The 144179-nt window shown below is 40.7% G+C and overlaps 2 protein-coding genes and 2 pseudogenes across 2 annotated transcripts; 2 read left to right on the plus strand and 2 right to left on the minus strand.

The window, feature by feature from the left end:
* Positions 1-13029: 13029 nt before the first annotated feature.
* On the minus strand, positions 13030-50542 carry Plek (pleckstrin). Its single transcript, NM_019549.2, has 10 exons — positions 50381-50542; positions 37024-37179; positions 36473-36654; positions 34712-34803; positions 31875-32059; positions 29280-29384; positions 27353-27436; positions 25020-25089; positions 23625-23757; positions 13030-15977 (listed from the first exon to the last, which is right to left on the minus strand). Exons 1-10 carry the CDS (start codon positions 50420-50422, stop codon positions 15974-15976), a joined length of 1053 nt encoding a protein of 350 aa, NP_062422.1. The 5' UTR covers positions 50423-50542; the 3' UTR covers positions 13030-15973.
* On the plus strand, positions 59699-62003 carry Gm12014 (predicted gene 12014; annotated as a pseudogene).
* Cnrip1 (cannabinoid receptor interacting protein 1) lies at positions 93683-121196 on the plus strand. Its single transcript, NM_029861.3, has 3 exons — positions 93683-94172; positions 96455-96605; positions 120224-121196. The coding sequence occupies exons 1-3, from the start codon at positions 93994-93996 to the stop codon at positions 120386-120388; spliced, it is 495 nt and encodes a 164-aa protein (NP_084137.1). The 5' UTR covers positions 93683-93993; the 3' UTR covers positions 120389-121196.
* Positions 121197-137298: 16102 nt separating this feature from the next.
* Positions 137299-137513, minus strand: Gm12013 (annotated as a pseudogene).
* Between the last annotated feature and the right edge of the window lie 6666 nt (positions 137514-144179).

Consider the following 144179-nt stretch of genomic DNA (forward strand, 5'->3'; position numbering starts at 1 on the left):
TTTATTTTTTTCTGTCCCATAAACCTGCTATTTTTAAGGTTTATTTTAAAAAATGACTTGGTTATTTATTGTTTTATTTATTATTAGTAACCAAATGTAGAATGTATAAGAAAATGCATTATTGTGAATAATAAAATATGTACCATTATAGTAGCAAATTTTACTATTTGTTAATAAATAAGACTATATTCAAATGCATACTAATTTCTGGAATGTGTGACATACTCATTGTTAAAATGTACTTGATTGTTCTAATCTTCTTCAAAGGTGTAAGTGGAATTTTCTAAGTGTTTTACTGTAATTTAATAAGCACTTGAAAATAAACTCAGTTTTAAAAATATCATGTATTTCTTTTCTTCTGTTATTGGCACCTCAGTCAATTTCTAGTATTATCTTTTCAAGTTAAATGAATAAACCTTAAGTTGTTTTCTAGTTTATTAAAAGAATTCTTTGTATAACAAGATACATGGTAAGTGCTTAAAGGGAGCACTTATTTATCAGACCAAATCATTTGTATCTGAGAGCATGAGTGGGTGGAGCCAAACGGAAGAGGGTGTGCCCTCATCAAGAGATAAGATACTGTGCTGACTGCACACACTGTGTAAAGCCAGCAAGATAATTAAAAGAGAATATTAGTTTTTTTCATTTAAAAAATGTTAATCAGCTTAATATACTATATAAACATATACTTAGAAACTTTTCTCTTGTTATTTCTGACAATCCAGTCTTAGACAATTATCAGTGGGAAAAGTGCATAGAAACTATTGATCTTAAGGCATTTGCATATATATATATATGTATGTATATATATATATGTGTATGTGTGTGTGTGTGTGTGTATGTGTCTAATTTGAGAAATATAGCAGATCCCTAACTATATTTTAATTTCCTTTTTAATTTTGTTTTACCTGTTCTCTAAGACTTAAGATATCCTAACATTTTTAGCAAAAAATCAATTGAGTAACAAAGGGAGGGACCTTAGATGAAAGGTCCTACAGTTGGGAGAGGGAACTTGTAGAGCCCACCTCCAGCAGAAAGACAGGGCATCAAGTGAGGGATGGGGTTGCCATCCCACAGTCACATCTCTGACCCATAATTGTTCCTCTCTGAAAAAACTACAGGGGTGGAAATGGAGAAGAGTCTGAGGAAAAGAAGGTCCAGCAGCGGGCCCAAAGTGGGATCAAACTCAGGGGGAGGCCCCAACACTACTGAGGCTACGGAACACTCACAAAAAGGGATGGGAGGAGAGGCACTTAGTCTTGTGAAAGTCCTATGCCCCAGTATAGGGAAATGCCAGGGCCAAGAAGTGGGAGTGGGTGGGTTGGTGAACAAGGGGGAGGGGGGAGGGGATTTTCAGAGAGGAAATTAGGAAAGGGCATAACATTTGAAATGTAAATAAAGAAAATAATAAAAACAAAAAGGGACCTATCATGACTGCCCTCTGAGGGACCTGGCAGGCAGCTGAAAGAGTCAGATGCAGATATTTGCACCCATCCAGTGGACAGAAGCTGCTGACTCCTGCGGTTGAGTTGGGGAAAAACTGAAGGAAGCTGAGGAGGAGGACAGCGCTGTAGGAAGACCAGCAGTCTCAATTAACCTGGACCCCAGAGATCCCTCAGACACCGGACCACCAACCAGGAGGCATGAACCAGCTGATATGAGGCCCCCAACACATATACAGTGGAGGACTGCTGGGTCTGTGTTCTGTCAGAGAGGATGCACCTAACCCTCAGGAGATTGGAGGCCCCAGGGAGTTTAGAGGTCTGGTGGGGTGGGAGGTGGGGAGACAGGGCAGCGGGGAGGAGGTGTGGAATGTGAAACACTCTGACAGTGGACCGGTAGGGGAATGGAATCTGATGTGAAAAAAAAAGATTAAAGAGGGAAGGGGCTTGCATTGAATCTGTAGATTGCTTTTGGCAAGATAGCCATTTTTACAATGTTGATCCTGCCAATCCATGAGCATGGGAGATCTTTCCATCTTGTGAGATCTTCTTTAATTTCTTTCTTTAGTGACTTGAAGTTTTTATCATACAGATCTTTCACTTCCTTAGTTAGAGTCACGCCGAGATATTTTATATTATTTGTGACTATTGAGAAGGGTGTTGTTTCCATAATTTCTTTCTCAGCCTGTTTATTCTTTGTGTAGAGAAAGGCCATTAACTTGTTTGAGTTAATTTTATATCCAGCTACTTCACCGAAGGTGTTTATCAGGTTTAGGAGTTCTCTGGTGGAAATTTTAGGGTCACTTATATATACTATCATATCATCTGCAAAAAGTGATATTTTGACTTCATCTTTTCCAATTTGTATCCCCTTGATCTCCTTTTGTTATCGAATTGCTCTGGCTAGGACTTCAAGTACTATGTTGAATAGGTAGGGAGAAAGTGGGCAGCCTTGTCTAGTCCCTGATTTTAGTGGGATTGCTTCAAGCTTCTCACCATTTACTTTGATGTTGGCTACTGGTTTGCTGTAGATTGCTTTTATCATGTTTAGGTATGGGCCTTGAATTCCTGATCTTTCCAAGACTTTTATCATGAATGGGTGTTGGATCTTGTTGAATGCTTTTTCCCCATCTAACAAGATGATCATGTGGTTTTTGTCTTTGAGTTTGTGTATATAATGGATTACTTTGATGGATTTCCGTATATTAAACCATCCCTGCATCCTTGGAATAAAACCTACTTGGTCAGGATGGATGATTGCTTTAATGTGTTCTTGGATTCGGTTAGCGAGAATTTTATTGAGTATTTTTGCATCAATATTCATAAGGGAAATTGGTCTGAAGTTCTCTATCTTTGTTGGATCTTTCTGTGGCTTAGGTATCAGAGTAATTGTGGCTTCCAACTCAATTCTTCAACGAATTAGAAAGAGCAATCTGCAAATTCATCTGGAATAATAAAAAACCTAGGATAGCAAAAACTCTTCTCAAGGATAAAAGAACCTCTGGTGGAAACACCATGCCTGACCTAAAGCTTTACTACAGAGCAATTGTGATTAAAACTGCATGGTACTGGTATAGTGACAGACAAGTAGACCAATGGAATAGAATTGAAGACTCAGAAATGAACCCACACACCTATGGTCACTTGATCTTCTACAAGGGAGCTAAAACCATCCAGTGGAAAAAAGACAGCATTTTCAACAAATGGTGCTGGCACAACTGGTTGTTATCATGTAGAAGAATGCAAATCGATCCATTCCTATCTCCTTGTACTAAGGTCAAATCTAAGTGGATCAAGGAACTTCACATAAAACCAGAGACACTGAAACTTATAGAGGAGAAAGTGGGAAAAAGCCTCGAAGATATGTGTTGGGAGCCGCCCCCACATTCGCCGTCACAAGATGGCGCTGACATCCTGTGTTCTAAGTGGTAAACAAATAATCTGCGCATGTGCCAAGGGTATTTTACGACTACTTGTACTCTGCCTTTCCCGTGAACGTCAGCTCGGCCATGGGCTGCAGCCAATCAGGGAGTGATGCGTCCTAAGCGAAGGATAACTCCTCCTTAAAGGGGACGGGGTTTCCGCCATTCTCTCTCTTACTTGCGCTCTTCGCTCTGGCTCTGGCGCCTGCTCGCTTGCTCCTAAAGATGTAAACAACAGAGCGCGCTCTGCGCTTTGGCGCGCCGGAGCTCTGGCTCCTAAAGATGTAAGCGGGGCGCTTTCGTTTTGGGGCTTGGGGCTTGCGCTCCGGGCTCCTGAAGATGTAAGAAATAAAGTTTTGCCGCAGAAGATTTTGGTTTGTTGTGTTCTTCCTGGCCGGGCGTGAGAACGCGTGTAAGAGATATGGGCATAGGGAAAAAATTCCTGAATAAACAGCAATGGCTTGTGCTGTAAGATCAAGGATTGACAAATGGGACCTCATGAAACTGCAAAGCTTCTGCAAGGCAAAAGACACCGTCAATAAGACAAAAAGGCCACCAACAGATTGGGAAAGGATCTTTACCTATCTTAAATCAGATAGGGGACTAATATCCAATATATATAAAGAACTCAAGAGGGTGGACTCCAGAAAATCAAATAACCCCCTTAAAAGATGGGGCCCAGAGCTAAACAAAGAATTCTCACCCGAGGAATACCCAATGGCTGAGAAGCACCTGAAAAAATGTTCAACATCCTTAATCATCAGAGAAATGCAAATCAAAACAACCCTGAGATTCCATCTCACACCAGTCAGAATGGCTAAGATCAAAAATTCAGGTGACAGCAGATGCTGGTGAGGATGTGGAGAAAGAGGAACACTCCTCCATTGCTGGTGGGAATGCAAGCTTGTACAACCACTCTGGAAATCAGTCTGGCGGTTCCTCAGAAAATTGGACATAGTACTACCGGAGGATCCAGCAACACCTCTCCTGGGCATATATCCAGAAGATGTCCCAATCGGTAAGAAGGACACATGCTCCACTATGTTCATAGCAGCCTTATTTATAATAGCCAGAAGCTGGAAAGAACCCAGATGCCCCTCAACAGAGGAATGGATACAAAAATATGTGGTACATTTACACAATGGAGTACTACTCAGCTATTAAAAAGAATGAATTTATGAAATCCCTAGGCAAATGGATGGACCTGGAGGGCATCATCCTGAGTGAGGTAACACAATCACAAAAGAACTCAAATGATATGTACTCACTGATAAGTGGATATTAACCCAGAAACTTAGTATAGCGAGATATAAGGTACAATTTGCAAAACACATGAAACTGAAGAAGAACGAAGACCAAAGTGTGGACACTTTGCCCCTTCTTAGAATTGGAAACAATCACCCATGGAAGGAGTTACAGAGACAAAGTTTGTAGTTGAGACAAAAGGATGGGCCATCTAGAGACTACCATATCCAGGGATCCATCCCATAATTAGCCTCCAAACGATGACACCATTGCATACACTAGCAAGCGTTTGTTGCAAGGACCGTGATATAGCTTTCTCTTGTGAGACTAGGCCGGGGCCTAGCAAAAACAGAAGTTGATGCTCACAGTCAACTATTGGATGGATCACAGCACCCCCAATGGAGGAGCTAGAGAAAGTATCCAAGGAGCTAAAGAGATCTGCAACCCTGTAGGTGCAACATTATGAACTAACCAGTACCCCGGAGCTCTTGACTCTAGCTGCATATGTATCAAAAGATGGCCTAGTCGGCCATCAATGGAAAGAGAGGCCCATTGGACAGGCAGACTTTATATGCCCCAGTACAGGGGAACGCCAGGGCCAAAAAATAGGAAAGGGTGGGTAGGGAAGTGCGGGGGGAGGGTGTGGGGGACTTTTGGGATAACATTGGAAATGTAATTGAGGAAAATACGTAATAAAAAATATAAAAAAAATTAAAGAGGGAATATGAAAAAAAACGTTGAGTAATAATATCAGGAGACAAATGGAAAAGATGCATAAGATGAGCAATGCTGTGCTCTCATTTGGAGTTAAGTCAAAACCCGCAAGATACCAAACAGGGAAAATGGATCCATCGTGAGCCAAGTCAGTTATTACAGTAACCAACATTCCTCGGAAGCTTGCGCTGTACCAGATACTGAGCTTATGGGGTGGGCACCCTTACCTCACCTCCATTTCATGAATTAATGGGAAAAAAAAAATGACCTTGCAGTGTAGCTCTTAGCCCAGTGAGATTATATAACGTAAGGTGAGTGCTGCGGTGAGTTTAGAGGATGTGAATGGCTACAGGTCATGTGCGTTTTAATACACAGAATGAGCAACTCAGGAAACACCAGGAGTGTTGCAGTACAGTTTTGTTCTGAATACTGTCAAGCCCACAGAAAGAAAGTGGTGTGTGTGTGTGTGTGTGTGTGTGTGTGTGTGTGTGTGTGTGTGTATGTGTGTGTGTGTGTGTGTGTATGTGCGTGCGTGCGTGCGTGTGTGTGTGTTTATGTGCGTGCGTGCATGTGTACGTGTGTGTGTGTGTGTGTGTGTTTGTGTGTGTGCGTGCACGCGCGCACACGCTCGCTCGCGTGTCAACATCGTCATAGAGGTATGAGTTAATATGTGTTGTACTTATTTTTTGCTGAAGTATTTTTCAAAACTGATACTTTACCCCTAAATAGTTCAGCATGGATCTTCTGAGGATACTTTCCTATATTCACTGTCATTATATCTAAAGGTGCGTATTCTTACTATATAATTTACAGCCCATTTAGAAGTTCCTAATGTCCCTACAATATCCTTTATGATTTTTTTCATTTTTTTATCCAAATAAGACAGTGCATCTAGATCTAGATATCTACCTGTTTATCTATCTTTTTCTATATCTCTCAATCTCTCTGCTTCCCTCCTCCCTTTGCCCCTTCCTCCCTTCCCCTCTCAGAACTGCCCCCCCACAAGATATTGCTACCTTTGTAAAGATGATCATCTTATAGGCTATTCCTTATCTGATGCTGTCTTTACAATTTGACTTGGCTGAAAAATATTTAGCAGTACTTTTCTAGGAGGCCGAGAAAGTAAGCAAAGAACCTCTGTGACGTCAAGGGAGCGTTATTCTTGCAGTCGCACAGTACTGAAGACACAGTGATTGCAGTTGAAGACCTACTCAAGAGAAAGCATTGGATGCCACTGAATTGCTCGTTGAAACCTCTGGAGAGGTCCACACAAAGGCCCCAGCTTCAGTTTAGTTGGATTCCTGACTTTATGAAGGCAAGCAAACCCCACTGCTCCATGGATGACAGCGTAAGTCCCGGGTTCACGCTGACATCTCCGGGAGTCACTCCAATTACCCATGCACAGCACCTGTATGGAATACACCTATAAAGCACGCTAAAAGGCAGTCGTACCTGATTAAAAGTCATGACGAAAAAAATCACAGGATCTAGTTAGTGGAATTTATTGGTAATTTGAAAATAATGATAATAAATATGTTCAGATAGCTAGGGCAAAGACAAATGATGCTAGATCAAAATAGAAACTTTTGCCAGAAAATTATGGTGTGGGGGAGAGATGAAAATGCCAGAGCTAAAACTGCAAGCACAAAGTAGGGTGAACGTTTAAAAGAAAATTAAATATAAGAAGAGCTTTCAATAAATTGAGAAATAGCGCCTGCCTTCACCCTTCTTGAAGCCTTCCAGAGGGTGCTGTTAATTCAAGGCCAACACTAGTATAAAGCAGGTCTCGAATTTGTTTCACAGAGGATCTAGTATTCTCTTCTTTCACCAGGCCTCTGAACCCCAGCTTCCCTTTCCTTTCCATAAAGTTCCCCAGTCCTACACACACAAGTACACACACACACACACACACACACACACACACACACACACACACACACACACACAGAGTGATCTATGCAGGACCCTTATATAGTATCAGAGAAGCCATAGTGGTAGGTTTGGGGCCTCCTGAGGCCAAGTGGGTGGTCTTCAGGGAGAACAACCACATTAAGCCTGCTCTCCAGAGACCCAGAAATTGGGAGCTGTCCCCTCCTCTGGTACCTAGGCCTGGGGGCATTCTATATGCTATAAACCATCTTTCTCTCTCTTAATGTGTTGCAACAGTCGTTGGCCTCCTAGCACTACAGGATCCCAGGCTCTTGTCCACTACTGAGACCCAGATCTTCATCTTCTGGACTAACCTGCTAACTCAGTGCTGTCTTATTCCTTAGTTGGGGTCCACTTATTTATTTGACCATATTCTTCAACTGTGACTCCTCCCAAATCCTCCCATAGCTTGCCACTGTAGAATTTCCCTACATCTTCCCTAATGCAGGCACTTGGGTGGGAGATCTCGCCTCTCCTGGTCAAAGTCTCGGGGATCTAAGCTGGAACCCTGTCTTTGCCACTGAAAAAGCACTTGTTTATTCACTCCACTCTGCCCTGTTCCATGCATAAACAGGCCTAACACAAAGTCCCTGGCCTTGTCTGCCTTCCTTTGTCTGTCTAGTTGACAACCAGGATACATACTAGGGTAGTAAGGAATCGAGATGCTAATGGCTGGAGAATAAGTGGATTTGTGATTCTTCTGCATCAATGGATCCTGACTCCCCAGCCTCTGCCCTCAAAACTGCAGAACCCTCCGGTAGCAACAGGACCTTGAAACTGAGATGTTCCCATCTTCCCAAGAGAAGCTCAGATTATTCCTGGTAGCATTACCCTGAGGTAGCATATTCTGGGTTCGGGCCCACACGTCAATGTGCGAGACAGCTGTGCAGAGAAGCAGGGTCTTTTCAGAGTGGATTCTCGTCCCACAGAGCTGAAAAAACTCCTGTTTCTACACCTTCCACGGGCTTCCATGAGCAACATCCCCTGGCCCTTGCCCTTGTCTATTTTATTCTGGAAATGTCAGGGTTTCCTCCCTCTCCATGGAGGGTCTCATTTCCCTACATCCTGACACTAGTAACACATAGGTCAGCTGACTAGGCTCCTGGCTGGAACCATGAGGAAAGTCAGGTTCAATCTATTAACTGAATTACTTACTGCTCCTTTCTTCTCTTTCCCCTCTTTTCTCCCGGGCCATTGTTTTTCTACTGTCACCAGTTTGAACTGAAAAGATTAAGTCTGCCGTATGTCCATTCTTCTCCATGAGGCTCTACCCTCCTCATGGAACACAAGATGGCTACCTATGTGATGATGTGCTATCTCATCTCTAATCCACCACACCTCCCTAACAGGAAGGTGCTGCACCTTTTTGTTTTAATTTTTATTGGCATTTACTATTTGTATAAACTAATGAGTTTTGTTGACATTTCATACATATAATACACTTTGATGATCTTGAACCCCCTAGCACTTCCTATTCTGCCCCATCCCCCTTCTCTCACCTCTGAGCCCTCCTGGTTTTGTGTATTGTTCCTTATTTTAATTACTGTTACTTGTTACATACACATATAAATGTATAAATGCATCTTCTGAGTCCATTTCATCTTGCTTATATGGACTGCCTGGGTAGTTGGCTAGGGTTACTGTATCAGACTTGAATTTCCTCTATTAAGCAGGCCAAAAATCCAATTGTTGTTGGACCAAACTATTAGTTAACACCAAAATAGGATATCTTGCTGTGCTGGTCATTATACATATGAGTATCACAGCTGAGTAGGACTTTTGAATGTTTTTTTTCCCCTTGCATAGCACTTTCTAGCACTTTAGGAGCGAGTCCTAGGGGAGGGGGCTTCCTGGTCCATTCCAGCTCAATTGCTTCAAGTCCTATGTCCAAATTCTGAAATGTCTTCAGCAGTAAGGACATACCTTCAAATTCCAGGGGGCAAGCAAAAACAACCACACTAGCCCATATTATTTAGCAGTCTCTTGGACTCCTCTTACCAACAACTAGGAAAGTTTCTTATTCCTAGTACTGAGATTTTGTTGGATCACCCATACTAGCATAACTCCTCCATACACTCTGTGTGTGTGTGTGTGTGTACATATATGTATTATGTCATGTGTAATTTTGTACATAATATATATTATTTGTATTCCCCTATAGCTTTTTAAAATATCCTCAGTTATTTAGCCCTCCCTCCCTCATCTCCCTTTTATTGCCCTCTCTCTCCCTTCCTCCTCCCTCTCTACCTCTCGTTTTTTCCCATTTCCTCCTTCATAGCACCTGTCACCTGCTGTGATAATAAGGTATTGAGGATAATGAACGTGTACTATGTAATGTATGAAGTGTTATAAGGAAACACTATTTTGTACAATTAATAAAATGAAAAATATGGAAAGATTTATAAAAAATATTTTTATTATGGTAAAAATAAATGTTATCCATTTTCTCTTCTGCTTTTAAATCAGAAGAGAATAAAAATGAAAAGATCTTCCAAAAACCTAGTCCTCCAGACTAGCTCCAAAGCACACTGGACATCATCTTTAAGATGGTATTTCATCAGCCGCCAGCAGAGGGAACAGTATTTCAACTGAATCCCCAAGAGCTTGAATGATAGCTGAGTGTTCCTCATTCTAGCCATGTATGCTGAAGGGAACATCAGATGCTTTAAAGTTTTCACTGCAGATTCCACAAGATAGACCATCGGGTAAAGGTGCTCACCACACATAAAGATGGAAGGAATCACCTCCCCTGACTTCTGTGCATGCCAAGGTTCAGACACATACGTTTACTCACACACACACACACACACACACACACACCACATATACAAATAATAATAATTAAACAATTTTTTCTCACTGTTTGCCTTACTTTTATAATATAGATTTATAAATACTATACTTTATGCAAAGACTGGTGTTACATATCTATATGAACAGCAATAAAAAGATGCTCATTTTCTTTCACCTAAATGAAAGCAAGGAATTCAGAGAGAGAGGTAAGAGTCTCCTGAAGGGGCTGCTGACATTAGGACACCATGATACCTAAACATATCCCTTGTGAAGCAAAAGGCACTGTGTTCAGACATACAATTTGAAAAAAAAAAAAAACAAAAACTTGATGATAAACATTGAAAACATTCTCTCTAAAGTGTGAATAGCTTTACTCTCCCAAATGGAAGGAATCTACCACGGTGTTGTGGATGGAAGCATCAGAGGTGGGATTTCGGTGCTAGTCCCTTTCAGAAAATCTTTTCCTTTTCCAAGAAAGCTGGCCTGATGTGTGCCTTAGTTTTCTCATTTCATAGTAACACTGTTTTGACTACTAAAATGTTCTATTGTAACTTTGAACTTTTATAGCAAAGATCTCTGATAAAAATACTGCAGTAACTTCAAGTTGTCACAAAAACCTGTGTTCAAAACTGCACTTAAAAGTGATTATACCACAGGAATATCCTAGCCACAGCAGTTATAGCAACTAGCAATCGGAAGATTCCTGGTCAAATTAGTGTGGCTTTAAAAAATGTTTCGTTTTAGAGACTATAATTACATCATTTTCTCCTTTCCTTTTCTCTCTCCAAACTGTCCCATATATCCTCCCTTTCTTTCTTCACAATTCATGGCCTTTTTTCTTTAACTGTTTGCTACATACACATGTATATTTGTATATGTATATACATGTATATACATAACAACCTGCTCAGCCCGTATAGTATCGCCTGTAGGTACATGCTCCATACGCCTGTCCATTTGGTGTTGGATAACCAACTGGTGACCTCTTACCTGGGGAAGACTATTCCTCCCGCTGTCAACATTGCTTAATTGACTGTAGTTCTTTGTCTAGGGTTGAGGCCTTGTAAGCTTGCCCCCTTCCACATTAGCAAGTCCATTGATGTCCTCCTTGTTTAGGCAGCCCCACATGCCATGGAACAGGCACACACATAATAATAGTAACTTTTATGAGGGTTTTATTTTAAAGGGCATTTGCCTCCATGCTTAAGTTTACTCCAAGGTTATTCATTCTCTGTTTGTCTTCCCCCCTCTCTCCCTATTCTTTCCCCTCCCTCTCCCTCTTTAAAGGGAAATGAAAATGTTTTAAGGTAATTGCAACTGTTTCCCTGATTTTTTTTTTCTTAGTGTGCCTATCATTGGCATTTTGGAAAGCTCCTGATTGTCATTAATTTTCTTGTTTCTTGCCACTTTATCAAACATACTGGTCAGCTGTAGGAGATTTCTAAGGGAGTGTTTACAGTCTCTTATGTAAAGTGTCACAACATCTGCATGCAGGGAAAACTACATGTTTGCTGTTTGTTTTCCTTTATTTCTCTCTCATTGCAATAGATAGAACTTTGTCTTGGCTAGTTCTTGTCAGCCTGACACAAACGAGATTTATCTGGAAAGAGGAACCTCAGCTGAGAAAATGGGTTCCTGTCCTCACTTCCTTCTGTGGTGCAATGTGATATGAAAGTGGGACTTTTGGTTACGGTGTTTTATCACAGCCATAAAAATCCTAATGAGAAAAAATTTGGTACCAGGAATAGCATTGTTGTGACAGACCTGACCATCTTGGTTTGGGGAGTATTATGGAAGAGTTTGGAACTTCCCACTAAAAAAGTCATTGGGTGATCAGAGCTTACTGGACTGCTTGGGTGTGGGCACGGGTGGGCTTGGAAGGTGACAATGCTGGGTTCTCTAGAAGAACAGAATGATAAAATGAATTGATATTAAGAAGGGATTTACCGGATTTAATTGTACAGTAAGACCCAGGTAGTCTAACAATGACTGTCTCATACTGGCACAGGCAAGAACCCAGTAGTTACCCAATCTACCAGGATAGGTGTCTCAGGAGTCCCAGTCTGGCATGAAAGGCCTGAAGGATTCCAGAAGAGCTACTGGTCTTCAGGCTATACTGGGAACCCAAAGAAGTTGGTTCTCGTATCAGTGAAGGAGTGCAGCAGCAGTGAGATAGGTGGACTTGTCAAAAAGAGTGCAGACAAGCAGGCAAAGACAGCACTTACTTTCTTCCATGACCTTTTATCTGGGCTGCCACTAGAAGATGCCACCTATATTTAGGGTAGATCTTTATATTTCAAATGATTTTAGTGGAAAGAGTACTTCACAGCAGTGCCCAGAAGCTTGCATTTTTTGTTGATTCCAGATCCAGTCAAATTTGAGAACCAAGATCAGCCATCTCACAGACTTCCAAGCCAAGGAATGAGAGCCATTTCTATAAAGTTTAAAAAGTAAGGAAATGGATTCTCCCTAACACTCCCTCAAGGAATGGAGCCTTGCTCACATCTGGAGACCTAATTCAGACTTACAACTTTCAAAGCTATAAGATAATATATTTGTATCATCATAAGCCTCAATCTGTGGTGATTTTTTTAAAAAAGAGCAACAGAAAACTAATACAATACATTTTGTAGAAAATATATAATTAAATATAAGAAGTACAATAATCTTAAGTAAACAGTTTGGATGTTGCCTTTTGTATATTAATACACAGTTATATTCAACTTCAAGGTCAATCTGTAGAAAATCTATAAAGTTCTCTTCAGTACTTTCCCAATTCACAACCCCTAAAAAAGAGGTGTTCATATCTGCTTACATATAATGTTTTGACAACAAATGTGTGGGACTTTCCCTCACATTAAGTCACTCTGTAGATACCACCTGGGTCCTACCATTATGTTATGATACCAACCAAGATTTAATGTAGGATCCCTAATTAAGGGCATAATCTCACAAGAATGTATTACAAAACCCAGAAGTTATTTCTGTACAAATGCCAGTTTATTATAAAAGATCCTCTTGGGAGGCAGAGGCAGGCAGATTTCTGAGATCGAGGCCAGCCTGGTCTACAAAGTGAGTCCCAGGACAGCCAGGGCGATACAGAGAAACCCTGTCTCAAAACAAACAAACAAACAAGATTCCATTGAGGAACACCCAGATGGAGACATGGGTGTTCTCCATAGAAGGGTTAGGGGCTTCCACACCATTGACACAAAAAAGACAGCTCTTACCTTCAAAGGAATAAAAGTTTAGAGTTTATTCTAGAGCAAAATATGAGTGACTATGGCTTGGGAATATAGATTGAACTTTCCCAAAAACCCTACTACAGTGTTGCATCACTTACGTGCATTTTCACAGTAACAGAACAAAGTCCTAAATCAAGGCATTTTTTTCCCAAATACATTGGTAGAAACATCATATAGGTTATAAGGATTACAGCAAAGTAGGCATTGAATTTTGTCTGAGGACATTCTTAGCTTTGGGACTCATGAAACTAGAGGTCTTTTCAAGGGCAATTTGATAGGCAGGACATGAATATTTAGCAAAACAATAGAAATACCATTCCTGACAGGGCTTATGTCCTCCCTATTCACAGGCATTTGACCAATAGTACATGAATTGTCTTCCAGAGAGTAGGCCTCAGATCCTATGAGAAAGCCATTGGTTACACCCCTACAAGTAATGTCCCTATGCCACCAGTGGACACATCTTGCCTTTCCAGCTATTTGTTTACTTTTCTGTTTCATTATAAGATTATATTAAGTTTCCCATCTTACTCCTGGATTTTATGAAAATTAATGTTTGACCAATAAGGACATCCCTTGCTTATGTACGAGTTTATGTGCTTTGTTTGATGCTGTGACAAAATGACCATCAGAAATAACTTAGAAGAAGTTGTTTTCAGTTCACAAATTTAAGCGTTTCAGTCCTCCACAGTCATTGAGTGTAGTGAACCAGGGCAGGGCACATTAAGGCAGACAGGAATCATTGCAGAGTGATGATAACAGGAGAAGCCCAGATATACCTCCGGAAGGATACACCCACCTTCTTCCTCCAACTTGCAAAGTTCCACCACCTCCTAATAGTCTTGAATCTACCAATGGATCAACTATCCATTCACTGAGTCAGAGCTATCATGAATTAATTATCTTTTAAAATTCTCCTTACAGACATATTTACATATGTGCTAAACTGATACCCTACACATTAAGCATCTCCCAGTTTAGTCAAATTAACATTATTAACCTTACAGTTCACCAACTTTAGATTCTATGGTACAAGCAATGGAAACATTGGAGATGAGCTAAAGTTTGGAAGATAAGCAACATTATATATTTAAGGTTCCTCTATTCCATATAGAGTTTAGTGATAAATATATATAAAGTAGATTGGAGTATAGTTATGGGGTATGGAAGTCTATTTGGAAGCTCTTGAAATGAATCTACACAGTAAATGGTAGGGTTCTGATCTAAACACAGAAATGTGAATATACAAGAAGGATGTTCTTAACATGAATTAAGAATTGGTAACTGGTGAGCTAGGCAGCACTTCAAGGAGATAATGTGATTGAGGGATTAAGGGATTGAAAGATGTGCTACACCCATAAAAAATGGGTCTATTTCCTTTTCCCATCTACAATAACTCTCTAAACGTTAAAATATGTGGACCCTTGTCTATAAATAGAATACTCTAAATAAGAAACAGAAATCCACAGCTAGATTCAGCATCTGTCTTATGAGGACAAAGTATTCAGAATGAAATACAGCCAACTTATCAAATAACTTGTTCATTTCCTTGAAGAATACCACACAGTGTTCAGCACTGGTCTTCACTAGTCATGTGCTGGACACTCAGAGGTGGCAATAGCTAAATAAGGTTGGAAAGTTGAAGCCAATGCTGTTGTCCCTGTATATGACCTCTATATCCACCACTGTGATATACCAATGGTTACCTATGGGTAACCATTCATGTGTCATTTGTGCTAGGGCTATGGTGATTACAGGCCAAGTGGTTTGGGGATGGAAGCTTCTGGGATTATTAGAATGTGACACACACATCCTCACACTTTACACCCACTCCCAGATGTCCATCCTTATGCTTCTTCCCAAGAGTCCCTTGTCTCTGATCTTTCTGTCTTTTTTCCTTATAAGACTCTGAACAATTAGAGAGAGCATACATTACTGTTCATTAGACCATAAATATATTGTCACTTTGAGTCACTTCTCCACACAAGACAGAAGACCTGATGTCCTGTTTGGTCGGGGAAAGATGACCCCTTGCTATGCTTTCCAGGCCAAACCCGTAGTTAAACTTGCGTTGAAGTTACCTCACCTAATTCTAGTTCCTAGCACTTTTGTGTATTTTAGTATCATTCTTTCCCCTTTTTAATACAATTCATTCACTCCTTGCTCTATCTCAGGCTCAGATTTTTCTAAGGACTCAGCTGACATTCTTGTTCATTGGAGAAATGACATTGAGCAGAAGGGCAGAAGAGCAATGGACACTTGTAGGCTGATGTCTTATGTGTGGTGTGAAGTGTCATGGTAATTGTTTTATTCAGGTGAGAAGAAAACAGGAAGGAGAACTCAGAATACAAAGGGATGAAAGGCCTCATGCTCCTCCAGCCTTGAGACTTTCTGGACTATCTGTAAAGTCTCTAGACTTCCCATAGAAAGTTATACAAGCACAATATTGTTTGATTTGAGTGCTGGTGTGTGGGGAACAGACCCATAAAGCTTGAGAACTCTTGCTTCAGTGAATATTAAATAAACAACACATTAAAATGATGCACCCCAAAAGCATGTGAGGAAGGTGAAGACAAAACAGAATGCCGACTCAAAGTTCAAAGTCTGGCCTTGAATTCCATCTCTGTTATATGGGTTGTAGAATCTTGGCCAGTCAGATGCTCCTCAGTGATTCTCGGTGTCCTCATCTGTGCAACCATAGTAAAGAAGATTTAGTGTGAGTGTGAAATAAAACAACATTTGTAACAACATAGGTGATATGGTTCCTGGTTGGCTACATAGCATATAAATGGCTATTGGCAAATCTCAGGAAATCTGTCATTCCTCAAGTAATAATAATAATGCCAAAACAAACCATATCACTATTACCATTGCAAACAAATTACTCGTTCCACAAGATAACTCCAGCACATTATCAATCTCCCAAGGAAGACAAATGATTCTTAAGAAGGCAGACTGGGTTCCTCTCTATTGTCTCACACATAGATACATCATTGTTATATTTCAAGTATAACCTACAGATAAACATTGAAAAAGGATATGTTTACCAAATTGATAAGTAAGTATGCAGTATGTCTACTCTAAATGTGCTTGCCACCTGACACATTAATGCTGGTCATTTTGTAAAGCATTCTCTAGTGCTCATTTAAGTCTGTGTCTACATCACAATTAGAACATGGAAAATCTCAAAGCCTCTTAGCTCCTATTCAAGGGCAGTTGGGGAAACTTGCATTTGCATCCTTGATTTGGGGGTTTATATGCACAGTGTGTTATAGAAACTGCCCTCATATTGCTGATATAAACACAAGAGACAAAGAGAAAAACTATATAACATAAGTAAAAAGTGCAAGACCCTGGGTTCTTGTATTTTACCTCAGAACCTGGGCATTTGCCCTATTGCTTTCTAATTACCCACATATAAGTATCTAATCTTATGCCTCTCTGCTAAGATCTTATTTCCCATTCTCCAGACAGCAATTCAAGATCAGGGGTGTCTTTTATTGACTTCAAACTGAGCATCACCCTGCAATGGGTCCACACATACTCAGTTCTCCACTAGAAGAGGCGTCTTTCACTTGGTCCTTACCATTTCCCTGAACCTACCCTCTACTTAAATAGTTCAAAGCATGTCATATGTAAGAAAACTAGCCTATCATCCCTAAATGCTACCCCTCTGTATAGAAATATGATGAGAAACAGATGAATATTTGCTTAAGAAACAACAGTGACTTAGACCAGACAAGATAGGCCTGCATATGTAAGAAGTCCCAGTGGAAATCCGTATAGGTGGCAGTCTCAGTAAGATGTAGTAAGTACTCTGCATCTCTCCGTCTTCCTACCTCAGCAAACAGTTCCACTTTTTCTCCAATATGTAGGGTAATGTGTGTCACCCTTCCTTTCTCTTTCCCCTTACCCATTCTTCCCACATTACTTAGTATGACCTATTAATGAGATTACAACAATTGATCCCAGGCCTCTGCACTCTATATAAAGTACTTTACCCCTGAACCACACATATAGTCCCAGAAAACCACTTCCTTCTACATTCTTTTGTGTCCTTTCCTGGGTAGAAGGAATAGCCAGTCCTACTACAGTACACTCCTTAGTAGGTAAGGAGATCCTAAATATCTTTATACATTACTTATGTGGTCAACTTCTGTAGCTTAGCCAACAACTTTAGGGAGACTGTCAAGATAAAAGTAATGGGGGATGCTGGGCCATATAATACACACACACACACACACATATGGAGAGAGAGAGAGAGAGAGAGAGAGAGAGAGAGAGAGAGAGAGAGAGAGAGAGAGAGGGAGGGAGAGAGAGAGAGAGCACTGGTTTGTGCACATCTAATCATCAGATACTTCCTACTGCATCAAAGATGAGGGATTGGGCTATATAGGCCTCTGGCTTCCCCCAAACTACTCCCAGAAGAATGCCAAGTGGGGCATGGAAGGTGGACAAGGCAACTACTCATGCTGAAGCCAAATACAGAGCCTCCACTGTGCAAAGCCTCCTGGCACACAACACATGGCATCTACAGTGCACACCTTAGCAGGTGCTGATACTCTTATATACCTGTGACACTAATGCAACCTCTAGATAGAGGTCTTCATCCCTCTCAAACATTTTCTCCTTCCTTTGTGCTTCCTTCTGCCCACTTCTTTCCAGCCTCTTTCCCATGCCCAGATACTCACTGATCAGTTTTCTATCACTATAGATTAGTGTGCAGTTTCTAGAATCTCATGTCATTACAATTACGCAGTATACAAATCTTTTTATTTTTTTTCGAGACAGGGTTTCTCTGTGTAGCTCTGGCTGTCCTGGAACTCACTCTGTAGACCAGGCTGGCCTCGAACTCAGAAATCCGCCTGCCTCTGCCTCCCAAGTGCTGGGATTAAAGGCAAACGCAATCACTGCCCGGCATTATATACATCTTTTCTCCAAGCCTACTTGTTCTGTGATTTACCCATGCTGTACATACAAAGAGTTCACTCCTTTATTGTGTGAAGTATGTCATTGTACGAATACAGATGCTTTGCTTTTTTACTACTATACTTTTTTTAAATGTCTGGGTCATTTCCTTGACAACTACAAATGATGAACACTCATAAAACTTCTGTATGGACATATGCTGTTATTTCTTTTGTATATGGATCAAGGAATGGAGTAGAGAGTATCTGTTTAATGCTTTAAGTCTTCCCATAGGTTGATGTTCAAAGTGGCTATACCACTGCACTTTTCAGAGTACATTGAACTGCACCATTGTAATGGCTCAGGTGTTGCATTCCCTCGTCGAAACTCAGGATACCACTCTATGTTGGTTTGTGCAAACCCCCAAGTCTATGATGCTGTCTTGCTGTGAACTCAGTTAGCACTTCCCTAATGGCTGATGAATTTCCACATATGTATTTAGTTATTTGTATGTATTGATTTATCACACATGTTTGGGAACGTCTTCTGATTGTTGACAAGCCATGGGTTTTACTCATGGCAGATTGTTGCTGTGTATGTGTGAAAACTTCTTGCTGCTCATCCACAGAAGGAAATTTAAGACACGAGAGTACCCAGTGTATGTGTGTATAAATACATCCTAATCAGCCCGGAAAAAGATGTTTGCAAGAACATATCACAAAGTAAAATCCCCCAAAACCTCAAAGCCAGTGCCCATGGGTGGAGCCCTTTGCTTAGCTATATTTGACCATAGAGGTTTCCCTTAGGCCACAGAAAACTCAGAACCCAGAATTAGGGCTGGCTATGTGCTAACAGGAAATGCTGCCGTAGCTGATAGGAACGGAGCCAGAACACAGTTACCAGGGTTCCTATGGAAACAAGATAGATACCAAAAGCTGGGAAGAGCTAAGTATATCAATGACAGGACAGTGAGCTTAAGAGCATATATAGATTCAGAAGTCAGGTAAGCTGGGCTTTGAATATGCTGTAACTATAGGGCAAGGGGTCTTGAGCAAGTTTTATATAGAAATGTTCAACCAAAGAATTCTATGCAATTGTGATAAAGTTTTAAAAATTGAAAACCATTGCTCACTACCTTAGATTACCGTGAATGCCTTCGATGGAAGAAGAGACCAAGAAAGGGAAGCTAGGGTTTGTAGTGTGTTCAAACATGCCAGATAGTTCATACATGTTGCTCTATTGGTCCTAACTGCAACACCAATTTCATTTTAACAACAAAGAGGCTCATGTGGCTAAGGCTTGGGCTCCTGTGTAGCTCTGTAAGGAGTCAGGAGAATCTCTAAGAGGTCTAGAAGTAGGTCTTCTACTCGCTGGGAACATGTGCCTGAAGAGGATGTGAGTGCCTCAGAATATTTTCCATTCCTAGCCACACTCACAACCAGAGCCTGCTCTCTGATGCTATAAGATAGTCACCGGAAGCCCCAAACTAGAGGCCAGCCAACTGTTAATGGAAACTGTGAGCCAAAATAAACCTTTCTCTCTCTAGGTTGGTTTATTTGAGACATTTGTTACAGTGATGGAATGCTAGCTAACAGAGGCTGATACTAAGGGAGACTGAATACATAAGTCATGACCTTGCATCTGAGCCTGACCCCAGGCTCCAGCAGTGCCATCATATCTAAGGCTTGCCTGTGGCATCCCTGTGCGTTTTTCCTCCCACCTGCTTTGTTTCCTCCAATGACTTCTAAATTTTATGTTCATTTTGTCCTGAAACTAGGCCAAACACAGCGGGGGTATAATTTCACTCTATTTTTAAGCAACTTCTTAACTTTTTGAACTTCCCCCATTACTTTCTTTTTTCGCTACCATTTCCTCTACTTCTCCTAACACATTCTGCATGGTTTTAAATCCTGTATTTAGATAACGCAGAATACAATCTGAACTGTTGTGCAATTACCTTCCTGTCTTCTTTTTGCCCTAAAGGTGGGAGCCAGAGGTGTTTACATCACTCTCCAAAGAGTCCATAGGCAATGGGCTCCAAGCTCCTGTTTAGCTTTCTTTACCATCTCCTGACAGGCACCAAGTGGTTATTGATGTCTTCATTTATGTAACTTCCTCATTCTGCTTTGAAAGTCACTCACTATGGCACAGTGTGTGTGTGTGTGTGTGTGTGCGTGTGAAAGAAAAACCAAACATTGACCCTTAAATCAGTGCTGCATGATTTCACTATCTTGACTTCTGATTGTGTTTCGGTTTACAGATTAATGTTTTATTTGTCTAACTCCTATCAGTTATATGAGGCAAGAAAATATTTTCCTCCTTTTATCACCTTGTTTTCTGCTTTTTCCTTCTTTTTCTTTCCTAATTTCCATGGTCCCACTGTGTTCCTAGACCACCATCCTCCTACCACGATCCCATAAGCTCTGGGTTTACATATGTGTGCCACTATACCTGGCTTATATATTATTTCTTAAAACCTCTGTGGCTAGTAATAAAGCAACCTTCTTTCTTCCCACCTTAGGTTGGAATACTGAGAGAAAAAAATGTCCAGCCTCTCTTGACAGCATCAGCTGTCCTGCAAGAAGATTCCTCAGCTTTCACTCACTTCAGACGCATTCTGAGGATGGTGGCTACCATGACAGTGTTCAAATCATGTCTGTTATCTTATTGATATGCCTGACAGCATCTGAGTTTTGTTTGTAGATCAAAAAGTTGTTCACATATAAATAGCACGTTTAAATATTCCCTAAGTACCTGCTTTGTCGAGAGACAGCTTCTCCAGAGGAGAAGGCAACTGCTTACATTAGGAAGCCTTCACAAAGCTGCAAGCCATTGTAGACCTCTGTGTTACTATGCACCTGAAGTCCCATGGGAAACAGTCAGTAGGCTATAGCAGAAATGAAATGGAAGCTTAGATGTGTACTTAATGGGTCTTTTCATTTGTCTGAGGATTGTAGTTGAGGTGATATGTGTTAAAGACAGGAAGTATGCTCTGCCTTATCCTTAAACTATGTCTGAAGTGTGGGTGTGTTTTATTATGCCCTAAAGTAAACTGGCTTGAAAAGAAGACTTAATTACTTTTGTTTTATTGTGTGAGTGCTTGCCTGTCTGCATGCATTTATTCCATGTTTCTCTAGTACCTTTGGAGGCCAGAAAAAGGGTATTGGATCCCCTGGAACTGGAATTACAGACAGTTGTGAGCTACTCTGTGGACCTGGGAACAGAATTCCAGTCCTCTGCAAAAACAGCAAGTGCTCTTAATTGCTTAGCCATCTCTTCAGTCCCTGACTATTGTTTTGTTTTAAATGACAAGTATATGCAAATTATTTGAGAAGTAAAATAAAACACTACTCAGAACATAAAAGTGAATCATATAAAGGGAAAGCACTTAATGAGAGGCAAAACAAAGTCAGGACACCCCGAAGACACCAAGCTGAATCCTATCTATTTCAAAACAGAATGCTGACCCCATATTAATGATTATTTAAAGACTAACCATAAATAAAATGTTGTGTGCATTCTATAAAGACAATGTGCTGAAGAGTCAAAGTAAAGGATAGTCTTTTGCCTCTTGGCCATCAATAAAATAATCTGAGAATAGCCAGAGCCACAGGACTGGCAAAGGGAATCGAACACATGCAGAAGAGGAGGTTGTTTGTTTGTTTGTTTGTTTGTTTTTCGAGACAGGGTCTCTCTGTGTAGCCCTGGCTGTCCTGGAACTCACTTTGTAAACCAGGCTGGCCTCGAACTCAGAAATCCACCTGCCTCCCAAGTGCTGGGATTAAAGGCATGCGCCACCACGCCCGGCTGAAGAGGAGTTTTAGCATCAGGGAAATGTTCGCTCTCTCTTTACTGGCACCACAGAACTAAATATGGAGTTAGAAAAATATCCTTAGTGCTGGCAATATGACTCAGGGCTAAGAACTCTGGCTATTCCTTCAGAGGGTCTGGATTCAGTTTCTAACACACACAGACACACACACACACACACACAGAGACACACACACACACACAGACACAGACACACACACAGACACAGACACACACACACACACACACACACACACACACACACACACACACACGGTGGTTCAGTCACCCATAATGCCAGCTCAAGGGGATCTAGGGTCCTCTCCTGGCTTCCACTGGAACAAGGTGTAGCACATGGTACACATATATACATGCAGGCATAACACCCATACACATAAAAATAATATATTTTTTAAAAAATACTCTTTCACATGAATACATGGTTTTATACTTTAGGACAGGAGTAATTAGTCAAATTTAAAAATCATAGGCAAGTTCCTATTTTGAAACAGCTCTGACTAGTAACAGGACCAGGAAGCTCTCAGAGCCCAAGTGGGAGCTGCTTACTCTTAAGACTGGAGAATTGCATGGCTCTGAGATCAGAAGACCTAAAGGAGCTTCATGACATTGATAGTCTTCATCACACGCTCTCTATAGACTCCAGGCCCTCAGTGCTGACACTGTATAGTTCTACCATCTGTTCAACTTGCCTTGTAATCCAGCCCCATCCTCTCTCTGCAGACTGGGGAGACATGCTAGCCAGGCCACTGTCCATGCCTCTCACACATGCAAGGACCCTGAATGAACTAATTTCTGAAAAACTTAAAAGAAACTCAAGGGCTTAGGAGTTGCCCTATGATTGTAAGAAGTGATACGTCATACTCCAGAAAAGAACAAAGGGATGACCCCACCCCACTTCAGATCTCAATCTAAACAGCTTTGGCGTATAGAAAGACCCTCAGCTGCCCCTGGCTTCCTTGGGTCAGTTTCTCAGGAACTACAGCAGCAAAGGCTGAAGGCAGAAATCTCCTCTTGAGAATGTCTGCGTGAGCTACATGAACATGAAGCTGTGAACAATAGCTACAAGATCAGAGAACAAAGGAGAATTCTTAGTGCTCTCAGCACACTTCAGCAACAGTTTCAAAGACAGGTGATGTCTAAAAGAGACCAGGCATATGTGATGAGAGGCAAGAGCCTACTACCTGACCAAAAACAAGACACCAGCAGGACAGCTGGAGACAGTTCGCTTCCGTGGGGATTATAATCACAGAGCATTATGTACTTATTTGCTGTTTGACTTTTTTTTTTCCAACCTACAGAGGACCTCAGAGATATCCTAGTCCATGCCTTTGTTTTCCACAAGAGTCCTGAAGGCCTGGAAAGGCTATGTAGCCTACCGACATAGCTCATTATATGGCTTATGGACATAGAGAGGGTGGAGGGACCAGAGTGAGTGGAGGGGCACAGGCAGTAGTATGTGACACATGGAAGCAAACACCTTCAACTCCTAGGTTCTTTTTGGTTGAATTACCATAGACTTGGACAAGTCATTCACTGAGCTTATCTACACATGGGCTTTCCTCAGGAGGTGATGAGGACTTGAACATTGTCCTTACTTCCCAGTCCGTGAGGCCACCTGGATGGCTTTGATCCACTCAGTACGCTCCTTGGAAGTGGCTGCCTGCAAGTAATAATGAACTTCATCTGCTGTGATGATCTCAAAGAGGTTCTCTTCATCACTCTTCTTAACTGGTAAGAGAGAAAGTCAAATAACCTGTGGGTACCAGAAACTCAACTGTTCTTTTTCCTTCCCCAAGTCATGAAATGCCTATCTCCTAAAGTCTACATGCATAATTGTTGTCTAAGGATACAGGCAGTATTTGTAAAGATAGTTATGTAGAATGACTATTAAGAAACATGTATAATACTTAAGATGAAACATTTTCTTTCATCATTAGTCAGTGTGTTAAATTGCTTGCCTTTGCACACCAATAGTATCTACTGAGTAAATTCTGATGGTGTTTAAGGAGTTCCTTTGTTTTGCTCATAATATAAATATACACATTATATTAAAAGGTACATATATTTATATATACAAACATGCATATATAATAAACCCGAACCAGATCTAACATCAGTCTTGTAAGTATAATCTAAACTGAGACCTAAGTCTGAGCGCTTAATAAAAGATGAAAAGGCAAATAAAGCCAAAAAGTCAAGCCAGAGTGATTCCATGGTCTGCCACCCTTTAAATGGTATGTCTTCATTTGATTCAAGATAAATTATCAGGAGATGAAGACAAACAACCACGCATCAAACAAAACAAATTGTTGTGTAGTTATTCCTGTTGAAAAATGGTCATTGTTATATAGTTTTCTGTGTAATTGTGTGCTCAAAAATGATTTTGTTTTTAAAAAATAAAACAACACAGAAAGGAAGTCTGGCAAGTGACAGGGAAGAAAAATGAAAGCAGGCTGCAAATGCCACATCTCAGTGACACCTTGTGTCCTCTGGGCTTGACAAGGCAGTCGACAGTCACATGGTTAACCCACGCGTCAATCAATGGCATCTAGTGCAGCCCCTTATTTTCAGAGCAGGACCTGAGATCCGGCAGACTGGCATGGCTCACAGTGGGTTTTGTGGCAGATTAAGTAGCACAGAATTAGCCAATTGTGCCCAGCGTTCTTCCCACTGGGCATTCTGCATCACTGCATTGATGTTCTCTTTGTTGCAAAATATTTCCTTATATGGATAAGTACGTGATCTTTAAGGAAAGCCACAACATCAGGAATCATGGTCAAACTCTCTATGGAAGCCAGTTAGGAGGCAATGGGTTTTTCTATCATTGTTCAGTGACTACTCAAGGCATGCACAAAAACACCTCTTTTCCCAAGTTCTGAAAGGTGGGTCAGCTCTTGGGGAAGGGATTGCACTAAACTTGCTCCAAAATTTTCAGATAGTTAATTTGTGTGTGTCATAAATATACGAGCTATAATGAAGTTCCTTCTTACCATCGTGACTGCTCTCTACTGAAGTCACCACACAGCCTCTCAAGTGAACTGCTCCCAGGGGATCTTCACCCTAGAGGAGAGAGGGGCTGCTGTGTCTCCAAAGTACACAGTGTGGGCCTGCCTGGTCCCATTGCTGGAGACCTAGCATAGGGTCAGTCTGTCTGGTAAGAGCAGAGAGAGATGGAAGAAAATCCTTTTCAGAATGTCTACTCTCCCTTTCAAGTTGATGTTTAGGCTTCCTGGAAAAGACGCCAGCAGCACAGGAAATAGTAAGAACTGACAAGTGGTATGCAGGAAATTGAAACCCTTCTCCACATCAGTGGAGTAAAATCAGCTGAGTGAAGAGACACCTGCAGAACAGGAGAAAACCTTGGCCAATTCTACACCAAACATGATATTAGTTAGTATCTGGAATATATGACAAAACTCCTAAATAAAATACCAAGGAAAACATATCATCAAAATAAAAATGGGGCTAATGAAATGGATAGGCAGTTTTCAAAAGGAGAACCACAAGCAGCCAATATATATTTGAAGTACAAATCAAAATCACATTGAGGTTCTATTTCACCCCAGTCAGAATGGCTGTCATAAAAATAAAATAGTAAATATTGGCAAGGATATAGAGAAAAATGAACCCCTACACACTGCTGCTGGGAATGTAAACTGTGACAGCCACTACATAAATCAAATGTGAAGGGTCTTTAAAAGATAAGAAGGAAGAAATGCACTAAAGTTCAACCTAGAAGTTGGATTGGGTGGATAGGTAATGAAAATGTGTAATATATACTGTAGGACTTTGAAAAGCAGCCTGGTTCCTAGTTGAGCTAAGGCTAGAAAGCCCGGTGACCCTAAAGGGATGGAAGTCATTTCCCACCCACCCACCCCACCTCCGCTCCCAGGAACAAGGCCCCTGGAATGAGGCCAAAGCCCTCCATAGATTTGTGACTTTCAGTCACGTAAGGGCAATGCCCCAAGCCCCTTCACAGGTAGAGGACACAATCTGTGGTCATGTAGACTCAAGACAGATCTCCATTTTAATGAGGTACCTAAAGGCCTGGAGGCTTAGCCAATAAGCTCTCCTTCCCAGACACTCCTCCCTGCAAAAGATATTTAACCTCAGGCCCATCCTGAGAAGTGGGGGACGGTTTGACTCATCCATTTTCTACTATGACAATAAATGCCTTAAAACCATGGACTGCCTCTTTTCATTGGGATCCACCCTAGGGAGCAATGGAGAAGGCTTTCACATAAAGAGCTGCCTTCTAATCTCCTGTAGAAGGCCTCTCTGAGCTCCCAGCCACTGCCTCAACCAAGCCAAGCCAAATCCAAGCCAGCCAGCCACCAACAAGTCAAGGACCAGCTGGAGCTCCCCGCTTCCCCCCTCTGCCCTGAGCTACATCCAGCCTGGGGGCCCCACTCCCTTCTCAGCAGCCTCTGGGTGTCCCAAAGCCTGAGAACCAGACAGCTTCGGCCTCCCTTCAGACTCGAGACCCCCGAGCCAGCTCTGGCTGTCCCCAGGACCTCAGACTGTGCTTCCCCATTCCTGGAGTGGTGTCCCCATGTTTTCCCTACACATGCCTGGCGACAGTGTGGGGTAAGTGCAGTCAAACTTCCTGCCTCCCAGAGCGGCCCAAGCCCTGTAGTAGAGCAGACCCTACTAACCCTACAATGTACAGCTGTAAAAATAGCAAACTATTGACACTTGTAGGAAATTGGATGGAACTATAGACCATTTTGTTAAAGCAAAATACACCAGACTCAGAAAGGTGACTACCGCTCATTTTTTCTCCTGGGAAGACATGAGAAAGTAGACTGGGGACAACAAATGAGGAGGAAAGGTATAAAAGGAAGGAGGGGAAAGGGTGTGAAGACTGTATGAGACAGGAAAGCAGGAAGACTATTCCGGGAAGGGAGAATCGAATGCGAGTGGAGAAGAAGGGACACAGGAGAGCATTGGGGCAAAGAAATGATAATGAAGAAGGTGTGTGTGTGTGTGTGTGTGTGTGTGTGTGTGTGTGTGTCACAATGAAATACATTATTTGACTGCCAAAAGAAATAAAATGACTATATATGTGTTTGTGTGTGTTTGTCTTGAATGGGGCGAAATAACTTACACTAAGTTAACCATATACATATAATATGTTGATATTGTCTTCAACTCCTGGAGGCACAAGAACTCAGACCATGCCGAGTGAAACAGTAGAAAAAAGTAGCAGACTAAGAAGAAACCTGAGAATGGAAACCAAAGTAATAAAACAGCAGGGCATGGTCTCAGCTCATTCACACTGCAAAGCTTCTATTTGGATCGATTTATCTACACAAAATCTCACCCCAGCAGGATCATAGTAGTGCAGGTAGGCCGGGTCTTCTCTCAGAATGAACTTTCTCACTTTCCAGTTTTTCCTCCGGTGCCCCTGAACCAAGAAACAACACAGGGAAAGGAAGGGTGAGTTGGTAGCATCACTCTATACACAGTGTATATGTAAGAAGCCTGCTGAGATACAGGATGAAAGAAGGCCATGGTGAATTACTGGGACCTCAACCACGTCTTTCTCAGGGAGCCAACACCAAGACCAGTTAATAAGGCAGATGTTATTGAATCACTTGGGTAAGTGAAAATATCCCTCTGCTGTCTTCTGGCTGTAGAATTATGTGAAATGGCACACTACCGTACGTGACTCGTGGAACAGTGCTGGTCATATGACTCAGCTCAAGACTTGGCCCTGTTCTTTGAGGAGTCAATGATCCATAAGGAAAAAGACTATGACAAAACACAAATAAAATGCTAGACATAAATTCAGAGTTCAAAGAATTAAATGAGAGATGTGTTATAATAGGAAATTAAACAAATGAGAGATGTGTTATAATAGAAAATTATACAGATGTGTTATAATAGAAAATTATACAGAAGAGATTAGACTGAATGCAAGCCACAGATGTCCATTCATCCATGTGCTGGTTCCATTTATCTAGTATGATTATCTTCCTTGTACTGATTCCATTCCAAGTATGATGATTTCCCTTGAAATACTTTTGGGATAGCATTAGAAATGTAAATGAAATAAATACCCAATTTAAAAAAAAAAGTGGGAAGCAGGAAGGGGAACACAGCTCTCCAGTTAGACGCAGTTCTTCCCATCTGTGGAGTGCGCCACTCGGGTATCCTTTCTAATGAAAGTGCAAACCTTCCCTACAGGTTAAGCCTGGGCAACTCCCATGGAAGCAGTGGAAGGAGAGTTGATCTTTTGAGGAACATAAAGAACATTTTTAAAATTTGTTCCCAAGTGGTTCTGATATGAACCAGGGTTACTCATGGGGTAAAGGATTGGGGCAGGCAAGCAGAAGGAAAGCTTAGTAACTCAGGACTCTGCTTGGCTTGGGCTACAAACACACCTCTTTCTTTTCAATGAATGCATTTGGCAACCTGGATTCTCATCTTCCTGGAGCTGCACAAACATCCTCTTCCAAGCAATAAAATAGAACTCTCCTCCCTTCGCAGCCCCGTGGTAATTCCCCTTTTGTGGTTGCCTTATGCTCAAATATGTCCTGAAACGCATGTGGGAACTAGAGACAGGACAAACACAACTTGAGCAAATGTTGGGTTCATATGCAATAAAGTAAACTTTTAGGGAAAAATCTCCTATCACCATATCCATAACTTTGAATTAATGTGATTAAATTCAGAGGTTATGGCAAAAACACATGCAACAAAGAAAAACTTATGTAACCCAAGACCCAAGCTTGTCAGTCAAAACAGAACCACCCGAACTATGCCCCTAGGAATTAATACTTCCTCCCCTGAACTCCTTGAAGAGAAGTTACGTTGTACCTGAAACTGCACATAACACCCCCACACGCCTGCACACACACTTGTACTGTGCCTGTGCCCATGTCCTCGAACAGGACCTGACCTTAGCCTACTGATCCTACAAAGTTGGCCTCATGCCATAGCTTTATGTCCTCAGTCTGGAATGGCACCTTTTGCTCTTAAAGGTTACCAGAGAGAGAGAGTGTGGCCTGTTTCTATTTTCTGGTCACCTTGAAGTACTTTACCATGAAATATCTTTATCTTTTTAATGCCGTCTCTTGGCCAACTTATTTCTCCCTATTAAAAAAGAAAGGGCAATACTTTCATAAAATACTTTGCTGAAATTATAAACATGCATCGCCATCCTCTGCTCATATTAGTGATTTAGAAAAAAACTAGACGGTTTGAAAAAGGAGGAAAGGCAAGGTGGAATAGTGGCAGTCACTCACCTGCTTCAGTAAACATCCCTGCTTGATGATAACCCCTCTGAATTCTTCTCTCAGAATGACATCATCATCACTGGAGTTCTCCTCACAGAAGAATCCACTGTCTGGCTGTTGGGAAACCATACAGCAGGTTCTTAGTATTCTCAAGAACTTTGCTATACTGATGTCCACACCCCTCCTGCCAGCCACTGTGCCTCTCTGCTGCTGCATATACCCTGATCTGAAGCGTCAGGGTTACTCTGGGTTTGCTGTCTAAGCCTCTGCCACCCTCTTGCACCTGGCTGCTGCTCCTTATGTATCTCTATTCACGTATGAACTGACCAGTAGCCTTTCATTTTCTGTGATTCTCCAGGTAATATCCTATGTCTGGCTAATCAACATCTCCTTTCTCATGGGACGTCATTGCCACATCTTTGAAATCAGACAGCACTCTGATGCAACAGTCTTCACCATGATCTGTCACAGAGCTCCACCCATCTCTTGCCCTGAGAGAACCAAGGGCATGTGTATCAGCTCCTGAGGTCAGGATACTCGGTGGATTTTCTGAGCTCTATGAGAGTGACAAACCACACAGCGGAGGAGGGAGCTGCTGTGGGGAGTTAATTTAGCACCCTTCATTTAAAAGGCTATAAAAAGCTAGACCAAAGGTCTGAAGCATGAAAAAGTACGGGTAGTGGAACTTCCCCCAAAGTGAAATCAACCGCTGTCTGGGATGTTCACTTCATTTGTACAAGCTGGATGGTTCTCAACAGAGCTTTCCTAACTTCTACTTCTACATATTGATCCAAAATAGAAACAAAGCTGTCCAAAAAACCCCTAGAAGTCCACTGTTGCTGAAATTGTCATGTGATCCCTAGTTAGGCTCATGTCACATAGTATGAGCTTAGCAATCTCAGTAAATATAGCATAAGAAACATACAGGTGATGGGCGGAAATGTATATAAAAGCACAGTGAATATTTTATTGTATATTCGACACAGACAACTCATCACACTTGTGATTTCATGGACAGCCCTCGGCAAACAACATCCTAGCAGGATGGATGCTGTTGCCTTTCCACTGCTGTGTTCCCATTGTCTAGGACAACATGTGCCAAGCACTGGCACACAATTTAATTTTAATTAAAATAAATTAAAATTAAAATAAATTAAATGATTGCTTAAAACATTGGTTCCCAACCTATAGGTCCTGACCCCTTTGGGGTCAAAAAATCCCTTTTACAGGGGTCACCTAAGACCACTAGAAAACACAGCTATTTATGTTAGATAAATAACAGTAGCAAAATTAGAGTTATGGAGTACTAACAAAAATAGTTTTGTGGTCAGGAATCCCCATATCAAGGGGAACTGTATTAAAGCGTCACGGCATTAGGGAGTTTGAGAACCACTGACTTAGAGTAAAAACAGTAAGATTTCAAAGGTAAGTGACAGAAAGCTACTCAGGTAAACAGTCACTTTCTTTACACTGTTCACTTGGAGAAGGCAGTATTTGAGGGAGCAACTGTGAAGTCTAGAAAGTACTGATATAAGAGATGCTTTATGGGCCTTGTGACTTCATAGCTCCTAGTACGTGTTTTTTAAGTATTTGTTTATTTGTGTGTTTGAGGGGAGATTGAATACACATGAGAACGTGCATGCCACTGAGTGAGGGTGGAGGCTAAGGGAAAGGCTCTCCTTCAGCCTGGAGGAGTTTCCTGGCTGCAACTGTAGCCACTTTGCTCTGTCTGGGGACAATTTCCCAGTGGAAGGGTTATCGCTCCTTTCTGGAAAGCCAAGAGTTCCCAGCAAAAGCTCTGCTCCAGCCAAACTGTTACAGCTCTGCTTCAAAAGGGGTCTGGGTAGTTGAGAGCCAAGAAGTACCACAGGGCACAACAAACCTCACACAAGAGATGTATTGGGAGGGAAAACCCCAGGAGGGTGGCTATTTCTGCCAGGGTAAGAAGCAGCAGAAAACTGGACAGAACACAGGGTTCATATAAGGATCCTTGCCAGAGCTGGAGGGTGGCTTTTCAGGGAGGCCTGCATTGGAGGGGTTATGTGACCTGATCCTTGGGGCAAAACTCAGGGGTTGGTGGGATTTTTTTTTCTTGTTGGGTGAGACTGTGTCACTCTTCTGCCTCTGGGCTGGGAACGTCTATTATAGCTCTTAGAATATAGCTTATGGCTGTTAGGGAAGTGTGGAGGTGGAACCTGGCCACTGCTGCTCCTCAGGGGAAAGCCTGGCCACTTTCCTGCCTTGAAGGCTTACAAAGTTGACAAAGTATACAAAGTTTACGATGTTTAGGAAGGGAGTTCACAGCAAGGGAAAGACTGAGTTATTGTGAAGAGCCAATATGCAAGAGTTGGCTCTCCACTTCTACCATACAAGTTCTGGGGACTGAACTCAGGTTATAAAGCTTGGTAGCAAGCACCTTAAGCACCTTTCCTCCGGAGCCATCTCATCAGCTTGCTATTAACATCTCCACCCAGCCTTGCCACCCATCTAGTCTCTTTACGACTAGACATTCTGTTTGAATATGTGGCTATAAATTAGTTATTCTTAGAAAAGCTACCCCAATCCTATGTCAGCGAGCACAAGTGGGAAGCTTTTCACACTTACAAAGTAGTAGAAAGCATCAGGGCTATCCAGGAAAGGGTTTTCAGCTATGCCATCTGCTGCATTCTTGGACAGATCTCCAGCAGGCTGCAGGTACCCTTCACTGAGCAGGGAAGCGGAGATCATGAGGCCTTCCTGGCGATTCCGAACTAGCTTGTTAGAAACCAGCCAGTCAATGACACCACTACCTGGAGGAGAACATCAGAGGGAAAGCTAAAGCTTTCCCAAGCCACAAGCCACTGACTACCAACCGCACACTGACTCCAGTGCACACAAAAGGCCATCTGGACTCCAAGAAGGAAAAAGAAAATCGGTGAGACAGATATTTGAAAACAAAAGAATCATGCAGAAGTTAAAGCATGTGTGTGAGTACACATGTACACATGCACACACAACTATTTACATATATATGCATATATATACATATATATACTTATACAGTACTTTAAAAAGAAATATACAAATTATTTTTACACATTGAGCTTGTACAAGATTCTAGATTAATAGATACAAGATAGTAGTGGGCAGGTTGACTAGTAAAATGTAAGCGTTAAAGTTAATGTTGTTCTAAGCCATTCATTTTGGTACAATGAATGATTGGGTCAAATCAGAAACTGACTTTTAAAGTGACTGGGCTGAGACCCAAAATATGAGAAGGTGTCTGCAAGTATTTGCGATAGGAGCTGAGGGTCCAGCACAGGCAAGTAGCAGGTGTGTGGACAAGTGCAGAAACACATCACAGACATGAGAGCAGAGATGAGGCTGCTGAGAAGGCACAAGATGTCAAGAGGAGGCGGAGGATGTGCGGCAGTGAGGAGAGTCTGAAGCTGCATTAAGAAATCTGTCAAGGAAGACATACTTCAAGTTATTAATTATCAAATAACACAATGGGATGTGTGTCCTAAGTTAAAATTGGATTACATCACTTGTGTTTATCATCACGCCTTTTAAAGGGTCAGGCAGGGACACTGAGTAGTCCTGTTACTTAGCTTTTTTCTCAAGTGAAAACTGCACAGGCAATGAAATGAAGAAAATTTATCAGTGGAATTATTTGCAAGCTAAAAATGAAGTTTTGCATTCGTAAAGTGTGTTCCTTACAACTTCACACAGTGATGCCCACTCTAGCAGCCTACTAGTGTTGGGTCACTGGAACTGGAGCATTGGGTGTGGGACACCTGAGAGAGCCATGACCCCTTTTCAGAGAGTGAGCCCTCCATGAGTTTCACACCTGGAAAGTTTTACCTCCATTTCTTTCTCTGTGAAGACAATAATTCCTCCCTTAAATTATTAAGGGAGAACAACCTCACAAAAGAGGTAGCAATTACTGGTTCCATTTGAAAAGTAAAAAGCTTAAGACTTGAGGAGTTGGAATAACCTTGGGCCTCAGTCCAGTCTGTCCTGGACCTTCATTTTGTATGTCTCACATTTGAGTGGTTCTTGTTTCACTGGGTGTGCTGGAGTCTGAAAGACAACCTCAGGCCAAGTTCTCTGTCATGAGATAGTCAAGGTACTCCATTGCATGTGAGCACTGAGTGTGTCCTAATCTCTGCCTCTCAGCTGAGACCACCTGACTCACATGAAGACTCCACACATGGAAAGTTCTGGAAACTATAATGACCATTCATAGGAAGGACTTGAATCTTTGTGAATAGTCTGAGACTCAACAGAAAATCTTGGATCTGCCAGCCAAGTCTACACAGGAACTCCTTCTTATTCCTTTGGCCTAGGGTTCTCTTATAGTGTCTCCAGTCCTACAGCCTTAGGGTCCTGCCTTGCCTTGGTTGTGTCCCTTAGGAACCTGACGGTCCTTACTTGATGCTAAAGGGCCACCGCTTGCATTTCCTAAAGTCCCATGCTCCAGGGTGCAAACCACATCATTTCCTCTTCATCTTCCTGACCCTGACCTAAGCCATTTTCATGGATATTCTGTGGACCTAACATCTTCTCAGATGCTTAAACTATTATCATTCTTCCAAGCTGTACCCCGGTGGTATCTTTTTTTGCAAGCATGTTTACTATGCTGAGTGTCTGACAAACTCCCAAACTATACATCCCATTTTGCTTTCTAAAATGAGTCATCAGATTTTCCAGATGGTAAATTCATTTTTCCAGATTATACCCTGTGCATTTTCACCGTAACTAATCATCAGAATTCTTCCCCACAAACTCCCTCTTCTTTGAGGCACTGCCTCCTGTTCTCCTCAGCAATTCTTAGTTCCTCATCTTTTCCCGAAACCATGGTGCTGTTACTTAGATATACAGCCTCTTTAATCATGCTAAGTACTTGAAAGCTTAAGTACTAGAATGCTTTGTATGGGCAGGTACTGTTCCACTATAAAACCACAAGCCTGGGAAGCAGGTGCACTCTGCTTTTCCCACTGGATAGGTGGAAAGCACAGAGTGACTGACTATCGCCTGGGGCTTTGTGGGGAGTAAGCTGCAGATCCAGGGTTTGAAACCAGGCAGTATGTTCCTAGTGAATGTGTTTTCACAGCTATGCTACACGGCATAAACACCTGATATCTGACCGTGCACAGCATTACTAGCATTACCATTTAGATTTTTATACTACATATCTCAAGTCCTGTCTATCACAGCATGGGTTGCAGTACATCGAGCTGTGCCCCTTTCCAATACTTTTTCAACATAATGCCAAATATTGGATAAAAGAGATGTTTAGTCGATATAGCTGTGATTCTGAAGTCTTGCACAAAAACAAAGGCTTTTTCTCCCATTACTGCTCTTTCAGCACAGACAGAATACTTTTCTCTTGTTCACAGCTGTGGATAATGTCATGGTCCCTCCTCAGCTGCCTGCTTTGGGAGTGCACATCATTTTACCTGTGAGGCAGTGATTAAAAACTTTCTTGTCCTTCTCCAGATTCAGTTCCTTTATTCCTTTCTCGGGGTCTTTCATAGACAGATACAAAGCCCTGCGCAGAGATAAAACAGAGGTAAAGGAGGAGCCTTTCAGAATGGTGAACTACCTCAGATGGGCCTTCACAAGCTAAGTTGCACCACTCCATAGCATAGCCCCGAGAGTTCGCTATCTGTCAGACCAGCAGTAAGTGAAAGGGCAGTGTTCCAACTTACATAATCACACGGCCTGCAAAGCATTTAGCAGATGTGCTTAATATCCCTTAATTCGTTAATCTCCTTGTTGATTTCACCCTGATGCCTGAGATGAAGAGTTGTCCTATTATTTGCTAAAGATTGGGAGTTCCCAGGGCCATCTTTAAAGGCCCTGCAATAGTTTGGATCTGGCATGTCCTGCAAGCACCCATGCCTGAAAGGCTTGTGCCCAGCTTGTTGCTGTTCAGAGGTGGATGAAGATTCTGGAAATGTCGTCAGGATGGCTCTTTCAGTAAAGTGCTTTGCATGGAGTCCCCAACACCCACAGAAGAAGTGGGACCCAGTACCTTGTAATGTCAGCACTGTAGGGGTGGAGACAGAAGGATCACAGTGGCAGGCTGGCCAGGTTATCTAACTGAGTGAGTCAGTGGGCTCCAGAGAGACTTTGGCTCAACAGTCAGGAGAAGGGCACTTGAGAAGGTGTCTGAAATCAGCCTCCAGCCTCATATGCCCCTGTGCACATATGCACATGGACCCGCATATAGGTGCACACATATGTACACGCACACACATAGTGAGAGCTTTTTGAGTTATTTGTGGACATGTCCCTGAAGAAGATATGGAGATCCAAATTTTTTCTTTCCTATCTCAACTGCAAAGTGGACAGATATGCTATATTAGTCATATGTGCCATGATGTGCTGGCCCCAACCACCACTGTGGGACTAAAAGCAATAGGTCAAAGGACACACTTTGACCCACCATAAATCTCCCTTTCCTAAATTGATTCTTTTTAAACATTTGTTAAAGCAATGGAAAAATAAGTCTCCCAATTTCTCAAAAGCTTTTCAGCAAGCCATTGGTTACCCTACAGTTGCCTAAAAGAAAGAGATTTTTTTTCCAGCTTACCTGTTTTTCCTGAAAGTGGTAAATTAAAATAGTGGCCTCTTACTCCCTCCCCCTCAGAGTAATAAACTAAAAGTAGCCTTGTCAGAATAATTCAAAGTCTCTGTGCTCCCAAATAGTTTGAGCATCTTTTCCCACTTAATTCTGACAGTGCCAGCCAATCACATGATGTCTGAAACCAGTGACTATGGCCAGACCAGATTTCTTCTCTTGGGACCTTACCCAAGTGAGAGGAGTGGTAAGTCTCTTGAAGCTTACCAAGATTCCATTCCTGTGGCATGCCAACTCTTACATTAGTTGTACAGAAAGTATATGTCTCATCCCCTTTCAGAGACCACTTTCAACCTCAGCCCACATGAACTGAATTCTTATCAGACGCATTAAGGAGCCAATGTGAGAGTCTTTCTAACGAGTCTCTTGTTTCAGGCCATGCTTAACACAGAAGGTGAACATACCAAGAGGAATGGCAATCCTGGGAAAGGAAGCACTTGTGATTAGAGCAGATGTAAAGAACACTGCAAAGAACCCATTTCCGAGTCTCTGTTGGGCCTGGGATTCCCTTGTTCCCTGCCACCTCTCTTTCACTAAGGTCAAAGGGTGGAAAGAGGCAAACTCAGAAAATTACCCCAAGTCAATTGTCTCTGGCAGGCGAATGGACCGTCTTGTGGATTTTCTTGCAAACTTCTGGCCTCCTTCAATACATTTAATGGCTTTCTTGATATCCCGAACCCAAGCGTCTCTCTCCTCCAGGAAGGCTGCCTGGAAGAAGTGGTCCTGCTGTTTGGTTGTAGTGATTTTTAACACGAACTGAAAATCAAAAGATATTCCATTAGAAATGTCCCCTTTCAAGGTCTAAGGCCCTTCATGAAACAGCAGTTGATACAAACCTGTTATGGCAAAGAAAGAGCCCAGGGACAGGGTAACAAACAGATGTTGATAAGAGGGGATGCTTATTCAGAAAGCACTGCTAACATCAGATGGACTCCAAGGTCAGCAGGTAACACAGCCCATAAACTGAGCCTTAAGAATGGACAGGGGAGGAGAGAGCTAAGAGAGGCAGAATTTGAAAAGAGCACCCAAGGTCAACAGGTGACACAAAGGTCTTGGTGGCTTGTAGAATCAACTCAAGGTCAACAGGTGACACCAGGGTCTTGGTGGCTCATAGTATCAACTCACCATCCGTTTGCCAAAGTCTTGACAAGGGCTAGTGAGAGTACTTCCTTTCAGCGGGATCATCCCCTTGGGGCTATTGTCACTTTTCTTTTTATAAAACTCAATTCCATCTTCTAACAGTACAACCCACATGGGTTTCCAGGTATTAAACACACTTCCCTGTAACAAAAAGAAAGAGATGAGAAGTTAGCATGGACAGGAGAATTTGTGACCTGTACTTTCCACTTTATAAAACAGAATCATACCTTCCTGCAGTTGACTTTAAAAGTGTTTTGTGACAATCTCTGTGGACACAACATGAATCTTCCCAAAGTGATGACTTCTCAGGACACCATTATATCTCCTACATGTTGCCATTCACTTCAAGCTGGCCACTCTCTGACTGCCCCTTCCAAACTCTGCCTCTCCACTGCCTTAGCTCTCCTCCCCTTCTCTGTCACTAAGGTTCAGCTTAGTGGCCAACTGCCCTTTGTGGCCTTGATCTGAAGGTCTCCTCCCTCTTTCCTCACTGACTGTTGTTTGCATCCTAAAACTTGGCTGTATGTTTCCTTATATATTATATACTCATTCCAGATTAGCTTTCTGCTACTGTGATGGAAAAAAAAATTGACCCAAAGCGACCTACTGGTTAAAGGGTTTGTCTCAGCATATAGTTTATAACCTATCGGAGAAAAGTCAGGGCCTGGAGGCAGGAATTGAAGCGGAGACCGTGAAGGAATGCTGGTTATTGGCTTGCATTGCCTGGCATGTCCTGTTGCCTTTCTTACATCCTCCTACCTTTCCAGACTGAGTCCTTCTTTACCAGTTGCCCACTGGCCAATCTGATAGAGGCTGCTCCTCAGCTGAGATTCCCACTTCCCAGATATGTCTAGGTTTGTGCCAGCACCTACAGTTGAGTTTCCATCATGGGGTTGTCTTTCCTTGCCAGAGATTGACATTATAGGCCCTTTCACTCCTTCCTGTCATTGAGTACACAGCTCATGTTCATTAAAATGATGACAGAGAAGACTATTTCAAAAGTGCCAAATTACAGAGAAATATGACTGGTCCTTCTCATTGTCTACTTGTTACCCAGAGCCTTTGCCTTCTACCACTCTTCACTAAAACCACATTCTTCTTACACAACTGCTATGGGGAGAAACTATCAGCAAGCTTCTCCCTCTCCCTCTCCCTCTCCCTCTCCCTCTCCCTCTCCCTCTCCCTCTCCCTCTCCCTCTCCCTCTCCCTCTCCCTCTCCCTCTCCCTCTCCCTTTGTGTACGTGTGTACGTGTACATCTGTGCACATGTACTGTCACAACATTTGCATTGTGGAGATTAGTTCTCTCAAAAAGAACCAAAAAAAGCTATTTTCAACAAAATACTTATTGTTGCCTTTTTTATTTTCTTTTTTTCTTTCTGAGATATAGACAGAAAGTTGAGTTTGTATTTAGTTTGTATATTCTATAAAGTAGAGTTTGTAAGATTGCTCAGGGGAAAGGCTCTTGCTCCCAAGACTGAGGACCAGAAATCAAACACATGATAGGAGAGAACTAACCAACTACTGCCTGATTGGGCTTTAAGGTTCACTCTTAGGAGCAAAAACATGTCTGGTACTGTAATTGGATCAAAAACTTAAGGGTGGGAGCTCCCAGGCTCCAGGGTTGAACCTACTACCCTTATTCTACTAAATGAACAAAGTATCAAACTGCCTCTTAATTTGTGTCTCTCTTCCTGTATATCAGTGAACTTTTTGTGCAGTGGACAGTGGTAAATAAGAAACACACAGCTGGTTAAAGTGCAAAGAACAAGTGTCAGTAGGTGTTCAGCCACAAATGGAACATTGATGTCATACACCCTCCACCCCAGGCTCAAGCACCCCTGCAGAAATGAGAGTGGAAAGATTATAAGAGCCTAAAGTCAGGGAGGACCAGAGGAAAACAGTGTCCTCTGGACATTACAGGAACACAAAACTCATGAATTCATAGCAGCTATGGTTGCCTGCAGAACACCATAGGGATCAAGCCAGTCAGTGTTCTAGCATAGAGTGGAAGGAGTTGCCAAGCCTCCATTTATCACTGGGGAGCTATAAACATCCATGATCTCACAGGAGGGAACAGCAAAATTGCTTAAAAATGTGGCGACTGGTGGGTGAACCACACTCTGGTGGAAGGGTAGAATAAATTGGAGTTAATAGGGAAAAAGAAAGACAGGGCAAAGATGTGGAGATGGATGTGGGAGGGACTAAGGAAGGAGTAGGGAGTGGATATAATGAAAATATATTAATATGAAATTGTCAAAATTTAATAAAATCTTGTTTTTAAATTAACCATTGTGCTAGACCAAGGAAGTCTTTCTGGTCTCTATGCTCAGATGGTTTAGAAAGTAAGGCAATTGGTTCTGGCCTCTATTCTTTGACTGACAGTGACACCCTTTTGTGACTACCAAAAATAGAATTATCAGCCATTTCCCAGGATATCCTGGAAAATGCACATCATGAAGCACACAGGCCCCCTTATCAGGGTCCATTTGTCAAAAGGAAAAATACTTATGCAGAGAGAATAAACTCTGATGTAATGGTCATTTTGCATGTTCAAACACTTCCTTTATTCTAGGCCTAAAATAATTTTTTTTCTGCTAAAATGTGCTATCATTTCCCACCCTGGAAGAAAAACTGACCAGACTAGCAATGATTAGCCTTTTCCAAAAATGAACACTATGACAATAATTTTAGTTAAAGTCTATCCTGGTTTAGAGCTTCAACTATTTTAATTTACCAACCATATATCCTGAAAATTAATAAGTAAAACTCCATTTTTAAATGGACCACAGCATTAAATGGGTATACCATTCAAGAAGATATCCAAAAGTCCTACAAAAAATATTCAACATAATTATTTATCAGGGGAAGATATATTCAGAACACAGTGAGATTCTGCTATGCATTCAGTAGAGTACCTAAGGCTTATAAAGGGTGAGGGCCGCCACTACACAATGAGATGGAATACTTGGAACACATGCTTGGGGCCCATAGAAGAATGTCTGGCAGTTCACGTGAAAGCTAATCTGAGGTCATTACGACAAAGAGAAAGCGAGCACTTTGTACAAAAACAAACAAAAAAAATGAGTTATATTGCCACTTGTAGAAATCTAACTTTCTCCCAAGCTCCAAACTGATGTGGTGAGTTATGATGAAGGGCTTTGGTGTAGCTTCTCTGTCTGCTTGCAATTGCTACAAGCCACTGGTTTGTCACTCAGACAGCCTACTCTTGTTCATGCCCTATACCTTTCCCTTTCTGTCTTCAAGTGTCTGTTCACCCAAGGAATAAGCCTTAGGCAGAAGTGTCTTGTCCTGGCACCCTTGCCCAGGTAATGTGAAATTTCGAGTAGAATCCTGGTCTCTCAATTCCTCATTAATGTTCTTTTCCTTCCCATCAGATGCCATCTTCATTTTTTGTCCTTGAGTGGCTGCTTAATTCTGGAATCTGGGTTAATTTCTTAACACAATTTAGCAAAATTTTGCAATTTACTATAGATGAAAGATGAATAGATAGGTAAGTAGTAGGTAGGTAAATAGAAATAAGACAGAGAGAGAGAGAGAGAGAGAGAGAGAGAGGATAGTACTCTTAAAATAATGTCTGGGACCACCATTGTTCCAGATTTTCTAATTTTTTCAGATTTTGAAATACATACGATATATTTTTAGGATGGAAACTAAGTCTAAACAAACATGAAATTCATTTGTGAGCCATATACACCTTATACACACAGCTAAAAAGAAATCTCATATAACATTTTAATCATTTTAGGTTATGAGCAGTATTTAGGATTCCCACTGGATAGCCAATCATCCTCATAGGACCTGGTATAATGTATCTCAGTACATTGCATGACACAAAAAGAAATTATAAAGATGAGTCATATTTAAAATGAATTTTTGTGAAATACTTATAAAAGGAAATTGAAAGTTCGATAGCTATAATATACCATCATTGAGCTAAAGGTTAATGTAATTAATATGTACTTTTAAATTTCATTAGAATAATAAAATTCACTAGAATACAAAAACCAAACCAAAGAACCAGTCTAGATGTTCATCACCAGCTGAATGAATGAATAAAGACACATATGTAATTTTATAAAGCTACAAAGAAAAATGAAATTATGGCATCTTGAAAGAATAGATACAACTAGAACTTATTGTGTTAGGTGAAATATGTTAGAACCCAAAAGTCATATATGTGTGTGTTGTCTTATTGTTTCTCTCTCTCTCTCTCTCTCTCTCTCTCTCTCTCTCTCTCTCTCTCTCTCAGCAGGTTATGTATGTGTGTGTAAGAAGAGAGGAAGAGGGTGCAAGAGAATTGTGAAATAAAGAAGGTAAGGCAAGCGGAAGGGAACCAGTTGAGGAAAGGGAACCAGCTGGAGGGTGTGAGAGGGCATGGAAGAGGGGTGGAGGGGGGGCTGGGGGAGGAAATGAATAAGAGCAAAGTGTAATGGTGTATGATGTAATAACAAAATATATGAAGATGCCACTGCTCTGTTTGCTAGACTTTAAAAAAAAAAAAAAAAAAACAAAAAACATTTTGCCGGGTGTGGTGGCGCACGCCTTTAGTCCCAGCTCTCGGGAGGCAGAGGCAGGCGGATTTCTGAGTTCGAGGCCAGCCTGGTGTACAAAGTGAGTTCCAGGACAGCCAGGGCTATACAGAGAAATCCTGTCTCGAAAAACCAAAAAAAAAAATTTAAAAATAGTTGTGCATGGAGTGTTCACATGTGCTGGGCTATAGAATACTAGGTTAATGTGCTGTAAATTCCTGAAATAATGAAGACAGAAAGTCAAGAAAGGTGTCTAGGGCTGGAGAGATGCTTCAGAGGTTAAGAGCCTCAGCTGCTCTTACAGAAGTCTTACTGAACACTGCAAAGTAAATGAGCAGGTCACAGCTTTGAAAGCAGATCTAGGCATTACCAAAGTTATCCTAATACTGGGGAAAGAACTTTAAAGATCATGTACTATTTACAGTGATTAACCAAAGAAAGGACAACAGGATTGGAAAATTATATTACAATGAATTGCATTAAATATTTAAAAGAGATACACTTGAGTAGAAAAACTAATGTAGCAAAATATAAAAATAACTTTTAAAAAAGAAACAAGCTGTGTTATTAAGTACTACCAAGGAGATAGATAAGCACTATCATACATTTGAAAGCTGTATGTTAATATATCCTCTTGTAAATGTACAGAGAGTATTTCCAAACCACATTTTGCTAGACAAACTTAAGATGTAAATTTAGAAAGGTAATTTTAGGATTGGTCAGCAATTCTTTCCTATAGCTACATTTATCAGCCTTTCTCTAAGTGTGTCTCAGGAGGAACAAAACTCTCAAAATGAAAATGAAGTCATGCTGGACATGGTGAAATTTGCCTGCAATCCCCAGCTGAAGGCTAAGAACTCTGAGGGCAGACTGATCTTCAGAGTGAAATTCTCTCAAAGCCAGCAACAAAACGTTTAAAGAAAACTGTGCTAGCCCTTCGAAAGGAAGTCAAGCCGATAGGTTACAGAGGTAGTTATTATGTGTGGTTCCCTGGCATGAATGTCTCGACCTTGGCCCTATTTATGTTCCATTTATCATATTTGTTTCAGTTACAGGCATATTTCAGGAAATTTCACCCCAACTCTTCAAGTGGAAATTTCTGGTTTCTTTGGAAACTCAGTTGGATCCTGTGATATTTTTCTGGATGTTGTCCTATGAGAGGACGCTTTGCTGAAGCAGACGCATGAAAGGGCAAGTGATGTTTTGCTTGAGAGGATGCAGTATGTTTGAGAAGAGTATATAAACAGTGAGAGGAAGCTTTGCTGGGATTCCCTGTGCTTCACTGGCTGTGAAACCCTTCACTGGTCTTTACTGGTCTTCACTCCGAAGAGAGAAATGAGCCAAAGAACTTCCCATGGTGTTCTGGCTGAATTCTTACCACTTCCGTTGACTCATGCTGATTTGACAGAGCCTTGTGGTTCCTGCTGGATAGAGCCACTGCTACTGATTTATGTTTGGTGTTTGCTACTAGACTAGACTGCTGGTATCCTGACAACGAAGAGTGGAATCACTCCCAATGACCTACTTCTAAACAAGTCCATAAATCCCTTTTTCTATAAACCTTCTTTCCCCCTACCTCTGGACAGTGGGCTAGAAGGGAGATTAAAGTGTTCAAGAACCCTAAATAAAGTAGGTTTAGAGAAAAATCTAAGGCTACAACCTCTGGCATATCATTCTAGGATTAAATCCCTCAAAACTGAAGTCTAAAACCAGAAAAGAATGATAACTAATATGGCAGGGAAGAGTACTTTATACACACAGCAAATAGGATGTCCGTGGGCATCATATGCTGGGGAGGAAGAGAGTGCTGTGCTCCTGTGCCAGCTTAAGGAGAAACGTGTGAGCCTGGAAGAGATTTCCCAGAGTTCTGACAACAACCAGCCATCTTCCAGAACGTCCTGAATCCCAGACAATGACAGTCAGTGATGGGCGTGATCATCGATGCTGCTCAGCTGTGCATACTGCCCTATTTACACAGAACCTCATGCCATGACATGAAAACAGACTTCGGCTTTGCTGCACTGAATACAATCTCTGCTCTGCTTTTCACAAAAATAGACTACGAACTACAAATTCCATGCTTCTTTGGTATGTTAGGGACCCTTCATGCAGGGTCCCTGATAGCTACAAATTACCTGGGCCTGTTTAAAAGATAATGCCATTGTTCCACCTATAGGGTTGCAGACCCCTTTGGCTCCTTGGGTACTTTCTCTAGCTCCTCCATTGGGGGCCCTGTGTTCCATCTTATAGATGACTATGAGCATCCACTTTTGTTTTTGCCAGGCACTGGCATAGCCTCATACGAGACAGCTCTATCAGGGTTCCTTCAGCAAAATCTTAAGGGCATATGCAATATTTGTCTGGGTTTGGTGGCTGATTATGGGATGGATCCCCGGGTGAAGTAGTACCCCCAGAACTCTCGTCTCTAGCTGCATATGTAGCAGAAGATGGCCTAGTCGGCCATCATTGGGAAGAGAGGCCCCTAGATCTTGCAAACTTTATATGCCCCAGTACAGGGGAACACCAGGGCCAAGAAGTGGGAGTGGGTGGGTAGGGGAGCAGGGCAGGGGGAGGGTTTGGGGGACTTTCGGGATAGCATTTGAAATGTAAATAAAGAAAATATCTAATAAAAAGAAAACAAACAAAAGATAATACCATGTACTGAATGTTAATTGTATATTCGTCAAAACATACAAGGCACAAATGGAAAACTCGAGTATATACTTCACATGCCTAGATTTCTACTCACTTTCTACATGCCTGTCCTGTAGCCCTGCTATCCCTTTATTCCTCTATGACCAGGTCACCCTGGCAACCCTGTTCCTCTCCCTTAATGCAAAAGTAATTGTAACTGCTAGGAGCATGCATAATGTGGTCATGCAATGACCAGCTTCACTGAGCTTCCTTCCCCCTTTCAAATGCCTTAAGTGTTACTACAATGTGGAACCTTGATTCTCTGCTCTCTGTAACTCTACTTTAGGCACTTTTCTTCCTTGTGAAAACCTCAGTCCAGAAATGAAAGAATGTTTCTTATGATTTAGACCTGACCTGTGTGTTGTCAGTATAGAAATGAACCCAGTGCAGTCTCCATCCTCAAACAGTTCAGATCTAACAGAAGGGAGTGCACGCTCTTGTCCAGCATGTCCAGCTTCTCTGACAGAAGCCAGCTCTGGAGGCTCAGTGCCGAGGTAAACGGACTGAGTATGCAGAGCCCTCCCAGACACTTCCTGGAATGAAGAGCTCTTCTAACTTCCCCTTTCCTTCAAACTCTCATTTCACATGCCTATACACAGCTCAAATTCCCAGAATTCTATTATGATCATAATTACGTAAGAATGGTGCATCATTATACTCCGCCTCTACACTTATGGGGCATTCTGTTTTAAGTGAGATTATATTAAATCAGCCTTTCACTTCTGATGCATTATAAACCATATCATCTAGTTCCCTACCTGCACACCTTCTCGGACACTTGGATGGCATGCACCTAAGCTCTTTGGGAGCAAGCGAATGAGCCTATCCAGTAGTGTATTTTTGTATGAATAAATTCTATCAAATTGGACATTCCCTAGTAAAACCATATCCAACAAGCTGTACAGCAGTGCAGTGTGCTTTACCAACTGACTTTTAGATTTGTGGTTACATTTCGACTTTGCCTTTGGGCTCTGTGACCTTAAAACACATTGTTCATTTTTTCTAAACACCAATACCTGCTTCTCCTTATAAGCATTAAAGGATATGATATACTTCAAAGAGACGAACACTGTTCGCTTGTGGTAAGGCTTCAGAAATGGTCATAATACAGATAGGTCAGAATTCAGTTATGTGTGCAATACAGTTGGAATGATTCTGGCCTAAAAGCCTCCCTGATCCTATCTTTTTTCTTATCAGAGAGAAGAATTCTTTGGAAAAGGAGGGCACTGCAGATTGAGCCCATAAGGACCACACGAAACATGGTTTCAGCTGTTACACACAGCTCGGGGGTATGCTGGGGCACAACTACACCAACTCCTGGTTCCACAGCACCGTGCCATGCTTTATCTTCAGGACCGTAAGCAAAACCTTCTGCCACTGTGTACTTCAGTTTCCTCATCTGCAAAGTATGGGATAATTGTGTCCATTTCCAATCTGCCCAGGAATGTTCTATGAATACATTAATGCACTTAATGCTTAGAACTGTCCCCAACGTGGCAAGCACATGTTAACTGCCACAAGACAGGAACATAAACTTGTGGGGGTTATTTCATTCTGTTCAGAAGACAACATGGCTCTAGAAATGAATTCTTGGATAAAATCTCCAGTCTGTTCTGCTCTCTTTATCCCAGACTTGCCTGCTTCTGGTTCATTTACTCACTCACTCACTCACTCACTCACTCACTCACTCACTCACTCATTCACTCACTCACTCACTCACTCACTCACTGACCTCACTTACTTTAACAATATCATATATATTTATTACTTTGATCAACACCCTCTCCCCTATTAGCCTATCTCATGTCCCTCCTACTTCCACCAAACCCTTTTTCTTCACAACATCAGCTCAGTACTGGACTCAACAACATATACCATCTGCTGTAAGTTTGTGGAACAGCCTTTCAGCCTTCTGTTTTTGTCTTTCTCGTGACCCTGGTTTCTGGACTGTCTATCAACCTCATAGGACATTCAGGTCTTAAGCTGCTGTTTGAGTCTGTCCTTCAGTACCTACTAATTGCTGGGATGTCATGGAAACCAGTTTCTGGCAATGAGACACATAACATGAAGGAATATTCTCTTGTTTCAAAGTTATGGTTATAAGAACATCCGATCATATGTATTCCATAACAACCAAAATATTTATTTCTCAAAAACTAATCCCCAATCAGAAAAAAAAAAGCTGAATTACTATACCCAATGTTATTTGCAACACACCTGTGCCTTTCAGAGCACCGTGGCATCATGGGAGGGGGGTTTTGCTATTAGGCAAGCCTGGGTTTGACCCCAAGCTTACAGCTGATTGATAAGGAGCAAGTCACCTACTTTCTGTGAGGTGTTAGGACTAGAGAGAGGTCACATTGGTCTAGCAACCAGCTATACCTACAGGGCCACAAATGCTCCTTAAAATAAGCACAAGTGACAAGACTCAGGGCAAGAAGTGCTATTTAGAATGAAAGGGTAGACAATGACAGTCACTTTTTTTTCTCCCCTTCTTAACCATAATCTCTATTTAAAGATCTTAGCCAGGGGGCAAAAGAGGAAACATAAGTTGTGAAATGCGGACAGTTATCTCTAACAGAACCGAAGGAGAAACATGGGCTCATGTGATGGCTCAGTAGGAAATGCACTTGCTGCCAAGCCTGGTGACTTGAGTGTAATCTCCAGGAACCATGTGGTGGAAGGACAGAACCCAGCCCCACAAGTTTTCCACTGACCTCAGCACCTACACACACAGGCAGAAGTCAGAGGGAGAGACAGAGAGAAGGGGAGACAGAGAGAGAGATAGAGACAGAGAGACAGAGAGTCACACAGAGAGGAAGAAACTGAAGAAAGAAATAAAGAGAGGAGACAAGGAAGAGACATGTTAAAGTTTATATATCATTGGCCATCAACCTGAAGACTTGACAAAATTCCTATAACAGCATTTTCAAATGCTATATTTTCCAACCAAAATATCCTACCTCAAAATAATTATTTCATAAGACATAGGAGAAGAGCATGTTTAATTCCTATACCAGAATCTTGAACTTCATAGAAACAAAAAGAGCAGAACAGGAAATCACTTCCATTACTAGCACATGGCTTGTTTGCATCCGAGCAGCCACACTCACGCATCCTAAAGTCATCACAGAAGGAAAGTCTCCTGGTTGGTTCTTTCCTCAGGAGTGATTGGAACCATCACCATTCACAGGCTATTGGGGTGAATGTGCTTGCTGATAGCTATCTTCACTTATGGGCTACCTTCTGCAACCTAGGTTCACAGAGAGACAGACAGACAGACAGACAGACAGACAGACAGAGTTTAACTGACCAACATGTTATATAACTAAAAGAAACATAAAACATAAGGAAGTTAAGAATGTGATACCTAACTAGGAAGTCCTAGTTTCAGGCTTACACTCGTTACTGACAAAAGCACCAAGTGAGAGGATGGGGGGGGGGGCAGCTCAATGGTAAGAGATTTGGGGGTACAGCTCAACGATAAAACACTTTTGCCTAATCATATACAAGGTCCTGATTCACATTCTGGCATTGAAAGAAAATTGAAACAGAAGTAAAGTGCCAAATGAGATAATTGTCATATATTACAAGACAGGCCACCTAAGTGGCCCTGAGGAAATGCAAAGCACCATGCATGTAAGATTAAATGTAGATTTAAGTATGATATTAATGAGTATTTTCCCAAGACTGATGGGAAATATACATTGTGAAATCAACATAAGGTTTCACTATGCTCTCTTCTAGAGTCTTTCCTAGGCTGACACTTGTAGGTCATAATCTGAGAGCATTACTGTTACTAGTTAAAAATTATTAAATCCAGGTGCTCCCCAGTCGTGAATCTCCTGCTCCCCCTTTCTAGTGAAATGGCCTCACTTCATGCATATTGAATCATCTATATTTTTGAAGTCTAGTGACTATAAAATATAAACATATAAACTTTTTTTTTTCAATTTTTTTTCCATTTTTTATTAGGTATTTCGCTCATTTACATTTGCAATGCTATACCAAAAGTCCCCCATAGCCACCCACCCCCTCTCCCCTACCCACCCACTCCCCTTTTATGGCCCTGGCGTTCCCCTGTACTGGGGCATATAAAGTTTGCGTGTCCAATGGGCCTCTCTTTCCAGTGATGGCCGACTAGGCCATCTTTTGATGCATAAACATATAAACTTTATAACAGCAATCTTGTCATTTTGTACTAAAACAAGGCCTGGCCTGTGAGGTGACTTAGCTGTTAAAGGTCCCTGCCAGCAAGCAGAAAGGCCTGAGTAGAGAATAGACTCCTGAAAGTTGACTCCTGACCTTTTACACACACACCATGGAAGGTGTGTACCTGCTCAAATACATACACATACACAAAGACACACACACACAGACACACACACACACAGAGACACACACACAGACACACACACACAGAGACACACACACACACACAGAGACACACACACACAGATACACACACACACACACACACAGACACACACAGAGACACACACACACACACACACACACACACACACACACCTTTTCCATCAGATCAGGAGAAAGCCCATTCAACAGCAGTTCCAATCAGTTCTCAGAGAGGGAGGATGGATTCCAGTTACCAATAAACTACACCTAGCTGTTTCATTTACAAAGGAAGTTTCAAAATTCAATTATCCTAAGAGAATGCACTGAAGATGCATGAATTCCCCAGCACCAACTCATAACTCTCACCACCACAGATAAACTGTAAGCACTAGTGGAGATTAGCTTTCCTTCAGGAAAACCTTAGGGTGCTAAACAGAGATCTCAGGGCTCAGGGGATAGAGAGGGTATTTCTCCTGACTCTGTCATACATACCTCTGGGCATGACACAGATGAATGAAAGTTTCTTTCTAATTTGAAATAAAAAGTGGAACCAGGTTGTGATATGTACCATTTAGTGTCCTATGTTCATAGACATAGAACATTTTAAGGTAAAAAGAAACAGATGGATGAGCTAAAATAAAGATGCAGCTGGACCAGATTGTTCATTCCTGAAATCGTAGGGTCTGGGAGACTGAGGCAGGAGGCTTGCAACCAATTTAAGGTTAGCCTTGGAAATACATTAAGAGCTATAGAGTAAGACCCATTCTCAAAACTTGATTAACTAGATATTTAATTAACTGCATTGAGTTTTAAAAAGATAAGAGCAACACTGGCTGCTCATGTGGTTAGAAAGCTTCTTGTGGAAGTTTAGTCAGAAGCAACATTTCTGAGCGGCTTCATGAACCCACTTGGCTCCATGAAGTGTGTTTGTGCACAGAGTATTGCCCACAGGATGCCAGCAGTCCCGATGTGTGAATTCACCAGGTAAGGAGCTTTCACAACTCAAAGCACACAACACCAGCAGCACAAAGACTAGAAACAGCATCAAAATTCAAATTTTCATAACACTAAGCTATTTTTGGCATTCTCACATTTCCACTTCTGTTCTTTAAGATGATACATCTACCACTTTGGTGGACTGTTATACAAATTCATTAAGTTGTGGGTAAAAGACTACAGCCAACACCCACCGTCACCACCTGGAACCACCTTCACACCCTTGAAACAGAAGCGTAAGTGGGAGAACGCCCAAGAAATTAGCTATATTGTTTTTCTGCTTGTTGCTCACACAAACACTGGCAACCCCTAACTCTTCTACAGCCCTGTCAATTTAAATAAGAGCTAAACAGTTCTCCAAGCAGCTTTTCTAACAGAACAATTTGAGACTTTCCCCCCACAGAAGGCAATGTTTAGCTGTTGCAACGTGTTTTAAATCATGAAAAACTAAATCTGGATTTTCATCGTCCACACCCTGAATGTTCGAATTCTCAGGCTCGTAAGGGCAAACTGTGCTGAAGCCCGAACTAGATTAATTCACTTTTAAGGGGAAAAAAAGGGTGTAGGGGAACACATGGAGGTAGCCCCACCCCAGTACACTGTATGATGTAATACTCTTTCATCCTAATCTAATAGATCCAACATGGAGCATCCCTGGAAGGGATGGACAGAGAGTATGGAGCAAACACTAATCCCCTGTAAGCCCCTCTCTAAGTCCAGCCTTGTAAGTGACCTCCCTACTTACCTTCTTCACAAGGTATCCCTCCCTGATCCGCTTTGGTTCCATGCCTGGTGGGGAGACACACGGGTCCACTCTTGTCGTCTGAGGAGCTCAGTCTCCTCTGAAGGCTGAGGTGTTTGTGGGCTGCCCTTTTTACAGGGAGGTCTCTTTCACAATTTCTCTTCTGCTGGTGACTACGTGATGACATCCTTTTCCCCTCTCTGGGGTGACGAGTCAGAAAGAGGAACTAGATATCTGAACAGCCCATGCTTTCCTAATGATGGAAATAATAACGCACAGCTTAGTCAAATATTTACCCATATGTAAAAGTCCTGACCTAAAGAGAAAAAAAATGGTAAGAGATGAATAATAAAACTTTATCGCCTGAGACTGTCCTGCTTAGGAATTGTTCTTGAAGTATTGAAAAAGTACTTAATAAAATGCCAAGACGCTGTCTCCATCCCCACACTGGCATGTGGCCCAGCCAGTCAGGTGAGTGCTCGCCACCCCACACACACACCCACCCACCCTGTCTTTGTTGTCCCCACAAATCCTAGGAGTCCCAGCTGTAAAGAAAAATGAAATCATGAAATTTTCAGATGAGTGGGTGAACTGAAAAATATTATACTAACGTAACCCAGCCCTAGAAAGACAAATGTCCCATTTCCTCTCTTGTTTATGAATCCTAGATCCAGATCTTTAGATTTGAATAAGTAACTTGTAGTCATCATAGAAGTCAGGAAAGTAGAAAGAGATCATCCAAGGGGGGTGGGGGACAGTGCACTCCAGAGATGGGTTTAATGGGATACAGGTGTTATCCCTTTTAATAGGAACAAGGAAAGGGGGAAGTGGGGAACCAGCTTTAAATGGGGAGAGAAGAAGAAAGGTAATTCAGAAGTAGAGGAGGAAGAAGAGACAAATAGTACTTAGGATGTTTGGAAAAGCCCTAAGGAAAACATTATTTCATATGGTTATTTTTATAAAAATACATATATGGTGTGTGTGGGGGGCATTGAAGTGAAGTTGTGCCACAAAAGCCATAGACTATCTAACAAAAATCCCAGTACCTGGCAGGCATGGGAAACCGCCCTTCAAATTGTTGGTCAGAGAGATCCAGAAAATTCTCAAAACAATAGAATGAAATGTGTTTGTATATACCTTTAATTCCAGCGCTCAGGAGGCAGGGACAGGTGGATCTCTGTGAGTTTGAGGCCAGCCTGGTCTATATAATGTGTTCCAGGATAGCCAGAGCTACATGGTGAGATCCTGTCTCAATGAGGGGACAGAAAATATATATTATAGCCATTTGCTATTGTCCTTGGATGCCTCGCAGATATTAAAAGTATGATCCTATTGCTAAAGACAGTTCATACTTCAGACACAGGACTTGGAATATTTGAGGTAGAACTTTCCAGGAAGTCTCCTCCATGAGGACTAGTGCTCATAGTATCAAAAGGTACTGTGCAAGGTGCCCAGGGAGAAAGGCTAATCAACAATCCTTTCTGCTTTACAGCCTGTGAACTACAACAATGACCAGCCCAGCAAGATATCTCAGTGGTGCAGTAGTGGCACTTACATTTTGGAAGTAATCAACAACTGTCTAATTGGATTTAAGGCTCACATAATAGGGCAAAATTCATGCTTGGCACTGTAAACATATTCAATTGCCAATTGCTGGACAGGTCTTAGACCCTGGGGGAAACATATACCTGCCAGTTTTCTAAATGTATTAATCCTTACACCCACACATAACTGTTGCTCTTGCCTCTCATCAAAGGTGCTTCTTTTTGCAGCAGACTGAGATCATTACAGAAATCCACAACTACTCAAATGCAAAGAACATCTGATCATGAGGTTCCTTGCACCAACTGATGTATCTACAACACAAGCCCTAAACCTAAGACTCAGGGAACATTGTGGAAGAGCGGCAGAAATAATGTAAGAACCAAAAGACTGGGATGCCTACTGCTAAATAGTATCTTCTAGATGGAAGAGGGACGCTGCACCTTTGAAATCTCAACAAGATGGTTGTTTAAATATATGATGCATATAATGATATCAGTTGATATATCAAAATGGATGGGAAAAGTCTCCCAAAACCCCACCCCTCAAAAGAAGAGCTCCAGCCATCCATGGCTGCTGGGATGGAGAATCAGAACCCGTGTTCTCCAGGAATAAGCCCCATTACAGGTTAGCCTACCCAAGCTGTCAGACCTGAACATGGATATATAAAAGCAACACAAACACTAAATGGACTCAGTAGGATTTTATGAGTGTTTTTGTTGTTTTGGGGTACTTGGGGGGGTTACAATAATAATATAGAGGAAGATGCCATCAAGTTGACAGGTTTGGGAAGAATATAGGAGAAATTGGAAGGGGAGAAAAGAGGGTAGAAATTATTTAAATACTACTCATGTATGAAATCCTCTAAAAATAGAAAATAAAAGCATCTTTCTAGGATACCAAAAGGACCTACTATTAAGTGCATACCTGCTTCTACGCCAGGCACTAGAGCAGATGTTGTTCATTCAACTTCATTTAATTTAGTTGCTAGAGAAACTAAATTAGTGGGGGAAAGTGCAGTATTGTTTCTTATTTATAAGGAAACTAGGACTCTGAGAAGAAAGTTGTTAGTCTCCGATTACACAGCTGGTAATAGCTAAAGCCAGAAGGGAAGGCACCTGCACCATGGTCCTCTCGGGGAATGAGAGCAGACTAAGGGAATAGCATTATTCCACCCCAGGTTTTACAGAAGAAATTCCTTCAGTAGTATGTTTCAAACTTATTTGACTGAGTACTTACTTTTTATCAATCTTTAATGACAGTTTATTGTGAATTAAAACAAAAGAAAGACATCTAACAACCCCATACCTCAGAATGCAGCATATTTGGAAATAGGGTCCCCATAGATGAAAGTAGTTATAGAAAATGAGGCCATGCTTGGGCAGAATGGCACCAAACTGTTCGTATAAGGAAAAGAGACACGCAGAAAGGAAACCCCATTCTGAGCACAGAGGCAAGACTGTAGTAATAAGTTTATAATCCAAGGGATGCCAAGAGCACCAACTAGAAGACATAAGCAAGGGTGTCTTTCAGAAAACATGGCTTATTGTAGAAGCATAAGATAAGGTATTTCTGTGTTTTAAGCCACCTACTTAGAGATACTTGCTTATAGCTGCCCTAAAAAACTAAATGCAGTTTTGAAAAGCTAACATTCTAAAGAATAAACCTCTATAATAATGGGAAAGTTACTTAGTCATTCACCTTAGGTTTTATCATTAGGTTGCACCTAATCTTGGGCTAGCTTTGACTCCCTAAATAGCCACTCTCTTTCTTACCTCTGCGTGGAAACTAACATCCTGTGACTGAGAGACAAAAACATTCTGTAACTTATCAATTCAGCAGACCATTATCTTCAACCAGCCCCAAACCAAAAATGTTACCAGGTAACATCTGAGGACCATAAGAAAGAGTCTCCCATCCTGTGTAACATCTCTGATGTTCTTGCCGATGTATATTTGAAATGCCTTGATTTGTAACTCTCTTTGTTCTGCTGTTATGCAAATTCCAAAAACTGCTTCCATGATGGAAAATTATACTTAGGGAGATCTAAATGAATGTTTGTGGACCATGTTCTCTCATAGTTGCTCTAGAATAAACCATTGCTTCTATTCCTTATAGTTGGAAGCTGTTTCTTTTGATGACAGAGGCAAATGCGAATTTGCTGAAGAAAATAAGATGATTCAGAAACTTGAAGGAGGAATGAAGACTGGTGTCTTAGAAAGGAAGGAAACAAAGTGTCTCTGGGCTTCTAGGGAACAAGAACTACCAGAATGCCATTTTAGGATACCAAAAAGACCGTGCATACTGCTTCTACACCAGGCACTATAGCAGATGTTTTTCATTCAACCTCATTTAATTTAGTCGCTAGAGAAACCCATGGGGGAAAGTACAGTCTTGTTTCTTATAAATAAGGAAACTAGGACTCTGAGAATAACTCTGAGATGACTTCCAATCCCCACACAGTTTCTGAGTGCCAGGCTTCTGATAGGTCACAACTAACCTCGGATTCCATCCTCTGACCACTGAAGGGGCAGCATGACAACTGAACACACACAATAGACCCTGAACAGTAGAAAGAATGGACTGTTTCCCAAGAGTGAACCCCAGGTGCTATAAGCACAGGAGGTAACAGAGAAGAGGGAAAGGAATCTGAGAGCCTGCAGAGTTGGGAAGAAGCCATTTGACATTTCAAGGAGAGCCTTCCAGGTCATTCCCTTCCGTTTTCTGCACTGTTTCCAACAGCAGTCACTACTTCTATTTTCAATGTTTTATACAAGTACTCATCACATAACATTTCAAAGGGTTGCTAACAGTTCTCCGTTACAGTGACATTAGTTAGACATTATTAGAAAATATAGTTGGGTAAAAGAACATTTGGTACCTCTTGCACAAAAAAGAAACATATAAAGATGGTGCTTCATTTTGTCTGTATTCAGACAGACAGTTTGTTATATCTAGAGACACAATGGAAGTCATCTTTCTTGAGCTTGCCTGTCTCAGTTCATGGCTATTCATAAGTTTACTGGTTTCAGTTCCTGCTGGTTCTGATGTTTCCCTACCTAGCCTCCTCATGACTTCTTAGCAACATCTGCTGGTCAGTAAAGGAAATTCTCAACCAATGTCATTCAAGACTTCAATTTCTAGAAAATCATCCATTTCATCTAGATTTTCCAGTTTTGTTGAGTATAGGCTTTTGTAGTAGGATCTGATGATTTTTTAAAATTTCCTCAGCTTTTATTATTTCTCCCTTTTCATTTCTGATTCTGTTAATTTGGATACTGTCTCTGTGCTCTTTAGTTAGTTTGGCTAAGAGTTTATCTATCTTGTTGATTTTCTCAAAGAACCAGCTCTTTGGTTGATTCTTCGAATAGTTCTCTTTGTTTCTAATTGGTTGATTTCAGCTCTGAGTTTGATTATTTCCTGCCATCTACTCCTCTCGAGTGTGTTTTTAAGAAGGTACCATGACATGCTGAGAAGAAGGTATATTCTTTTGTTTTAGGGTGAAATGTTCTGTAGATATCTGTTAAATCCATTTGGTTCATAACTTCTGTTAGTTCACTGTGTCTGTGTTTAGATGCTCCAACATATAACAAAAACCCATGCTCCACTATGTTCGTAGGATCTGTATCTATAATAGCCAGAAGATGGAAACAACCCAGATGTCCTTCAACAGAAGAATGGATATGGAAAGTGTGGTACATTTACACAATGGAATACTACTCAGCTATTAAAAATGACAACTAAATGAACTTTGTAGGCAGATGGATGGAACTAGAAAATACCATGAGTGAGGTAACTCAGACCCAAAGTGAGTACATGGTATGTACTCACTGATAAGTGGATATTAGCCCAACAGCTCAGAATACCCATGATACAACTCACAAAGCATATGAAGTTTAACAAAAAGGAAGGACAAAGTACGGAGGCTTCAAATCCACTTAGAAGGGGGAACAAAATAATCATAGGAGGCAGAGGGAGGGAGGGGTCTAGGTGGGAGAGGGGAGAGGAAGGGAAAAAGGGGAGCAGGACCAGGTATGGAAGGAGACAGGTGAGAAGTCCAGAGGGCCTGGAGAACGAAAAAAAATAAGAGGCAGTTGAGGTGGAGAACTTGGGGAACCACTAGAAAGTCCCAGCCGCCAGGGATTTGAGAGTTTCCTGGGATCCGGTGGGGATGACATTAGCCGAAATACCCGACAGCTGGGAGAAAGAACCTGAGGAGACAACTTCCAGTTGATAGACATGACCCCCAGTGAAAAGATGGGGTCACCCACCTATCTAAAAAATTTTACCCCAGAAATGTTCCCATCTAAAAGAAATACAGTGACCAAAAAAATGGAGTGTGGTTGAAGGAAAGGTCATCCAGCGACTGCCTCACCTAGGGATCCATTCCATCTGCAGACATCAAATCCCAATACTATTGCTGATGCCAAGATGTGCTTGTAGACAGGAGCCTGGTATGGCTGTCCCCTGAGAAGTTCTGCCAGCACGTGACTAAGACAGATACAGATACTCACAGCCAGCCATTGGACTGAGCCAGGGGACCCCAATGGAAGAGCTAGGGGAAGGGCTGAAGGAGCTGAAGGTAATTGCAACACCATAGGAAGAACAACACTATCAATTAACCAGACCATTCAGAGCTCCCAGGGCCTAAACCATCAACCAAAGAGTATACACAGACAGGATCATGGCTCCCTCTACATATGTAGCAGAGGACTGTTCATCTGACATTAGTGAGAGAGGAGGCACTTGGTCCTGTGAAGGTTTGATGGCCCAGAGAAACGGAACGTTAGAGGGGTGAGGTGGGAGTCGGTGGGTGGGTGTGTGAGGGAGCACCCTCTTAGAGGCAAACGGGAGGGGGATGTGGTAGGGTGTTCATAGAAGGGAGACCAACCGGGAAAGGAGATAACATTTGAAACGTAAACAAAATTATTAATAAATAAAATTAAAATTAAAAAATAAAAAGATTTAAATTTCCCTAAGGAGTTTGCTTCTGAGCAAATAGTCTGCATTAGACCCCACCCCTAGATTTGATCACCAGAGTCCCTTCCAGTATCTTTCTTATGTAGGTGTCCAAGCTTCTCTTCAGATCTCTTCCTTCTGATTCTCCCATATTTCAGCTATAACCTTGGCAAGTATGTAGGACATATAATTGTTGTAAGAAAATGTAAGACTTTGGAATGAGACAAAAGAGATTATTATGCATCTACAATATAACATTATCATGTACAGCAAATCTTCTCGGTTATGTGTTTCTATAATGTTTTTACCTCTTCTTGTCTAGTGGTCTTTTTAGAACTATAAGTGCGGATAGATAACAGCAACCCAAATCCTAAGACTGGAATTACATTTCAAGAGGCTACAACAAACCCCACTTTCCCAGATTTTTGTGCATTTATGACTGCATTTCAACACTTCTTTACTTTGTATAGATTTGTCTTTGGCATCTCCTTTGAACTAATTATGATATTTGAGCAATTCATTTTATTTATTCTTCATGATAGTTGCAATAGTATCCTTCTTTGACTTTTATCCATTAGCTCTGGCTACTCAAAAGGACCTTAAATTTACCTGAGAAATATCACAAAATTGCTAGTACTAATTCTAAATTGAAGGGAAAATATCCAAATCTTGATGAATCTGAGATTTTGTTCTGATGTAAGCTAATGGCTGCCCTGACAATCTCAGGGATGCAACAGACACACTTTTGGACTTTTGGATGATACCAAGAGCTTTCTCTCTCTCTCTCTCTCTCACTCTCTCTCTCTCTCTCAATCTCTCTCTCTCTCTCTCTCTCTCTCTTTCTCTCTCTCTCTCTCCCTTTCTTCCCCCCTCTCCTTCCCTCACCCCCCTCTTCCCTCTCCTCTCTCTCCCCTCTCCTCTCTCTCCCACTCCCTCTCTTTCCCTCTCAAATAGATTGTCATTGTAAAAATATCTAAAGAAATTACCTTTGTTTGCAAGGATCTTTACCTAAGATATCAGCAGAAATTGTCACCTAGAAAAAATCATTTCCTCATTTGTTTAAACTCAATAGAGGATTTATAGTTGGCACTCAGTAGATAGGCTTCCAGATTAACAGTCAGGAAAATTCACATGGAATGATTTTGTATGCATATAATGTGTGTATAGAGGATAGAGGTGTGTCATATATATGTCCATTTGCCTCAAAAAAAAGTTTTCCACATAGTTTCCCCTTGCTTTATCATCTATGATGACCTGTTGTTAAACTCTGGAAGTAGTGAAATGTGCACCTTGATCTCAGATCTTGATTGTTAATATTCATCTCCAGTAAAAAGAACTAGAGTGCTTTAAGGGATTGGATGCCTCTAGATTCTAGTATGAAATGTACAAGGTGACCAAAGAGCATCTTGTACTGTCAAAAACCAAGGCACTTTTAAGAAGTATTTAATTTGGGGCTGGAGAGGTGTTTTAATGGTGAAGAACACTGGCTGCTCTTCCAAAGGACCTGGATTCAATTTCAAGCACCTATGTGATGTCTCACAACTATTTATAACTCTAGCTCCTGGACATAGAACAGGCAGGATCATAGTGCACATACATGCTTGTAGATAAAACATTGAAAAAATAAAGTAAAAATTAATTTAAAATATTTTTAAGAAGTATTTAATTTTAAAACAAGTATGTGTCAGAGACAAAAAAAAAATTGAAAGAGCAAGCAGTTGACAGAGCTGAAACCACTAGGGAAATAACACACTAGGTCTATGTCTACAGATGCAAACAATCATTGAGGGACAATATTCAATAACCTGTATCAAATAAGACAGATTTCCTGCCATTATCATCTAAGTAGCATAACTTTAGAACTGTTTCCACAGTGTTTACTGCTTTACGGCCTCCCAGCTAAGATCAAGTGTAACACGCATCACTCATACTGCATTAAGTACTATGGGCAATCTAAAGATAATTTTAAATATACAAGAGTAGTATATAGGTTATATGCAAATACCATATAATTTTATATAAAGAACTAGAACAACCTGAAGCCAATGCCTGAGGGTATTTCTGTCTTAGTTAAGGTTTTACTGCTGTGAAGAGATCCAGTGACCAAGGCAACTCTTGTAAGGATAACATGTAATTGGGGGCTAGCTTAAAGGTTCAGAAGATCGCCTATTCTCATCAAGGCAGGAGCATGACTGTGTCCAGGCAGGCATGATGTAGGAAGAGCTGAGAACTCTACATCTTGTTCTGAAGGCAAAGAGAAGACTAGCTTCCAAGAAGCTAGAACGAGGGTCTTAAAGCCCATGCCCACAGTGACACACTTCCTCCAACACAGCCATACCTACTTCAGCAAGGCCATACCTCCTAATAATGCCACTCCCTGGGCCAAGCATATTCAAGTCACCACAGTGATTGAAGGATGACTGAATTGGATTATAGGTCAAAGTATAAAGTGGATAAATAATGTGGAGTACATAAAGAAAGAGACATCCATTCTAAGAATTTCAAATAATTTATATAGCTAGGCTACCAAAGGGAATTAAATAGATTTCTCCATTTCATCTTTTTAAAGATATTTTCTTCATTTACATTTCAAATGCTATCCTGAAAGTCCCCTATACCCTCCTCCTGCCCTGCTCCCCAACCAACCCACTCCCACTTCCTGGCCCTGGCATTCCCCTTTTCACCAAATAGAGAGGGGGAAGAAAATAACTTTAGTGGAGGGAAATATGGCAAATATTTGCTCAGACAAGTCTAGCCTAGTGACAACCATTAATTTTAATAGTGGTTATTCAAGTTGGGAGAGGTAAATATTTTGATATCCAACACAGTGGACAGCTTTGAATGCAGCTGCAAGAAGGGCTACTAGCTTCTCATCAACGAAAGGAGCTGCCAGGATATAGATGAGCGCTCCTTCGATGGAACCTGTGACCACATGTGTGTCAACACCCCAGGAAGCTTCCAGTGTCTCTGTCATCGAGGCTACCTTCTGTCTGGTGTCACTCATTGCAGGAATATGGACTAATGTAGCATCAATAAGGGAAGCTGCAGCTTTGGCTGCATCAACACCCCAGGCAGCTATCAATGTATGCCACACCCACTCCAGTGAAGTCTGCGTGGCAAATCCAAATCCATTTTTGGCCGCAGTCCTGAGGCAAAAAGTTTCACAGAAACTTGTCTCCTGGAGAGTCTCTGGTGTCTCATAACCAGATTTGTTCCTGTGATAGTGTAGAGGGTCTTGCATGCTTTCTTGCAGTATTTTCCTGGATAAGAGCTAGAAAACTCAGGGCTAGTTCAAAATGGTATACTTAGAATTCTCATTACAGACATGAATGGCAACTTATATTACATAATAGTAGAAAGAAGGTGGGTTGTGGTTTAAGGAGGAACTAGGTTATTGTTTTATTCATGAAAAGGTTAGTAGAACAGAATTTCCCTCTCACATGTTTTTTCACTAGCTCCAGAGGAATAGCGTGATTAGGTATTTACTAAGACACCCCTGGTGATGGGTTTGACAATAGACCAGAATTGCAGCTGGGCATATTAGCCCTTTCACCTGGCTCCAGTGAATAGCTGATTTTAGATAGGGCTGGTCTTATCTCAGTTGAAAACACTGCCTGGATCCTGCAAACTTTTATGTATGCATTTCTCTGTTTTGTGTAAAGAGCCATTTTGCATCTCAGTGTACCTTGACTGATGTATCGCCTAAGTTCCTTGTTTTTCTTCTCTGTTATAAGTCTGATGTTCGCTTTGGGAAATTACATTCAGATACAGCACTCTCTCTGTGTTCCCGTCTGTTTTCACCAACTCCTTGCCCACCTGAGTACCGGGACCCTGAATTCCTCTGCAGGTTGAGAGACCCACTGAGTCCAGTCCTCGGTAAATGTACTTGCCCAGTAGGCCAGGGCCTCCTTCACTGGAACGGAAAGGATTGCACAGAACCAGTGAAGTGTCAGAGCATTCCTGGAGCCTCAAAAGTCATGCTCAGCTGCAATCGCCGGGCAAGAAGGATACTTGTGCTCTGACCTGCCTCTCCCTGGTCTGGTTCTTGCCAGATTCAGAGAACGGTTTCACAGTGAGCTGTGGTACCCTGAACTCTAAAGCTGCTCCAGCCCCAGTCATACACCCTGGGAACAACACCATTTCCAGCTCTTGCCATGAGGCTGCAGTACTGCCCGTCAAGGATGCTAAATGTCACCTGCATCTACAAAACAAAGACAAAGCAGAGGAAGCCAGAAGAATCCCTGGGCCAGCTAGCCCACAAGCCAGGCCTGGTAGCTGAGGACAGAGCAGAGCTAGTGGAGGTCTGCTGACCGAGGCAGCACCGAGCAGGCACCAAGTGTGGTCAGTGCCCACCTGGTCACCATTCAAGAGATGGGTTTAAGCCCTGCCAGCCATGCCCATGCGGCACCTATCAACCTGAAGCAGGATGAACCCTGTGCTTCCCCTGTGGCGGAGGCCTCACACCAAGCACTAGGGGGCAGTCTCCTTCCAGGACTGTGACACCAAAGTCCAATGCTCCCCGGGCCACTACTATAACACTAGCATCCATCGCTGTATTTGCTGTGCAGTGGGCTCCTACTAGCTCGACTTCTGTCAGAACTTCTGCACCAACTGCCCAGGAAATACAAGCACTGACTTTGATGGCTCTACCAGTGTGGTCCAGTGTAAGAATCAGCAGTGGGGTGGGGAGCTAGGTGAGTTCACTGGCTACATGGAGTCCCCCAACAACCTGGGCAACTACCCAGCCAGTGTGGAGTGCATCTGGAATATCAACCCCCTACCCAAGCGCAAGATCCTCATCATGGTCCCCGAGATCTTCCTGCTACCTGAGGACGAGTGTGGGGACGTCCTGGTCATGAGAAACTCCTCCCCATCCTCCATCACCACTTAGGAGACCTGCCAGATCTATGGGTGTCCCATTGCCTTCACCGCCCGTTCCAGGAAACTCTGGATCAACTTCAAGATCAGAGAAACCAACAGTGCTCAAGGCTTCCAGATTCCCTATGTGACCTACAATGAGGGCTATGAGCAGCTGGTGGAAGACATAGTGCAGGATGGCCAGCTGTATGCCTCAAAAAACCACCAAGAGATCCTAAAGGCAAGTGAACAATCACTGTGGTACTGGTGTAAACGGGTGTGTACCAACGTGCAGGCAAAATTCTAAGTACTGGCATGCCTTTCTACTCCTGGCTTTGTGGATCATGCACTTTCTTCATTGCCGATTTCCAGATGAGAAAGTTAAAGAGCTTGTCCCATGATAGGTCTGGGCTCTGAACCCAGCTCACAGAACCAGAATCAGCATGCTGCATCACCCCTGGGGGAGGACAGGACCTCTGCCTTTATCCATCAAGAGATGCAGAGAGGGTAAACTATAAGATACGTTGTTTACTTTTTTGAGACAGAGTCTTAAGAGTCCAGGCTGGCCTTGGACTCCAGGTTCCCCTGTTTCCAGCTCCTAAGTGCCGGATGGGATTACAGGCCCAGAGGAAAAGAAACATTCCTAATGTTGAGGAGCGAACACCACCTTGGGTCTGTGGATCCTGATTTGAGTCTCGCCTGGCATGGTCCCAGCACTCAGGGGGCATAGGTGGGTGGATCTTGGAGTTTAAGGCCAGTCTGGTTTATATGTGAAGTTCTAGAATAGCCAGGGATATTCACTGAGACCCTTCCAGTGAATTTTTTTTTTACTTCACTGTTTTTAATTATGGCTATTTGTGTGGATATGTGCTTGGGATTGCTAGGAGACCAGAGGTGTCAGATTCCCTATGGGATGGGAAGCCACCCAGTATGGGTGCTGGGACCTAAACTCACATCCTTTGCAAGAACAGTATATGCTTTTAACCTCTGAGCCATCTCTCCAGCCCTGATCCATTATTTCAAATCAAATGTAGGTGGGTGTGATGGTGCACACATGACCCCGACTATTCAGAAGCTGAAGCAGAAGGAAATGTGTTCCAAACATAAAGGAGACTAATTGAACATGCTGCTGGTGGGCCAAAGATAGAAATGTGGGGATCAAGCCCAGGTCCAGTGGCTCACACCTCTGATTCTAGTTATTCAAAAGGCTGAGGCAGGAGGATGTCATGTTGTAGGTCATTTGGAGCTACAAAGCAAGTTCAAGGCCAGTTTGAGCAACTTAGTGAGACTCTTATCTCAAGTAACAAGAGTGCTGGAGATAGATCTAAATAATAGAATTGCTATTGCAGAGTAATAGAATATAATAGAATTCGATTATAGCAGTAATAGAATTGCTAACAATAGGACTGCCTAGGAGCTGAAGAGTCAGCGCAGCAGGGTTCAGTCCCAGTGCCCACACACTGGCTCATAACCGTCCATAACTCCAGTTCCGGGGAATCTAACACACTTCTGACCTCCTCAAGCATCATCAGGCAGGCATGTGGTGCACATATATACACACAGGTGAAATACATATAAAATAAGTAAATCTAGGAGGAAAAAAAAGTATACTAGCCTAGTGTGTCTGAGGGCCTAGTATTATTTGAACAAAAGAAAGGAATAGACCAGCCATTGGAATAGCCCAAGTGAAAGATTACAGTGGTTTCACTCTGCATGGAGGCTGTGGGGCTGGCAAGCTGGTCAGATAGATGCTGGGCATATACTGAAGGCAGAGCCAACAGCTGGCTGTAGCTGAGAGGCTACGGGGTCAAAGATGGCTCCACAGGCCGGACCTGAGCAGCAGGGAACTAGACCTGTTGCTAACTGAGCTGCGGGATTCTAAAGGAGCAGAGGGTAGGAACAGGAGGCCAGGGCTCGCCTCTGGGCGTGCTCAATGTGAGTCGTTCTTAGACACGAAGAGGGGCTGTTCAGTATTCCTTTCCCTCCACAAGCCACTGAAGCTGACAACTGCCACCTGCCATCTTCTGCAGGAAAAGAAGCTTATCAAGGCGTTCTTTGAGGTCCTGGCCCTACTTCAAGTACACAGAGAAACACAAGGAGATGCTGCCAAAATCTTTCACCAAGCTACTGTGCTCCAAAGTCTCCAGCTTCCTGAGGCCTTACATATAGTGCCTGTGGGCCCTGAGACCCAGTTTCAGAGCTCCCACCTCCCTAACCTCAGGCAAGAAGCTGTCCTCTCTTCTTGGAGGAAAAATATCACTACACCAGGCGCTTTCCTTCTGCCTTTCTAGTTACCTTGTCTTCGTTCTGTCTCTCTCCTGGAAGACATTCAGTGCTGTCTCTGTCCATCCCAGAGGTGAAGGAATAGATACGCTCTATTCCTCTACCATTATAGCATGGTGCCTTACTAGCCAGGAGCCAAAACACCCCCTCCACGGCCCCTGTGCTCCCCAGAGTGGTTCTTCACAGCCCAGAGTCCTGCCAAAGAAGCCTTCGACATAGCAGCTTTGTGCCAATGCCAGGCTCCTGGGGCACACAGTTTGAGCCCTGGGATGCCCACACAGTTAGCGTTCTCATCTGTAGAGCTTGCTCTCGTCTGCCTGGGGCTGACTCCATAGGGTTTACAAGTGATCCATACCACTGGGATGGTAAACCCCTGCCAGATAAGGGTGAGCAACAGACAGGGGCCCCAGACATACTAAGCTCTCAGATAGCTCTGCAGGACAGAAAGCAAGTTTTTAAAACATTGCCCAAAACAGAAAAAAAAAAAGAAAGAAAGAAAGAAAGAAAATGTGTCACCTAAAGGAGCTTCCTGCAGAACAAGTGGAAGCCAGCCTCAAACACTAACCCTGTTCTTGCCAGTTCTCCCTGCCCAGCCATGCCCTCACCCTACCTAAGGGCTCCCTGGGCTACCTAAGTGCTGTGCTTAAAGAAGCCTGGCTGTTGACCCTCCAAGCCTAGACCTTGCTCCATGGTTGGTTTTCCCTTATAGCCCCAGGTGGCCTGTGGGTTCCACCAAAGAGGATCCCACTCTGCAGCCAGCCAGGAGTTGTCTACCTCTAGCCTCAGACTGTGGTCAGCAAGGAGGACCGTGTGTGTGAATGCCCTCGGCAAGCTGCCTGCCCACCTCCTCCACATCTGAGAAGTGCAAACATTTTGAGTCTTTCTATGTCACCTAGAGGGAGGAGGTGTTTTTTTGTTTGTTTGTTTGTTTTTCCTTTCAGAATAACCCTGTTTATAGTTGCCCAGGAGAGAAGGGTGTGTAGGGGGTGGAGGAACAACAGTTTGACTGTCAGGAGCCTTAAGCGCTGGAGTGTCTCATCTGTCTCAGTCCTACCTGAGGCCACACACAACTTCAGAGCCCTCAGCGGTGGTGAGCTAGGGCCATCCCTCAGAAGCACCCAAAGCATAGGAGACTAGCGCTGGTAACTTGATGGAGCAGGAGGAGGAGGCTTCCTGACTGAGCCAATCCTGCCTGCCAGATGGACTTCGTCAGGAATCTTGCCAGTAGGGACAACCTCTCTCTTTCCTGCCTTCATGCTCTCCCCTGACATGGCATGGAAGGGGCTCGGGATAAATTCTACGGATGGCCAGTGCAGGGTCCCAAGATAATCAGAGAAGGCTAGAGTAGCCTAGAATTGGATAGTTCTCCATGTATGAAGCTGGTGAAGGACTAGAACCAGACATGTGCCTGAGTCTGGCCACCGGCCTCTTGGAGCTGACGCCAAACCTGTTTTGACTACTATTTTTCAAAAGGAAGAATCGAGTCTGTGCCCGAGCCTGGGTTCTGTGTATGCTCCACCCTTAACCCAGATGCTGCCTGTAAAGTCTCGAATTGTTCCTTCTCATTCCCCAAGGCCTTAGTCCTGGACATCCACCAACGACGCCTCAGGTCCAACTCCAGGTAACTGCCAAGAGATTCAACTACCAAATAGTCTGATCCCCCCACACGTCAGCCAACAGAAGACAAAGCTAGCTTCCTGGACACGTTAGCCAACACGGTGGGGGTCAGAGAACTATTGCAAAGCCCTTGAATGGCTTCATACAAGAGGGGTGAATGGGTATTTAGTGGGGATGTCTGTGCTTCCCCAGAAGCGCCACAGAACAGCCTGAATCAACTTTGACCATCCTACTAAAAGCATGGACAGTTAACTCTGTGAGTCCTCTCTCCCTGCTATTTTGCCCAGCTCCTGGAAAGCCACACAGTGAGAGAGCCTCCCAGTGTATGTCCTTAGGGTATGACTTCTCCACACTTCCTCGTCTCACCATACATGCACAGACACTTCCTCTAATCATTTATTCTATGGCTGATGGGGCAGCATGTGAGACTCATCGTATGGAGAGAGCTGGCCACTAGACTTAGCTGATATCAAGATGGATGGAGCTCAAGCAATGATTTGCTACTGTCAACCAAGTTGGTAGTGAGGAATCCAGGCAGAGCTGTTACTAAACTTACAGGTGATACTGGCCCTGAGGACCTCACTCTGGGGGCTGAGTGGGTTGAAGGAGGAGTTAAGAACTCAGGGACTTTCTAGGACTACACAGGTTAGACAAAAAAGGTTCCAGGAGGAAGTAGGGGGATGGGAAGATGGGGTGAACAGGAACTCTTCATGAACTGACCCAGAAGCTTCTCTGTGGGTAATGATGCTTTCGAGGTCATGTAACCATGGCACCTCATCCATCTTAGCACAAGACCTTCCCTGAACTGAGTCCCAATGTGGGAAGCCACCTCCAAAGTGCTCCAAGCAGCACCGGGTGACGAATGTCAAGCAGGCCCTGAGATCTTCAGCAGCACCTCAATGCCTCTTTAGCCTCTGCCTCTATTTGTGTCATCAGCCCAGCCAATCCTCAAGTCTGAGGTGATTAGGAGAAAGCCGACCAGGGCCTGGATGTTAGCTGCCCACCCTATGCCTTCCATGATCCTTCAAGGACTGCCGGCGGCCTCACTATGCTCATTTCCATGTGGAGGTGGAGGTGGGAAAGACAGGTTTATTGCTTCAAGTTCAGCGGTACAGTCTGGGCTCTGTCTCCTACGAGTCTTTGTGAATCTGAGAAGTGTCTGTGTGTGTCTGAGATGAATCTTAAGTGGATTAGAAAATCATATCTCAGTGTGTATAAAAAAGCTATAGCACATTGAAGGGTCTGTATCTGCTGCTGAGCTTCAGAGCAGGGGAGCAGAGGCCAAACGTAACTGACCCCAAGCAGAACATGGTGCCCCGCCTGGTTTCTTTCTTAAGTAGACACCAGGAAGGAAACCTTTACATCAGACCTGTCTCAAAACTGGCACACTCTGTCTTTCCACCATTATTCGGACTAGAAAAACTTTGGGAACTAGAAAAACTAGAAGCCCCATTCTAAGATCAGCTTACCAAGACAAAACAATGGTACCAGTTTTATGTGAGTCAAACTTTCAGAGAATAATTATCACGTGGACTGCTTTTTTTTTAATGCAGAAGAAAATCTTTACTACATTTATATCTGCCTTCCACTGTGTCCCATACAGCAAGCATCTCAGTCAACAATAGACAGCAGCAATGTGGTACACAGAATATTTTGCATTTGGAGAAAAATATGTATCTGAACTTGTAAAAAGGAATGTTCGGGTTTTGTATTGTCTTTTTTTATATTTTTAAAATACTAAATGATAAAAATAAAATTTATCAATAGTGGCTACCTAGTAATAACAAATGTGGCGTACTAATGTAAATGCTAATAATGAAAAAACTGGTTTGAGAACTCTATGATATCTAATTGTCTATGAATCTAAGCTATTCTATAAAGGCTTTTCATAAAAAGAATGTATGAACTATATTCAACTCTTTTTGAATATGTATAACTGGAGGTTGTCATACAAGCATTTTATGTGATTCTCTTCACAGTACATCTGTTCAGGAAGGTTTGCAATAGGAACTATGGACAGTAATTCTTCAACACCTAATTGCTGATGAGACAAAGATGAGCCTTTTAATAACTGTTCAATTTTTTAACCTGAAAATAAGTTAAGCCAGCATCTGTCATAGATTAAAACACCCAATTCCTGAGATGGGTGCTGAGTGGTTCCTTTGGTCTTGTTTGAAATTTCTATGGATTGTAATTATAGAGATCCTGACAGTTGAATGGGAATTGGTCACAATGGAATCCTGAAAAGAATAACTAGAATCAGATTATTGATAGCATTAACAATATCAAAAGGAGTTCAAGTTGCTTCCTGTTCGAGAGACTCACCAGAGGATTAAATCTATGAAAATTTTCCAAACTGAAAAATGAGTATTTAAATTTTGTTATGTCCTTTAACAATACCAACTAATGTTTTAGAAGTAACAACACCGACAACAAAAACAGATATCCAATTTGAACTCTGATAAAGTACGAAGAAGTAACCCTTGAATTCTCAGTTGAAAGCAGAGTAGACTGGTTTACTCAGCTACATTTCTTATAGATCCCAGGCTCAGTAGCATCAATTAGCTTGTCCCACCTACATTAATTAGCTGTCAAGAAAATGTCATATGAACATGTTCATAAGCCAATCTGATGGGGTCAATATTTCTATGTAGTTTCCCTCTTCCAAGATGACTCTAGTTAGTGATAAATTGATAAAATCTAATTAACACAGCCAACTGTCAAATCCAAACACAAACATATGACTGTTAAGCTATAACATATTTTTACTTATTTATCCCAAAATCTCATGTTCATATTACTATGTAAACTATACTACAACTTTAAAAGTTTCACTGTCTTTAAATGATTTCAAACACTGAAAAGGCCGAGTTCTCATAAAAAATCCAAAGTCTCTTAACTGTGGACACATGTAAAATAAAACACAAGTTATCTACATTCTCAGTCTAAGATAAGTAAAGCATGGCTACAGTCAAGTCAAAGGAAACCATGTATCCAGAGGTATAACAAGCTCAACGTCTGACATCTGAGACTCACTTGAGATTACCTGGCTTGAGGAGACCCACATCTCCAGCTCTGCCATCCATAGCATACACACAGCTTGTCAAGTAGAGTCAGACAGGCTCTACCCAACCCTTCCACTGTCCTTAACAGTCATTCTACAGTCATGACATCTCCAGTATGCTAAGGTTTCCACTACAACTGAGGCTATCCCTTCAACAATGGCCTATTTTGGGTTGTTCACAAACTCAGATCCTGCCAACATAGTGCCAAGCCTCAGCCTCTTTTTATGACATCTTCAATCCAGCAGTTTCACTGCAACTGAGGAAAATGAAATTATCAGAAAAATGAGTGGGACTAGAGAAATTTATACAGAGTGAGATAATTCACTCCCAATAGAAACATGTTGCATGTTAATTCATATGTGTAAACTAACCTTAAAAGTGTTCTATTTCTGTTTGAGTAGCATAGAGAAGCCATAAAGCAAAAAAGTGACATTGACAGAGGGGAAAGAAGCTTTTAGAGAGGGTACATATAGAGAGAATATATGTGATACAACAGAATTGCAAATACTTGGTGTCAAAAAATTGAAGTAGGATGAAAGTGGCGGAAAGAAGGAGGGTAAGTGGCAAAGAGAATTAATGGAAACTAAGGATTATAAAAGCACTATTATAAGCTAATTTTAAAATGCAATTTTTAAAAGCTTAAACTTCTTATAAGGTATCCTACATGGATATATAATGCAGATCCCAGAAGCCATAGGCTATTAAGTGAAAAGTCTCACTGCCAGGTATATCTTTCTACTCTCTGTACCCTGTCAGGGAGGTCCACAAAATGACACAAGCTTTTGTAATTGCTCTTTGTTCCCCATAAGAACAATATGATAAGACCCCATTTCTGAAGGTACCAAAAACTTTTATTACAAACTGTAGGAAATTAACTTGGGACTGAGAAGGAAGCTTTCTCCTTGTTGGCTACCTTATATATAGCTAGAAGATGCTATTCATCCTTCTGGAAGAGACAAGCCATCAATGACCTAAAATTATTTGGAACACTATGAGCTATAGTATCAACCTTCCAGGCGATCTTCCCAGGTGCCCACTGGTAAAATAATGACATGATTGCCATGGGGGGTAACTTACCTCTTCTTTCTGCTTAGATTGGATGCCTGCTTCTCAAGAGGGAAGTTACAAGTTGTTCTGTCAATCTAGTCAAAAGCCCATACATGGGGAGGTCCTAGACCCTTAAAGGCAACTTTCTGTCATTTTACTAAATGGACATGGTATCAAACTGCTTTGTAAACACTTTTGTTTCTAATCATGGCTTAGTGCTTCTCTCTGTCTTATTCATACATGCTTTTCTGCAGCAGGTGATGGTTAACACAGAGACTCACACCTGAAAGTGCTGAGGATAAGCAAGTATTGAGTTCTCAGCCCTAAACAAGACATGTATATACCCTCCTCTAAGGCTCAGAGAACATTATGTAAGAGAGGCAGAAAATGCAGAGTGCTGCAAAATACTATCTTCTAAACATGACATGACCATTGTACTCCTGAAATCACAACAATTGATTGCACAAGACAAAACCCATCACAGTCTATCATCCATGGTTGATATGCTCATGACCCCTCACTGAGGAGCTAATGGCCGTTATTTGTTGCTGGTGTAGGGAAAATCCTTTCCTTTAGTACTATAGCCATAAGTCACTAATCTCTATGCCGGTAAATAAGCCCTCACCCTTGCTCATGCAAGCAGCCCTTATTAAACTCAACAGTGACAAGAAAGTAGTAGGGAAGGGACTTGTGAACAGAAGGGGTTCTATGGGGGTGGGAAGCATGAGAGAAGCATGTGAGGGTGAGATGAGCAAAATGCATTACATGCACTTAGGAAATTGTCAAAGAATTAAAATGTAAATGAATGCTTAAAGGAAGAAAGGAAACACAGTGTGTACTATCACTGTCTCTGGTTCCACAGAGTTATCTGCTGAATCTCCAAAATACTCAAAAGACACTGAAGGGGGCCAGAGTTGTCATCACGGAAAGTTCACAGAACTTGAGAAACACCACGTGCGCCTGATGCTTCCCCAGGCTCACACAGCCAGGGACATATGTCTACAGCTGCATGGTGGTCACTAGATACTAAGGATGTCTTGATTCTTCCACGTTTTGAGACAAGTGATTTCATAAAACCAGCTTCCTAGGACACATCAGCTTGGAGCTCCAGGTATCACTTGCCCGTCTTACATTTCCTGCTCCCATCCACATGAGCTAGTGGGATTAAGTGCAGCTGAGGTCACTGCAAGATTTTTTAAGTAAGCTATTTTAGAAGCTACTGACATCATCAGCTCAAATCTCGTATTCCTGGGTCAGCACCTCATGCTCCTCACAGCAACAACAGTCACGGTTTTAGCTTATTATTGTTTGGCTGCAAAGGACCATGGAGATCTGGGTGTGGTCACCAGGCACTGGCGAGACTTAGTAGTGAGACTCAGAGAAATCGATGAGTTTCTTCCCAAATGAATCCCAGTGAAACGAAACATCAGAACATGACTTGATTATGAAAGTATTAGAATGCTAACATTTAAAACATGCATACATAATTTTTTATTATTATTCAAATCACTAATTCCTTTAAAGATACTCTATGGAGGAAAAGTTAATAGTTGGATTTATTTAAATAGTTATCAAATACAGTTGCAAAGACTCCACTGGATGACCTGTGATTTTCTTTCCCATTCCTAGACTCTGCAAGTCCCATGAAGTGGTGTTCTCTAATTTTAATCTCATTTAGTCCCCTCAATTTAATGAGGTAACGATTACCATTGTTATTATTCTCCTTGTCTTATAGTTGGGGCAGCAAGATGAGAGAAGTTAACAAACTTGCCAAAAGAAGCACAATTCAGAAGGATGAAAAGTGAGACTTGGTTGAGCTCTGCCTCACTCCAGAGATTACAGACTCAACAATGCCTGACATGATGTCACCTCTAGGCTACCTTGATTGGCACCCAAGATAAATGATTCATGACATTGACATTGGCTCCCCCAAATCCACCTGCTCACCTAGTAAATAAAGCTCTCTTGAGCTTTTAGTTTTTGCATGGTATTTCCAACTAGGGAAAGAAATACATACATACATACATACATACATACTATGGAAGGCACTCAATAAAATATTCTAGAATAATTTAGATTTTGTATTTAGCAGAGTTTTTTTGTATAGATTTTTATGGCACAGAGTTTTTAATCTCTTAACAAATCTCAGGAAAAGAAATAAGACTTTACTCCAAAGTAGAAAAGACCCTCATTCCAAAGACTGTCACAACAATAGGAGACATGTAGAAAGCTTTAGTCATTCATAAATAAAACTTGGAAAATCTGAGAACACACATGTGCACACACACATATCTCAGGAGATAATCCTTTAAACATTCCTTTGTGTAAATTCATTCCACAGACTGAGACAAACGTTGAGTTTTTTGGCAAAGTTTTAGAGTGTGTGTTCTAGGAAATATATATATATATACTCTGAAGTATAGTCAAATTATTATTCAACAAATAATAGCATTTCAGTGGTTAACCTTTAAAACACTTTCTTGCACAAATGACAAATAATGTATAGGAGTAAGCTGCCTGTCTTTTTCACTATAAATTCCAAATGACATTTAACATTGGGCTGATATTGGTAAAATTCTGTAATAATAATAATAATAATAACAATTTTAAAAAACAGGCAGGATTCAAGGCAGTCCTTTTATGTTTCAAAATGAGTCTTATGTTCCTCTTCCTGGTTAATGCAAACTGCATTTGTATCTCAGCACTCAGTAGCTGGACCACTAATGTTCCCATGCCTTTGTCACCAACCTATTTCTGTTGATAAAATTGATTTAGCACATAGCACAGTCTCATTCTGTCTCACCATGTTTCAGATGGTGATTCCAACTAGTGATGAGAAAATGCATCCTGTAAGGCAGACTGAATCAACGGCATTCAAAACAGGATCTGGCATATATTAATAGCAGCGTGTGCATGCATGTGGTGTGTGTGTGTGTGTGTGTGTGTAGATAATGATTACAGAAGATAGATAGGTAGATAGATAGATAGATAGATAGATAGATAGATAGATAGATGGATGGATGGATAGATAGATAGATAGATAGATAGATAGATAGATAGATAGATAGATAATAAATACAATGGATACATACATAGATACATGGATGTGTGGATGGATGGGGGAGAGAGAGAGAGAGAATGTACAGACAGGTTTTATTTTATTTTGTTTTGCTTTGCTTTGTTTTGTGTCCTTTTGAAATTAAATGTTTCTGTGTAACCTTGACTGCACTGGCACTCACTCTGTAAATCAGGCCTGCCTCAAACTCAAATATCTGCCTGCTTCTGATTCCCATGATCTAGGATACATCATCACCACACTCAGCCAATATATAATTTAAATAATGAATGAATAAGATAAGATCCAAGGTGAAGAATGGTAAGACTGCATGGTTCTAATCCCCTACTACACAGGCAGTTATCTCTTCACTGATATTATACCCTTAAATTACATTAATATTTCATTAGCTATTTGAGAATTTCATACATTATATGTTGAACATGTTCTTCCCCTTTCCCACCTCCTTCCAGATACACCCCCATCACACCCACCCAATTTTGCATCCCCATAAAAATTTTAAAAAACCACCAAGTCCTATTAGTGTAGCTTATACAGTGTTAACTGTGTGGCCATCCACTGGAGCATCTTAGACCTACTAAAGATCATAACCTTAAAGAAAGCTAACTCATCTTCCCTCAGCAACTATCAGTCACCAATTTCTCTTCAGCTAGATTTTGTCCAGCTTGGGTTTTCACAGATTCTGTGCATGTTGTCACAACTGCCGTGCGGTCATACATGTAACAGCCTTATTATGTCTGGAAAATACTGCTTCCTGGACTCATCTACCACCTCTCACTCTTATACTCAGTCTTTCTTCCCCCTCTTCTAAAACCACCACAGAGCCTTGGGAGGATAAGCATGTATAACATAGAAGTCCAAGTTCTCTATTACAAATAGAAACTTCTTTAATTAGGAGTTGATTTAGTGCTATGTCCCATTAGTAGAATGATAATAATAGGTTCTTCCCTGGGCCCAATGACCCTCCATATCTTGGTTCATAGCCCTGATAATTATGCCAGGAATAGGTTCCCTCTTGTAGAACTGGCCTTAAAGCCAATCAGAAAGTGGTTGGTTACCCCCATGACATCCATATCATTATTGTACAGTAGGGATATCTTGCCAGGAAGGTTGTTATTAGAAATTGTCATGCAAATTCTGCTTATTTATTTATATGTTGGTGAGGTATGTGTGTATATGTGTGAGTGTATACATGTTATGGTGTTCATGTAAATGAGAAAGACAACTTGCAAAATTAATTTCTTTTTTGACCATTAGAATTCTGAGGATCGAACAGAACAGCAATGGCTTGTGCTGTAAGATCGAGAATCGACAAATGGGACCTAATGAAACTCCAAAGTTTCTGCAAGGCAAAAGACACCGTCAATAAGACAAAAAGACCACCAACAGATTGGGAAAGGATCTTTACCTATCCTAAATCAGATAGGGGACTAATATCCAACATATATAAAGAACTCAAGAAGGTGGACTTCAGAAAATCAAATAACCCCATTAATAAATGGGGCTCAGAACTGAACAAAGAATTCTCACCTGAGGAATACCGAATGGCAGAGAAGCACTTGAAAAAATGTTCAACATCCTTAATCATCAGGGAAATGCAAATCAAAACAACCCTGAGATTCCACCTCACACCAGTCAGAATGGCTAAGATCAAAAATTCAGGTGACAGCAGATGCTGGCGAGGATGTGGAGAAAGAGGAACACTCCTCCATTGTTGGTGGGAGTGCAGGCTTGTACAACCACTCTGGAAATCAGTCTGGCGGTTCCTCAGAAAACTGGACATAGTACTACCGGAGGATCCAGCAATACCTCTCCTGGGCATATATCCAGAAGATGCCCCAACAGGTAAGAAGGACACATGCTCCACTATGTTCATAGCAGCCTTATTTATAATAGCCAGAAGCTGGAAAGAACCTAGATGCCCCTCAAGAGAGGAATGGATACAGAAAATGTGGTACATCTACACAATGGAGTACTACTCAGCTATTAAAAAGAATGAATTTATGAAATTCCTAGCCAAATGGATGGACCTGGAGGGCATCATCCTGAGTGAGGTAACACATTCACAAAGAAACTCACACAATATGTATTCACTGATAAGTGGATATTAGCCCCAAACCTAGGATACCCAAGATATAAGATATAATTTGCTAAACACATGAAACTCAAGGAGAATGAAGACTGAAGTGTGGACACTATGCCCCTCCTTAGATTTGGGAACAAAACACCCATGGAAGGAGTTACAGAGACGGAGTTTGGAGCTGAGATGAAAGGATGGACCATGTAGAGACTGCCATAGCCAGGGATCCACCCCATAATCAGCATCCAAACGCTGACACCATTGCATACACTAGCAAGATTTTATTGAAAGGACGCAGATGTAGCTGTCTCTTGTGAGACTATGCCGGGGCCCAGCAAACACAGAAGTGGATGCTCACAGTCAGCTAATGGATGGATCATAGGGCTCCCAATGGAGGAGCTAGAGAAAGTAGCCAAGGAGCTAAAGGGATCTGCAACCCTATAGGTGGAACAACATTATGAGCTAACCAGTACCCCGGAGCTCTTGACTCTAGCTGCATATATATCAAAAGATGGCCTAGTCGGCCATCACTGGAAAGAGAGGCCCATTGGACTTGCAAACTTTATATGCCCCAGTACAGGGGAATACCAGGGCCAAAAAGGGGGAGTGGGTGGGCAGGGGAGTGGGGGTGGGTGGATATGGGGGACTTTTGGTATAGCATTGGAAATGTAAATGAGTTAAATACCTAATAAAAAATGGAAAAAAAAATAAATAAAAAAAAAAAAAAAAGAATTCTGAGGATCAAACACAGTCTTCAAGCTCGGCAGCAAGTGCCTTTATCTACTGCAGCACCTTGCTGACTCAGCCCATGCCTTGAAAAATACACACACACACAAATATATATAGTATATATATATATATATATATATATATATATATATATATATATATACACACACACACACACACACACACACACACACACACTTTTGCTTGATTCTTTGTATCACATCATGTACCCCAGTCCCACTCATCTCCCTGTCTTCTCGTATCCACCCTCTGCCTTTGCAACCTTCCCCCACCCCCAAAAAATAAAATATGAATAAATAACAATACAAAACATCTGTCTTAGTTAAGGTTTTACTGTTGTGAACAGATACCATGACCAAGGCCATTCTTATAAGGATAATGTTTAATTGAAGCTGTCTTACAGGTTGAGAGGTTCAGTCCAGTATCATCAAGGCAAGAGCATGGCAGCATCCAGGCAGGCATGATGCAAGAGAAGCTGAGAATTCTACATCTTCATCTGAAGGCTGCTAAGAGAAGACTGGCTTCCAGACAGCTAGGACTAGCATCTTAAAGCCCAAGCCCACAGTGATACACCTCTTTCAACAATGCCACACCTCCAAATAGTACCACTTCCTGGGCCAAGCATTTTCAAACTACCACAACATCTCATCATGGAAGTAGTATGTCATAGTGTATATATCATCCAATATCCCACAGTGTATATATCACCCTATATCCCACTGTCCACACATCTTGACTTGCAAATGATCATTGCAATAAGTTATTGGTCTGGTTCAAGGTCTCTGACTTCAGTGACATCATCAGGATTGGCTGCTCACCAGAATTCCTCTTGGTTATCCTAATTTTGCATTGTGCCAAAGAGATCCTGCAGCTTTGGATCAGCAGGACTGGCTGTTTCTCGAGACCCAACAGTTTACAGATGGTGTAGATTTGAGGTGGGTCAACTCAAAACCCTGGATCTGGGCCTGGATGGTAGCTGAGCTGGCCAGAGCACCAACTCTCCCTTATCTGCACCACCAGGGAGAGCTCTCCAGCATTGCTACAGCTAGGCCACTAATGTGGCCATAGGCAGGAGGCAGGGTCAGACTTCTGCTCTCATGTCATGGAGACCAGCTCACCCTCACCAGGTTCCCAGAGCCAGCTCCACTGTGCTGCCCAGTTGAGGATCTACTCTCCCAAGTGCTGCTGTCAGAAGCTGGGCCAGCTTTCCTGCATTCACACCCTCCTGGCTGGTTCATCCATGACTTCGACATCAGGGCCAGCTCTACTATGTTACCCAGGCAAGGTGGCCCTGTAAATTCTTAACAATCTCCTTTAGCCTTTGATATTTGCTTCATTCATTCAGTAGCTAGATAGATTTTGTTTCAAATTTTCCTGCTCGGTGCTATGTAGCTGTCCCCCAACAGTAAGCAGGCCCCATCACAGAGTTCACCAGTTTTGTTGTTGGTATTGTTTGTCTCACTACACAGCTTTATCTGAACTGAAACTATATACGTAGGCCAGGATGGCCTCAAAATCAGGGATACACCTGCATCTGCCTCTCAAGTGCTCAAATTAAATGTGTGCATGTCTCTATTCCGGGCCATGCATAGGATCAATCTCAAAGGTGTGATAGTTAATCTTGGTTGTCAATATGTGTGTGTGTAATTTTGTTTTTACCAGAAATAGACTCTTCTCACATAATGTGTCCTGATTGCAATTTTCCTATCTTACCCTCCTCCCAGTTTCTACCCACCTTCCCATCCGAATCCACTCCCTTTCTGTCAGGGTTTTCTAGAGTGTGTATATGTATGTATATAAATGGGATTTATTAGAATGACTTATAGGCTGCAGTCCAGATAATCCAACAATGGTTGGCTATGAATGGAAAGTCCAAGAATCCAGTAGTGTGCTGAGTTCACAAGGCTGCACGTCTCAGATGCTCTTCAGTATAAGCTAGAATCCCAATGTAGACAAGAAAACAAACAGAAGGAAGGAGCCCAAGAGAAACACAAGAGTCAGAGACCCACTCTTTGGCACACTTGGGAATCCCACAAAAACACTAAACTAGAAGCAATAATATATGTGCAGAAGACCTTGTTTGCACGCTCCCTCAGTCTCTGTGAGTTCATATGAGCTTTGATCATGTTGATAAGAGTTTCATTTTCTTGTTGTCCTCCATCCCCTCCAGTTCTTACACTCTTTCTACCACTATTCCATGAAGTTTCCTGAGCCCTGAGGGAAGAGAACTGATAAAGACATCCCACTTAAGGCTGAGTGTTCCAAGGCCTCTCATTCTCTGCATAATGTCCAGCTGTGGGTCTCTTTATTGTTCCCATTTGCTGCAAGAGAAAGATTCTCTGGTGATGGCTAAGCAGGGTACAGGAGTCATTTTACTGCTTGTTTGTTTGCTTATTTGTCTGACTGTTTAGACCAGTAGTATTTGGTGTTTACCCTAGATTCCCTGGACTATCCAGTCTCTGGTTCTTGGCCACCCAAGCAGTGTTGACTATGAGCTCCATCTCATGAAATGGACCTTGAGTTAATTGGTTGGTTACTCACACAAACTGTTTGCCACCATTGCACTAAAACATCTTGCAGACAGGACACCATTGTAGACCAAAGAGTTTGTAGCTGGCTTGGTGTTTATGTCTGTCTTTCAGTAGCATGCAGAGTACTGTCCTTTACCAAAGATGCTAGAAAATGGAGGTGTGGGGGAAGGTGTGAAGGCTCCCTGCAGGCACCAACTCAACTTCTCCATGTTCACTAAGTTGTATAGGTGATGTCTTCAGCAACCTAGTCTCCGCAACGACTGGGATTGCTTAGGGATTCCCATAAGATCCCATTGTCCAACAACTCTGTTAGATTCAACCCAATCCCAGTACTAGAAGCTTCATTTAGTGACAAGAGATGAAATAGCCAGTTGGGACTCTGTCTCTCCCATTATTTGGTAATTTTATTTAGATTGCCTTCATATACGTACATATTCCAGGAAGTCTTCACTGTATTAGGATTCCACATTACCCCTCAAATGAGCCCCAAATTTAATGGTCTTTTCCCATAGTCCCTCCCTCCCTCCAGCTCCCCTCCTCCTCCCCAAAGTGGAGGATCCCCCACATTTAAAAAAAATTACATCATGAAATTTGCAGGTAAATAGATAAAACTAGAAAAAAAAGTTATTCTGAGTGAGGTATCCCAGATATATAAATGTGTTATGTATTTGCCTGTATTGTGAATGTTAGCTGTTAAGTCAATGATAACCAAGCTCCAACCCATAGAAACACATAGGGTAGTTAGAGAGTAAGAGACTAGTGGGGAAAGATAGAATTTTTGTTTTTGTTTTTGTTTCTCTGTGGAGCCTTGGCAGACCTGAAACTCACTCAGTAGAACAGGCTGACCTCAAACTCAGACTTTTGCCTGCCTCTGCCTCTCAAGTGCTAGGATTAAAAGTGTGTACCACCATCACCTGGTGACAGATAGTTCTTAATAGGGGAGAGAAATGCTGTGGATGGTTTACGGGGGTTGATTGTCAATTCAACTGAATCTGGAAATAACAAAGAGACACCTGTGATGGATTTCTTAATTGGGTTAAACAAAATGGGAAGACCACCATAAATTTGGGTGGAAATTTTGGTGCTGGCCCAGGTACAAGGAATTTCAAGGGAAAGACTGTCTTTTTGTCTGCTTGCTTTTACATCTTACTGGTAAACCATTGACCATGTTGATAAATTAATCTATCCAGTTACTCTCAGTGCGGCTACTGCAGATGCTGCCATGTCTGTCATTCAGTGACATCAGAAACTGACTTCTTTTGCCTTCATATATGGACAGAAAACCCATGACTCTCCAGGAATCTACCAAGCTACCCACATCAGATTAGTACTACTGAGACATCCTGCCTCAGGGATGAAACATCTACCAGACATGGTGAAGCCTTTCCAGGGTGAAGAAAGCCATTTTTGGACTACCCAGACAATATCATACAAGTCAATCTAATAAACTCCACTTCTAATTTACATTTATTCTATCAGTTCTTTTCTCTAGAGAACTTGACTAATGCAACTTTCTAATTTCACCATCCTACAGTCTGTGCTGACCTCTGAACACAGGTATGACATAAATTTTATTCAATTTTATAGTTCTAATTTCTACCGAAAAAAAAAAAAGAAATTCTTGCAGTAATCAAAGCTTTATGGGAAGAAGCCCAGGTAATAATTATATTCCCCATAACTTCTCCAGAACTAATAAAGGATATCACCAAAGTCGATTTAAATTGTGTCATGCTTTTACATTTTAGGGTTTCATCTCAAAGATTGATAGATTAAGTGATATGATTTCTTGTATTTGCTTCAGAAACATGAGCATGGACCCCAACATATTATGGGAACTCCACTAATGAAGTTAGAGATTATGTGATCTCCATATCCAACCCCAACGCACCACACTGCACCATGGCACCATGTAAGTCTGCCTAAGAGCTCAGCTGCACGAGTGACCCACTTAACATACCCATTTCCTAACATACTGTAACGTATGATGCAGACAAAATCTATGAGCTCAGAAACCATCTGAACACACACACACACACACACACACACACACACACCGTATACTCAGAGCACTGAATTGGCCCACTCCAAAATTTGTATCACCTGGGAATGGCTGGGATGTGAAAGGGGCAGTTCTTTGATCCAAAGCTGCAGGATCTCCATATCACAGGGTAACAATGGGATAAACCAGGAGGAGTCCTGGTGAGGATCCATTATTGATAGTGTAACAGAAGCCAAAGATCTTGAAGCAGACCAATTACTCATTGCAATGAATATTTGCAAATGAAGATGTGTGGACAGACTGTGGGAAACACTGTAACATATTACAACTTCCACAGTGAGATGCTTTCTTTGTGTGGGGGCTTTTTGTTTTTGTTTTTGTGTTTTGTTGTTGTTGTTGATGCTGGTGGTGGTGGTGGTGTGTGTGTGTGTGTGTGTGTGTGTGTGTGTGTGTGTTTTATTTGAGGTTGCAGAGGTGAAGGGATATGAGGGGATGGGGAGATGAGCAGGACAGGGATATATAATGTTAAACTCACAATCAATAAAAAGCTTTGTTTTGCTTTTTAAAAAGACACCATAGGCTGCTAATTCCTGGTTGGTGTCATGATTGCCTTCATACCACTGGTGGAGGTCAAGAAAGATCAAGTAAAAGATAACCAAAAATCTCATCTGACACCAGGCAGATGATAGCCAGAATTACATGGAACTCCAAAGGTATGGAGAATGGAGAATAAGGTGTGGAGAATATTCAAAGGCCAGATCCTGATGTTCAGCATTAGTTGTGGGGTGACAAGAAAACAATGTACACGCTGCCCAGTGGCTCCCAGAAGTTCCTGGTCTACAAGGACCTGTAACCTGGTCCACCAGGAGCTGGAAGTATTGCTGATGCACAACAAATCTTACTGTGCTGAGATTGCCCACGACATTTTCTCCAAGATCCACAGAGCCCTCAGGCCATCAGCATCACCAATTCCAAGACTGCAAAGAGGATGTTCACATGCACATTTTATTTGTGCTTAAATAAAACTACCAAAACTAAAGAGAAGAAAAAAACATGACTTCTCAGATCATGTGGAACCTAACAAAAAGTTATGGAACACGTCACCCAAACACTAAAGAATACACATTCTACTCTGCAACCAGGGACTTTCTCCAAAATAAATCACACATTAAGGCACAAAACAAGTCCCAGCAAACAGGAAAAATGGAATACCGTCTTGCACTTACATCTAACCAAGATGGAACAAAGCTAAAGATCAATAAGAAGGCAAACTACAGAAAATAGACAAACACCACACTTTATATTTATTATACACTCTAAGAAAGATGAAATGGGTCAGTGATGAAACAAAGAAATTTTTAAAATTGTTAATATAGAATGAAAATTAAAATACAATATATATATATATAACATCATAATTATAGTGCTGAAAGAAGTGTGTACCTCTGAGTGCCTAGATTTCTTTTTTTTAAAAATCAAAGATAATTAAAATATATAACTGAATGATGTACTGTGTGATATTGGAAAACAAAGAACAAAACAAACCAAAAATCATTAATCAGGTAGATATAATTAAAGTCAAAGTAAATTTATTAAAATAGAAATGAAAAACACAACAAAGTAATAAACTGGTTATTTGGAGAAAAAAAAAATGTCTTAGTTAGGGTTTCCATTGCTATGAAGAGACACCATGACCAAGGCAACTGTTATAAGGACAACGTTTAATTGGGGCTGGCTTACAGGTTCAGAGATTCAGTCCATCATTATCAAGGCAGAAAGCATGGCAGCATCCAGGCAGGCATGGCACTGGAGAAGATGAGAGTTCTACACCTTGTTCCAGAGGCAAATAGGAGAAAACTGACTTCCATGTCACTAGAAGGAAGGTCTCAAAGCCCACCCCAACAGTGACACACTTCCTCCAGCAAGGCCACATCTATTGCGACAAGGCCATACCTCCTGATATTACCACTCCCTAGGCCAAGAATACTCAAACTACCACAATGAACATCCAAGTTTACCAAAAATAGCAACCTAACTTAATAAAAGTAAATTAAGAATGGACCTTTCAACAAATGAAAAAAAAATGTGATTAAATACTGTTTTAAAAAATAACCTCTATTCCATTGAATTGAAAAATCTAGAAGAAATGAATGAATTTTTAGATCCACATGACATAGCAAAACTAAATCAAGATTATATAGATTGAAATTGATTCATGAGTATCAAGAATATCTAAGAATTTGTAAAACCTCACTCAACTCAAAATACCCATGCCCTGATGAATTTACTATAGAATTCAATATTACCTTTAAGAATAAGAGGATATATGAACTTTTTACAAAACCAACATTATCACACTGATGAAAGGGGACAGAAATCCCATGATCATCCCAAAAGATGCAGAAGTGGCCTGTGATAAAATTGAGCATTCCTTCATGGAGAGAGTGGGATTGAAAGGAGCAGATCCCAGCACAATAAAGGCTATATATGACAAACATATAGCAAACATACAAACAAAACAAATACAAAAACTTGAAACATTACTATTAAGATCAAGAATTAGACAATGATGTCCATTCTCTCTATTCTTGTTCAATATAAGCCTTGAAGATTTATTTGACGTAATAAGACAGTGGAATGAAAAGAAAGAAAAACAAATAAAAAGGGTATCTACATTTATAGATAGTATGATTATATATTTATATATGAAATATATGAGATCCTAGAAACTCTACCAAAAAACTCCTAGAGAAAATAAAGACTTTCAACAATGTGTCAGGATACAAAGTTATATAACAATCAGTAACCTTATATACCAGTAACAAAAAACATACAGAGGGAAATGGCGAAACAATCCCACTGACAACCACCCCCATTCCCAACCCCATCCCCTTTCCCACCCAGTGGGAGAGGCTATGCCTAGCCACGCAGAGACTTGATGGGCCAGCATGTTGTGTGTGTGTGTGGGGGGGGGGTTACCCACCCACTCAGAAGAGAAGAGGAGGGTGATGGGAAAGGAGTTGTGGGAAGGAGTGTTGGGAGAGGGGCAGTGAACAGGATGTAAAATGAAGAAGAAGAAGAAGAAGAAGAAGAAGAAGAAGAAGAAGAAGAAGAAGAAGAAGAAGAAGAAGAAGAAGAAGAAGAAGAAGAAGAAGAAGAAGAAGAAGAAGAAGAAGAAGAAGAAGAAGAAGAAGAAGAAGAAAGAAGAAAAAGAAGAGGAAGAAGAAGAAGAAGAAGAAGAAGAAGAAGAAGAAGAAGAAGAAGAAGAAGAAGAAGAAGAAGAAGAAGAAGAAGAAGAAGAAGAAGCCGCCTGTGGAACTGAACAGAGTCTTCAAAAGAAGAAATACAAACAGTTAATATGCTGTCCCAGGAAGTGTTTGTGAACCCCAAAAGACTACTAAGGAGCTATTTCCAATGTAATCACATTAGGGTCTCCTTATTACAAACTCAAGTCCTGTTCTCAAAGTTTTAATTTTGTGAGTTTAACCTGGAGTGTCTGTAGAGCCCAAGATGCTCATAAGATGCCATGAAGGAATAAGAAGCATGCCAAGCTGTGTGTCTGCCTTGCCATTGGGGTCCCCAGAGGGCATGCTGCTCAAGGGAGGCAGAACACAGTCCATAATGGGGGTCCTCAGACCGTGTCTTCCCAGGTGGGAAAGAGCAAAGTCTGGGACAATTGCTGTGACTCTCAGTCTCCTTTGTACCCAGGCATCACTGGAGTACTGCTGGTAGTTGGGAACAAGGGTCCTGATCTGTGCTTTCCCTCTGGGTGTCCACAAGTCAAGCAGGAAGAGGAAGGCAGAGCCCAGGAATGAGCGGAACCTGGTTAGTTTCTGAGTGAATGCCGGGAGTAAGGAGGGGCTGGAAGAACAGGCTTACTCCAGGAGATTTAGGCTCTTATGATGAAGCCTCCACCTTTGGCAGTCCTTAATGAACAGACAGTCAGTGCTGCTCAAACGGCTTTATTTCATGGTGTATAAAAATGTATATACCTTACTCAGAGTGAACCAAGGAATGCCCAGGAAGGGAACTTCATTGGCTGAATACTCAAGGCCTATCTAGATACCCCATTAGCATGGAGAACTCCAGGTTTTTATGCTGTGTGACTGATTGCCATGGTCCTCTCAGTAGGGTGCTGTTGTCATATGTTCCAGAGCAAGTAGAGTTTGGAAGGGAGCTGGCTCCATGCCTACCATTCTCAATTTCGAGTTTCGCGGGATTTGTGCTCTCTCAACCTTACCAGTTCTTCTGCCTGGTGGCATGGTCCTCTTGCCCCATAGACGAATACATTAAAATGTGCAAGCATAGAACACAGTGGAAAAAGGATCAGAGAAGACGCAGACTTAATCAGGGCAGGGGATGGTGGAGAAGGATTGAGGAAGGGCTAACAAAACTTAGGAGATACTGAAATGCCACAAGAAAGCCTACTTTATACATGTATTTAATATGTATTAAATACATGAATAGACGTATCCTGCAATGGATAGTTAATTTGCCTTCCAGATGGCATGGCTTCTTAAATGACAACTCCTGTGCCAGAATCTTAGTGTAGGGTACTTCCCTGTGTATTGTTGTGCAGGGAAATCCCAGAAGCATCCCAATGGACTATTGCCGAACTGAATACTAAAACGCCATTGCTGGGGACACCGAACATTTGTTTACAGGACATAGAAAACTCTCACTGGGGCTGGAGAGATGGCTCAGCGGTTAAGAGCGCTGACTGCTCTTCCAGAGGTCCTGAGTTCAGTTCCCAGCAACCACATGGTGGCTCATAATCATCTGTAATGGGATCTGATGCCCTCTTCAGGTATGTCTGAAGACAGCTACAGTGTACTCAGATAGATAGATAGATAGTTAGATAGATAGTTAGATAGATAGATAGTTAGATAGATAGATAGATAGATAGATAGATAGATAGATAGATAGATAGATAGATAGATGGATGGATGAGAGATAGAGATAGGTAGAGATAGATAGATAGATAGATAGATAGATAGATAGATAGATAGATAGATAGATGGATGAGAGATAGAGATAGGTAGAGATAGAGATAGAGATAGAGATAGAGATAGAGATAGAGATAGAGATAGAGATAGAGATAGAGATAGAGATAGAGATAGAGATAGAGATAGAGATAGAGTAAATAAATCTTACAAAAAAGAAGAGAGAGAGAGAAGGAAAGGAAGGGAAGGGAAGGGAAGGGAAAGGGAAAGGGAAAGGGAAGGAAAGGAAAGGAAAGGAAAGGAAAGGAAAGGAAAGAAAAGAAAAGAAAAGAAAAGAAAAGAAAAGAAAAGAAAAGAAAAGGAAAAAAGTAAATTCTCACTGGATCTGAGCTTGCAGCATCCTCTTTGTGAGTGAATTTTCATAGTGATGGATACTGCACAGGCACCCAGCTGTGAAAGTCATCAAAGGTCTTCCCCAGCTATGACACCTGTGCCCTATGATATTCACCTGTCAGTTACATGTAGGCTTTGTTTTTTCAAAACCTTCTTTAATAGGGGTTCTCAAATACTTTAATTTCCCTTTTTGCCCATCACCCATCAGAGGTAATGGAAAGAAAAGGTTAATAGGGCAAAAGGGGATGTGAACCTGCTTAAAAATAGCTTTTTTGTGCTATTCCAATCTTCATTGTCAGGATGTCATCAGTTCAGTTCACATGAATCAACAGCAATAGCTCAGTCCACTCACAAACACCATTCATGAAACAGCCACAGCAGTTCTATTCAGAGGAAACCTACAGGAGCTGCCAATCAGCCCCAGTCTGCAGAAGCAGCAAGAAGCCACCAGAATATCATAAGGAGTTCTTTGGTGCATTTCTCTCTATGAAGTTATGACAAATGATGATAAGAGAAGGAGACAAGGTGAGCCAATGCTACAGCATCATTAGGGAAGACCAGCATCAGCAAAGCCCAATGAAGACCAGCAAAGAATGTCAAGGAGAACCAATGGTACAGTGTCATCCACTGTTTGTTTGACAACATGACCCTTCATCATGTGTCCTTTTAAGCATCCACATCAGCAAAACATCACATGCCCTTTTTCCAGGCAGCTTTCAGAAAAATACCACATGCCTGTTCTCAGCAAAACATCCTCCCATGCGTCTGCTTCAGCAAATTATCCTCTCATAAGACAGCTTCCAATGAAACATCACATGACATCACATGACACAAATGAGTCTCCAAAGAAACCAGAAATCTCCACTTCAGTTCTATATGCCCAGTGGTACAATAGTGGTAAGAACTTTATGAGGATAACCAGCTGCTTTCTGGTTGAAATTGGGGATTATTTCTAAGAGAGAATTCATGTGTTAAACTGTAAACATCGCGTGCCTGGGAAAGTCGTAAATCCTGAGGGGAGGGGAGATAGACTGTTGTCTGGAAGAAACATGGTGTCAAACTGCCTTCTAAATATGTAAATTATACATAAAAATTGTGCTGTTCTCTGTCTTGGTGTGTTGCAGTTGGCAACAAATGATACAGAAACTCACAACTATTGACATGCCAACAATAAGTTACTGGGGAGTGCTCAGCCCTACATAGCACAAGTCTATCATCATCCCTGAGGCTCCCAGAGCATCATGGAAGATAGAAAAGAAATAATGTAAGAGCTGGAGGACAAGAGAAAGTTAAATGTGATCTCCTGGACCAGATAGGGCCATTGTGTCATGAATTAAAACAACTGTAGTTACCTGCACAAAATGTGCATAATATTAGACTCATTAATACTCTGTCATGGATGGGACCTCTTAAGAGCCTACCTCCCCCAAGAAGTCATTGGCAGTTAATTATTGCTGAGGAAGGAGGAATAAAGTTTTTCAGTGGTGCATCCTCTGGTAACTTACATATGCTGTGCTAAATTACCCCCAATTTGTGCTCATGGAACAACCCAAATTAAACAGCAGGTCACAGAAGAAGATAATTCATTCGGTGGGAATAGGAGAAATAGAATGGAAAGTAAATGAATGTATATAGGTAACACATCATATAGATGTTTGAAATTCTCAGAGAACAACTTTTAAAAAGAAAAAATAATGTAAACAATGTAAAGTTGAATGGGATCGATGTTAGCCAGGAATTGAGATTTATTGAATAAAGGACACAGCTACTTTATCATATTTGAAATTTTCTGAAATAATGTTATATAAATCCTTGTTTAACTCCTATTTAATTATTTCTGTGTCAATGTAGTAAGAATTAAAGGCCTGGGAGCAGATATTTGATAGTAGAAAGGAGCAGAACATGAGAGAAGATATGAAGCATAAAAAGAATCCAAAGAGGCCAGGCATTAGTGGTGTATACCTTTAGTCCCAGCACTCAGGCAGAGGCTGGTGGATCTCTGTGAGTTCAAGGTCAGCCTGTTCTACACAATGAGTTCCAGGACTGCCAGGGCTACACAGACAAACCCTGCCTTGAAAAAAAAGAAAAAATCCAAAGAGAAGGAAACTTCGCAGTTGATGACAGTCTTATGTCTGATGGCTCACACAACTGTTCTCTGATGAACCTGGAGAGCCAGAACCCGGTAGCATGCCAAGCTTCCCATGTGTTTTCCAGTTCTGTGTTGCTGAGCGGTAGCAGAAATTCTACCCATCCACCCATTGTCTGTATCACTGTGAATTCCCAGTCCTTATATTTAGAGTGTGATATTTCACAATTCTCAAAGCCAATCTGTCCTGTCACTTCTTCTAAAAGGAACCTGGATCACCATGGTAACAGCAAAGGCAGTCAGTGAGGTGTTTGTGTTTTAACACTACTAAAATAGCAGGTGAAAAGCAAAAGTAGGAGAAAGCTTCCTCACTGTCCTTTAGAAACCATGCCAGTCACTCTTCAGTAAATGAGTGGAGTGCAGATAGAGTCTCCCTGTGGTTCCTATAGCTCCCCTCCAGAGAGCCCGGTTTATGGTGCTCCATCTGTATATCCAAGGAAACCACCATTATCTGCGTTTTGTAGAAAGGTAAAATGAGGCATCGGACTGCACAAGCCTCTCTAACATCTAGTAACTGCCAAAACCAGGATTGAACCCTAAATCCACCTGTTGTCAATGCCAGGGGACTCTATAATGCCAAGACATTATAGAGTGCTCATTCAGAAACTGTCTGTGTAATCCTCTATGTTATAAAATAAGCTCAGTATGAAATCTGTTGAAGGCAAAGGTAATCAGAAGTGTAGATTGTATTTACTTAAAACTCACAGTGTCTTGGAAATTTGTATTCACTTTCTTTCCTCTCTTAACTTTCTACTAAGAAAAGAATATAGTATTAGTAAACAGTAATAAGAAGAAATATATTTTTACAGAAACCTATAAAGAGATAAACAAAGAACCTCATGAAAGTATAGATCATACAAACAATATTCTGGATAAATAATAATTATACTACTCACTTTAAACTTTCTCACATAATTCCTTAAAGAAAGAGAACAATGTTAATCACAGCATTTCCCGATCCCTATAGTAAATATTTTATTGGCAATTATAAGTGGAGACTGGAGACATTATTACAGGATACATGATCATACTGTGAATCCTGAGACTGTATTATTTACTGAAAAAAAAAACAACATGTTTTTAGTTGTGGTGTGGTTCAGTCCTTAGCACACACATATTTAATCTAAAACTATGAAGGTCAAGTTATTTTGTAGAAGGAAGCACCCATGTTTGAGAGTGATGTCTAACTAAGTGGCAGACAAGGTGATGAATCAGAAAAAGACGAAACAGAATAGGATATGCCCAACTCTGTCAAGAAGAGAGAGAAAAGTGAAGCTACTCAAGAGAGCATTGCAATGAAAGAGAAAGAGAGAGAGAGAGAAGGAGGCAGTTCTACTGGGACAATTGTACAGAGACAGGGTGCAGAGAGAGAAAAAGCTAGATACAGTAGAAGACAGAATGAGCTAGAGAATGAGAAGAAGCCAGAAGATTGGAACAGATTGCCAACGTTAGTATGAAGCCAAGCAGAGCAATTCAGGAAAAGCTGAGAAAAGACAGAATCAGTCAGCTTGGAGTGGAGCTTGAGCCAGAACAGCTGAGTTGAACCACCAGGCCAGAGCTCAGAAAGAACTAGGAAGGGGTAAGCTTATTCAACATCAAGTCTCAGAGGCTGAAAACATTCTAGGCTTATATTAGATTGCATGGAGGCTAGAAGCTTCCAGGACTAGGCCTAGGTGAGCAGACTGAGGCAGTAAGCCTCAGAGACAACCATTACAAGAGAATAAAATTCATTTTTACAAGGGATGACTCAGGAATTAAAAGTGGTTGATCCTCTTCCAGAGTACTAGAGTGAGTTCTCAGTGCCCAAATCAGGTGGCTCACAGTGCCTCTGATGTCATGGGGATCTGACACTCTTTTCAGTTCTCCACAGGTGTGCACACAACACACACAAACATACATACATGCAAAGATACATACATAGGCACCCACACATCATATAGTCACACAACACATACCCATGCACATACAATATATCTAAATAGTTATAGGTGGTACTTTGCTAAGACATAACCCTAAGGTTAATATGTCTTAAACACAATGTTTGGAACATAGTCCTATGATTATAACACTTTTCATTAAAGTCCCTAAAGGCAAGATCCACAGCCAGCCAAATTGGACCTTGGTGATATCCACACTTTGGTCTGTCTTGGTTTCCCTATATCTGGGGGTAAGTAGACAAGTATGTTGCATCTCAGGGAAAGTTTTGTCACACAACAGCACCAATAAACATGACAAATCAGATGAGGAAAATCCTACGAGGTCCTAACCCTACATGAAGAATTTCAGGCAACTGAGTAAAATGGGGAGTAGGAGAGGTGGTCCTCCCCAAGGAAAAATACAGTCCAGTGATGAACCATCATCCTTGAAGATAAACATGTAAGTGAAACGCCCTTTTCAAATCCTTCATCTATGATCATAGTCAAGTGTCTATAAATGTATGGAGTCCTAAAAATATCACCACTACTGTAAGAAAAAAAGAAAAAAAGCTTTGACTCTTGGAAGATTTTGGGTGCAGGCCTCAGTTGCTGGGATCAGAGCTATCTCTTGCCACCATTTTTCTTTTACACTCTTTTCTCAACTGGGTAGTTGGAGGGAAAAGAAGAGGAAGTCTATCCCCCTGAGATCATTATATATTGTCCTCAATTTACTGTTCTATTGATGTGAAGAGACACTATGACCAAGAAAACTCTTTTAAAGGACGACATTTAATTGGGGCTTGCTTATAGTTTCAGAGGTTTAGTCCATGATTATCATGGTGAGAAGCAGATACACATGGCACTGGAGCAGTAGTTGAAAACTTTACATCTGATCTACAGGAAGCAGAGAGAAGGAGAGAGAGAGGCAGAGGGAGAGAGAGAGAGAGAGAGAGAGAGAGAGAGAGAGAGAGAGAGAGAGAGAGAGAGAGAGAGAGAGAGAGAGACTGGGCCTGGTGTGGGCTTTTGAAACCTCAAAGTTCAACTCAAATAATGCAACTCCTTCAACAAGGCCATACCTCCTAATCCTTCCCAAACAGTTCCACTAACTAGGGTCAAAGCATTCAGATGAGGCTATGGAGGTTCTTCACATTCAAATCACCACATAAATAATTAGAGCAAAATAAAGTTTCATCCTTTCAAATCTAAAGGTGAATCGTGGATGGTCTAATTCTGCTTCATACTTTTAATAAGTGATATTTAGATATATCCTAATGTTATGTTTCTTAACACTTATATAAATTATGGTTCCTGGAATACTAACTCCCTCTGTGATATTATTTTTTAAGAAAGTGTTTTGGACAGCTGAAAAACACGTGGAATACTACATGCTACACTATGGTTTTTGCAATGCAAAAGTCACTCTGTCAAACTAAAAGTATGAGACACTCAATGGTTTGTAAGTATTGTGTATGTATATGCACAAAAATATATCATGATATTTTTACATTATAAGTTTAGCTGGCCAAGACAATTTTTACCCAATAGCCAATAATCCTAATGGAACTGGCATTCTATTTAAATATATAAAACAGTACTTTAATATCTTAGAATATTTAATATTCTCAAAATTATCATTATTAAAATATGAATTTTAACTGAAGACCTGAACTAATAATCAACAGTATTAGAAGTTAACGTCCTCCTTTTTATTGGCTATTGTTCAGCACTTGCTTAGAGATAATGCAGCATCACATAAAAACTGTTAACATCGTATGCAGGTATTCATTCTCCTTCTTAAGTCGTTTCTTTCACATCCTCGTTACTGCCCAGACCAGATCATTTTGCCCTTTAGCTGCAATGTACAGAAAGTATTGTATGATTTTTAACATATGCATACTCACTGAATACTTCATAAAGTTCAAAAACCTGTCTTTCATCCCATAATAGTTTCAATGCTTAAAAAGACTAATGCTCAGTGTGGTAGCAATGTCAAAATGAGTCAAGAGTGATACAACTTCTATGGTAGAGTAGTTTGACATGAAAGAGATCTTGAGGCAAGTCATCCAAACCTCCAATGGCAGGAAACACTTTAAACTCTCCTTTGCTCTGGCTCCTTCTGGTTCTCAGCCTAAGGCTTTCAATGCTAATAACTCTTGCCTTGACTTCTCCATCACATGGCTCTTTCAAGACATCTAGTCAAGGATTTGTTCTCCTAATACACCTGGATCTTAGAAAGGTGGATCCACAGGAATTGTGCTAAAGAGAGGGAGGAATAACTGCTTCTTTAGTAGGGAAATCTACTTTACCTTCCAGGTTCCATTCTCTGTGCAGTTGCTCAATGGCTACCACAAAACTCTGTTGGGTCTGTTTACCTTTCTAGGAAAGGCATAATTTTTTTCCTCTTTCTTCTCTTCTTTTCCTTTTGGATGCTAGTCAGAGCCTACATATGCTTTCTCTGGTACTATGGGCTTTTCCCCTTTCTCTCATGCTCCCCTCACCACTTATGAAGCTACATGGCTGACCTCAAAGGATCTTAACTTAAACAGCATAGATTTTCTTTCTCTTCTCCATCTTCCTCAAGATTATAGCTAGTCTGCCCTAGGACTTTTCTTTTAAGTTAAAGGTTGCTCCCAAGATTCAAAATAAATGATAAAACTATATAGACATTATTTACAATTAGGTTTGCACCTCTTTGCACTCACCATAGGTGAATCATTATGAATCTAAATACTTTTAGATGTGGAAGAATTCACATATGACCATAGTTAAAACACAGCAATAATTCAAGTCTCTCAACATTTTGGGGACATGTCTGATGTTCCAGGTGATGTTTTGTGCATGTTGAAGATTTAGTAATACGTAAAATAGAGAAAAAACCCACCCTTGTGTTTCAAATCCTGTGTTTCCACTGCTCATCATGCTTGTAATTAAGTCTGAGCATGGGTTAGACAATGTAAAATATGATGCACCTTTAAAATAGTTGTATAGCAACTGTAGTTTCGATATGTGAGAATTCATTCAACCATTCTTTATGCTGCTGGGTCTTTTTTCAACCATTCATAGATTGGCAGTCCATTTAGGTTTTGTTTTGATTTTTTTGCTAACAGTTACAATAAACACCAATACCTCAGAATCATTTTTATACATATATATATATAGCTTATTAACTAAATAAAAGTAGCCTAACCTGTGTAAGTACAAAGTTGCAAACAACCGCATCTGTCCCAATGGGAGGCATCAATTGTATCCTGCATTTCCCAGGTATGAGGTGGAGCCTATGGTACTATCCACCTGTGTGGTGCTGAAGAAGGAACTCATTTTTCTCCGTCAGGAACTCATTTCCATGCACCTAGTCTCCCTTTGCTGCTTGGCATCTTCAACTGTCAACCACCATCTATGAGAAAGCCTTTCAAAATCATATGTAGCGTGCAAGCGCAGACTCTGCACTGTCATATGAAATGTTCTGCAGTAGTTCTTTGACTCATCCTTCTTAGACATTGTCACTACACCTAACTCACCAGACTACCTTACTTTTTACAGAGTTGGTCAGACTCACCCTTCCAGATTTGTGTGTGTGTGTGTGTATATATATATATATATGATTGATTATAGTGTCAATTCTAAGCCAAGATATGTATAATGAAAATGAAAATAGGACTCTCTCAACCTGTCCCTGCTCCCCCTTTCTCCCTAACCGCATCTGTCTTTCTATCTCCACCTAATCTAGTGTAATTTCCACTCCACGTGAGATGAGCTCTGCCTTCGGGGCCATTTGTCCTTGCTCTCAGTAGGATGCACTCATTTCCTGAAATTTAAATCATTAGCTAGCAGTTTCCTACCCCGTTTCCTGCCACTTGCCTCCACTTCCCCTCTCAGTCACTTCACACCAAACCTCAGCTCAAACCCTCCAGAAAGTGAATCTACATCCCTTAGGGCCTAGACTCTGGGGTCTCAGCTCCTTGTTGTAGCAATTAATCTTGGTCCCAGGGCCTCTCCGCCCCATCCTCCTCGCATCCGGTGCTGTTCTAGGAGGAGCCTAAACGTCAGTCCTGCTGAAGGGGATTGTGGTGCGTAAACAAGATTAACTCTCTAGCCCCCAGCAGTGCTGATTTGCGGGGCAGCCTGCCAGTCCAGTCACTGCGAGCCCTCGCGTGCGTGCAGGGCCCTGCGTGGGGAGCGGGGGATGGGGCAGCCTGCTGCCTCCATGCTGTCTCTTGGGCCGGCTCCTTTTCTGAGTGTAGTGGAGGGCCACAGCTGCTTCTCAAAATCTGGGGTGGACAGAGGCGACCGCTCCTAGCTGTGGCCTGCATCCATCCGCTCTCTCTTCCTCCCTGCTTGTCCCCTCCGCCCAAAGCGCCGCAGCAGCTCTCTCCAGCCTTCACTGTCCACCACTCCAGTCTCGGTTGCCAACTATGGGGGACCTACCCGGACTCGTGCGCCTTTCCATCGCGCTGCGCATCCAGCCCAACGACGGCCCTGTTTTCTTCAAGGTGGACGGGCAGCGTTTTGGCCAGAACCGCACAATCAAGCTGCTCACCGGCTCCTCCTACAAGGTGGAGGTGAAGATTAAGCCCACAACACTGCAGGTCGAGTGAGTGTGGGGCGTGCCGGGTGGTGGCAGGGCAATAACATCCCGGGTATGGGAGGAGCATGGAGGCTCCAGGGCATCCCTATCCTCCACTGGGCCCTTCTAGTCTCTCGAATGCTCAGCAGGACCTGGAATGAGGGCAAGAGATGAACGCCCTGCCCCTAAGCTACTCCCCCTCCTTGAGCTTGTAGTCTTACATTCCTGATTCCTTCCACCCATTTCAGTAAATCCCTTTAAATCTGCGACAAGAATCCAAGGTTTGGAGGCTTTTGCTGCTGTTGTTGTATTTTAGGGTTTGCTTTGTTTTGATTTCTTGTAAATCTCTCTTTAGTCTACCTACAACAGAGAAACATAGGTAGACAGGGTGGGGACGATGGTAGAAAGACATGGAATGTTTCAGGAACCACAATCCCGTCTCTCCTCTGCTGGATCCTGCAATCTCTCCTGCTTCTGCTGACAATACGGAAGTGGAAGTGGGAAGAGAGGCTGAGGAGTGAGTAATCTCAGTGGACAGATGGTCCCTGGGTTCCCAGAAGGATGCTCTCCAGTTCTCCCTTCCAGGGTTAATGTCAGCGGAGGCATCAGGCACAAATTAGAGGGCACTGCCTGTGCTGGGCTCACCTTTATGGATTTCATACACTGTGCCTTTTCTTTCTTTCCTGGCTGAATTTTTCAGTCAGCCTGGTCAGCCTAGTGTTGATCTCTGTGGTGGTTAACAGCATCTTCACAAGAAGACTGTAGAAGAGAATGGTGGCAGTTAAAAAAAAAAAAAAAAAAAAAAAAAGATCACATATGGGTCTTAGTTTCTTTTCCTATGGCTGTGATAAAATACCCTGACAAAATCAGCTTACTGAAGAAAGGTTTTGTTTGCCTCAGTTTTGATGTTAGAGTCCATCATGTCAAAAAGTCACGGCAGCTGCAACTTTCAGAGCCGAGACCAGAGAGCAGTGAACTGGGGCGTGCAGGTCAGCGCTCATCTGCTCCTTCCTTTCCATTCTGTCTAGAGCCCAGCAGCACACTTTTAGATGGGGTTTCCAACCATGATTAAACACAATCAAAAAACCCCACACAGATATGACCACAGACTAACCCGGAGAGACAATTCTCATTGAGAATCCCTTCCCAAGTAATTTTACATTGTGTCAAGTTAACAATTGAAACTGTCACAGGGTCCTCCTCTACTGGCTCACCTTTCACTCAAGCACTGTGTCGTCTAGTTTGTAAGAAGGAATAAAGCAACATTTATGACCCTAACATACTCGAGGGAAGAAGAGGCTTTGAAACAATCAGATACTTTCAGTTAGTTTGAAGTAAGTAAACTTATTTTATTTAGCTCGCTACACATAAAGATTTGTAGCCACACTTGGACTGTTTCTGGTGTTCACACACACACACACACACACACACACCTCCATCTCCCAGCTCCCTGTACCCATTGTCCTCACCGTCCCTAGTTGTCCCCGAACTTGTGTCCAGGCTTTCCCCCCTCTTATGCCCTGTAGAATGTTGCCCTCACTTTCACAGTTTATTTTCCCTTTCTTTGGGGGTAATTTTCTAGATTTCAAGCTAATCTGAAAGCAGATTAGGTGCTGGTAAGTTTTTCTTTAATTACATTTAAGTTGTGGTAAGGATTTCTTCAGTGCTCTAATGCAGCGACTCCCAGATTGAGTTTCTATTAGAATTTGCTGAAGAGCTTGTTGAATGATAGTCAAGTTGTGCTCATCAGAGTTTCTAGTGCTATGTTTCCAGGGTGGAGCTTTAATGTTCATATTCTGATGGGTCTCCTGTTGATACCTGGACTTTGCCCTGAGAACATTTTTCCTCATCTGAATGGATGACATCACTGAGAATTTCTGGAATGCAGTAAACCTGATGGAAAATCTTCAATTGTTGGAATAAAAGATAAAAAAAATATTAAAAAGTATTTGGTAGGTCAGAGGTCTTTGAAACTATTCACCTATATGAATCACCAAGATTTTTCAGTGCTGGTCTCTGAAGGTTGGGGTAGAGCTGGGCATAGGTGGAATTTTAATTCCATAGATGATTTCAATGAGAAAGGAGATCTTATAATGGGAATACTGAAGTTACTCTAGGGAGGGGAAGTGGTTGGCCCATGGTCATGTTACTGTTTAGCTAGACAACTCTAACCTCCTAAACTTTCTGATGTTTCTGCATGTCCTCTTTAGCCAAACCTTGTAGGTTTGCTCTCCAGGATTTTGATTCAGAATAGAACAGAATGCCTAAGATAATTCCTACTATCTATGCTCAACTCAAGTCCATTGCAGGAACATTTCCATTGGTGGTGTCCTTGTCCCACTGGAGCTGAAGGGTAAAGAGCCTGACGGGGAGAGAGTTGTCTACACCGGCATCTATGACACAGAAGGTGTAGCCCCAACCAAAAGTGGAGAGCGACAACCCATCCAGATCACCATGCCTGTAAGTCCAAGCTGCGGGTGCGGGGATATGGCTTCAGAACAAAGAAACTGCAGGGGGAGAAATCACTACTTCTTTACGAATAAGGAAAGATGTGCTGGAGCCAGTTTCTATGGAAATAGGGTTCAGTTTCCCTCATGGACCTGTGAAAAGAGAGAGAGAGTAATATTTACTGATGCTTTTTTTTTTCATGAAAGACTGACATTTAAAAAAATAAAAATAAAATAAAAAAAGAAGAAAGAAAGACTGACATTTTGTTTCTTAAGGCACTCTCACTTGAGGAACCAAAAAGTGACTGCCCATTGTAAACAAGAAGCATCTTATTCTAACCATATCGAATGCAGTCATCCCTCTGTGTCCATGGGGATTGGTTCCAAGACCACTCACAAATGCCAGAATCCACAGATATCATCCCTTATATACAATAGTACAGTACAATGCTGGCATGCCCTCCCATACATTTTAAATAATCTTTGGATTATGATTATTGTGTAAATATTTCTTGTATTGTGCTTTTCAAGGAATAATGACAAAGAAGTCAAAACATGTTCAACACACACAATTTTCTGAGTGTTTTCAGAAGGTTGTCTTATCCATGGATGCAGAGCCTATTAACCTAGAGTGCATCTGTATATATTATTAGAAAATATTTATCACCAAGAAATATTGACATCAAATAGATTAAAGGATAAAGTTGACAAGTAAAGTGTCTGTGTATACTCTAGATAATGGACTAATCTTGCTAAAATATAAGAATAGGGAAAATCACTTAATGGACTACTGTAAAATCAAACAAAAACAAAAATCAAAAAACAGGCAGTCTTTTCCTTCTCAAAGAGCAACCTTGAATTGCCTGCCCTCTGCCTTTATAGAGAGACCACAGTTTCCCAAATATCCAGATAAGAAAATTTTTCTTTAATGATTACTTAAAAATTCAGGTCTAGGTCACATATGCAGTGGTTTTTTGTAAATTTTAATGATGGGTAAGTTACAACCAATGAAACTAACATACCTATGGAAAATCCACCCTATTGAGGATAGCCTGTGTTATCGCCTTCCAGAAACATTGATCTGAGACCTAATCCACCTAAAACCTCAAGGCCTCTCAGTGTCTGATCTAGTTAAACCAGCTACATCATAAGGAAATAAATTAGCAGCCTATTTTTTTGAGTGCTATAGTTGAACTCCGTTTCTAGGGATTTTTGTTTTCCACCAGAGACTCAACAGAGAAAAATACAAAATGCAGAAAAATGCTAATTTCTTTAAGAGACAACTGTTGTCAATATTTTAGTCCATGTTCTTAGAAAGATGTTTACTTTGACTTTGGATACATGTGTATACTGGACATCATTCTCTGCATAGTTTTCTACGGACATATACATCCAAAGATGTAAATATTGAACATCATTTTGAAATCTGTGAGTGTATCAGTATCCCCAATTACCTATTGGTGGTTTCCATTTCATGCTACTTTCATTTTTACTCACTTTTGCAAAGTTATTGTTTACTCGAGGTAAAATTCCAGAAGGAATATGCATGCTGGGGATTTTACACTGGCATCTAGGAATGCAAGGAGAGTCAGCATAGATGACTGGATTTCTTGCCATTCAAAGAGATAGCCCAAGTTCAATTACCAGAGCTCCTGTAGTGGAACGAAAGAACTCATTCTTAGGCTATACCATGACATATATCACCACACACCAATACTCAAGCAATAAATGATAGGATACTTAGCAATAATAACGAATAAATATGATTAAAAACACTTTTAAACAATTTAACCCTCATGTACTATTTCAACTTCTGTGTTTAAAGTTACTTTTGGCAATTTCCACTTCCTTTATATAATCTATATGCATAGTTTGTATTCCTATTTCAACATGTGTGTCCTACTGACTTTAATATATCTTTAAGTCATTTTTTGCTGTATTTTGAGTGTGCATATCAGTTATTATTTGTATTAATTTTGATTATAATGTAAATTTAATTTTGTTAACATAGCCTAACATATTTGTCTTTCCTTCTATGGCTTTTACAGTTACTGTAAATACAGAATGGAAAAATCTTTCCTAACTCTGAGATTAATTACGTATGTACATATACCCAAGTACATTTATACATTTTCATTTGAATTCTTACAGTTTCATTTGTTAAATTTCAGATGAATTTAACTCAAATTTTATTTCAGTTCATATCATTCTATTAGGAAAAAATGTAGAAATTAATTTTTTCCATAATGTTTGTAGGGCAGGCTTTTAATATTTTCAACTGTTGATATTCAACAAACAGAATAATTATTTTAAGATATATTTCATTGTTATGTTTTCCTTTTCATTTCTGACTTTATTAATTTGGATACTGTATCTGTGCCCTCTGGTTAGTCTGGATAAGGATTTATCCACCTTGTTGATTTTCTCAAAGAACCAACTCCTGGTTCTGTTGATTCTTTGTATGGTTCTTTTTGTTTCTAATTGGTTGATTTCAGTCCTGAGTTTTATTATTTCCTGCCTTCTACTCCTCTTGGGTGTATTTGCTTCTTTTTGTTCTAGAGCTTTCAGGTGTGCTGTCAATCTGCTAGTGTAAGCTCTCTCCAGTTTCTTTCTGGAGTCAATTAGAGCTATGAGTTTTCCTCTTACCACTGATTTCATTGTGTCCCATAAGTTTTGGTATGATGTGTCTTCATTTTCATTAAATTCTAAAAAGCCTTTCTTTTTTTCTTTATTTCTTCCTTTGCCAAGTTATCATTGAGTAGAGCACTATTCAGATTCCATGTGTGTGTGTGTTTTCCATTGTTCTTGTTGGTATTTAAGACCACCCTTAGATTGTGGTGATCAGATAGGGTGCATGGGATTATTTCAATCATCTTGAATATGTCTTTGAATATGGTCAGTTTTGGAGAAGGTACCATGAGGTGCTGAAGGTACATTTTTTTGCTTTAGGATGAAATGTTCTATAAATATCTGTTAGATCCATTTGGTTCATAACTTATGTTAGTTTCACCGTGTCTCTGTTTAGTCTCTGTTTCCATGATCTGTCCATTGCTGAGGGTGGGGTGTTGAAGTCTTTCACTATTATTGTATGGTGTGCAATGTGTGCTTTGGGCTTTAGTAAAATTTCTTTTATGAATGAGGGTGCCCTTGTATTTGGAACATAGATGTTCAGAATTGAGAGGTCATCTTGGTAGATTTTTCCTTTCACCAGTATGAACTGCCCTTCCTTATCTTTTTTGATAACTTTTGGTTGAAAGTTGATTTTATTCCATATTAGAATGGCTACTCCAGCTTGTTTCTTAGGACCACTTGCTTGGAAAATTGTTTTCCAACCTTTTACTCTGAGATAGTGTCTGTCATTGTCACTGAGGTGCATTTCCTGTATGCAGCAAAATGCTGAGTTCTGTTTAAGTATCCAGTCTGTTAGTCTATGTCTTTTGGGGGAATTGAGTCAATTAGTGTTAAGAGATATGAAAGAAAAGTGATTGTTACTTCCTGTTATCTTGTTGTTAGATGTGGAATGATGTTTGTGTGGCTATCTTCTTTTGGGTTTGTTGAAAAATTCCTTTCTTGCTTTTTTTAGGGTGTAGTTTCTCTCCTTGTGTTGGTGTTTTCCATCTATTATCTTTTCTAGGGCTGGATTTATAAAAAGATGCTGTGTAAACTTGGTTTTGTCATGGAATACTTTAGTTTCTCCATCTATGTAATTGAGAGTTTTGCTGGATATAGTAGCCTGGGCTGTTCTCTTAGGGTCTGTATGACATCTGCCCAGGATCTTCTGGCTTTCATAGTCTCTGGTGAGAAGTCTGGTGTAATTCTAATAGATCTGCCTTTATATGTTACTTGGCCTTTTTCCCTTACTGCTTTTAATATTCTTTCTTTGTTTAGTGCATTTGATGTTCTGATTATTATGTGAGGAGAGGAACTTCTTTTCTGGTCCAATCTATTTGGAGTTTTGTAGGCTCCTTGTATGTTCATGGACATCTCTTTCTTTAGGTTAGGGAAGTTTTCTTCTATAATTTTATTGAAGATATTTACTGGCCCTTTACATTGGGAGTCTTCACTCTCTTCTATACCTATTATCCTTAGGTTTAGTTTTCTCATTGTATCCTGGATGTCCTGGATGTTTTGGGTTAGGAACTTTTTGCTTTTTGAGTTTTCTTTGACTGTTGTGTCAATGTTTTCTATAATGTCTTCTGCACTTGAGATTCTCTCTTCTGTCTCTTATATTCTGTTGGTGATACTTGCATTTATTACTCCCGATCTCTTTCCTAGATTTTCAAACTCCATGGTTGTCTCCCTCTGTGATTTCTTTATTGTTTCTATTTCCAATTTTAGATCTTGGATGATTTTATTCATTTCCTTCGCCTGTTTGATTATGTTTTCCTGTAATTTTTTAAGGTACTTTTGTGTTTCCTCTTTAAGGGCTTCTAGCTGTTTACCTGTGTTCTCCTGTATTTCTTTAAGGGAGTTATTTATAACCTTCCTAAAGTCCTCTATCATCATCATGGGAATTGATTTTAGATCCTAATCTTGCTTTTCTGGTGTGATGGTGTATCCAGGACTTACTATGGTGGGAGAGTTTGGTTCTGATGATGCCAAGTAACCTTGGCTTCTGTTGCTTATGATCTTATGCTTGCCTCCTGCCACCTGATTCAGAAATTAATTTTTAATATAAGATGAGCTTACATATTTTATTTTGTTTAACATATAGATCAGTTCAATATGACAAGATCACATTTAGAATTTTTTCCAGTCTGTAACATGTTTTTATTAAACTAAGAAAATTTCTTTTAAAATATACAACTCATTATTGACATTTTTTAAGTCATCGAAATAATTTATAATAGTTAAAGCCTCTTATATATACATAGTATCTTCTGAAGGTAAAAGTAATATATACTCAACCAGTTTTTAAATCTATTTGGAACATTAAACATTATAGAAGTAGAAAAATAATCTCTTATGAAGTCATCTATGAAAGGAAATTGTGACAAGTTTCTAATTAGATAAAAACCATTCCATATTCAAGAAAGAATAAACAGTGTAAGTGTGGTTTCCTAGAATGAATTGGGTAGTGTTCCTCCTGTTTCTTTTTTGTGGAAAAGTTTGAAGAGTATTGGTATTAGGTCTTCTTTGAAGGTCTGATAGAATTCTGCACTAAACCCATCTGGTCCTGGGCTTATTTTCGTTGGGAGACTATTAATGACTGCTTCTATTTCTTTAGGCATTATGGACTTGTTTAGATGGTTTATCTGATCCTGATTTAACTTTGGTATTTGGTATCTGTCTAGAAAATTGTCCATTTCATCCAGACCTTCCAGTTTTGTTGAGTATAGCCTTTTGTAGTAGGATCCCATCATTATTAAAATTTTCTCTGTTTCTGTTGTTATGTCTCCCTTTTCATTTCTAATTTTGTTCATTTGGATACTGTCCCTGTGCCCTCTAGTTAGTCTGGCTAAGAGTTTATCTATCTTGTTGATTTTCTCAAAGAACCAGCTCCTGATTTTGTTGATTCTTTGTATAGTTCTTTTTGTTTCTACTTGGTTGATTTCAGCCCTGAGTTTGATTATTTCCTGCCATCTACTCCTCTTTGGTATATTTGCTTCTTGTTGTTCTAGAGCTTTCAGGTTGCTGTCAAGCTGCTAGTGCATGCTCTCTCCAGTTTCTTTTTGGAGGCACTCAGAGCTGAGTTTTCTTCCTAACACTTCTTTCATTGTGTCCCATAAGTTTGGGTATGTTGTGCCTTCATTTTCATTAAATTCTAAGAAGTCTTTAATTTCTTTATTTATTTCTTCCTTGACCAAGTTATCATTGAGTAGAGCATTGTTCAGCTTCCATGTATATCTGGGCTTTCTGTTGTTTTTCTTGGTATTTAAGACCAGCTTTAGTTTGTGGTGGTCTGATAGGATGCAGGGATTATTTCAATCTTCTTGTATTGGTTGAGTCCAATTTTGGAGAAAGTACCATGAGGTGCTGAAAAGAAGGTATATTCTTTTGTTTTAGGATGAAATGTTCTACAGATATCGATAAATTCATTTGGTCCATAACTTCTGTTAGTTTCAGTGTACCTCTGTTTAGTTTGTGTCTCCATGCTCTGTCCATTGATATGAGTGGGGAATTGAATTCTCCTACTATTATTGTGTGAGGTCCAATGTGTGCTTTGAGCTTTAGTAAAGTTTCTTTTGTGAGTGTGGGTGCCCTTTCATTTGGAGCATAGATGTTCTAGCAGTGAGAAAAAAATAAATATTCCCAACTTTGTAGAGCTTCTAATCTCAAGAGGCAAAACCAGACTATCTCTAATGATGTGAACAGCAGCTATTATAAGCCAACCATGATGACACACATCTACAGTCACTACACTTATGAGGCTGAGGCAGAGTTATGAGTTCAAAGTCAAATTATGCTACATTATCAGATCCTGTCACAACAACTAAAACAGCTGCTATTGTAAAAAACCTGTAATAAAAATATATAGTCACTTTAAAGGATATGACAGGTATTTTATTTTAGTTCAAGATTAGGAATAATAAAGAATGTTGGTGGTGGAGGGGCAGTTTGGCAGTAAAGAGTAATTACTACTCTTGAAGAGAACCTAAGTTTCATTCCTAGTTGCCACTTCAACCAGTTCTCAGCTGCATATAACTCAAGGGATATGATGCTCATTTCTGGAGACCACAGGCACTTTCACATAAACTCAGATAGGCATAAATGCATATACATAAATAAAAATAAATAAATCTTAAAAGGAAGGAAGGAATCTTCCATTAAATACAAATTCAACGATGCTACAACATGTTTCAACTCTGCCATTATGTGTTGACTCCTTTATCCATTTTTTTTTGAGTTAATGGCTAAGAGGAGAATTTCTAAGTCACAGAATAAGTGTATATTTAACTACATATGAAATGTCCATGCTGTAGCAGTGATGGCTTGGCAACTAAGAGCATGGGCTGCTCTTCCAGAGGGCCTGAATTTAGTTCCCAGCACCAATACTGGACCAACTCATGGCTGCCTGTAATTCCAGCTCTAGGAGGTTTGATGCTCCCATGCTTTTACAGGTACCTATACTCAAACCAACACACACACACACATACACACACACACACACACACACACACACACACACTAAATTTGAAAGTTTTAAGGGAGGGTGCAGAGATATGGCCAGCATTCAAGAACATGTAATGCTCTTACAGAGGACCAAGTTAGGTTCCCAGCACCCACATTACATAGCTCACAACTGTCTGTAAGTACAGCCCCTGGGGATCTGACCCTTTTTTCTGAGCTACAAAGCACCTGTACTTGTATGCACATTATCTAATACACATACACATGTACATGCACACATTCACCCACCCACAGTCCCAAAGGCAGACAAGAGTCAGAGACAGCTTCTGCTCCTACTGTTAGGAGTCCCACAACAAGACCAAGCTACACAACTGAAACATAAATGTGGAGTGATGATGTCAGCCCCATGCAGGTCCCCTAGTTGATGGTTCAACCACTATGGGCTCAGGTTAGTAGATTCTGTGAGTTTTCTTGTGGTGCCCTTGACTCATCTGGCTCCTACAATCCTTCCTCCCTTGTTCTATGGGATTCCTAAGCTCTGTCTAATGTTTGGCTGGAGAGTCTTTGCATCTGTTTCCATCTCTGCTTAGTTTTTTTTTTTTTTTTCTGGATAACCTTTCTATTGGTAAGAGTAAGTTGTTGAAGTTTCCCACTATTAATGTGTAGTGTTCAATGCATAATTTAAGCTTTAGTAATGTTTCTTTGACAAATGTGAGTGCCCTTGCATTTGGGGCACTGATGTTCAGAATTGAGACATCATCTTGGTGGATTGTTCCATTGATGAATATAAACTATACTTCCCCATCTCTTTTGATTAATTTCAGTAGAAAATCTATTTCATTAGATATTAGAATGGCTATACCAGCTTGCCTCTTGGGTCCATTTGCTTAGAAAACCTTATCTCAGCTTTTTATTCTGAGGTAATGTCTATCTTTGATGTTGAAGTGTGAAGTTGAAGTGTGTTTCTTGTATGCAGCAAAACAATGCATCCATTGTTAGTCTGTGTCTTTTTATTGGGGAATTGAATCCATTCATGTTGAAATATATTAGTGACCAATGATTGTTAATTACTGTTGTTTTGATGTTGTTGGTGGTTGTGTGTGTGTGTGTGTGTGTGTGTTATTAATGACCAATGATTGTTAATTACTGTTGTTTTGATGTTGGTGGTGGTTGTGTGTGTGTGTGTGTGTGTGTATCTGTTTGCTTCCCTTCTTTTGTCTTTGCTGGTGTGGAATTACTTATTTTCTGAGTTTCCTTGGGTGTGGTTTACCTCCTTGGGTTGGAGTTTTCCTTCTAGTATCTTCTGTAAGACTGTATTTGTGGATAGATGTTGTTTAAATTTGGTTTTGTCATGGAATTATTTGTTTTCTTCATCTATGATAATTGAAAGTTTTGCTAGATGTAGTGGTTTGGGTTGGCATCTGTGGTCTTTTAGAGTCTCTCTTGAGAAGTCAGGGGTAACTCTAGTAGGTGTGCCTTATATGTTACTTGGCCTTTTTTATTGCAGCTTTTAATATTCTTTGTTCTGTACATTCAGCGTTTTGATTATTATGTGGTGGGAACTTTTTTCTGGTCTAATCTATTTGGTGCTCTGTATGCTTCTTGTGCATTTGCAGGCATCTCTTTCTTTAGGTTAGGGAAATTTTCTTCTATGGTTTTGTTAAAAATATTTTCTGGGCTTTTTGAGTTGGGAATCTTCTTCTATTTTTTGAGGTTTAGTATTTTTCTTTGTGTTCCAAATCTCCTAAATGTTTTGTCTCAGAAACATTTTTAGCTTTAACATTTAGATATGATAGTATTTATGCTATCATATCTTCAACCATATGATTCTTTCTTCCATCTCTTCTTGTATTCTGTTAGTGATGCTTGTGTCTGTAGTACTTGTTCACTTAGCTAGATTTTCTACTTCCAGAATTCTCTCAGTTTGTGTTTTCTTCATTACTTCTATTTCAATTTTCAGGTCTTGAACAGTTTTCTTTACCTATTTTATTAGTTTGTTTTGTTGATTGGTTGGGTGGGTGGGTGGGGGTTGGTTGTTGTTTTGTTTTGCTTTTTGTGGATTTCCTAGCATTCTTTAAGGAATATATTGATTTCCTCCAATTTTTTTGTTGTTTTTTTCCTTGACTTCTTTAAGGTTTTTTTTTTTTTCATTTCTTTGTAAGAATCTCTATCATCTTCATAAAACTGACTTTAAGGTCATTTTCTTGGACTTCAGCTGCATAAGAATATTCGGGTCTTGCTGTCATAGGATACCATATTGCCCTGGGTGTTGTTGACTAGTGTTCTTACATGGCACTTAGGCACCTGGGTTTGGGATGGTTATAAGTCTAGGTGCTGATTTCTGAGTTTGTCTTTGTTAGATGTATGTTTTGTTCCTTAGCTTCTTTTTACTCTTTGGTCTTTGGGGCCTTATGGCCCACATTCTTGGCAGCTTGCTTGACCTCTGAACCACAAGAGTCCTGCCCAGGTTTGGGGCTTGACTTCTGGCAACTTGTTTGGTCTTTCATGCAGCAGGGGAGTCTCTGTTTTTCTGACTGGTGTGGCCTGCACCTGAGTAGCTGAAGACTGGCAGAATTTAGGGTGGAGTTCACCCATAGGCAAGCAGTGATGTAGAGGTAGAAGAGTGGAAGAACAGGTCTTGGGTAATGTAGGACAGTTCAGCAGGCAGGAGCTCAATTCATCTGTCCTTTTGAATGGACCAGTCTGCATCTGAGCAGCTGGAGTCTCAAGAGTTCAATTTTTTGATAGTATAAGAGTTATATAGCTCTCTATATAAAACTTAGGTATGGTTGAGCATTTTCATTACAATGTTACAGAATGTTTTTTAAAATATTTGTGTTTTTTCAGAGCTTATCATCAGATGCTTTCATTTTTGTTTTGTTCATAATACATTACATAGCTTTTGTTCAATGTTAAAATAGCCTTGAATTCCAGGGTAAGTAGTAATTGATTATGGTATGTTTTCTATATGAGTAGCTAAACTTTGCTCGTTAACATCTTAGTGATGATTTTTCTATCTATTTCTGAAAGTGATTGGTCTCTTCTTGAAGTATGTTTGTTTGGTCTCAGTATCAGGAGAGTGCTAAGTGCATGAAATGATTTGGGAAAAGTTCACACATTTCTGGAAGAGTCCTTACAGATCTGATAATATATTGGGTAGAATTCATCAAAAAGCTTCCATTAAAATTCAGTTTATCAGGCTAGTCACATTCACAGACTTTGCCTTGGAAGTAATTAATTTTATTTAAGTTGTCTTATTTGCTTCAATAAAACAGCTCATGATAATTCTTATTTTCATATTTTATTTCAATTTCTTTTCATTGTCTGTGAGGGATGCAGGGTAGGGGGGTTTCAGTTCCCACGAAGGCCAGAGGTATCAGATGCCCTGGAGCTAGAGTTACAAACAGCTGTGAGCTGCCTAATTTGGGATCTGGGAACCATAGTCAGGTCTTCAGGAGGAGCAAAAACTTGTTCTTACCTGCTCAGCCATCTTTCCAGCACCTCAAGGTATTTACTAACCTTAGGAATTCTAACAAGATCCATTCTTTTGTTCTTGATATTCAAAATGCCTGGTTTTTTTCTGGTCAGTGTAAGTAGACATTTATTGCCCTTAACGACCTTTTCAAAATCCCACCTTCTTTTTCACTCGCTTCTGGGCCTGTGTTTTCTTCCTTTGCTTGCCTTGAAATATTATAATTGAGGTATAATACAAAGTAAAACGATGCCTTTATATATCATATAGTCTGGTTTTAGATAATTTGGCTGTAGTGCACCTATGTGTATTTTTCTTTGTATTGGTTTTTATTGGGATTCAATGAATTTATTGGATTCATAAACTTTTTACCAAAATTTGAAGTACTCCTAACTCTATTTTGCTAAATACTTTTTAAGACTTTTAATTACAAATTAAAATTGCTTAATACTGGGCTGTTTATTTCTTAGGGTTATTTTGTTTTTGCATTTGAGGTAATCTATTTCAACTACGTTGCCAATTTCATTGGCACAATTTTTCATAGCACTAATTTGGCTCTCACTTTCTTAAGAGTTCCAAGTACATATGTGTAAGAAAGCTTAATGTTATCTCCTAATCTTTGAGACTGCCCTCAACTTTATTTCATTTAAAAAAAAAAGGTATTTTTAATTGAAAGTGAATCACAGCACTTTCTCCTCACTTTTTTCTCCCTGTATCCCTCCCCAGATATCTTTTCACAAACTCCTCCTATGCCCCTCCTACTCTCAAGTTGGTAGCCTCTTTTTCTTTTATTATTAATGTCATGTGTGTATGCGTAAATATATATAAATACACCTTGCTGTGAATATTAATATATGCACATGCATATTTGTGTGTGTGAATATTCATTTGTGCATGTGTGTTTATGCATATGGAGGCTAGAAAATAAGGTATCTCCCACCATGATTCTCCATCTTAATTTTTGGAAGTCTCTCAGTCTTGTAAGACCACTTACTGACTGACTAAACTTGCTGGCATGAAAGTTCCAAGGATCCACCTGTCTCTCCAACCCAACCCCAAGCACTAGGGTAACAGATGTTTGTGATTATTTCCAGCCTTTGTATAGATGATTGCAACCCAAGCTCATGTCTTCATGCTTGTAACCGTGGTTATTTTACTAACAGGGATAGCTATCCAGCCCATTGATTGATTGATTGATTGATTTGAATGTTGGGGTATGCCACATTGTGCATGTCTGCATATGTATCAGAGGGCAGCTGTGTGGGAGTTGCTTTTCTCTTTCCACCACACTATGCATCTCATGGGTTTTCCTGCTGGAGTCTCTCTTATTAAGTGTCTTCCTAAGAGAGCAGGGAAATGGCAATTCCATCTCCATGAATTCTCCGATATGTTGGCCTTTGTCTGTAGCAATTTAAAGGAATAAGGCAGAGAAGATATGAAGTAGTTATGAGGCTAATATGTGATGGAGAAAGATGATTTTACATGTGCACAAGTGATATGAATCATATTTTATTATGATTATAAACAGGTATAAACTTTGTTCCTTATGCTGTTTGGTGTAATGTTTGACAACAACTGTCACATTCCTGTACCAAAAAAAAAAAAAATCAGCTACCAATGAGAAAGAAATATTAAGATATGATAATGGAAAAGTGAGCTTAATAATGGAAGTGGTCAACTCACAAGAGAAAAACTTAACTCTTCTATAAAAATAGTACTATGATTTTACTTTCACGATTAGTAAAAATATAAATATATCAATGTCAAAGCTCAGCTATAAAATAATAAGAAGTTTGTGTCTTGTACACCTACCAAATTCACTCATCCTAGTAGCTTTGTATTAAATTGGTTAGCATTTTCTGCAGATATAGTTTTCATCTGAGAACAGAAACATTTGACTTCACACCACACTTGCTGTTGGTTGTTGTTGTTGTTGTTGTTGTTGTTGTTGTTGTTGTTGTTGTTGTTTCTAGGCATTTACTGGAACTTCCAGTACAGTCAGTACAGTGCTGGATAGCGGAGATAGGAGTTTATAGGGTTGGTTTCTAATCTCATGAGCAAAAACTCACTTTCTCACCATTTAGGATGACATTTGCTACAGACATTTTGTCAGTGCCCCTTAACAAGTTTGAAAAGCTTTCTAATTCTAGTTTGCTGAGGAAATAATCAACACTGCATTGTCAAAGTTCTTCCTTGTATCTGTTGATATTAATACAGTCATGATGAAGGAGAAATGTTTGTTTGTTTGTTTATTTATTTATTAGGTATTTTTACATTTACATTTCCAATGCTATCCCAAAAGTGCCCAAACCCCCCCCCCCCAATCCCCTACCCACCCACTCCCATTTCTTGGCCCTGGTGTTCCCCTGTACTGGGGCATATAAAGTTTGCAAGACCAAGGGGCCTCTCTTTCCAATGATGGCCTACTAGGCCATCTTCTGATACATATGCAGCTAGAGATACGAGCTCCCGGGGGGGGGGGGTGGTACTGGTTAGTTCATATTGTTGTTCCACCTATAGGGTTGCAGATCCCTTTAGCTTTTTGGGTACTTTATCTAGCTCCTCCACTGGGGGCCCTGTGATCCATCCAATAGCTGACTGTGAGCATCCACTTCTGTGTTTGCTAGGGCCCGGCATAGTCTCACAAGAGACAGCTATATCAGGGTCCTTTCAGCAAAATCTCGCTAGTGTATGCAATGGTGTCAGCGTTTGGAGGCTGATTATGGGATGGATTCCCGGGTATGGCAGTCTCTAGATGGTCCACCCTTTCGTCTCAGCTCCAAACTTTGTCTCTGTAACTCCTTCCATGGGTGTTTTGTTCGCAATTCTAAGAAGGGGCAAAGTCTTAAAACATTTCTCAGGTTCTCTCCTATACCTGAGAAATGTTTTAAGAAATGTTTCATGGAGCAAATTTGGTTCAAAGCACCCACATTGAGCTACTGGGCTGCTTGTAACTATCTGTAGCTCTAACTTCAGATGAGCCAACTCCCTTTTCTGGCCACATAGGTACCCACATTCATCTCAGGCACACACACACATACACACAAACACACACAAGAGAGAGAGACACACACAGAGAGAGAGAGAGAGAGAGAGAGACAGAGAGACAGAGAGAGATTATATTAAAGAAAGACATATAAAATAGAAAATGCATCAATTATCAATTTTGTCATGAAAATTATCACGACGTGTACTCACATATGTTGAGATGGCAGTGATGTCACAATGCAGTGAATATCATATCCATTATCACTTGAAACAGATATCTCACACAAATCTATGTACCCTTTTAACCTTTTATTCTCTTAAAAAACATTCTTGGTCTTGACATCCTACTTACATATTTAAATTTAATATTTCAAAATGTAGAATCAATGCACAAACATACATATAAGGCCATGACATTTTTTGTAGAAATCTTTGTTCATAATTTATTTTTGAGATTGTGTTGTTAGGGTGATTCAGATTTATAAAACAAACAGAAATGTTCCTATCTCTGTCTGAATATATTTAAATAGAATTGGTGTGTTTTATTAAATATCTGAAGTTATTACTGTATGAATGAATGATTTATCAAACATTTAGACCTATTTTTAACCTCTATCCCCTCCTCTGTGTGTTTGTGGTGTTTATGTTCATGTGGCTGTGTATGCATGTACATGTGTGCATATCTATATGGAGACCAGAAGTTATCAGACACTTCCCGTGGTCTCTGTCCACTGTAGATCCTGAAGCTCATCACTTTGCCTAGGCTAGCTGGCCAGTGAACTCTAAGCAGCACTGCACTTACAGGTCTGTGCCCATTTTTTTTACAAGAGAACTGGAGACCCAAACTTAGATCCTTGTTCATGTGCAGCAGACACTCTACCAGTGGAGCCATCGCCACAATTCAGTTTTCTCAGTAGACAGGACTCTACTCAGATGTTGTGTCTTTCTCGAGGAAATTTCTCCATCTTTCTTCCAATTTTTACTTCTATTAATTTTGTGAATGCTTTTGTGTGTGTGTGTGTGTGTGTGTGTGTGTGTGTGTGTGTGTGTGTGTGTGTGTAGGCATGCACACCATGGTGTGCATGTGGAGATCAGGTGACAACTTTGACAACTTGGTGTAGTCACTTCTTCCCATCTACCCTTATGTGGGTTCCAGGAACAAAAATTAAGTCTCTAGGCTTGCATGCTAACTTCTTCTACTCACTGGGTGAGACTTCCACCCAGTGGAAATATATTGGCAACACACACTCTACTTGATGAGTGAAAAAAGATAAAAAAAGGGGAAGTTGGATGGGTAGAGAAGAAGAGTGGATCTGGGCGATGTTTTGAGAGGAGCTACTATGGTCAAGACAACCATCTTTATTGAAATTATTGCTATAAAGATTATTGCTATGAAGCTTTAAAGCTTAAAATCTGTGCAATGTACAATTACGCCATTTTGCTTTGTGTCCATGACACTGGTAAGTTTTATTCTTCTCTTTCATTTGTTGAGAATGTATTAACTTTTCATAGCAGTTGTGAAGGCACATACAAGGTCTGTGCAAACATAAGCCGGACAAAAATCCTATGCTGGAGAGGAAAGGTGAGCACAAAGTCCTGTCATTAGCTGAAGAGTTATTGGCAATTGATATCTTCTGGCAAAGGAAGAATCAATCCTTTTAAAGTTGTGGACACTGGTATGTCAACCTTCCTCCAGTGGACACAAAATCAGATGTATGTGAGCAACACAAACTGTACTTGTTCGGTTAAAAAAAAATAAAAGAGAAGACTCAAGTTGGGTCCTCTTGTGTGGGTAGAGAAAGATGGTGGATCTCAGAGATGTTGAGAGAGAAATGAATAGTCAAAATACCGTGTACAGAATTCTCAAAAACTAACAAAGTGAGAGAAAAGAGTTTATTAATTTTAAAGACATTTTCTAAACACTAGATTTTTAAGGTCATTATTTTTTCCAATAAGAGACAAATGAGCCAAGGCAGGGAAGCAAGTATGTGTGGCTGTTTCTGATCTCAGACAGATGAGAAAAAAAGGCTGAGCTATATAGTAAAAGAATTGGAAGTAAAACTCCATAAAATTAGGGGAAAATACTTAAAACAAACAAAGAAACAAACAAACAAACAAACCTAAGAGCTGGGAGAGAGGGAGATTTGCAGATTTAACAGCAGTGTGCCAAGCATGACTTTGGATTTTTAGCAGTAGTCAAGAGAAACAAAACCAAACGAGGAAGATCTCATGTATTGACTGACAGCTGCAGTCAGTGTATTTCTATTCTGGTCTCTTGTGCCACTGAACGTTATCACTAAATAGTCTTAGATTAAAACTTTAAGAGGCTGAAGAGGTAGCTCAGTGGTTAGGAACATTTGCTACTGGTACTCCAGAGTACCCAGGGCTCTGTCCCCAGCACTTATATGGAACTGCCTCTAACTCCAGTTACAACTGCTTCTAATTCCAGTTCTAGGGTAGCCGACTCCCCATTCTGTCCATTGTGAGCACAGAACACAGATGGTACGTAAATATACATGCAGGCAAAACACCTATACACAGAAACTAAAATTAAACTTTAAAAAAAAAAAGACTTTCCTAACTTAAATTTTTTTCAGGTAAGTGTAAAGCCCTAAGTTTTCTCTTACTTGTGGTTGGTTATAGTACTTATTTTTAAGTTTTTGTTTTGTTCTTTAATATCTACCTCTTTCTTATTTCAAGGAAAAGCAATGTTTTCTCTCACTTACCTGGCACATGGCTTCAGGGCTGCTGCTTCTCTCAGATAATTAGCTTTATTAAAAAAATTTTTCATAGTGGAATGTTTTGTTTTGTTGTTTTGTTTTGTTTTGTTTTTTTGAGACAAGGTTTCTCTGTGTAGCCCTGGCTGTCCTGGAACTCACTTTGTAGACCAGGCTGGCCTCGAACTCAGCAATCTACCTGCCTCTGCCTCCCAAGTACTGGGATTAAAGGCGTGCGCCGCCATAGCCCAGCTGATAATGGAATGTTTTACTACTAAAATATGTACTTTACAAAATACCTTTAATATTCAGTGAGTGGTTCCACTCTCAAAAGGCAGAAGCAGAAAAGATCTTTGTGATTTCAAGGCCAGCCTGATTTACAAAGCAAGCTTCAAATAGCTGGAGCTGCGTAGTGAGGCAGTGTCTCCAAATAAATTAGCCATCATAATTTTAAATTATTACATACTTTATATCACTATTTGGTTTAAAAATGCTAATTCTTAGTTTGGTGAGGTTTAGGCTTTTTTCTCATTAAATTTTAAACGTAAAAATAAGCACATAGGAATATAAATATCAGTTTCCAACATTAGAGAGCAGGATTAAGTTGGACACTGGATAATACTATCCAGGGGTTTTTGCTTTTACTAAGGATCAGCTCAGAGTCTTTCATGTTTTCTAAGCAAGTACCCTACCACTGAACTACACCCCTGGCCCAATGGCATGCACCCACTATTGTACTGTACTTGATTCATGGAATTAAAAATAATAGAAAAAAAATTGCTATATAGTAGGTCACTCCCTAAGTAAGGATTTCCATGTTTAGTTTTTCACTGTTCTGAACTTTAGTTACAGTGTTCTTCTAGGAATCATGACTTCTGGACCCGACTTTCAAAAGGACTCTTAAATAAGGTCTCAATAGCTACCTTCTTGTGACTAACTGCAAATGAATATTGATTTAAAAAGCAATCAGCAACACAAAGACAGCTGAACTCTGGGGAGTTCCGTCACAACCAGGATCACAGAGAGGGCAGGACCCAGTCAGATATATCAAGGGCAGGTAGCACTAGAGATAATCAGATGGTGGGAGGCAAGCATAAGAATATAAGCAACAGAAACCTAGGTCACTTGGCATCATCAGAACCCAGCTTTCCCACCATAGCAAGTACTGGATGCACCATCACACCAGAAAAGCAAGATTCGGGTCTAAAATCACTTCTCATGATGGTGATAGAGGACTTTTTAAAAATTTCGTTTTATTTTATTTTTAATTTATTTTTACACTCCATAATCCATTCCCACCCCTCCATCTGCTCCACATTCCACACCTCCTCCCCATTCCACCCTGTCTCCACTTGAATGCCCCCACCCCCCAACCCACCTGACCTCCAGATACCCTGAGGCCTCCAGTCTCTTGAGAGTTAGGTGCCTCATCTCTGAATGAACACAGACCTGGAAGTCCTCTACTATATGTGTATTGGGGGCCTACTAGGTGATAGAGAACTTTATGAAGGATATAAATAACTCCCTTAAAGAAATACAGGAGAACACTGGTAAGCAGCTAGAAGCCCTTAAAGGGGAAACACAAAAGCCCCTTAAAGAATTCCAGGAAAACACAATAAAGGAAGCAAAGGAAATGAACAAAATAGTCCAAGATCTAAAATTGGAAATAGGAACAATAAAGAAATCACAAGAGGAGACAATGCTGGAGTTAGAAAACCCAGGAATGAGATCAGGAGTCATAGATGGAAGCATCACCAAGAGAACACAAGAGATAGAAGAGAGAATTTCGGGGGCAGAAGATACCATAGAAAACATTGACACAACAGTCAAAGAAAACGCAAAAAAGCAAAAAGCTCATAACCCAAACTATCCAGGACATCTAGGGCACAATGGGAGGACAATACCTAAGGATAATAGGTTTTAGAAGAGAGCTAAGATTCCCAACATAAAGGGCCAGTAAATATCTTCAACAAAATTATAGGAGAGGGCTGGAGAAATGACTCATTGGTTAAGAGCACTGATTGCTCTTCCATAGGTCCTGAGTGCAATTCCCAGCAACCACATGGTGGCTAACAACCACCTATAATGGGATCTGAGGCCCTCTTCTGGTGTGTCTGAAGACAGCTACAGTGTACTCATATACAAATAAATAAATAAATAAATCTTTTAAAAAATTATAGAAGAAAACTTTCCTAACCTGGAGAAAGAAATGCCCATAAACATACAAGAAGCCTACAGAACTCCAAATAGGCTGGACCAGAAAAGAAATTTCTCCCCTCACATAATAATCAAAATATCAAATGCATTAAACAAAGAATATTTAAAGCAGTAAGGGAAAAAGGTCAAGTAACATATAAAAGCAGACCTATAAAAATTACACCAGACTTCTCACCAGAGGATATGAAAGCCAGAAAATCCTGGGCAGATGTCATACAGACCCTAAGAGAACACATATGCTAGCCCAGGCTACTATACCCAGCAAAACGCTCAATTACCATAGACGGAGAAACCAAAGTATTCCATGACAAAACCAAATTTACACAACATCTTTTTAGCCCTAGGAAGGATAACAGATGGAAAACACCAACACAAGGAGAGAAACTACACCCTAAAAAAAGGCAAGAAAGGAATCTTTCAACAAACCCAAAAGAAGATAGCCACACAAACATGATTCCACCTCTAACAACAAAATAACAGGAAGTAACAATCACTTTTCTTTCATATCTCTTAACACTAATAGACTCAATTCCCCCAAAAGACACAGACTAGCAGACTGGATACTTAAACAGAACTCAGCATTTTGCTGCACACAGGAAATGCACCTCAGTGACAAAGACAGACACTACCTCAGAGTAAAAGGTTGGAAAACAATTTTCCAAGCAAGTGGTCCCAAGAAACAAGCGGGAGTAGCCATTCTAATATTGAATAAAATTAACTTTCAACCAAAAGTTATCAAAAAAGATAAGGAAGGGCAGTTCATACTGGTCAAAGGAAAAATCTACCAAGATGACCTCTCAATTCTGAACATCTATGTTCCAAATGCAAGGGCACCCTCATTCATAAAAGAAACTTTACTAAAGCCCAAAGCACACATTGCACACCACACAGTAATAATGGGAGACTTCAACATCCCATCCTCAGCAATGGACAGATCCTGGAAACAGAAACTAAACAGAGAAACTAAACAGTGAAACTAACAGAAGTTATGAACCAAATGGATCTAACACATATTTATAGAACATTTCATTCTAAAGCAAAAGAATATACCTTCTTCTCAGCACCTCATGGTACCGTCTCCAAAACTGACCATATAATTGGTCACAAAACAGGCCTCAACAGATATAAGAAGATTGAAATAATCCTATGCACCCTATCTGATTACCACAATCTAAAGTTGGTCTTAAATACCAACAAAAACAATGGAAAGCTAAACTGCGCTGTACTCAATGATAACTTGGTCAAGGAAGATATACATAAAAAAAATAGAGGCTTTTTTGACTTTAATAAAAATGAGGACACATCATACCAAAACTTATGGGACACAATGAAATCAGTGGTAAGAGGAAAACTCATAGCTCTAATTGACTCCAGAAAGAAACTGAAGAGAGCTTACACTAGCAGATTGACAGCACACCTGAAAGCTCTAGAACAAAAAGAAGCAAATACACCCAAGAGGAGTAGAAGGCAGGAAATAATCAAACTCAGGGCTGAAATCAACCAAATAGAAACAAAAAGAACTATACAAAGAATCAACAAAACCAGGGGCTGGTTCTTTGAGAAAATCAACAAGATAAATAAATCCTTATCCAGACTAACCAGAGGGCACAGATACAGTATCCAAATTAATAAAGTCAGAAATGAAAAGGGAAACATAACAGCAAAATATATCTTAAAATAATTATTCTGTTTGTTGAATACCAACACTTGAAAATATTAAAATCATGTTCTAATAAATAAATAAATAAGCAATCAGCTAGGCTGGAGAGATGGCTCAATGGTTAAGAGCACTGACTGCTCTTCCAGAGGTCCTGATTTCAATTCCCAGCAACCACATAGTGGCTCACAACCATCTGTAATGGGGTCTAATACCCTCTTCTGGTGTGTCTGAAGACAGCAACAGTGTACTCACATACAGGAAATAAATCTTTTTTTTAAAAAAAAGTATTCAGAGATGTAACAAGCTCTACAAATAATAAATACAGTATCTTGTACATTTCCATTAAACTCCCCTATCTCAGGCTAGATACCCACAGATATTTTTTGTGAATATAGCCTATATTTTATCATATACTTTTAAGGTAATTGGAATCGTATGGTGTGTATTCTCTAAAACCTAGATTGTTTTGCATATACTGTCTTGAGATCCAGCCCTTTTCTTTCCTTAATCTACACAAACTATTGATGGGTCAGTCACATGTCATTTTACACATATACCAAAACTTGCCTTCCATCAAGTGAAGAATTAGGGGTTTTCTGTTAATTCCTGCCTGAGGTTACTATAAACGAGTTCATAGGGTTTTAGGCCATGACTCTGCAAGAAGAGATACTCCTTTCATACCCAGGAACTATATATACTCTAATTGTATCATTCCGTGTTTCACATCAGACATGGTTCCCAAAGGGAAGCCCAGATCTTGCTTTGGGACCAAGTTAGTGGATGAGGCAATGGTGAAAGTGCTGAGTACTGAGCCCCCTGGAAAGCTCTCTGTGAAGCATCCGATCACCCTCCTCCTGTATCAACTGCAAAGCATAAAAGCTCGCCTTGCTCACTGCCCTTCTCTCTATGTCTCCTGGCTCTAGGAGAGTCTGAGATTCCTGCCAAGTCATTCCCTGCCCCTTCCCATCATAGGAGGATCAAAGAAAAAAATAACCACAGGCATAATGCTGTTTAATGCCAGATGCTCTAAATAGCTGCAGTAGGCAGTCATCATCAGGCAAACCCCAGGCCATTTGAGCACCTGCCCAGTGGCCTCTAGAGCATTCTGTGGCCTCTTTGGCTAAAGGACAACAAACCCATTCTTACAGCTCAGAATTCTGTGCAGTAATTTTCACTGAACCTATCTTCCAACCCTCTAGTGGAATGATAATTTTCATTTGCATGGTAGTTGGGGCTGGCCTTGAACTCATGGCAGTCTTTTTCTCTCTGCCTTCCATATGCTGGGATTTCTGTGTAAACTATCATACCTGGTTGAGATGCAAACATCCTAAAAGCAGTAATCATACCTTATACAATTTTTATATGTACAAGTACATAGTAGGCACTAACAGTTTGAATAGTACAGATTACTATTTGTGTGTGTATATATAATATATAGTTGTATAGTGTATAGACACATACACACACTCATGAATAGTACCTAAACTTGAGACATGAGCACATAATTTTGACTTTCACACCCTCAATTTTTGATAATAATCTTTATGAATCCAATACTTTGAAGGGAAGTTTTTGTAGTTGTCACCTTCAAATGTTCTCACTTGAGACAAAACTAATTTACAAAAAAGCAATTATTTACATTTAGATACAGAATATAGACATTTTCTTGCACTGCTGTCTTTTGAAAGAGAACCCAAAAGATGGCCAATCCAAATTATTCCATTTCTTCTCTGTCAGGAGCCATCATTAGGAGAAGCTGAAAATGAGCAGGTAATCTTCCTAAGATGGGTCCACCTTAGATTAACATCTCTGACAGATTTGCTCCAGTAGGCAAGGCCCAAGAGAAATCCACTTAGGAAAAGATCCCTGCTATTAATATGCTTTCCTGTTATAATTAAATATATAACAGTCACTAGCTACTGACCCACCCTTTTGAGCAGATTTCTGCAGACCTACAAAGATGTACTATCTTGTAGTGATGCTATGTGGACAAGTAGATAATGATTCTATAGAATTTCCCAACTTGATTCAAATAATTTTAGGAAGATTTAGAGATTGCTTTAGTTGCTAGGAAGATGTAATAAAGTTAGAATCAAGAATAGAATGTGCCCACTCCTCAGGGTAGTAAATAAAGGCTGCATAATAAGAAATATAATGACCTTTCATAATCACATTAAAAAGGGAAATAGACTTAGGCTAATTTTGTGTTCATGGAAAGACATTTAGGTCCAAGGATAAAGTCATGGGTGTGCACTATGATAAGGCAAGGTCATGTAAAAATTGTTCCTTTGAACTTTTAATGAGTATATTATAATGCAACACTGCTTTGAACTTAATATCAACATCCTTCTGTAATTCCCATTTCATGTAATATTTTATCTTTGAGGTAATTTTCTAAAGAACTTTTTGTCTAAGAAGGAATTAAAAAAAAAAACAGAAAAAAAAAAAGAAATAAAGTTGTTGGATGAGTAACCATTTGGCTTGAAGAGTTTTGCCCCATCCTCCCATCCATCCATCCAAATGTATTTGTCTGTTTGTCTATGTTTATGTGTAGGCATGTGTTTATGTATGTAAACATGAATGAATATTTGTGTAGTTGATTGTGACAGATGGTCAGGCCTGGCCAGAGTATGGATGTATGCATGTTTGAATGTATGTGTCTATGCACATTTGCCTGTATGCAACATCTTAACTCTTTTTGCTTTCCTTCCTCTCTTGTTCACAAAGAGGTACCCAGCTTCTTGTTGATTCACCAAAGAAGGGAGTACCAGCAATAAGTCCTTTCACTTAATTCCCTGCTGCTAAACAGTATGTGTTCATTGCCAGATATTAGCACTTATTAAAGCACAAGTAATAAAGAGTTAGGTTTTTAGTGCTTAATGAAGTGTAGCACAAGTAACAAAGAGTTTTAGTGCTTAATGAAGTACAGAACAGTAAGAAAAAGTTAAGTTTCCCTAGCGCTTATTTAAGCATAAAGAGTTAGATAAAGCACAGAGTTAAAGAGAAAAGAAGCCAGTGTTTTTTAACCATAGAGTAAGCAAGAAAGTTTTTACAATCTTTTAGAAGTTATCAGCAAGAATTCGCTGTAGTCAGAGAGCTAGAAGGCCAGAGACTACCAGTCTTTAAAGAAAAGTCTGACATTGTGCCCCACCCATTTCAAACTCATTCCAGGTCCAGAGGACTCCCGGCACTTCACTTTCCAATTCCCTTCTGTGGCAAGGAGAATTTTAGAAAAATCACTGAAATTGTGAGAGTCTAAGGTTGGCTTTTCAGAAACCTAAACTTGGAAAGTAAGAAAACTTAATAAAACAGTTCAACGCCAGAGATCTTGGAAAAAATATCTCCAGTATAGGAATGTAGTGCATAAAAGGAAATGTGTGAGCTTTGCAGACTATGAGAGACATGGCTTCTGAGTCCTGATTACCGGGGGCTGTGTCGCTGATTTTAACAGGCATCCACTTGCTTGTGGCAGGATGCAGTTTTTATGATTGCCTCTCTTTCCTCAGTTCACAGACATTGGGACCTTCGAGACAGTGTGGCAAGTCAAATTCTACAATTACCACAAGCGAGACCATTGCCAGTGGGGAAGTCCTTTCTCTGTCATTGAGTATGAATGCAAGCCCAATGAGACCCGCAGCCTCATGTGGGTGAATAAGGAGTCCTTCCTCTGAAAATGATTCCTTCTGATGTTGCAAGACAATCTCCAGAAACTGACCTTTAGACAAACCAGCACAAGCCTTAACCAAGGCACACCACACCATGGCTGTTTCCCAATGACCTCCTACCCCCAGTTACTGTGAAAGTGTGACTCCCCTCTGATGCAGTACCCATGACATCACATGTAATGTCACATTCCTGAAAGCTCTCCTTTTGCTATTGTATGCTGGTGTTCCTGCATCTATCCTGTCTGCCAGTGTGACAGGAGCTCAGTGGAAGTAGCAGGTTTGTCCTACACCAAAGTTCCACAGAGAGACCGTGGTGTTTTGTTTTCAAGATAAATAATTTCTCCCTTTTGTGTTCATTGTTAAATTAAGATAACAATGTGCTGGAGTCCCTCATGTGTGACTTGTAACATGTAGCATGCAATGTGTGTGAGCATCCAAAGGTGACTTTGTGAAAAAAAATGTAACAACATGGTCTGCAGTAAATGGGACCCAAATGTTGTGCTTCCTATTAACAGCTCGGCTGTTTCAGAGAAAGGAAGATAATGAAGGAATAAAAAGATGAATATATAAGTAAGTATTTATAATGTATTAATAGTATTTCAAGTAGCAAGGCATTTTGCTGTGGTCTAGTAGAAATAGGGAAAAGACATTGTTGTGGAATTGGACCTGTGGCTCATCCCTTTGGCAAGCTACCATAGACTTTAAACAAACATAAAGGTGGCACTAATACATACCCTTTAACTTGAACTTTGTACAACCGTGTATGGAATGGTAATCAACTTTTGATATTTCTTAATAAAGACATTGGAAATGATGCCCCGACTTGAACTCTGAATTGTGCAACAGCTGTCTAGCAGGCCAATCTCTTTTCTTAGACAGTGCACTCAAATCTCTATGCTGAAGGGTAAGAGCAGTATACTGAAAGTAAAGCTAATATTCCTATCGCCGGCCTGCAGCAAGGCCCAACAATGGCCGCAAGAGTCTAAGCATCAACAGAGGAAGAGAAGGAGGAGAGAGTTAGGGGCTTTTGGAATGGGGATAGCATAAGGGCAAAATGTAACTGCTAGAGTTTCCTGATATCATGGTGGATCCATCAGGATTGGCCACCAGAGGAATCAGGTTTAATGGGGCTTACAAGATAAGGTTTTAGTTGTTGCACCCAGAGACTGAGTTACCATTGTTTCTGAACTAAGTTTGTGTGGTGTTTTTCTTCTCGAGGGATTCAACTGGGTTGCAGAGAGATAGGCACAGCCAAAAAGCGTAAGTTCATCTGATGTGCACGACAAAGGCTGTGGGAGCTTAGAAGCATGGGGTTGGCGTGGTAGTGACCTGCCAGGAGGAACCTACTGAGCTGGGTGGAGAGATTTTGGAGTTCTGAGTCAGAGTCTCCATGAGATAGCAACAGGTCAGCCATTGCCCGCCAGTGCATGGCTGGCCAGTCCCACGGGGCAGAGTTGCGGGACTCAAGTGCAGGAACATACTGATTCTTTTTTAATATTTCCCACAACAGGTGGCAAACCAACGAGTTGGGCACGAATCCACTAGAGATTAGTAGTCTGAGAGTTAAAGTTTTGTTTTCTAAGTGAGAGGAAGGTAGTGCTGGAGGAGTCACTGACTTAAACTCAGGAATTGCAACAACAAAAGTCCTGAGGTCCCCTGCTTTGAGAAACTGCAGGCTGCTCTGAGTTAGAAGAATGAAGTTGCTACTTTTTAGGGCAGAGATGGATTGAACTGTGATTTGGGATTATTGGCTTTTAGGAAAGATTTCTATACAGTTTCTGTCAGAATCACAGGGGGATTTTTGCCCGAGGTTCCGAACTAGGATAGGGAAAATTAGTCACAGACTCCAGAGTAGAGAGGCAGTGATAATATTGTCTGCTATGTACAGGTATTATTTTATTGTCTGTTGCTCCAAGTAGAGAGATCAACAGATAGATATTATACAGGTACTAATAAAATATGTCAGTGGCTCCAAGCAGAGAGCCAAACAGATAAATGGTATAACAAGATGGCTGCTCTAGGCAGAGAGCCGAACAGTAAGGTAGAATGAAGATTGCTTTATATACCTCACAGGATGCTCAAATTCTGTCTAATGTGGGCTCCATGGGAATCTCAGGTTTTATTTCCTGCTTGATAAAATAGATAAAGCCTAATAATAGGCACATACAGTATTTTAGTTTACTTCATTTGTTTTGGATTGTTTTAACTTTCAAAATGGGTATGGTTTTGAGTTTTGTGTTTCTATTATTCCTCTGGGAGAGAGGTCTAAATAAAGGGTTTTCGGAATACTGGCCCAAGGATAAGCTGATTTGGGAAAAAGGTTTTGTCTTTGCATTTTTAGAAAAGGTGTCTATCCACTTTCCAGAGTTGTAGGGATCATATATGTCGAATACACCTTCCAGAGTTATAGGGATCATATATGACAAAGTGAGGCCCCCAGAGGATTAGAGTCCAGAGAATCATTAAAAAAAATTTATCTTGATGATAGTAAGATTTTCTTTTGAGACTTCTATATTACAGAATATACAGCCTTGGTGAGTCTCCTTGTGAGACATGCTGAACTGACCTGCTTGAACTTCTGATGTCCTGGACTTTCAGCTGGATCCAGTCAAGACACAGACATCAAAGACTAAATCAATCGTTGGTGTGGCCTTTTTCCTACCCTTCAAAATATCTCAACACCCATATTGAGCTTGAAGAAGTTATGAAGAGCTGTTGACCCATTTCCCTGGGCTTTGGGGCCAGAGGGGGTTATTATAGGTTGTCTTTCTGGGGAATGTAGAAATGGTCATAATTGGAACACGGAGGAATAGCTAGACTTGATTGCATAGCCATAATCTCATTTGGTAGAAACATTTTTAATTGTTACTAGGTTGATGTCATACTTTCTTATTTTGGTACAGAATTGTTTTGATGCAAAATCAAGGTTTTCATTTTTATAAATTCCTTCTATTGATACAAAAATTTTAAACTACAGGACTTAGACCCAGTCCTTCTATAACTGTTATTATAAAAAGATCTGAAATGTTTACGTCTGTGAGTTAAGGGCCAAATAACAAATTCATGACTCTGAGTTTATAGTTAGGGTGTTTTCAGATATTTTAATTAGAAATAGCTGATAGTAGTAACAGAGAACAGTCCAGATTAGTTTACATAGATACTTAGTTTTCAAAAACGTCAGAAATCCATAGAATGTGGCACGTGATATTATTTAATGCTTCATGACTTCCTGACTTACTGGGGCTGTATAGATAGGCAACTGTCTCTACAGTTTATCTCAGCTCTGGAAGCTGTGTTAGGCTTCCTATATATTTTCAGTTAATGTTGGTCATTTTCAGATTTCTGAAGGGGTTGAAAAACTACTTATTGTCTCATCGCCAGCCCAGGCTATTTAACATTGAGAGAATAGATCTGAGAGGATGGTTTTCAGATGGCATACAATCTAAAGCCAGGACATAAGTCAAGGTACAATCATAAGTCTTTTAATTTAGGAGAGATGACAATGTCCTATCTTAATGACATAAATGAGGGACTGGGTGTTAGGTCTATCTTATACTTTATAAACTACAAAATGGTAATAGTTGTTCTCTGTTTGTATTTGAGAGAAAGGTTTTGTTTTTTATTAGAAAAGAAAGGGGGAAGTGTTGTGGGTGGGCCTGGTGCTGTTTGTATTTATATGCTAATTCTGCTCTCCTGGGAGGGGTTGAAGACAAGGAGTGAGTCACATATCCAGATGACTTCTTGTGAACCAATCCCCTAATGAATAAAGAAGCCAATCGCTGGGTGAGTAGGCTGGAATTCTAGGTTGGACAGAGGAAGAGGAGGAGGAGGAGAGAGAGGCTTTTGGAACGGGATAGCATAAAGACAAGATGTACCTGCCAGAGTTTCCTGGTACTATGATGGATCCGTCAAGATTTGCCACCAGAGGAATCAGATTTAATAGGACTTACAAGATAAGGTTTTAGTTGTTGCGCCCAGAGATTGAGTTACTGTTGTTTCTGAGGAAAAAAAAAAGTGTCTACACATCTACTAAGCAATCAGCATAAGTTTGTCATTATCTTTGTTCCTTACTTTGTGACAACTGCTCCACTGGTGAGATAATGAACACAATAGCAAGAGGGCCTCATACGGGAGCAGACAAGTACACCACCAGCAGTCAGACTTCATTGCCTGCTCACAGGGCTTCAAGGAACGTGGCACAAAGCCTATACTGCACATGATTCCATAAGAAGGAATTTCCTCCTAAAAAATAATATCCTGCCTTCTATATTATCACTTACTTGAACATGAAACACCCTACTATGTTGGGGAAAACTCAGCTTGAGATTTTGTTTCCTTTCGTATGAGAGTATGGTGGTCCCCACCTGCAATCCCAGAACACGGGAGGATGAAGCAAGAGGATCGTAAGTTCAAGGCAGCCTGTGCCATATAGCCAGAGCCTGTCCCAAAACACCAAGAGCACACAAGGTTAATGGAAGTATTTATAAAGGGTTGATTTATTACAGAACTAAATTTGGAAGCCTTTCTTTCACCAGTAAATAGCTAGCCTGCAATGAGTCTATGCTGCCACCAGGGAACAGCAATTCCCCAGCTTGGGACTAATAAAGAGCTCAATGTATTTCTCAGTTAGCACGTTCAACTATAATAGCAACTACTACATTTGCCAAGTGAAAGCACAAGCCTGTTTCTAATTATCATATTTTAAAAGTCTAACTTCAGTTATTGGCCAGACATTGACCTATTTATAAAGGTGGGGTTTTCTCTGGAATGTGAAGCAACCTGAAGGCAATAAAAGGGGCAAAATGGAAATCTTTATAAATATTTGATTTATAAATTTTTATAAATAAATATTATAAAATTAAAATTTATAAATATTATATTAATATTATAAATATTATAAAAATAAATCTTTGTAAATCTTTGATTTATAAATGTTGTGTTTGTGAAACAGTAGTGTCCAGCCTGTAAGTGATCGCAGAGCTTTGGAGTTTGTTTGGAGCTTGTATGTAGTATCATGATGCTTGCAATAATATGTGCTTTCTGAGGGAAGAGGCTTCACTGCCAATTGGAAGCCAGTCAACCCAGGACTGGAGGAAATGTGGCAAGTCTAACCACATATGCCTCACACAGAGGTGCTGAAAGAGCCTGGGTAAAAAGCCAGGGCGTGAGCCCCACTAAGACCCCTTCTGAGCTCACGGTCACCTCAGTTTAATCTAGTCTAGAGTTTTATCAAAATCATTTAAAAATCTATGACTTGAACCTCTCTTTGTTTTTAAAGTGGTGTGTGTGTGTGTGTGTGTGTGTGTGTGTGTGTGTGTGTGATTCCTGCAGGTCCAGAGACAAGGTAGACTCAGAAAGGTGGATGAGTGGTGTAAATGAAGCAATAGGAAATCTTAACAGTTCATCTGCCCTGCTGAATGAGTGCTCCTGGCATCTCCTGTTCTACTTAGTATTGGACTCCAGCCCAGTCTCTCTGGCTACTTTTCTCTGGTTCTCCTCCTACTCCAAAATATAAGTGCTCAGCTATATCAAGTAGCTGAGTCGTAACTTTGTCCCTCAACCACCTGGGAGAGTTATTTTTATACAAGTTGTAGTCACTCTTTTCACTTCCAGCCTCAGATGGCTGTCTCCCTAGAAGCCTGAGGAATGAGGCCATCCTTTTAATTGGGGTGATGATGAAAGTACTCTGAAGCAAGGGCAAGGGTAGGAATGCATGGGATTTATGCTCATTTCCTGAGAAGCCATCTATCCAGCCATGTAAAGTGCACAGGTCACACATGGGAACACAAAACATGACAAAAAGAAAGATTCTGCCACAGATGTGGCACAATCTGTTCACTACAGACTGTTCCCTGTAATGGCCTTTGACTCTGAGGTTAGACACAGTTCGGCCATGTGCACTGATCCAGTTTCTGGCTCTTAGGAAATTAAAAACAGAACAAGTAGAGGAAAGAGGACAATCTATAGAGATTAGTTACAGGCAGAATATTTTTCTTTTTTACAGAGAAGAAGACAAATATCACAGTAAGTCAAAATGCGTACTAGTAATGTCCATTTACAGTAGAGATGTAAATTTCTCTGAAATCGAGGAGTAGCTACAGATACCAAATAAAAACTGATGTACATGGTTCAGATTCATTTAAGGACCCTGACCCACTGTTTTCATGAATGTATCGTGCATGGTTCAGTGCTTGGGAGCTCAGATTCTGGAACCAAATACCTCATTTAAGTCCTCATTCAGGGCTGGAGAAAGGAAGTGCAGATTGCCCTGCCTCCACGGCCCAGTGCTGCAATGGGAGGTGTCAACACCACACCGACAAGACCCCATTCTTTGATAAAATACAAAATCAGGACAGAATCAGAGCATTTCAATTCAGTAAAAGTCAAGAATCATGTCAAATGTTCTCTGTACTATTTCTTTCAATCACCTTATCCTTGTGAGACGGGCTGTGTACATCCTGTTTCCATTTCTCACAGAAAAATAGACTAAAAAACAAGATGCAAAGTTTATTTTGTTACAAGAAGCCCCTTTATTGGACTTTAATTTTGCCATTTGTGAGTTGGTAAAAAAAAATTAATAATAATAATAATACCTACCTCACACACTGGTTAAGAGAAAGCCTCTCTTCTCCCCCTTTCGCCCCCCTTGATAAGCAGAGTTTGTTTAAAATATGTTCTTATATATCCACACCCCTGCACTGTTTTGGAAAAAAACTGTTAGGTTGGCTTTGCTTAGGTCTGTTTTACCTTAGTAGATCATCTGATGCTCCCAAAGAAATTGTGTGTGTGTGTGTGTGTGTGTGTGTGTGTGTGTGTGTGTGTGTGTTACAACACCTATAACATGATGATTTCTGCCAAGAACAGAAGCATTCTTTTCCTGGGAGTTCATTTAATATACTACAACTGTCCCTTATATATACATAGGATATTTTCTAAGACCCCCTAGTAAATATCCAAAAACTTGGATAGCACCAAAACCTATACATTCTATTTGCTTGTTATAGCTAATTTATGTAATAAAGTTTAATTTACGAGTTAGGTACAAAAAGAGATTAATAACATCAATGATAATATAGCGTAATTGTAAATGCAGAACAGAACCTAATATCATAAGAGAGATTACATCAAACCGCTCAGAACTGCCTGAAATTTAAAATGTATGAACTGTTTATTTCTGGAGTTGCCTCTTTGATCTTTTTGGGCCACCACTGACCATGGACAAATGGTGCTATAAAGGAGAGCAAAAGTTTGGATAAACTGACACCACTATACTTCTTATAGCAAATTACACTGCAACAGTCTTTTTAAGTAAGAGCTACCATGAATTAAATGTTTTATTTAAGAAATAAGGCACCTAATCTTCTGGCTCCCAACAAATGAAAATGTTTGGTTCTGCACTAGAATTTCTGGGTACTCCAGATGGGCACAGTAGCCCCAGCTTCCTTGAATGCTGTAAGCCCAGCAGTTTTGCAGTTGGCATACAGCCTGTCCCTGCTAACAATGCCCTGCCAAGAAATTGTGACATTTAAGATGTCACATTTAAGGTTGTCAAATGGTTGAGTGAAGAAATGTCCAAATTTGAGTTTATCCACAGGTTTGATTCTGTTGTTTTATTTCCTTGACATGCTATCAGCCTCTCTCCATCTAACGTCTGCTTTTCTCACTCTCACAGCAGCTTCCACATCTCAGTGACTCACTAAAATTTACTGACTCGGCAGAAAGGGTGTGGAGAGTCTAGAAAGAGCTGGCTCGCTGGACACAGCACCAGCCAGCAGGAAGTTTGGAATAGATTAGTCCTCGGCAGGCTAAAACAGGTCCATTCAAAAGAGACTTTTGAAAGAAGGAAAGTGGATGGGGCTGGGGTGGGGTCTGAATTCTCTTACTGACGTCTCTTCTAGTAAGCTTACTTTCTGATTTGTTCAATAATTGGTTGCTTGAAGAAAATTAATCATTTATGCTTGTCAGGGTAATGTTACCAATCAAACATTTCTAACCCTCCCCCAGCTAAGCACAGGGCAGAATTTATGAAGGAACAAGGGGCCAGTGGCTCAGGCCAATGAGTTATAAGCAGGCACAGTCTGAGTCTCTTTCAGACAGGACAATCAGATTGGCTATTCGGTGGCTAGCAGACAGTCTTTCATGACAACCTTTCATGTTCTTTCCTGACAACCATAGTTCTTATTACCTGGGTCCTGCAAAGGAAGAAGCGGCTCTCCCGCCAACCTTTCTTTCCTACATTGTAAGTAAAGAATAAACTTCTCACCCAAAATGTTTAATGTGATAAATGTTACATTATGTAGAAAAATTGAAGACCTGCACAAGCATCCCACAGATTTCCCAAGTAACGTGTCACCATCTTTGCTTTGTTGCCCTGTGAGGCTTCTCTCTTTCCTCTTTATTACAGGAGCTATAGAGGCCTGTAAGGTGGACTTTCCCCACCCTCTAACTAAATCCCTCCATCCCTGGGTAGAGATGTGACTCCGATCTGCTGCAAAGGTTAGAACACCTGTCTTCTCACTTAAGAGTTAATCCAGCTCCTCTGGCTAAAGAACCACCCCTCAGGAAGGCTGGCTTTCCTAAAGCTGTGCTAAAGAGACAAAAGGAATTATTATCCCCTTAAGGAGATGAAGTACTTTTTCTTCCCACACCCTCAATGCACTTGTTTATGGAGCTGAAGCTGCACACCTCTGTAAATTTGAAAAGTATAACTTTTTCCTCCTCCTCCTCCTCCTCCTCCTCCTCCTCCTCCTCCTCCTTCTTCTTCTCTCTTTATTTGTTTCTAACTCTTAGCCAACTAAATATGTGTTCTGTGCTACCCCGGACTTTCTCATTCTTTCTCTGAAGTAGGCACACTTCTACCTTTGCCACTTGCTGCTTGCATTCTTCCATTGAAGGTGCCAGACTAACCCAAAAGGTGTGGCTTTCTCTCTTTCTTTTTCTTCATAGCCCTCTTTCTAGTGGTTGATTTACAGCTTACCCACCTTGTGTTTCCTCACAAACTCTAATAAAATTGTCCTACTGGCTATTTTTAAATTATTTTTTAAAACAGGATTAAGACAAGACTCAAAGAGGAAGCCCCAACTACTCCAGTCACCTGAGGCATCCCACCTGGAGCACTGAGCACTTGTGGTAACTTTCTCTCTCTCACTCTCCTGGATTCTTTCTTTCTTCCTTTATCATGTGTGTCTGGGGCTGATGATTACCACAGGATCTCCTTGCTTTCCTCATAGAGAGCATCTGAATCTTATTAATCCACACTGACTGCTCCCCTTTTCTGCCAAGGGCTGGAAGTGGTACCACTCAAAATACAAAAAATAAAAAGAAAGAAAGAAAATTTAAAAACAACATTTTTTTTCTAAAAGAATGAGTGTAAATTATTACAGAAAAGTAAAAACAACTTCCGAGAGTTTGAAGGGGCTCCAAGGAATGTATAGGCAAGGAAAATAGCTTTTAAGTCAGTTCTAAATCATTTTCTGCCAAGTAAAGTCAGGGAATAAGCTGTGTATAGACATATGACTATAATCCCAACACTTGGGAGATGGAGGCAGGAGGAGCTCAGTTAGAGGGCAGCCTGGCCTATAGAGCAAGATCCTGTCTCTAAAAACAATCCGTGGGGTGCATTGTGAGAGTAATTACTCATGTTTCTCTCACACAGATTAAAGAATAAGATAAATTCTAACTACTTTGGATGTGTTCTATTTAGTGTTAGAAGGATGGATCAAACAGAATGAGAAGGTAAAATTAGTATGTATTAGGTGGATAAAATTTTGTACATATTGTGTCTTTTTTTTTAGATATTTTATTTATTTACATTTCAAATATTATCCCCTTTCCTAGATTCCCCTCTGAAAATTCCCTATCCCCTCCCACCCTCCCCCTGATCCCCAACCCACCCACTCCCATTCCTGGTCCTGGCATTCCCCTATAAAGGGACATAGAGCCTTCACAGGACCAAGGGCCTCTCCTCCCATTGATGACTGACTAGGCCATCTTCTGCTACATATGCAGCTGGAGCCATGAGTCCGACCATGTTTTCTTTGGTTGGTGGTTTAGTCCCTGGGAGCTCTGGGGGTACTGGTTAGTTCATATTGATTTTCCCCCTGTGGGGCTTCAGACCCCTTCAGCTCCTTGGGTCCTTTCTCTGGCTCCTTCATTGCAGACCTTGTGCTCCGTCCAATGGATGAGTGTGAGCATCCACTTCTGTATTTGTCAGGCACTGGCAGAGCCTCACAGAAGACAGCTATATAAGGTTCCTGTCAGCAGGCTCTTGTTGACATCTGCCTAGGGTCTGGGTTTGGTGGTTGTCTATGGGATGAATGCCCAAGTAGGGCAGACTCTGGTTGGTCATTCTTTCAGGCTCTGCTCCAAACTTTGTCTCTGTAACTCCTTCCAAGGGGATTTTGTTCCCCATTCTAAGAAGGAATGAAGTATCCACATTTTGGTCTTCCTTTTTCTTGAGTTTCATGTGTTTTGCAAATTGTATCTTCAGTATTCTAATTTTCTGGGCTAATATCCACTTATTAGTGAGTACATATGTGTGAGTTCTTTTGTGATTGAGTTACCTCACTCAGGATGGTGCCCTCTAGGTCCATCCATTTGCCTAGGAATTTCATAAATTAATTCTTTTTAATAGCTGAGTAGTACTCCATTGTGTAAATGTACCACATTTTCTGTATCCATTCCTCTGTTGAGGGGCATCTGGGTTCTTTCCAGCTTCTGGCTATTATAAATAAGGCTGCTATGAACATAGTGGAGCATGTGTCCTTGTGACCAGTTGAGACATCTTCTGGATATATGCCCAGGAGAGGTATTGCTGGATCCTCCAGTAGTACTATGTCCAATTTTCTGAAGAACCACCAGACTGATTTCTAGAGTGGTTGTACAAGCTTGCAAACCCACCAGCAATGGATGAGTGTCCCTCTTTCTCCACATCTTCACCAGTATCTGCTGTCACCTGACTTTTGGATCTTAGCCATTCTGACTGATGTGAAGTGGGATCTCAGTGTTGTTTAGATTTGCATTTCCCTGATGATTAAGGATGTTGAACATTTTTTCAGGTGCTTCTCAGCCATTCGGTATTCCTCAGTTGAGAATTCTTTGTTTAGCTCTGCACCCCATTTTTTAATAGGATTAAACTTTTTGGATTCCAACTTTTTAAGTTCTTTGTATATATTGGATATTAATCCCCTATTGAATTTAGGGTTGATAAAGTTCCTTTCCCAATCTGCTGGTGGCGTTTTTGTCTTATTGACAGTGTCTTTTGCCTTACAGAAGCTTGGCAATTTTATGAGGTCCCATTTGGCAATTCTCGATCTTATGGAACAAGCCATTGTTATTCTATTCAGGAATATTCCCCCTGTGCCCTTATCTTTGAGGCTTTTCTGCACTTTATCCTCTATAAGTTTCAGTGTCGCTGGTTTTATGTGCAGTTCCTTGATCCACTTAGATTTGACCTTAGTACAAGGAGGTAAGAAGCATTTGCATTCTTCTACATTATAACCACCAGTTGTGCCAGCACCATTGATGAAAATGCTGTCTTTTTACCACTGGATGGTTTTAGCTCCCTTGTCAAAGAACAAGTGACCATGGGTGTGTGTGCTACACACACTCCAGTGAAGTCTGATTGACAGGCCAAGAGGTCTGGAAGCACTCATGAGGCAGAGTTTCAAGGAAACTCAACCTCATAGAACGTTGGCATTCTCATAACCCATATACTCATACCCTAACCCCATGTTAGTCTGGTGTATGGATGCACGTGTTCGCTTTTAGTATTATTTTATTATAAGTGCCTTTAAAGATTGAATTCTGACATAGCTAAGCCTTCGCCAGTGTTCCAACATCCCAGAAAATCCTTGAAGCCAACAAAGTTGGAATTCAGTAGGAATTCAGTAAGAATGTTACCTATTCAGTAACATTCAAATTTACTTCTAGTAGAGACAGTGAAACTAATTAGACATTACAAAGAACGGAGGTAGAATAACTCAGAGCTAGTCTGCAGAGTGATTACTTAGGACAGTAGTAAGAGTTAGGGAATCCCACTGAGACAGGAATCTTCACTACAGCCAGGTATTGCAGGCTACATTGCATATTAGAATCAAGTTGGTGAATTCTTCTGACAAATGGAGATTCTCCACAGATACTTAAAAGAACAGCCAAGTTACACTCATACAAGAATTTATCAAGGCCTAGGAAATAAGGGGTTGCAGTATTGCATTATTTATGAGAAGGTCTGCTAGAGCAGAATTCCCTGGTGCTAACTTTCACAAGACTCAAAGGAGTAGCACAAATTGTGACTAGGGTGTGAAATCCTTACCTGTCATTAGCTGACCCTAGGCAGGGCTGTTTTATCTTTCCTGTAAATATTACCTGGTTCCTGTAAGTTCTTTTGAAGTCATTCCTTTGTTTTGTGTCAGGTAACTTTAATGCACTTTGTCTGCTGTGATATCCTACCCCTTTGTTTCCTGTATTATATAAGACTGGTGTTCACTTTGTGACAATACATTCAGATTCTACACACTCTCATGTTGATTCTGTCTGATTCATTTGCTGGCTCCTTGTCCACCTGCAACCAGAGACCAGTTCTACGCAGACAGGGACCAAAAAGGGTCTGGGGCATGTGTGGGTTCATTTCTGAGTCTGCAATTCTATTCCATTGATCTACCTGTCTGTCGCTGTACCAGTACCATACAGTTTTTCTCACAATTGCTCTGTAGTACAGCTTGAGGTCAGGCATGGTGATTCCACCAGAGGTTCTTTTATTGTTGAGAATGGTTTTTGCTATCCTAGGTTTTTTGTTTTTCCACATAAATTTGTAAATTGCCCTTTCTAACTCTGTGAAGAATTGAGTTGGAATTTTGATGGGGATGGCATTGAATCTGTAGATTGCTTTAGGCAGGATAGCCATTTTGACTATATTAATCCTGCCAATCCTTGAGCATAGGCGATCTTTCCATCTTCTGAGATCTTCTTCGATTTCTTTCTTCAGAGACTTGAAGTTCTTATCATAAAGATCTTCCACTTCCTTAGTTAGAGTCACACAAATATATTTTATATTATTTGTGACTATTGTGAAGTGTGTTGTTTCCCTAATTTCTTCCTCTGCCTGTTTATCCTTTGTGTAGAGAAAGGCCACTGATTTGTTTGAGTTAATTTTATATCCAGCTACTACACTGAAGCTGTTTATAGGGTTTAGGAGTTCTCTGGTGGAATTTTTAGGGTCACTTATATATACTATCACATTATCTGCAAATAGTGAAATTTTGTCTTCTTCCTTTCCAATTTGTATCCCCTTGATCTCCTTTTGTTGTCTAATTGCTCTGGCTAGGACTCCAAGTACTATATTGAATAGGTAGGGAGAAAGTGGGCAGCCTTGTCTAGTCCCTGATTTTAGTGGGATTGCTTTGAGTTTCTTTCCATTTAGTTTGATGTTGGCTACTGGTTTGCTGTATATTTTGCTATTATTATATTTAGGTATGGGCCTTGAATTCCTGATCTTTCCAAACTTTTATCATGAATGGGTGCTGGATTTTTTCAAATGCTTTCTCAGTATCTAAGAAGATGATCATGTGGTTTTTGTCTTTCAGTTTGTTTATATAGTGGAATACGTTGATGGATTTCCATATGTTACACCATCCCTGCATCCTTGGGGTGAAGCCTACTTGATCATGTTGGATGATTGTTTTGATGTGTTCTTGGATTCAGTTTGAGAGATTTTATTGAGTATTTTTGCATCGATATTCATAAGGGAAATTGGTCTGAAGTTCTCTTTCTTTGTTGGGTCTTTGTGGGGTTTAGGTATCAGAGTAATTGTGGCTTCATAGAATGAATTGGGTAGAGTACCTTCTGTTTCTATTTAGTGAAATAGTTTGAGGAGAATTGGAATTAGGTCTTCTTTGAAGGTCTGATAGAACTCTGCACTAAACCCATCTGGTCCTGGACTTTTTTTTTTGGTTGGGAGACTATTAATGACTGTTTCTTTTTCTCTAGGGGATATGGGACTATTTATATCATTAATCTGATCTGATTTAACTTTAGTACCTGGTATCTGTCTAGAAAATTGTCCATTTCATCCCGGTTTTCCGGTTTTGTTGAGTATAGCCTTTTCTTTTTTTTTTTTCCATTTTTTATTAGGTATTTCGCTCATTTACATTTGCAATGCTATACCAAAAGTCCCCCATAGCCACCCACCCCCTCTCCCCTACCCACCCACTCCCCTTTTATGGCCCTGGCGTTCCCCTGTACTGGGGCATATAAAGTTTGCGTGTCCAATGGGCCTCTCTTTCCAGTGATGGCCGACTAGGCCATCTTTTGATGCATATGCAGCTAGAGTCAAGAGCTCCGGGGTACTGGTTAGTTCATAATGTTGTTCCACCTATAGGGTTGCAGATCCCTTTAGCTTCTTTGGTACTTTCTCTAGCTCCTTCATTGGGGGCCATGTGATCCATCCAATAGCCGACTGTGAGCATCCACTTCTATGTTTGCTAGGCCCAGGCAGAGTATAGCCTTTTCTAGTAGGATCTGATGATGCTTTGGATTTCCTCAGGGTCTGTTGTTATGTCTCCCTTTTCATTTCTGATTTTGTTAATTAAGATACTGTTCCTGTGCCCTCTAGTTAGTCTGGCTAAGGGTTTATCTATCTTGTTGATTTTCTAAAAACAAAACAAAACAAACAGCTCCTGGTTTGGTTGATTCTTTGTATACTTCTTTTTGTTTCTACTTGGTTGATTTCAACCCTGAGTTTGATTATTTCCTGTCATCTACTCCTCTTAGGTCAATTTGCTTCCTTTTGTTCTAGAGCTTTTATGAGTGCTGTCAAGCTGCTAGTGTGTGCCCTCTCTAGTTTCTTTTTGGCAGCACTAAGAGCTATGAGATTTCCTATTAGGACTACTTTCATTGTGTCCCATAAGTTTGGGTATGTTGTGGTTTCATTTTCATTAAACTCTAAAAAGTCTTTAATTTCTTTCTTTATTTCTTCCTTGATCAAGTTATCATTGAGTAGAGTGTTGTTCAGCTTCCACATCAACCTTGGATTTCTATTATTTATGTTGTTATTGAAGATCAGCCTTAATCTGTGGTGATCTGATAGGATGCATGGGATAAATTCAGTATTTTTGCATCTGTTGAGGCCTATTTTGTGACCAATTATATGGTCAATTTTGGAGAAGGTACCATGAGGTGCTGAAAAGAAGGCATAGCCTTTTGTTTTAGGATACAATGTTCTGTAGATATCTGTTAAATCCATTTGGTTCATAACTTCTGTTAGTTTCACTGTGTCTCTGTTAAGTTTCTGTTTCCAGGATCTGTCCATTGCTGAGGGTGGGGCGTTAAAGTATCCCACTATTATTGTGTGAGGCGCAATGTGTGCTTTAAGCTTTACTAAAGTTTCTTTAATGAATGTGGATGCCCTTGCATTTGGAGCATAGATGTTCAGAATTGAGAGTTCATCTTGGAAGATTTTACCTTTGATAAATATGAAGTGCCCCTCCTTGTCTTTTTTTTGATAACTTTGGTATGGAGATAGATTTTATTCGATATTCAAATGACTACTCCAGCTTGTTTCTTCATAATGTTTGCTTGGAAAATTGTTTTCCAGCCTTTTACTCTGTCTTTGTCCCTGAGGTGGGTTTCCTGTATGCAGCAAAATGTTGGGTCCTGTTTATGTAGCCAGTCTGTTAGTCTATGTCTTTTTATTGGGGAATTGAGTGCATTGATATTAGGAGATATTAAGGAAAAGTAATTGTTACTTCCTCTTATTTTTGTTGTTGGAGTTGGGATTCTGTTCCTGTGGCTATCTTCTTTTATGTTTGTTGAAGGATTTTTCTTGCTTTTTCTAGGGTGTCATTTCCCTTCTTGTGTTGGAGTGTTCCCTTTATTATCCTTTGAAGAGTTGGATTCGTGGAAAGGTATTGTGTGAATTTGGTTTTGTCATGGAATACTTTGGTTTCTCCATCTATGGTAATTGAGAGTTTTGCTGGGTATAGTAGCCTGGACTGGCATTTCTGTTCTCTTAGTGTCTGTATAACATCTGACCAGGATCGTCTGGCTTTCATAGTCTCTGGTGAGAAGTCTGGTGTAATTCTGATAGGTCTGCCTTTATATGTTACTTGACCTTTTTCCCTTACTGCTTTTAATATTCTATCTTTATTTAGTGCATTTGTTGTTCTGATTATTATGTGTTGGAAGGGATTTCTTTTCTGGTCCAATCTATTTGGAGCTCTGTGGGCTTCTTGTATGTTTATGGGCATCTCTTTCTTTAGGTTAGGGAAGTTTTCTTCTATAATTTTGTTGAAGATATTTACTGGCCCTTTGAGTTGAAAAATCTTCACCAATGCCTATTATTCTTAGGTTTGGTCTTCTCACTTTGTTCTGTATTTCCTTGATGTTTTGAGTTAGGATCTTTTTTGCATTTTCTTTGATTGTTGTGTCCATGTTTTCTATGGAATCTTCTGTACCCAAGATTCTCTCTTCCATCTCTTGTATTCTATTGCTGATGCTCAAATCTATGGTTCCTGATTTCTTTCCTAGGAGTTCTATCTCCAGTGTTGTCTCCCTTTGTGGTTTCTTTATTGTTTCTACTTCTCTTTTTAGATCTTGGATAGTTTTGTTCAACTCTTTCACCTGTTTAGTAGTGTTTTCCTGTAACTCTTTAAGGGATTTTGGTGTTTCCTCTTCAAGGGCTTCTAGCTGATTACCTGTGTTTTCCTGTATTTCTTTCTTTCTTTCTTTCTTTCTTTCTTTCTTTCTTTCTTTCTTTCTTTCTTCCTTTTTTCTTTCTTTTTTTTTTTTTTTGAAAAGGTTCTATATTTTATTACCGGACAAACACCCTAATTTAAGACACAAAAAGTCTCCAGGTTTAAATGTTGAAATCCATCTGGTAGGATTGATTGATGACAATTCAGTATAAATCCTCAGTCTTGCCATTGTGAGAATCCTTACAGACCCAGCTTCGTTCTCCTCCAGTGTTTTCTCTTAGAGTTGTCCTGATTTTGTTACCAGTTTTCATCCGGATCCACTGAGGAATAGGGCGATTTTGCTTTTGTTTCTTGGCCAGGAATCGCTTGATTCGGAAAGTCTTGTGAGAAGACATGGCGAGAAGCTGAATCAAGAATAGCGCGCACGATGGCAGAGGAATGGAGAAAAGAAAGCCTGTATTTCTTTAAAGGAGTTATTTAGTTCCTTCTTAAAGTCCTCCATCATCATGAGAAGTGACTTTAGATCCATATCTTGTTTTTCTGGTGTGATAGTGTATCCAGGACTTACTATGGTGGGAGAGTTTGGTTCTGATGATGCCAAGAAACCTTGGTTTCTGTTGCTTCTGTTCTTATGCTTGCCTCCTGCCATCTGATTATCTCAAGTGCTTGCCGCCCTCAATATATCTGACTGGAGCCTGTCCTTCCCATAATCCCATTTGATTCAGGATTCCTCAGAGTCCAGCTTTCTCTGCGATCCTGTGATCCCGGACTCCTGTGAACCTGAGATTCTGGGTGTGTCTGAGTTCTTGACAGTCAAGCTTCCTCTGAGACCCTGAGATCCTGGTGTGACCAAGATCCTGTTATCCTAGGATCCTGAAATCCTAGGATCCTGGGTATGTTACAGTACCTGGAAGTGGTGTCTCCTCTGGGGATCATAGAGTGGGGCTGTCTGGTGTGTTCAAAACCAAGGTATACCAGTACCAATCAGAAGGAACCTGAGCTGCTGGTCAGGCAGGGCTCCTGTGTCCTTGCTCCTGCTGTCACAGTCCAGTCGTGATTGGTTTGGTACAGATGTTGTGTTCCACTCACCAGTGATCCTAAGATCCTTGGTATGCTAGGGCTCCTGTGGCATGGAGAGTCCTCTGGGTACTATGGGACTGTCTGCTGAGTTTGTGCCCAAGGTGTCCATATATTGTGTCTTTAGATCCTCCTGGATACTCATCTATATATATGATAGGCATTTCAATAATGGAGAAATTGGACTGGAGAGATGACTCAATGGTTAAGAGCATCTGTGGCTCTCCCAGAGGACCCCAGTTCATTTCTCAGCACCCTCATTAAGTGGCTCAGAACTATCCATAACTCCAGCTCCAAGGGATCTGATGTTTCTGACCTCTGTGGGTATCTGCAGACAGACAGACCAACCGACCGACAGACAGACAAGTACACACACATATTTTAAGATTAACAAATTAAATTTCCCTAACAATGGAAATATTAAGCTCGGAAAGGTGAAAGTGCCTACCCACAGAGCTGATGTAAGTGGAGGAGACAGAATGAGAACTCATGTCAATGTGATTCTAAGACACTTGCCCTTCCTTCTCTAGAAGGCGCTAAACCTTGGGTCTCTGGTAACCCCAGCAACTAACAATCCTTCACCCTAAGATGGCCATTCCTGTGGAAGCCATGGCCTTGGCTATACCAGTGGTGTTAGAGGCAGCCTCCCTACTGTTTGAAGCCAAATTTAAAATGTCAAAATTATTTAACAAGAATATTTTCTGTCTTCTCAGAAAATGTGCAGCAATGGACTAAATACAGAAATGTGAATTTTCTAAAGCTGACACAGCTGTCTTGCCCTCTGCCTTCATTATAGTTGCTATCTCTAACAGAACATATACTTTAAAATACTAATTTGTTTTCTTCTTTTGGGTGTGCATGCATTTGTGTGTATATGAACACACACATGAACACGTGTGGTAGACAGAGGTTATAATCTGGTGTCTTTCTCTGCTGCTCCCTACCTTTTTTGTTTGTTTTGTTGCTATGCTTGTTGATTTGAGATTATGTGGTCCTGGTTGTCCTAGAACTCACTATGTAAACCATGTTGGATTCAAACTCACAGAGATCCTTCTGCCTCTGTCTCCTAAGCATTGATAGTAAAAGCATATGCCTTCATCCCTATCCCTCCACCTTCTTTTTTTTGAGACAGGCTCTCTCACTGAACCTGAAGGTCACCAACCCCAAGGCTGTTCCTTTCTCTGCCTCCTCTGTTCTACTTTACAGGTGCACACTGTGCTGTTTGATTCATGTGTGTGTTGGGGATCAAGCTCCAGTCCGGATGGTTGTGCATTAAGTGCTTTAACAGTAGGTCCTTTCCCCAGCATCCATTCTGTTTTCACTGAGATGAGAAGTCCCTGTATGCCCTACACTGACTTGAAACTCGCTATGTAGCCCAGGCTGACCTTAAATCCACAATCTTTCTGCCTCCACTTCCAAATGCTACCAGTAAACCACCACACCTGGCTAAAGGTACTAAATTTAATCATTTATGTTTCCTAGATGTTTTTAAATTAAATGGGAGCAAGATCTCTCTCTCTCTCTCTCTCTCTCTCTCTCTCTCTCTCTCTGTGTGTGTGTGTGTGTGTGTGTGTGTGTGTGTGTGTGTTTATAAAAAAAAAAGTCTATTGCCTAAGATTTCTAATTAAAAGCGTGCAAGAAAATAAAATCAACAATTTAGAGATACTAAATGTTCCCCAGTGAGGGAATAGTAAAGTCAAATTAATTTTTGTTAGGTTTTTTCCCCCATTTTTTTTCAAATAGTTGGAAGACAAATTAGCAGATTTATTAAACATAAAACCAGTTCGAGTAACAAATATTTGTTTTCTCCTTCTTTTTAAATTAGGTATGCTAAAAGTGTCCAGAGAACAAGACTAAATGCTGTAAATTAACAAGCTGAATGGTTAAAAACTAAAACTCTTTCAGGTATCCGGAAGCAAACAAAACAAAACAAAACAAAAAAACAAACAAACAAACAAACAAAAAAAAAACAAAGCAAAACAAACCCATGAATTGCTGGAAACCAAAATACTTTCAAATCAAGCAAACAAGTCAAATGCTCTGGTAGGAAATCAAAAAAGATATCTCATAATCAGTATCCTAAACAACCAGCTCAAAATAAATCAAGGGACTGTCAATCAAAGGGGCTCCCAGACCAACTCTGGGAGTCATGCGTTAGCACAAGGAGTCCATGCTGTTACTTGGCTCCTATCCTACTGACTCTTCCAGTAAAACGTGGATTGTCTCCAGAGTACCACATTAAAAGTGCCATACCTGACAGCGTGGCAAAGGCAGCTTGTGCCACAAAGCAGACAAGAGATAGTTTATTTGGGAGACAACTATAAGTGACTATGGCCTGAGAACAAATCCCATACTATCCAATGACACTTGTTAGCTTTTGGGTTGATAGTGATCTGTTTTGGAGCTACTGATCTGTTGATACATCCAAAAAGTCTCTCACAATAATCATGAGGATGTTAGGTCCAACACAGACATGAGTAATGAATGACCATCAATGATCTAAAAATGGCCCAAATCCAAAATCTGGATCTGCGTCTTTCCAACCTCTTTACAATCACTGAGGTTCTAATCAGTCAACGAATGTTAAGTGGGGGAGGGGGGGCACCTTCTTCCCAGGACCTTTAGTTCACAGATGTAATTAATATGAAAATGAAAGCGCCGGGACTCCGCAGAACTTAGGAAATTAGTCTGAACAGGTGAGAGGGTGCGCCACAGAACCGGACAGCTTCTGGGACAGGCGGAGGCACAGAGCCGCTGAGGCAGCACCCTTTGCAGGCCGCAGACAGACAGCCACCATCCGGACCAGAGGACAGGTGTCCGCCTGGCTCAGAAGGCGGCCTCAGCCTCAGGAGCAGCGGTCGCCAACTTGGTTCCGGGACTCCGCAGAACTTAGGAAATTAGTCTGCACAGGTGAGAGTCTGCACCACAGAAGCTGACAGCTTCTGGGAACTGCCAAAGCAACACAGCTTCTGAGAAAGGTCCTGTTTTGGGCCTTCTTCTTCGGCCAGGAGGAGGTCCAAACACATGATATCTGCGCACCTTCCCTGTAAGAGAGCTTGCCAGCAGAGAGTGCTCTGAGCACTGAAACTCAGAGGAGAGAATCTGCCTCCCAGGTCTGCTGATAGACGGTAACAGAATCACCAGAAGAACAATCTCTAAACAGAGTCAACTATAACTACTAACTCCGGAGATTACCAGATGGCGAAAGGTAAACGTAGGAATCTTACTAACAGGAACCAAGACCACTCACCATCATCAGAACCCAGCACTCCCACTTCGCCCAGTCCAGGGCACCGCAACACACCCGAAAACCTAGACCCAGATTTAAAAGCATATCTCATGATGATGGTAGAGGACATCAAGAAGGACTTTAATAACTCACTTAAAGAAATACAGGAGAACACTGCTAAAGAGTTACAAGTCCTTAAAGAAAAACAGGAAAACACAATCAAACAGGTAGAAGTCCTTACAGAAAAAGAGGAAAAAACATACAAACAGGTGATGGAAATGAACAAAACCATACTAGACCTAAAAAGGGAAGTAGACACAATAAAGAAAACTCAAAGTGAGGCAACACTGGAGATAGAAACCCTAGGAAAGAAATCTGGAACCATAGATGCCAGCATCAGCAACAGAATACAAGAGATGGAAGAGAGAATCTCAGGTGCAGAAGATTCCATAGAGAACATCGGCACAACAATCAAAGAAATTGGAAAATGCAAAAAGATCCTAACTCAAAATATCCAGGAAATCCAGGACACAATGAGAAGACCAAACCTACAGATAATAGGAGTGGATGAGAATGAAGATTTTCAACTCAAAGGACCAGCAAACATCTTCAACAAAATTATTGAAGAAAACTTCCCAAATCTAAAGAAAGAGATGCCTATGAACATACAAGAAGCCTACAGAACTCCAAATAGACTGGACCAGAAAAGAAATTCCTCCTGACACATAATAATCAGAACAACAAATGCACTAAATAAAGATAGAATACTAAAAGCAGTAAGGGAAAAAGGTCAAGTAACATATAAAGGCAAGCCTATCAGAATTACACCAGATTTTTCACCAGAGACTATGAAAGCCAGAAGAGCCTGGACAGATGTTATACAGACACTAAGAGAACACAAATTCCAGCCCATGCTACTATATCCAGGCAAACTCTCAATTACCATAGATGGAGAAACCAAAGTATTCCACGACAAAACCAAATTCACACATTATCTCTCCACGAATCCAGCCCTTCAAAGGATAATAACAGAAAAAAACCAATACAAGAAAGGGAACAACGCCCTAGAAAAAACAAGAAGGTAATCCCTCAACAAACCTAAAAGAAGACAGCCACAAGAACAGAATGCCAACTTCAACAACAAAAATAACAGGAAGCAACAATTACTTTTCCTTAATATCTCTTAATATCAATGGTCTCAACTCCCCAATAAAAAGACATAGACTAACAAACTGGCTACACAAACAGGACCCAACATTTTGCTGCTTACAGGAAACTCATCTCAGAGAAAAAGATAGACACTACCTCAGAATGAAAGGCTGGAAAACAATTTTCCAAGCAAATGGTATGAAGAAACAAGCTGGAGTAGCCATCCTAATATCTGATAAGATTGACTTCCAACCCAAAGTCATCAAAAAAGACAAGGAGGGGCACTTCATTCTCATCAAAGGTAAAATCCTCCAAGAGGAACTCTCAATTCTGAATATCTATGCTCCAAATACAAGGGCAGCCACATTCATTAAAGAAACTTTAGTAAAGCTCAAAGCACACATTGCACCTCACACAATAATAGTGGGAGACTTCAACACACCACTTTCACCAATGGACAGATCATGGAAACAGAAACTAAACAGGGACACACTGAAACTAACAGAAGTGATGAAACAAATGGATCTGACAGATATCTACAGAACATTTTATCCTAAAACAAAAGGATATACCTTCTTCTCAGCACCTCATGGTACCTTCTCCAAAATTGACCACATAATAGGTCACAAAACAGGCCTCAACAGATTCAAAAATATTGAAATTGTCCCATGTATCCTATCAGATCACCATGCACTAAGGCTGATCTTCAATAACAAAATAAATAACAGAAAGCCAACATTCACGTGGAAACTGAACAACACTCTTCTCAATGATACCTTGGTCAAGGAAGGAATAAAGAAAGAAATTAAGGACTTCTTAGAGTTCAATGAAAATGAAGCCACTTCATACCTAAACTTATGGGACACAATGAAAGCATTTCTAAGAGGAAAACTCATAGCTCTGAGTGCCTCCAAAAAGAAATTAGAGAGAGCATACAGCTTGACAACACACCTAAAAGCTCTAGAACAAAAGGAAGCAAATTCACCCAAGAGGAGTAGACGGCAGGAAATAATCAAACTCATGGGCGAAATCAACCAAGTGGAAACAAGAAGAACTATTCAGAGAATCAACCAATCGAGGAGCTGGTTCTTTGAGAAAATCAACAAGATAGACAAACCATTAGCCAGACTCACTAGAGGGCACAGGGAAAGCATTCTAATTAACAAAATCAGAAATGAAAAGGGAGACATAACAACAGATCCCGAAGAAATCCAAAACACCATCAGATCCTTCTACAAAAGGCTATACTCAACAAAACTGGAGAACCTGGATGAAATTGAGAAGTTTCTAGACAGATACCAGGTACCAAAGTTGAATCAAGATCAGGTTAATGATCTAAACAGCCCGATATCCCCCAAAGAAATAGAAGCAGTCATTAATAGTCTCCCAACCATAAAAAGCCCAGGAGCAGATGGGTTTAGTGCAGAGTTCTATCAGACCTTCAAAGAAGATCTAATCCCAGTTCTTCACAAACTATTCCACAAACTCGAAACAGAAGGTACTCTACCCAACTCATTCTATGAAGCCACAATTACTCGGATACCTAAACCACAAAAAGACCCCACAAAGATAGAGAACTTCAGACCAATATCCCTTATGAATATTGATGCAAAAATCCTCAATAAAGTTCTTGCTAACCGAATCCAAGAAC

This window comes from Mus musculus, chromosome 11 (assembly GCF_000001635.26).
Source record: "Mus musculus strain C57BL/6J chromosome 11, GRCm38.p6 C57BL/6J".
NCBI classification, from domain to species: domain Eukaryota; kingdom Metazoa; phylum Chordata; class Mammalia; order Rodentia; family Muridae; genus Mus; species Mus musculus.

Coding starts and splice junctions, on each gene's coding strand:
- Plek (NM_019549.2), bottom strand. CDS start 50,422: ATGGAACCAAAGCGGATCAGGGAGGGATACCTTGTGAAGAAG. Junction 25,090..27,352: donor ACTACTATGATCCTGCTGGG/GTGAGATTTTGT, acceptor TCTCTCCTCTAG/GGTGAAGATCCCCTGGGAGC. Junction 23,758..25,019: donor AGTAGAGAGCAGTCACGATG/GTAAGAAGGAAC, acceptor CTCTCTTACCAG/TTAAGAAGAGTGATGAAGAG.
- Cnrip1 (NM_029861.3), top strand. CDS start 93,994: ATGGGGGACCTACCCGGACTCGTGCGCCTTTCCATCGCGCTGCGCATC. Junction 94,173..96,454: donor CCCACAACACTGCAGGTCGA/GTGAGTGTGGGG, acceptor AGTCCATTGCAG/GAACATTTCCATTGGTGGTG. Junction 96,606..120,223: donor CCATCCAGATCACCATGCCT/GTAAGTCCAAGC, acceptor CTCTTTCCTCAG/TTCACAGACATTGGGACCTT.